The sequence below is a fragment of the Amia ocellicauda genome, chromosome 15, assembly GCF_036373705.1.
Source record: "Amia ocellicauda isolate fAmiCal2 chromosome 15, fAmiCal2.hap1, whole genome shotgun sequence".
NCBI classification, from domain to species: Eukaryota; Metazoa; Chordata; class Actinopteri; order Amiiformes; family Amiidae; genus Amia; species Amia ocellicauda.
Genome location: NC_089864.1, coordinates 11,238,154 through 11,382,332, shown reverse-complemented (window position 1 = coordinate 11,382,332; position 144,179 = coordinate 11,238,154). Strand labels below are relative to the sequence as shown.

Genomic DNA, 144,179 nt, shown 5'->3' with positions numbered 1-144,179 from the left:
TCCCTGCACAGTACAAACCTGTGTATGAATATGATTCATTCACTTTCTGTAAAATAAACAAACCCACAACACCAACATTAAAGAAAAAGTAATCGAAGCACCTGATGCTACTGATTACAATACACCCTGAAACGAGGACAAAAAAAAAAAAGTATACTTAAGAGCTGGTAGAGCCTTGTTAAACCGTCATGAAAAGAAAATGCACAGCATTAACAGCTAACCCCCTGAGATTTTATATCATGCTTATGAACTTCACAGCACTCTGTAATTATCTGCTTAGAAATTTAATTAAAATTTCAGTAACTGTTTCTAATGCGGTTCTGTGAAACCAGCAGATACATTTAACAGCTGTGGGGGAAAAACAACAACATTGAATCACGTTCATTAAAGTGGCAGAGCTAGGTTTGGAAGCAATGATCTCAGGACTGGCCCAGACACACCTCAACTGGATGACCCACTCGCCTCTTTCAAGGTGCAAAACAATTGTATTATTGTATATGAGCTCTAATAACTGTATGAATAATGGTATTGCCCAATATTGTTTCCACTTTGGCAACTCATAAATATATCATAGGGCCATTATTAGTGTTTATTGTGCTACTAGACAAATAAACCTGTCTTAAAAAAGTCTTTATTAGAGTTTTTGTTGAATACATTTTCTAAATACATATTTTATCTACAAACAGAAAAACTAAAAACACGTCTCATATCTAGACCATCTGTGAAGTCAGCCCTGGCAAGCGATGACTTGCAAGTCTGTGCACACTGCGAACGCAGTGACATACAGGGTTTTGAGGACTTGTGCAATCACTAATCAGGATGGAGTTAAAGCACTAGCAACAATGTTGGAGAAAGTATAATTATGCATAGTAAGCTCTCTTTGGAAACTTAAAGGAGTCACATGTTATTGTTCTTTGTTATATTTCACTGGTGTCAAATAATGCAACAAGCCTATCTGCTTCCATTGTTGTCTCACAGGTAACACATGATGTTTATGCTAATTTTACATGTGCTTCCCTATCACCTCTGCAGGCAACAAGTTATTTCTATATTTCAGTAAGTAGAAAACAAAAATAAACACTCAGTTGATATTTCTTCTCCTGTTTGAAAATAATATTTATGTAAGTTATCAAGTCTCAAGAACCTGACTGAAGAAAATGTATTACACACTTTACAGACTAAATAAACTCCTGCAACTATTAGCGACATGCAAGTGTCTGTATAGCTCATCGTTTGAAAACAAATCATCCAGGTTTTTCTGCACAAATGGTTAACCACTCATATCAACAGATTTGTCACTGAGCAACACAGGCAAAAATAGTAACCAGGAAGTGCAGGCCTACATACAGATGATGCCCTCCCTTTTCTTCAGTTCTTAAAAAATTAATAATCCGAAATGTATTCCTCATCCACAGCTCCAGGTCAACCTTGATATACATAATGCATATATTAGCTGAGCCATACCCACAGTCATTTAACTTTAACAGTGATGGCACAACCTCCTACCAGAACTCTGAATAAAAAGAAAGATGCAGAAGTGTAGATGGTGGACAGAGGACTATTTCAACACTTTGAATCCTCCAGTAAAGTAATAATTGGTTTCACACACTATCTGCGGGGACCTTAGTAAAATCCCCTCCCAGGCAAGACAAGACCACCTTCACAATGCAAACTAAAAGTGTGAATGATCTCCAAACCCATCGCGTATAAACAGATCTCAGATGGAGATCCACTTCATGTTAGTTTCTTGTTTTACTGTAGGGCGGGGATGGTCACTTGGCATTTCGGAGTGGGAGTCTCCTGACACTGTTACTTTAAAACAGATAAGTGTCCGTGTAAAAAGAAAAATGTAGTACGACACACTGAAACAACTTGTAGCTGCTGGTTTACGAAGCACTGTGTGGGGGGGAAGCTAGGGAGAAAAACGCCCTAAACTAAAAGCACGCCATACTGTGATTTATCCATGTGGGTTGTTTGACTCCTGTCCTCTCCCGACCCACACGATGCCACTATCAATTCAGATGAAGAAATAACTCAGAGGACAGCATTTTTGTCTTATACTTTATGCACCCATCTCGCCTTTCATTCACCCTCTCTCTCCCCCACAGGTGTGCTACTACACGCCAGGTCTCTGTCCCAGCTGCGGCCACAACCCGGCGCACCAACTTCACTCGCCCCGGAGGAAAACTTGCCCAACAAGCACTCACACTGCTCCTCGTCCACCAGCTCCGTGTCGCCCGGGTCCGAGTCCATCTCCAAGATCTCGTGTTCACTCATCGTGAGCGGCAGCTGGCAGACCGACTCGCAGCACAGCAGCCGATCAAGCGGTGTGGCTGTTATCCTGCAGGTCCATGGCAGCCGCAGCGGCACTGCTCGGAGCCTGCAGGGCGAGCGGGAACTGTGTCAGATGCGCAGTCTCCTCCTCCAGACGCTCCCCGTGAGCACTGCGTGTCATTCATCATGAGGAGGGGTAGTAAGTTGTTCTTAAACTGCTGTTACTATAGATGTATGAGCTTCAGATTCACTCATTTGTGTCTGTGTTTGATGGTTTGTTTGTATAGTGTCTAGGTCTGCTATATATATATATCGCATTTCAAGTAAGAACGTGTCCAATCGAGAGGAGGCCATTCACCCCATGGTGCTCGTTTGGTGTCCATTAATAACTAAGTGATCCAAGGATCCTATCCAGTCTCTTCTTCAGCCACATCGCTGGGGAGTTTGTTCAGATTGTGACGCCTCTCTGTGTGAAGAAGTGTCTCCTGTTTTCTGTCTTGAATGCCTTGACGCCCAGTTTCCATTTGTGTCCCCGGGCGCGTGTGTCCCTGCTGATCTGGAAAAGCTCCTCTGGGTTGATGTGGTCGATGCCTTTCATGATTTTTAAGACTTGGATCAAGTCCCCACGTAGTCTCCTCTGTTCCAGGGTGAAAAGGTTCAGTTCCTCAGTCTCTCAGTAGGACTTTCCCTTCAGACCTGGAATAAGTCTGGTTGCTCTCCTCTGAACTGCCTCTAGAGAGTCAGTAGACTTGTATCTAAAACACAAAATAGTTTTTAATGTTTTAACTGAACCTGTATAAATAACGATGACGCATCCGGGGGGGTGAGAATATATATATATATATACAGTGAGGGAAAAATGCATTTCAAAAAAGTTATACATTGATTTGCATGTTAATGAGGGAAATAAGTATTTGATCCCCTATCAATCAGCAAGATTTCTGGCTCCCAGGTGTCTTTTATACAGGTAACGAGCTGAGATTAGGAGCACTCTCTTAAAGGGACTTCTCCTAATCTCAGCTCGTTACCTGTATAAAAGACACCTGACCACAGAAGCAATCAATCAATCAGATTCCAAACTCTCCACCATGGCCAAGACCAAAGAGCTGTCCAAGGATGTCCGGGACAAGATTGTAGACCTACACAAGGCTGGAATGGGCTACAAGACCATCGCCAAGCAGCTTGGTGAGAAGGTGACAACAGTTGGTGCAATTATTCGCAAATGGAAGAAACACAAAATAACTGTCAGTCTCCCTCGGTCTGGGGCTCCATGCAAGATCTCACCTCGTGGAGTTTCAATAATCATGAGAGCGGTGAGGAATCAGCCCAGAACTACACGGGAGGATCTTGTTAATGATCTCAAGGCAGCTGGGACCATAGTCACCAAGAAAACAATTGGTAACACACTACGCCGTGAAGGACTGAAATCCTGCAGCGCCCGCAAGGTCCCCCTGCTCAAGAAAACACATGTACAGGCCCGTCTGAAGTTTGCCAACATCTGAATGATTCAGAGGAGACCTGGGTGAAAGTGTTGTGGTCAGATGAGACCAAAATCGAGCTCTTAGGCATCAGCTCAACTCGCCGTGTTTGGATCAAAGGGACGATGGACGGGGCCATGTACCGTCAAATCTTGAGTGAGAACCTCTTTTCCTCAGCCAGGGCATTGAAAATGGGTCGTGGATGGGTATTCCAGCATGACAATGACCCAAAACACACAGCCAAGGCAACAAAGGAGTGGCTCGAGAAGAAGCACATTAATGTCCTGGAGTGGCCTAGCCAGCCTCCAGACCTTAATCCCATAGAAAATCTGTGGAGGGAGCTGAAGGTTCGAGTTGCCAAAAGTCAGCCTCGAAACCTTAATGACTTGGAGAGGATCTGCAAAGAGGAGTGGGACAAAATCCCTCCTGAGATGTGTGCAAACCTGGTGGCCAACTACAAGAAACGTCTGACCTCTGTGATTGCCAGCAAGGGTTTTGCCACCAAGTACTAAGTCGAAGGGGTCAAATACTTATTTCCCTCATTAACATGCAAATCAATTTATAACTTTTTTGAAATGCGTTTTTCTGGATTTTTTTGTTGTTATTCTGTCTCTCACTGTTAAAATACACCTACCATTAAAATTATAGACTGATCATTTCTTTGTCAGTGGGCAAACGTACAAAATCAGCAGGGGATCAGATACTTTTTTCCCCTCACTGTATATATAATATAAGTTAAGAAAATAATGATTTAATAGGCACACATACCAACACACATTACAGAAAATCACATGATGTGGTTAATTCCTTTGTAGATAGTACAGGGAACCTTCAGCCTGGAGATCAGTTCTATTAGAGCATTTTTGTAAAAAGGGAAACTCTGAATAGCTTACACATTATCAGGGTTTCCTAGGACAATGTTTGGTTAGCAGGAAATGATTCACACACATACAAAAAAAGGTTTTCCATTTCAACAGCTCTGCGATTTGTAAACATCATTCAAAATTGTGTATTTAAAACAGCGCTCCTTGCATGATTAGGGAGCGGCAGTGCCACCTGTTGATACAACTGATTTTGGTCTGACGTATCCTCAAAGGATGAGGAAATGGAAATAAATTCATTTCAGGAATGCATCTCTCCACACTGAATATTCATAAGAAAATGTGACTGTATGCTCTTGCGTGGTTTCAGTTATCTGGAAGCCTTGTCCATTCTTCCACATAACTTGTGTTATTAAATGTCTTAGAAGATGCAGTGTGTTGCAGTGGGATCTTAATATCATTGAATTGGAGAAGGTGTGTGTGATAGTCCTTCCTGTCAGCCAGATATATTTAAAAATATGTTATCTGAAAATTAATATGACTGACTTTCTCGCCTAGTAGATGAATTATGACTGACAGATTTTTTTTTTCTTAAAGCAGCAGAAGCTCAAATGTAATAACAGATTTTTTTTTTCCCCGGATCATAAAAACATAAACCTCTGTTATAGTATCTAAATTGTTGTTTGTTTCTTATAATAAATAACCTATGGGTTCTTAAAATAGAAACAAAGATCCTTTATCAATACTGTGTCATCAATCCCTACATCTACCACATGGTGGCAGTGTGAATCAGGGAAAAACTCAAGATATTGCCTTGACTGAGCAAATGTCTCACTCACTCAGGGGAGAGATCCCAAACAATGTGTCTATGTACTACAGTTTTCCAGTTAATCAGTCTATCCAACAACTTTGGGTAGAGAGAACTTAAGCTAAGTAAGTCAAATAAGGGCAGGCCCAGCCACACAGTAGATTTAATTGTGTTCCTCAGATGGAATAATAGGACTGTTGAGTACCTTACCCTGCCAGGCAATGAGTGTGAAACTAGAAAATCTTGTGATACGATTAACAGGGAAACTAGGGAAAGCTTCAGAAGACACAAACTTGATAGAGGTCATAACATTGCTGCCCAAACCTACCCCCAAATGAGTCCGGTATAGTAAAGTTCACAAGTACCTGTATTTGTCATGGGAAGGATGAACAATTTGTATATCAGAATAACAGTCATTAGTGCAAACTCTGAGGAAGCAGCTCTGAGTGGCTCTGGTGAGCTGGGCTGTTCACTTCTTCCTCCAAGTAATCTGCAGCGCTTACACAAAGCTAACTCATACATATGTTGAGCTTAGCTTAGAACAGGGGTGGTCAAACCCAGTCCTGGAGAGCCCCTATCCAGTAATTTTTATAGGTTACCCTAAAACACCAATATCTAAATGGTAAACACATAGCAGTTCAATTAAGTCAGATGACTTGTTCAATTAAGGGAATTATGGTGATTGATGGCTGCAGACAGTAGATTTCTAAGGAATTAATTTAACAAATCACCCGCTTTATTGACCACAGTTCAGTTGTTCTGTGTGTTTAGAAATAGATGATTAAAGGTGACATATAAAACCTGCTGGACAGGGGCTCTCCAGGTTGGTGTTTGGCCACCTCTGGCTTAGAATAAAACATAACATTTAAATAATGTCTACTTATGCTTGAAAAAAGTAAAATATGATATGTATAATTTGAACAAAATGTTTAAATGTCTGTCCAATTTTTGAATCATGTCCAAAGGATCCAATATTAACAGTAATGTTAAATCAGATGATGATAAACAACCTCCTAATCTCACTGTAACTCTCCCAGACTTTTTGAAAACACCCAAGTAAGACCTCAGATCCTTCTACTCTCCTTCAAATAGATTTTTGATTTGACTTTTTGAATGGTAAACCCCCCCAAACCCTGGATTAATACCTGAACCGTGGCATTGAAATTCAGGTCAGCCCAAGAAGTGAGGGCTTGTGGGAGAGTTTGTGCTCCTGTCTGAACTAACAGACAACCCACGGCTTCCCAAAATCTCTGCACAGGGCCGTGGGTTGGGAGCAGCTCGATTTCCTGCACTGGCTCAGTAATTCATTTAAAAAAAGTCTGGCTCAGTCCCAGATGGAGTGTAAATTGTTCCCAACCTTCCTCGGAGGGTGTTGGGAATTCAAGCCCAGCCCTTTGATGACACTTCATTTCACTGGATAATTGAAAGACAAGGCAATAAGTGATGATAAATAATAAACAATTAGCTGCTTTTTGGTGGTGTAGAAGAGAGAGAGAGAGAGAGAGAGAGAGAGAGAGAGAGAGAGAGAGAAATGCTTGACCCCCCCGAAGCTCCACCTCTCCCCACCCCAGAGACAAAACAAAAAGGAGAGATAAATAGAAACTGAATGGAAGAGAAAGGGAAAGAGTCCTGGAAGACATCAGTATAAAATACCATTATATATTTATTTCTTCTTTCTTTAAGCCTTTTTTTTAAGCCTTTTTTTGTCTTGTTTTGCTTTCTATGTGTAGACCCTGCTGCACATTGTTTACTATCATGGTAATACGGTGTCCTTTAAGTAACTCCCATGCTCCATTAGCTTTTGTGTGGAGCTGAATGTGCATAAAGTTCAGGCTGTGGAACAAAGGGTGAATAGGCAAAGGTATTCATTCTCATCATAGAAGCTCATTAGGACTCTATAGAAACACAATTGCTGCCCACACATCGGAAACTTCCGCACTACAGCGCAGTCACCACATTAACTGCCAGATATGTGTTGGGGGGATTCATTGTCCTTTAATTCATGGAGTCTGACTGACTATTCACAATATTAAGTGCAAGTAGTGGAATATCAATTGAGTGTGCGAGGGCTTGGTATGTTTTAAAGCTTTAGTTAAAAGAATGTCTATTCAGTTGATCTACAGAGTGGTGGATCTTAATAGTGCCATTGTTATAGTGTTATAATAGGGAACTCTTTTTTCCGTCCTTTAAAAAAAACTAAATATTGTGAAGTAAAGCTTCCAAATTAAAGCTCGGAATAAAGGTGAATTAGTATTTGTGTTGTCATTTCATACAATACATTTTTATAGAGGAATAAATAGGAGCCCTACATAATTTAAAGGGAGATTATTATGGCAACTTGTTAGTCCTCTATTTAATTTTCACTGTCAATCATATACTGATATGTCTAAAAAAAATCACCTTTATTGTGGCTATGTTATGAACAGATACATCATAACTATAAACTTTGAGATATTTCCTAATCTTAGCTGCTTCAGCATTTAGTTTTAGACGTGCCCAAACATCATTTATAAATCACCCAATTTCACTAACAGTGAATAATTAACATAAAATGTATATAAGAACATTTCAGTGAAATAAAAAGTCACAAAGCAAAGTAAACAAACAACAACAACAAAACAGCATGGCAACAACTAAATCAAATCTCTGCACACCTAATCCCTAGAAAAAAAACAACCAACGAAAAGAGCACAAGATTGTTCTAAGCATGTCGATTTCCTGCAAAGCCATTTAAATTAAACTACTACTTATATAGTCTTAGAAAAGTTAGACTTCTGTGAGCTGAATGGTTGCTTCTTACTGCTGCTACGTGCTTTGTTCATGAACAGATGTCCTCCAAGTCAAAACAAAGCCATCCAGTAGCCTGCGCAGGGCCCATTTGTTGGAAATAAACGGCATTAAAAATACACTGTGAGATAACAAGGAAAGAACACAGGAACTAATCCCACATGTGAACAGGGAAATGTTTCTTTACCAGCACCAGGGAACTTCAAATTTGATTACAAGCAACCTTTGCCTTTTTATCAGTCAAACAATAGGCCTGGCTGTCTGGGGCAATTTCCATGCACAGCATGTGGGATCCATTTTTTCACTCTGGGACATGGTTGTTTACTGTTCACAAATGTTGTTGCATTTCAATCGCCTTCCCCCCCTCCCCCCCCCCCCCCCCGGCCATTCCATTATTAATCACTGCATCATTAGCCGTAGCATTTACAGCTCTCTTGGGCGCACACTAGCAGTTTGCTAATTTATGCCACATTACTTTATGCCTATCTGTTTGACGTAAGTATATTAATTCAAAAGAAGCAGCTTTCTGAGACAGCGATATGTTTTCCGGCAAGGAAATAAATTGCAGATGCTGTGGTAACTGTCCTCTGAAGACCTTAAGGTGTGACTTTTATTAAAATACAAATGGACCAAAATGATATTAATATAATATCCACTGCTTATTATTTACATTTGAAAGTTATACATATAAGGAATGGTTCTAAAAACAAACTTGTTTCTGTGTAGCTCACTTAGTCAGTATGGTGCAGTGCTATGCATGCTGTCCCAAAGGTTTATTTCACACAACTTTCTATATATATATATATATATATATATATATATATATATATATATATATATATATATATTAGTATAGTCTTTTGGAAGGGATTCATTTGTGATCATCAATATTAGTCTGTATCACTTAAGATACTTTCTGAAATCTGGCGTGGCAGTAAAGCAGCAGGATATTGGAAAGATTAATGCTTAGATTAGAGAAATTATAACGGATATCAGCTACAACTGATTGTAAAAAATAAATAAATTAGAAGTCCTCATATTGTATGATTTACTGCAATATGTCAACTCATGTCTGATAGATGACTGCTTCATTGCCTGTGAAATCTGACCAAGTGAGTCATAGTATGGCTATCAGATGACTCCGGGCTGCACACAGGCCTCTCCGCTTGTTCAACGTGCATCTGTAGAAAGTGAAGGGAATCAACTGTCTGCTGAGAAGATCTGTGTGGTCTGCTGCTCTGTGGCAGAATACACAGGGTTTAATCCACTCTAAGTACTATATTGTACATTACCAAAAAATATGTTAGTTAAACAGTTTGAACAAGTAACCCTCACCCTTACTTAATTAATAATCAATATTTTACTGAGCCAAAACATGCAGATAAAATACTTTGTTACAATCAGTGGAGTGGGGTGGGGAGAGAATTTGGCCCACCTGGCAGTTATTTATCGGGTTTACCTTCTATTTAAGCAGAAATGCTTTTACAATCTTCAAAGCACAGAGTTGGGAATTTGATGAGGAAGTGGGGCAGCATCCCACATGATCCAGAAATGCATTGACCACATTCTGTCTTGGCAAGTCTTTTCACACCGATTGTGGCCTGAAAAGTTAGTTACCAAACAGCATCTGAATATAGCCAATAACACAGCAAACAAAACAATAAATACCTTTTACCTAGACCCCTATACTGTTTCATATTCTTAATTTCCCTTTTTATATTATTATAATGCTTTATTCTTATCAATACAAAGATTTTACGACTTATATTGTTGTTTACTTAGCCATCATCCTATTTTAGTTATTAGAAAAGTCTAACTCGAACAGGGAGCCTACAAGATAATTCAACTTTCCCCTTTGTGCTCCAGGAGTGTATGTTCCTACTGAGAGGCCTGCTGTATGGCAAAAATCACTGTTTAAGATAAAAAACTGTTTATTTCTTTCTTGTGTAATATTCATACCTTACTATGTTGTTGCTCAATTTATGACAAATTTAACTTTAATGTAATCTTTTACCACAGTTATTTGAAGAAAGACTTAAAGCCCTAGTTCAGTGCTTCATTCACAGCAAATGTAATTGCTATGTGAGAATTAATTAATGTAAGTGATAACCAGGTATCTGTGTCAAAATGTTTAATTACAAAAGACATGACAGAACAGTACAGAGTACTTGCAGAAGAATGGTATTAATTTCAAAAGGCAGGAGGAAGAGTCAATGCAGAGAATCTCACGCACTATCTTTAAAGTTTCATTTTTTAATTTATATTTTACCATGAAAGTTATTAAACTCTTATTTTCTACAAGTACTATTCATTGCAATAATAATTAGTGTACCTACATTTCCTATCATTCAATTTAATGTTATTATATGTAAAGTCACTGTAAGGACTATGCTATGTGTTTAGTATAAAACAAATATTTATTAATCTAGTACACATTTATTTTTGTTAAATGCAAAAGTAAGAAACATGATTCTCATTGTGTAATTATCATTAGGCTCTAATTAGACTTTATTTTGTATTATTAGCTTCTACTAAGAAAGTATGTTCTCTTTTGCAGTGATTGTTTTTATAGTAGTGGTTGCCTTGCTATAGTTCAAGAGTAGCCTTTGTAAATCTGTTTTTATTGGGCATCCTTTCTTCTCTCTTTAAACAGTATCCTGTGCTAATGCAGGCATTCTTATCTTAAAAGTGTTTTTAACCATATATTGAAATGTAAAGTTAATACAATAAATCACGGAAAACAACACAAAACTATCTTTCTTTCTTTCTTATGCATGTTTTTTTATTTATTTACAGACTTTAACATTCTCAAAACTGAAAGTCCAGAAGAAAACGACACTTCCAGCAGCTTCAGAAAGTGGAGAAAAAAATTCTATTTACTGCATAAGAAGACTGTTTTGGTCCATAAGTTAAACTTTGGCCAGCAGTTCATTGTCTCTGATGTCTATCATTTTATAGTCAAGTTGACATAATGAATGAGTCGGACACACCTTCCGCCCATCAGAATAGCTCTCTCCTTATCTGAATTGAGAATCACATTAGGACCTTGGAGCCAATCACAGGACACCCAGAAACGCTGAAAACCTAAGGGGAAAGAAAATCTTTGTTTTCTTGGATGTTATGAAAACTTTGCCTTGCTTAACTTAGAGGGAATATCTGGTGGTCCACGGCCACCAATGAGACTTCAGTTTCCTACATCCAGAGGGAAAGGAGGGAACCCTGGGGTAATTAGCACCTTCTGAAGCGGGCAGCATGATCCCAAACCAGAACCTGAACTGGGAAATGGCAGGCGCTGCTGCCTTACTCAATGCACCCAAACCTGCAGGATTTGGGAACTCTGGGAAGAGTTTTCTTATTGACAATCTGCTCAGATCAGGGGCTTCTCAGACTGTCCCCTGGGTGCCTGCAAGTCCCGTGCCAGTGAAACTGTGTCCAAATGTGGAACAAAGCAGCCCAACAGGAGGTCCATATAGTACAAGATGGGTTTCCCGACTTGTTAACCCCGATGACAGGGGCTGCGTCCACTCTCCAAGCAGGGAGCTTATCTTGCATCCTCAAACAGGTAAGATAAACGCCTTTTCTTTGTAATGAGTGAAATGACTGGGGAAGCTGTGCAACACTAATTCTCTAAATTGGGTTTATAATTGACTGTTCTTTTGGTTTTTATAATTCATTCCTCAAAATCCTCTCCCCCAGTGGGGATAAAACAGTGCTAGAAAATCCTGATGTAAACTCTAACCTCTATCTGAACTGCACAGCATAACCACACATTTTTAAGAAGAATACAAATTATGTTGTATTTTTTAGATGAAGGCCTTAATTACAAAATGTATATTCACAGACTTATATAGAAAGCTGTTCAATACTTAGGGCTGGACCAAACCAAAACTTTGACCTGCCCACGGAACGCAAAGTACAAATCTGCACCCTGTCGCACTTTCATTTATTGTTATGCTTTCTACTAATTATGAATCACAACAAGGTTTAACTATGTAATTTATGATTTGCAGGTGGGCAAAAGTTATGTTTTCTTATGCTTCAATTTTTCAGTTAGATTATCCCGGGCAATTTGTTTGCATTGTGTGATTCAATTTATAATGATCAACGGAATGGAATTGATTTTTTTGAAAATCTATTTTCATTTTTTTAAAGAGGCTAATATCTCTATTTTAGTTTTCTTGTTGTGGTTGAGACATTTTAAAACAAGTGCCGAATCAGAGACTGTATCATCTGCCATCTTGTTATTTACAATGTGTGTTAAAAATTAACATTTTAAAGACATGGTAGCAGGTGCATGGACCCTACAATTGTTATCATCATCATTATCATCATTATCATCATTATTTATTTATGTATTTTGTATTTACATTGTAATATGTAGTTACATATTAAATCTAGGCCTAGCCAAGATAACGTTTGTTTTTCTGCCTCCCATTTTGTTGAATGGGTTAATGCATGGCACACTACTGAGAAAATAAACAAATGTTGCCCCAAAACTGACTACAAAAGCATATTTAGTTTTGTCTCTCCTAGGTGAGGGACTCTAACATAAGATTAATTGAAAAGTAATAATACATCTCTCTATAAAGCAGTAGGTATCTTCCGTTTGACAGGAAAATTGAATTAGAATGAACAAATTGTTCTTTTATGACCTATAATTCCTAATTCCTAATTAACAATTTTAATTAAATTAAAATCAATCTTAGTATTCTCCAATGAAGTCTGAAATTAATCTAAACAAATGCTAAACAGCTTTTTTTAATTAAAAGTCCGACCTGCTTGGATATAATTAAATGTATAAATAATAATAATAATAATAATAATAATAATAATAATAATAATGGTTATTTTAAAAGTTATTTTTGTGCTGCAATTTATAATGTATATTAAAGGTAATAACATAAAAAAAACACATTTAAGGTGTTATTTGCAATAGCCTGTTTCCCTTTTGACTAATCGCTATCTACAAACTCAGATTTCAGTTTATGATGTTTAATGGTGTTGCTGTTAATAGTGGTATTAATAATATTCGAAATGTTTGTCTCAAAGTACAAGCCCAGTACTCAGTGATTAAATCATTTAGACAACTCTGTCCTTATGGATAACTCAAGGGAACTCTACTGTGGTTTTAATGGAAATTGTTTTGTGCTTCATGCTTTCTAATTAATTTGCAACTGTGTAATGTAAATGGAGACATCTACACATTAAATAAACTTTTATTAACTTAAAAAATATATTTTACAGTCTACAACAACAATAAAAACACAATAAATCTGTAAATAAATAACAAAGACATTTTGGATATAGTTGTTTTTAAATATTTTGGGAATGTTATTTAATGTAAGCTACATATCTTTAAGAAATATATAATATATATATGTTAAATTTGTAATATATATTTTTAGAGGGATATATTGCAGTTATTAAATCCTATATAATGCATTAGCTTACGAAAGCTATAACAGCAGATACAATGCTTAACAATGGTCCCATAGTTGCCTGTATTAAATTCAAAACAGTATTTACTTGTTTTTACAATAGTTTTAACTCAATGGTAACTTTTATGTTTTTTACAATAAATGTAAACCAACTTCATATGCATGCATTAGTATGTTACCCAACAGTCAAATATATTCTTCTTCTTCCTCCTCCATTATGTCCATACCCACAACTCATCAAATATAGCATAATTTAGTACGCTTTCACCAGGATATACTCAATGTTTATTTTCCAGGAAATAAAACATGTTTGTGTTTCAAAACAGTAATAGCTGGAAACAAATTCCCATCCACTTTATAGGACATTGTACTCAAATTGGTCTCCTGATAAAATAATGCCCCTTAATTTGTTTGAACAAATGTAGAAAATATAGAGGTAATCAATCAAGCAGTATATGCACTGAACAAAAAATGCACTTTTGAGTACAATATCTCTAAACTGTAAAGGGAGCACAGTTTTAAATCACTGTATAGAAAAATTACTTCCAAACCTTTAGAAAGTACAAGTTTTAAAAACATCCTTAACTGTCCGAAAGTAGCATGCTTCCAAAATAATTTGCAAAACATAATCATCATAATAGTTACACAAAATATGTAACACAGTGTGTAGCGTGAACAGTGAGTCCTTTTACAATTGCAGGGAACATCATGTATTGTTGCACAGAAAATGCATCAGTAATATACAGAACATGTATTTTATTGTTCCTGCAAACTTCCGCAATTTTGAAATTCACAAAGCAAACACTGAATGTGTGGGTAGCTAAATAAAACATTGTTTAATTTCAGTTGTAGTTTCTAACAATTCATATCATGCCTACATACATAGAACACAGCTGCATGAGCTGGATGTTTTGGAAAAGTTTTAGATGGTATAACCTTACCTTACCCTGGCCTTCCTGTTTCACAGGGACAGTAAAATGTTTCAGAGAAATGAAATAACACAAACATAGCACTCTTCAAGATTGATGGGATACACCAAAACACAGTAGTGATTATGAGTTAACCCTTGAATGACTGCAGGCCAAGGTTTAGCTGATTTATTATTTACTGAAACAATTCACATCTCAGTGGCACTTTACGGTTTATTCTTCATTTTGTGATAACAGGTGACATGGAAAAGTACTAAAAGTAATTGTGTTTTTATATTCTGTCTTTACTTGCTTAAACTTTGCTGTATATATATGTAAAGCCAAATTAGCATTTAGAGATATATTAAAGATATATTTTAATATTTAAATGCAATTGAAGATATCTCTAAATGATAACTTGGCTTGCCATAGAATATATATATAGTTGCACTTTTGTATGATCTATATGCCCTTTTTGCTCTTTTCCCCAAAAGTTTACCTTTTGTATGGTGTGTGTATATATATATATATATATATATATATTTAAGTGGGACTCTTGTCATGACACATATCTGTGTGTATTTCTGTACAAGGAAGGTATTTGTATTGATATTTATTTATAAAATATATTGTTCTTCTGTTATATGTTATTAACAATGCCCACCACAATGAGGCTGTTATTTTATTTTGCTGTATTCAGTAGAAAATGTGCTCAGTTAGTTTTCTTTCCACAATACTGACCTTTTTGTCAGGTTATTGGGGATACTGGGTTTTTTATTTTATTTTTTTAAATAAACGCAATAAATACAAAATAGTTTCCGAAACTGAAAATGTACGCTCAGTGTCTTGCACATGACACAACCAAGGAGAGACTGGTAAACTACCACGCTGGCTTATCCCTCACACTACGTTTCTTTCTGCAGCTCTGTTGACGAGTTTCTTTCCAAGGGGTCCACAGTTTCTTCTGGCATGCTGTGGTGGGTCCTGCCCCCCCCCTGCCTCCCCCACTGCTTTTTCAAGTAAGTTTTTATGCTTCATCAGCAATGCTTGAGTTCATCTGTAAACCAGAGCAGCAGGATTTAATGTGGTCTGAAAAACTAATTACAGATGCAATGCCAAGGAGCTAATTCTCAAATAAAACCTCCGCAGTGCTATTCATAAGATTCACAGTGATTTATCAAACGGGGGTGCTTCTATCACCATGGAAGTCCCCCGTCACCCCCTGCTTCCTAGGAGAATGGGCCACAATTAACAATACTACAAAGCTGAAATGTTCATAACCATTCGTTATCTCTTTTCATTAGTATTTACGAAGGATGCTAACGGACGGAGCACAAAGTGTAAATGGCCATTAGGGGAGGCAAAAAAAGAGCTTTTGATCTATCAGCCTTCATCCGACGGCATTAGTATGGATACACAGCAGTAACACTTTACAGCAGATCCACATTAACTGCTTGTTATGTGTGCGCAAACTGCTAATGAATGCATTTATTGAATTAAATGTGTGCGTATTTTATGTGTGCTATTTGTTACAGTGAAAGTCTAGACAGTTTAGTATTTCCTCATTATTATATGAATTTGGACTTTAAAATATTTGTACCGCCTATTTGTACTAGTTCTACTCTGAAAGTTTGTCAGGGCCTATTTATACAAATTATTTATATTATAATTTCTTCAAGCTCAGCCCATGCTATTTAAATAAGGCTGAGATCATGAGACAAGCAAAACAAGTTCAATTTACCGAGTAGAAAAAGTCATTTAGTTTTTGTGTGGCTGTATGTTTAGTATCATTATTGTCTGTAAAATCGAGAGCTATTGTAACACTTGGGTCTCCCTGACCTTAACACCACTGAACTGCTATGGGATGAGCTTGACAAAGATTAAAAAGATTACAATCAGCATTGATAAATACAGATGGCGATATACTGTTTAATTTGTGTTGCAGAACAACCACAGCAAAACAGCTTTGACTGCTAACATGCATGATATTGTGAAAACAAAAATTTGCAGTTCTCTTTTTTTGAGAACACTAACATTTTATCATTTTTATTTATGCTTAATGTTACATACACACATATATATGTATTCATATAAACAGTTATTTTCTTTAAATCACATCAGTACTATTTTATTTGTTACAAATCTGGAAGGCTGGACTGTAATGAATGCCCAACTGGCATTTGTAGGAGTATGCTAAGGCTCCTAGGAAGGTTGCTAAGTCCAGTGATTCTTGACAAGTGAGGCAGCAAATGCTGGCAGCTTAATGAGTTGTGAGTCCCTAAACACCTTTTAGTGGGCTGACACTTTCCCACAGAGCACTTCACATGGCTGGGCTGCACAACAATGCCTGACAGCACCGTGACCAATCGCCACTTTCTCTTTACTCATCCACACGCGACCTCGCCACAATTTTTCACTGCGGCGATGAACTTTAAAAACCATTGCGCTCTAAAAAGGCTCGGGCAGGGATCAGTTGCCCTTTTGTATGGTCAAAAAGCAAAGCTCTATGTGTCACTCCTTTCTCCTGTCCTTCACATTCCTGCCTGGTCCCTGAGCACTATTTATACCCCTTGACTGCAACATAAAGCAGTGAATGAAAGTGACTTTTATAGACTTATTGTAGCTCATCTTCCTATACAGCCCTGTCTACCTGGAAATAAAAAGATTTAGTGGAGGAGCTGATTTTATAAGGACTCAGGCTGAATACGGGACTGTTTTGTCAGTCGGTTCAGCTGTGTATGAAGCAGGGCAGATAAACTGGCATTTTGTGAGTGACCTATTAATTGTCCGTTTAACTAGAATGCATTGAATTTAAATGAAGAAATAGGGACCGTGACTAACCACCTTACGCGCTCCTTCGAGGTGGTCTGTGCACTGGCCAAGAAGGGATTTGTCGCACAGATTAAAAACACATTCATCACCGAGATCTGGATTTTTAAAATTGTATTTGTCTTTTGTTGTGTGTGCACCTGTGAATGGACCAACATGGAATCGGTCATAAAAGGTCCATTAATTTTAATCTTCTACTCATGGTGCTTAATACATATTTATAATAACAAAAACAAAAATATTCATGGTAATTCTATCAAATATATACACTTTAGTTTTTTCCTGAGCACCACAGTGAAGGATTTAGCATTTACGAAATGTGCCAGATTGTGAAGAGCATACGGTAACAAGAGATTGAACAACCGGCCAGGGTTAATAGCATGAACGGCAGCGTATCTGTGACAAACGTGTCTGTCAGGAAGCAATTCAGCAAGTGTCATCAATACTGGTGACAACAAATGTGCAAACACACTTTACCAAAGTACGTTTCTTGAAGATTTTAATTTTTATTCCATTAATCGTTAAGAAAGCAGAGGCAATGTCACACATTGGCGATCAAGCTAATTGTTTCAGTAATAATTTAAACAGATATACAGGAGCTATAGGAAGTATTTACCCTCCTTGGATTTCTTCACATTTTGTTGTGTTACAACCTGAACCTTTGATGCATTTAAATTGGATTTTTCCTCTTTGATTTACACAACCTTCTCCACACATTCAATGTGGGAAAAAATTAAGGCGGTGAAAAAAACAAATAAATTAAAAATAAAAACTTGAGAAGGTTATCATTAGATAAGTATTCATCCCCTTTGCTAAGACACTCCTAAATAAGCTCAAGTGCAAACAATTGCCTTCTGAATTCACACAATATGTTGAATAGACTCCATCTCTGTGCAATAAAAGTGTTTCACATGATTTCAGATTAAATACACCTGCCTCTGTAGTGTCCCACAATTGGGTAGTGCATTAAAAGCAAAGATACAAACATGATGACCGAGGAGCTTTCAAAACAACTCTGGGATAAATGTGTGGAAAGGCACAGATCAGTGAGGGCTATACAAGATTTCAAAAACGTTGAATATCCCTTGTCAAGCTGGTCATTACGAAGTGGAAGGTAAATGGCACCCAGAATCTGCTTAGAGCAGGAGGCCGTCCTCCCAGACTGAGCAGCCGGGTAAGAAGAGCATTGGCCAGAGAAGCCACCAAGGGGCCAATGACAACTCTGAAAGACCTACAGTGCTCCATGGCTGAGATGGGAGAAACTATCCATGTTAGGAAAGAAAATACACAAATCAGTAGTGTAGATAAGGTGCAGGTCATTGAGTCACTTCAAAAAGGGAAAGGATAACCACATACTAAATTTCCCTTTTTTGAAGAAACTGTCCATGTGTCAACAATAGCTCAGGTGGCAAGAAGGAAACAATTTCTGAAAAAAGCAGCAATCAAGCATCAGGCTAAATCATAGTACTTTGCAAACTGTGTAAAGACATACGTTGTTAGAGTGAATAAATGAAAGTACCTTAGTGCAGAAGAAACACCCACACTATGGTATGCAATTTCAGTCCTGGAGAGACACTATTACTTCCCACCTTTTCCTTTAAACTAAATATTTGGAACAGAAGAGATTGGAGCATGGAGCTTTCTTATGAAAGGTGGCTGTTAAAAAAAAAAACTTTGGACTGGAAGAACTAGTAAAAAACAGCATGGTTTTGGACTGAATTTACATTTGAGGATACATTAGAGTTTGAATTTGTATATTAAGCTAAATCCTCAACACATGTCTAAGCACATTCTGTTAGAAACAATGACTAATTCTGATGATTTAATCTGCTCCCCCAGAAGGAACAAGTAGCATGACACTGTGGTCCCAAGACACAAGTATCAAATCACGCAGAGGCATCCTGAGGAGAGCGGTCTTCTCCGAGGAACAGAGGAAGGAGCTGGAAAAGACCTTTGAGCGACAGAAATACATCAGCAAAACAGACAGAAACAAAATGGCAACTCATCTTGGACTAAAAGAATCTCAGGTAAATCCAAAACTCACATCCCCTAATTATTATGTTCTACTCATCTTGATAACACATCCACCAATCCACATTCTGTCATTTCACAAAGTCACCCAACACAAAGTGATGACCTTTTGCAAAAAATAATTAATTTGTTGATAAAACTTACAAGAAAGATGCATTTTTAAGACACTGAAGATTTCGTCTAATTTTTAGGAAGTTAATGGCCAATCTTTCAGTGCTGTTTTTCTCTTTCAACAGGTGAAGATCTGGTTCCAGAACAGGAGAATGAAATGGAGAAATTCTAAAGAAAAAGAAACCTTCTGTCTGAAATCAACAGGAGAAGAGCCATCAGCGGGGAGTGATCTTGGCAGAGCGGAACTGCCTGAATTCACGGTTTGTGACACAGACAAGGAAACGGAAAACGAGAAAAAGAAAACAGTGCCCTCGATCAAGGGGAGGTCATGCATATTTCAATCAGGACCCATGAGCAAACATGCAATACTTAAAATGCAGTCTTTGCAGAAAGCCATTTTTATTCAGAGCTCGACCTAATGACAAGAACAAGTTTACTTTTCACAGGGTGTCTCTTCTGTCCACTTATAAAGCACTTCATCAGATTAAAATAAATGTACAGACTAATCCAACCAGAGATGCATTTGTTCCCACTTCCACTTTTGTAGTACTAAAGCACCCCCATGCCTAACGTGATATTTAAAGTTACATCTGTCATATAGAATACATAAGTAAATAAAATAATTGTATATGAAAATAATAATAAAATAATTGAAAGAAATGGAATTAGCAGTCGTGTGTGAGGTTTTCATCAACATAGTGTCAACTCTTTAGCCTCCTCTACTGGCGAAGTGGTGATGTTTTTAATAGTTTTATTGAAACTGGGTAAGTGATGAGGCAAATTTATATTCATGCTTATGTGGTTGGTAAAAGGTGTGTGGATTTCTGTATTCAAAGCATTTTGCTAAAATGCTTTTATCTGTATATGAAATATTAAAAAGAACATTTAAAGAAATTAAATTATAGGCATTTATGTTCAGAGACATATGAGTGTCAGGACTGTCACAGAGAGACAGGTAAGATATTTTAGGACCCAAGTGCGGGGCAACATTGAAAACAAAAAACAGGCCAAGGGGTAAACGACCAGTAAACAGGTTAATGGGGCAATCCAGGGACTTGGTCAAAATAACAGGCGTAAGGTCTGAGATCAGGAAAACAAAACTAGACAGGAGATCCAGGAGTCAAAGTCAATAAAGGGAGAAGCTGAGGTCAGGAATCACAAAAGGCAATCACGGAAGAATACAGGCTCAGGAGTGTCGCACTGGAGGCAAACAAGGCTTAGCAGGAAAGGAAGGGAACAAAGGGGTTTAAATACTGACTAGGGTAATGAGGGGCAGGTGTGGTAATTGATCAATGATTGAAAGGTGATCATTCAATAAGCAGCTGTGGCAAGAGCAACATCTGGAGGTGAAGGCTGAGCAGAAGTTATGACAATGAGTCATGCAACATCTCCGCAACATCTCCAGGCTTCGTCCTTCATTGTCACACTCCAGCACTGAAACCCTTATCCATGCCTTGGTCACTTCCCGATTGGACTACTGCAATTCTCTCCTTACTGGTATCCCTATTAAACTCACCAATAGACTACAATTGGTCCAGAACTCTGCTGCCAGAATATTCACCTGCACTAGATCATTTGAACATATCACACCAGTCCTTATCCAGTTACATTGGCTCCCTGTGCACTACCGTATCGTCTTTAAGTCGCTCCTCCTTACTTTACAAAGCCCTTCATAACCTGGCACCGACCTACCTGTCGGACCTCATCCCAGCCTATGCCCCTTCCCGCTCCCTCCATTCCTCTTCTGCTGGTCTCCTTGTCACTCCCCCATTCCGTCTCTCCACCATGGGTGGCCGGGCCTTCAGCTGCTCGGCCCGCAGGCTCTGCAACGCACTCCCCTCACAAATAAAACAAGCTCTTTTAAAAACCTATTAAAAACTCACCTTTTTAAGAAAGCCTACGTTCTATAGCCCTATGGCTACATTTTAGCTGATGTTTCCTTTGTAACTGTCAGTCCCTATGTATTTCCCCATCGTAATCTATGTTTATTGTATTAATTTATTTTATATAGGTCAACTTTGTGTAAGATGTCCTTGAGTATCTAGAAAGGCGTCCCCCAAATAAAATATTATTAAAACTATTATTATTATTATTATTATTATTATTATTATTATTATTATTATTAAGGGCAGCGGAATTTGGAGATCTGTTGTTGATGTTATAATTTTAAACACAATTCTGGAAATCAAGCAGACAATTCAATCTACCTTTGCCTAAAACCCATCAATATGTGTCAGTCATGGACGTCTTCTTTGGCAAACATCCTGATTATTTATTTTGAACTGCAGCTTTCCAATTACCTTTATATACAACCATTTTGTGTCTTGCAATCAAGGCTTCTAAATAGTACAACATTAACTTTGTAAGCAAAAATTCAGTTTGAGGACTGTATTCTAAAATCTAAAAAATATTTTGTACTTGATTTACTTTCTGTTTTCATAGTGGAACGTTTAAAGCAGTGGTCCTAAATGTTAAGCCTAGTCATTCATTCTATTGATAAGACAGAACTGTTGTAGTTGATATTGCCAGTTTAAAGCGACACTTACAATACTGATCACCGAAAACTACTCTCCAGCCTCCTGATGTGATTCCCAGTAAGAAGGAATCACTATCAATCAACATTTATTGAAGCTGGCCAGCATACGTCAGCAATGCTATGCACAGTTTGGGGTCAGAGATAAAATTCTAGATCATGCCTAATTGCATGACACTGCCATGCTCTGGACTCAAAACTGATTTAGAAGAAGAGTAACAGTATATGTCCCATCTATTATCTGAAGGCACATGTTGAACTCTGATTCAACCGCTAGGGTCTGCCTGAGGTCCGATGTGTGTTTTCAGAAGTGTGCATGTGACTAGAGACACATGGAGGATAAATACACAGAAACGGATCAACAGGGCGTTTTCTGATTCTGATATCGGTGAATATGTTTAATACATAAGTCCCACTGTACCAGTCATGGATTTTAGCAGGGTTGTGTGATATGTAGGAGCTGTGATAAATAGTAAATTGTCACTATTGATATTACACAGACTATTTGGACTATTTGTAAGATTGGAGAGACATTTTTGTCCAAAAGTCCACCAAAGTCCAGCGTGGGGAACTAAGTATTAATGTGGATGACATAGCAAAATTGCCAGAGAGGAATCTGGACCAGGTTGCCACCAAAAGTGTGATGAAACAGGCATGGAAACTAGATTAGAAAACTAGCTAGATTTTGGACCACACTACACTGCCAGCACTAAAGGAAGAGTTTTACTTGTTCAATGCCAAACTTACCCCACAGTTTAGCTCTGAGAATGTGATGTCGTAGTGGTAGTGTCTATTCCAGGATTTTAGGATCAAATATGTTGTGAACGTTTATTATTCTTCCTGTTTTCACCTCTACTTTTGTCAAAGTAAATCAGGAGCAAGACACCGTAACGATAAGGCACTATAGTAGCCAGATTGTGTGATATAAAACTTGTCTGTGTGACAATGAGATGGGGGTATACACTTAGCAAAAATGGGTTAGTATGGTGTCCTTTTGAACTTCTCATACATTTACCTGCCATGAACTATACTCTTGGGTTTTTGCAGAAAGATCTTCAAAGGTTTATATTGTAATGTTATTTCCTTTAAATTATTCGTATAGTGTAAAGAAAGACTAAATTACAAATAGACTGAAGTGTTTTTATCCCTTTTATTTGTTTCCCAAAGATGCTCGTCACTGACTACCTGATATGTAAAATATAATTTTCTTCATATAGGAAACTACTGGTGACTGGTGGAAAGTATTTTGTGCCATTAGTGGAGAGTGATCATGGCAGACACTGGCAGGTTGTTTGAAGACCATCGTTTGTATAACTTTTGTGGATTAATAAAACAAAGAGCACATTTTGTCAGTGAAGACATGTTTTCCATGTCCAATGAATGCATGTAACTTTAAAAACACAATTGCTCCTCTGTCATTGGCAGTTTGTGTGGTGTGTGAAGTTGCCAGCTCTACCCCACGTTCTAGCAAACACCCACAGATGGTGCCATATCACTTTTCCCAGGGTTACTGAGGCTGACTGGTATGTCCGCATATCACTTAATTGAGCAGAGCCCTGTGATGTCAAACAGCAACTGAATTATAGTGTTCTGGGCTGGATAACTCACTAATTATTGTTCACTAATAGATCCATGTGTCAGAATGATGAATAATGATCTAGAAGAACATTACAAGCAATATATTATCTATCTATCTATCTATCTATCTATCTATCTATCTAACCATATAGGCCATGAAAGATATGATTTTTCTTTCTTGTCCAAACAATGCAAAGTAGCTCTTGGTATCCCATCTAACCATACACATATACACTATACACACTTGCACAACATTAATATATTCAATTGAATGCACACTGCAGTTGAATTAATTACAATTTTATTTCTATAAACGTTTTTTTCTCTTTTAACACTTTTTTTTATTATTGCTTTCAATAAAAACATTTCTGCCGAATCCATTCTCTGTGAAATCATACCAGAAACATTCATACATTTCACCGGGAGTGTTCTTCCTTCAGCAGAGATCTTTGTGCCTTCATTATCATACCTTACAAAAATATGGTCACCCGAAAGTGATGTGAACATTGCAATTTCTATGTTAATGTACAGGTAATGCACAGTAGGTGCAAATGTAATTGTCTCAAGCATAACAAACAACAAAGAAAAATGCCCTACAGCTGAAATCCAAGCACACAAATCAGTGACATTTTTGACAATGTTACCAATACTAAACAAGAAGCTACGAGATAATATGTCTCACTGCTGCATTCAAAGCTAACCTTAACCGCCCGCGGTGAATCAGGTATTAGCTTTACACAGTCACCGTATGCTTAACATCCATGCTCGGGGACAATTCGACATTTTAGGATTTTCAAGTAGTTCTGGATTTTATTGGAGTCCCTCCGGAAACAATGAAGTAATTTATAGTCACTCATGGGCTTTGTTTCACTGCTGGCAGAGGAAGGCGAGAGTGCTTCTGCGGAGGACAGCCCACTTAATGAGTTGCTGATTATTCCAAGCAGCTGCATCTGCAAAGAAATAAAACATAACGTGAGATCCTCGTATGTTTTATAGTCTCTAGATTGGACTGGAGGTGTATGGAAATGTAAGACCCTTTGCTCTGTACTGTGTAATCTATAAGTACAAGTAGACGTTAAACCAAGCACCTTACATGTTGTTGTTTCTGGAGTTCAAATAAGGTCCAGCAAGCACTTTCACCTTCAGGTAATGCATATGTTAAAATCTTAATAGATCTCAATAATCCATCCTTTTATCCTATTCTCCCCCACAGGCCCAGATGTGTGCTGTCCACTAGGTTTTTCATTCACACTTTAGATTCTCTTTAGACTTAAATGGCCAAAGTTCATGATGAATCTGTACACAAGCTATTTTGTTTTCTACAAATGCCGACGTTTAACTGTTGTATTAATTTATTTTACTGTTCTGAGGGAGGAATAAAGATTCATGAGGCCAAACTTATTACTAGGCTGCAGGCACGTAGCTGACCACATTCAGCGGGAGTCTGATTGAGTGAACTACACAACTCAGGTACTCGCCCGAGGCCGGGAGGACATTTCTTAAATAGACTGACAGCATTTCTTATTCACTTTTACACTTCAGAGGCCTGGCCGAGACACAGACAGAGATATACAAAGCCCATGGGCCAGATAAATATATTTATGTCAATATTCCTTTTAGCTTTTGTGCATATCCTAGGCTTTAGTTAAGGAGATTGGGTTGAGGAGGATTGTGTGTTTGTTCTGACCACAATTCCAAATTAATGAAATTCACTATGATGTCATATGTATTCAGGCTCTGTTCCATCTGAGAGACATGCCAAAGGCAATAGTTTGTGATGGTTACTGGGGATAATTCTCTGCTAGAGTGCTAAGTGCTTGTCTTATGCAGAAACAATACATTAACTCACAACATTATACATTCATTTGGTCATGCATTATACATGAGATTATTACATAACAACCTAAAGTTTATAAGAATGCACCATTTCTATATCCTTTATACTAAATGTTAAATTAGCCTACAGAGACAAACATTCAAAGTGCTTATAAATGATAAATAAAGTTAAATATTCTTTATAAGAGTTAATGTTAGCTCTGGGAGAATTGTACATATATTTAATATATTTACATAATATTATTTGCTGTACAAAAGTTCATGTTTAGAAAAGAAGTATAATATCTGTATAGAGATCTAGGCTGAATCATAGTAAAATAACTTTCTGTAGTTGGTCTTAAATCAGAAGTCAAGTTTTATAATGAAAAAGGATATAGTAAAAAAAATAAATAGACACCTTTCTTTTTAGACCAAAACAAATATTTATACAGCTGAAACATTGTGATCAGGAGATAATTGCCGGTATCTTACTTTTTCTGCCACTTTCTCCACCCCCTGTTTTAGCTCATGCACCATGTCACTCATCTCCAGAGCCTTGTTGCTGCTGAAGTTGGTGAACTCTTCGTTGTGAGCGATGCTCTGATGAAACTGTGACAGAGGGTCTATCCAGGCAACGAGGAGCTTCAGAATGACTTGGGTCAACTCTTCCCTCTGGCAACAGACACAACAAAGCCCTGCTTATTCCGTGACTAAGGAAACAGCATGCTAAGTAGGGTTAGGTTGGGAGGATTGCAGTGTACCACGGCAAAGGAGCAGCAACTGGGAGGAAATGAGCATCTGAAATGCACATGAATAAACAGAGAGGCAGAGAGACAGAAGGACAGACATTCACAGATACTCACTGCCAGCCTCTGTGCATTCTCCTTGCCATTAGGGGTTAAAATCCTAGAAGTGTGGCACCTGCGATTTGCTCGGCCAATTTGATTTCTGCTTGGGAGGAAGTATTTCTCCTTTGAGGTGAGCAGCAGCGGACAAGAAAATAGGGACAAAGAAAAGAAGAGGAAATGCAGAAAATGAGAGACAGTTCATGCAGAAGTAAAAAGTAATAAGAAAAGCAATGCTAATTTCACACACACATGTATTTAGAAATCAATACTTTTACTTTAAAAAATCAGCAAAAACCTTTAGTTTAAACTTTGACACCTTTGCACTTTTAGCACAAGCAGAGAATTGAATTGTTCCAAGAAAAGTACTTTCAAATTTAGTGTTCATAATAAAATAAGTTACACAAGTTCAGAAATGTATGTAATTCAGTCCTACATAACTCACAATATTAATAAAAAGCAAACAAGTACCATCAATAACATCAGTGGGATGGTGCACTCACATCTATTGAATTTGCTATTCATTACTATAAAATAAACAACAAAATACATGTATCAAGACAATCAATCAATCAATAGAAGAGAAGAGCAAGGAACTTACAAACTCTGAGTGGAGATCACTGGAGAGGCTATGCATTCTGCTGGAGTGCTGGATGACTCTATCAAAGAGGTCTGAGACAGAGAGCGAGTGGCACCCTGTGTGCCCATGGGCACAGATAGGGGCAGAAGAGACTTCTAACTGCAGGTCCAGGCAGATCAGAACCAGAACAAATGCAAATACTGTAAAAGAGAAGAAAGAGACTAAATTCCACTATATGAAAAGTATACACTTAATTATTAAGAAAGTCACAGGTGTATAAATATATATTTATACACAGACACACATATATGAATATAATTAAGCTATTCCCAATGCATTCTTAGAAGTACCTTGTCTCATTTTCATGGGCATTCTTCAGATCTTCCTGATAGCAGTTCCTCACTAAACAGATTGCTATTTATATGCTCAAAGTCCTGAGCAATGCCAGCCTTTTAGACATCTGTGATGAGTACATCCATTAAATTGGAGAAGAAGAAAAAAGGGCAGGCAAAGTATGCGTGTGCTTACATTCGTCATTTTCTTCCCCTTGAATTTGATCATGATTTACGTCAAATTTTCACAGCCCAGAGCAAACTTCAACAAATCAGGCGTAAAGAGATGGAATAAGCAGAAAGACTGGACCTGAAACTTCAAGATGCTGACAAACCCGCTGTGGGTTCTTCATGTAATTGATTAATTGTTTTAGCTTCATTAGTCTGCAGTACCTACTTCCAAGTTTCAATAGTTCTTTGTAAGCATATACCTATCGATATACTTTTCAAGCAGGATATGTTTAAAAACGAGGCAGGAATATTTTAAGTGTTGATGTACGTAGACCAGGGGTCTCAAACTCAGATCCTGAGGGGCCACAGTGTCTTCTGGATTAAGCTCCCAATTATTGAATCCAGCTGGTATGTTAGATGATTAACTTGAATAAATTAATCTTCTATCCAGGCTGCAAATTATTTTATAAGTAGTATTGCCACACTGATTAAAACACAAAAATAAATATCGTATGTATAAAAACGGGTATGTCTCAACTGGTGATGGCAGGATAATACTCCTCATACTAATACTCCAGATAAGCCATTATGCAACACTGAAGTGGAGTAAACATGCACCAGCATACGGCACGACAGCTTGTGTATGGAAAGAAACCAAAGAATATGGCAGGGAAATGTGAGTGCAGGATTATATAGGGAATTTAGCCAGACTAGAAAGACGCTGACAAGTATATATATATAAACTATACTATATACATACTACATTCATGATAGGGCATTTTGCTGATTATTTTGTTTATACTTTATGAGAGCACTAAGTACTTCTGACTTTTTGTTTTAATGTCATATTAATTAACACCATATAGTTTCACAGAGAAGCAATAAAATATTTAATCAAACAGAGTTCTCTGTGAGAAATTAAAGGGGTCTGTATTGTAATGAATTGACATCTACCCAGAGAGAACTTGTTGGGATTCATTTGTGCTTTAGGGAATTTAAAACACCATCTGGAAGCTCTGACCTTCACTGTCTAGCACATTCACTGGGTATGAGTTGTGAAAGCTACACTAGTGTACACGAACAATAGGCAGTTTGTGGAGGATAGAAAGTATATTCATATGAAGGCTCTGCAGTATATATACTAGAGACCTGGATTCATAAGCACAAAGTGGAAATCAGATTTTCTTTACATTATTAAAGTAAAAGACCAACAGACATTAATACCATCTCGTGCCTTGTGCTTACCTCTGAGTATATTCTAAGATATTCAAGCATATCTATTCAATACGGTTTTGGAAAGTTTTCATAACAAGCATTATAAGAATTAATATGTGCTGTTAAAGCAAATTTGATATAAACATTTGTCACGTTCATAATGTAACAAAACAAAGTCTCAACTACGCCAACCATAATTATATTACCCGAGGCTGAGAAACCCCTTCGCTTTGCTTGTCCCTCACAGGTGTAGAACATAAGACAACCATACGAAAGTTTACAAATGAGAGGAGGCCATTCTCCCCATTGCGCTCGTCTGGTGTCCATTAATAACTGAGTGATCCAAGGACCCTATCCAGTCTATTTTTGAATGTTCCCAAATTTTCATCTCCACATCGCTGAGTAGTTTGTTCCAGATTGTGATGACTCTCTGTGTGAAGAAGCGTCTCCTGTTTTCTGTCTTGAATGTACAATTTCCATTTGTGTCCCTGGATCCGTGTGTCCCTGCAGATCTGGAAAAGCTCCTCTAGTTTGACGTGGTTGATGCCTTTCATGATTTGTCTTGATCTCAGACACCCACGACAAACTCAGGCAAGTTGTCAACAATAAATCTAAAGATCCCTAAGCTAACTTAAACCTTATAAAAGTATACAAAAACCTCCTCACTAAAACTATACAAAATAATTCAAAAGCACCAGAAAGTCAAAAATAAAAAGAGAGAAAAAAGTGAATGTTCTTGACCGTGTCTCCTCTCAATTCACAGGATGCGATCAAAAGTCCCTCAGAGTCATATAGGTAGGTAGTGTTATCTCTGGCTGGGTGAAAACCTTTCCTCTGGCGATGCTCATCACTAACTTTCTTCTTCCACAGGGCTATAGATGACCTCTTCCCAGGATGTGAACCGGCCGAGAAACAAATGACAACAGGGAGTATTCACCAGAGAGATTCCCCCACACTGGAGCTGCAGGTGAGTAAAGAGATTAGACAGTGGTCACAAGATCAATGTCTCTCTGTGTCTGTCTCTCTCTCTTTGCTCCACAGATGCTGATACATCAACGATTTTCAAAGCTATTCTCCCCTCCCACAATGGCAATGCACTACAATAAAGTATTTTTCCAAACAGTATGAATCTCTCATTTCTTTAAGCAGAAGTACTCCACTTTTACAGAGGCCCAAATGATCTGGATCTCTTCTACAATGACGCCTCTCTGTCGTCGGTATCTCACGGGAATAGCCCTCACTGGCACCATTTCTGCGCTGTAGTGTTTGCTTCTGTATTGTATGGGAAGCTTTTTCTTTCTCTTGCTCTCCTTGGCAAAAGTGCCAGCCAAAGAAGACATAAACTGTCTAAGAAAATACAGATGCAGTTGAAGCTGTAGCTGATAGAATGGAAATGTCAGCTCATTTAAAGCCACCCATTTTCATAATTCAAACTGAACTAGAAGTTGGAAACAACTTTGCAGTGTCTGAGCTCTATCTGCACATTATGTGTTTTAGGAAACAGTTTACTTGATTGTGCACATTAATGCATTTTCTATAATTGAGCACAAGAAATTGTACAAATAAAATTGTGCTTTACACTACTAAATCCAATCCATAGTAAGGGCTGACAGTGTCTGCTGTAAGGGGAATTTTACCAAGACCCTGGTGACCTGGGAACTGTAAGCTTTACAGACAGTACAATCCCAAAATACAAGCAGACCGCATTACTCATGTGCTCCAAATCAAATACCTTTCCGCTGTCCTAGCAGACAGGCTGTTTGTCTATTCTTAAATATATAAATCTAGATATAGAATGACTTCTTCACCCAATAATAAACTTAGGGTGATAAAAAGCAGAAGTATGTGATCATTGTTTCAGTTAAAATTATTTGTTGTTTTGCTTTGTCCACATGTTCCTTATATGGCGTTGCTGTTACTAAACTATGTGTATAAATGTGTGTTAAATGATGGTCTGAATTCAGAGTTATGGAGACATATTAAGGGACTACCCCCTAGTAAAAAAAACTGATAAAAACTTTGACCCGATGCTAATAGCAAACTACAAAGCTGTACATGATTGCTGTTAATGAGTAAAAGAAAGTTGCATGTTACGAAAAATGAAGCCACCACTGAATACAGGTTTTTAGTTTAGTATTAGTGGGTGTTCAAAGTTTAATCCCAGCTATAATCAGATTGGAAAATCACATGACATAAAAGCAACACTTTTTGAGCATAAAGTTGTATATTTATGCCTTACTGCTCTCCAATGCGACAGTTCCTGCAGGAGCTGTTGGATGCTGGGAAGTCCCGATCTATGCTCAAAGTGTACCTGGTGGCCATTTTTGCTTGTCATATTCTGATAACCTCAGCAGTCTGTGTGGCACACGCTCTTGGCCTTGTGTTGTAGTGGTTTAGAATCTTAGTTGGCTTCTTTAAGCATTAGTGGTGAGGGTACACAGAATCCCATCCCCCATGGGATGGTATTCTTGACTTGAAAGATAACAATAGGTTGCGAATGAACACCAGTTATCTGACGCTGAAAATACTACCCAAAGACTGCAAGGTTGTGTGTGAGCCTGTTGACTACTGAGACAGGATGTCTTTGTGCTATACTAGTTAAGCAGGCAGAGGGAAGGTAGGGCTGAGTGACCTATGGGCAACTTTTTTAGAAAAATTGTTCATGAATTCCCCATGGTAATGTGCAATGTCCCATCCCTTTGAAATATTCCATTCATTAAATTATAAAATGCCACTTGCAGGCTGATAAATGTATTTAAACATATTGGAAGGTTAGGTGTAAAAGCATTGCTATACTCTCTCTAGATTACAGGGGGGCTAGAGCCTTAGCCTCTATATGTAATTTGTATCAATGTGCTGCTGAATATTGTTATTGTGTAATACATATTGTAAGATTTATTTTGTAATGATACAGAAATGTGGCACAATGCTTTTCAAGGTGCCTCAGTTGGGCTGTGTAATTCACTCATCATGATGAACACAAAGTTTTGAGAAACATTCCTTGCCTTCATACTTCTCTTCTCACTTCTCACTCCACTCAATTGCATGTTTAGAAACTTAGATTTGTTTCTGTAAAGGTTACTGTAAACATTGTCCAGAGGAAGAGAGAGATAGAGGGAGAGGGAGAGACAGAGAGAGAGAGAGGTCATTTGTCATAATTTTAAGCATAACAAAGCTGCACTTCTAGGATATATTTATTTTTGGTTGCTTTTTTGCTTATTAATGGGTTTTCTGCCTGAGGTCTATCATTCAAAGACAATATAGTAATTTAAGTGATGTGGTTTTCATGTGTTATTTTTACTCCAGCCTTTTAAGGTCAGTTCTCACAAAACGGCTGAAATTCTTTGCTGGAAATAGTTGTTCTTTACATTGCATTAGTGACATTTTTTAAATCAATGCCTACCTAGACTGAACAGTTAAACACAATCAATCATCATTGCATTGGGAAACTGCAGGTGGAAGCTAATTTGCATTTGAAAATTAACCTTTTAGAAGGCATGGTTTAGGAACAAGGGGCAGGTCTGCTATAAGCACCTGTTTTCTCATGACAACAATGTTCAAAGTTCTGTCCCCTTTATTTAAACCTTTGCTGATTTTTTTACTAAAGAAAGCTGAGCTTATGCTTTGCAATGTGTCTTCCATAGTTTCTGTGTGTTTTTAAATGACAGAAGGAGCAACCAAATATCCCTCAGGCAGAGACAGGCAACTTTTTACTCGAGCCATGATTAAGATGATATGATGTCATTAAAGAATGTCAATGCCTGCAGAGTGTGTCTGAGAGGACTGATTGTATCATTTGTCATATCTGCTAGTGAGGGCACCATCTGCGGAATGGCTCAATTCTACCATGTCAAAACATAATTTTGTCAAATTGCTTAGCCTTGTGAAGCCCTTATGTTTTCTGAGTTTATGTACAGTAGATACAGTATTGAAGTTCAGACATAATGCCTGTAGCTACACGTGTCTATGTCAGATGATACGTGTGCCCTTTACATGTGAGTGTGATGACCACATACAAAAAGTGGGTTACAAAATGTTTATCAGGCACCAAAAAAATAAAACAGTTTGACCTAATGAAAAAAATATATACTGTAGATCTTCAAACAACTTTAGATGACTTAGAGATGGAGGATTGATTGTCTTGTTTTTAAACATATGTATGAATAATCCATTTTGTTATTTTGTACATTATGGTGTTATTTACTGCAAGCTAAACTAATGCAACTAGCCCTCTGATAAGAAACTATTTTGCATTTTGTATGAGACATTAAAACTGCTTAAAGAATATATTATGAGAACAATAAGAAAAGATGAGGGTTCTATCAAGACGTCAAGCCGAATAATATTTTTAAGGTTCCGAAGGAAGTATCCTCTGCATGGTTTGGCATTTGCTTCCAAGCATTAAGAATTCACTGGACACAAATGCGCTTTGTAGCATGAGTCTGTCACGGTGACGTCACTCCCCAAGAGTCGCCTGCGTCAGGCGCTGCTCTTTTGGTGTAGTGTGTTTGTTGCTCCAATGGGGTTGTGTGAAGATATGCCAGAGTCAGTTTGCACATGTTTAAATTGCCATTTTTTCTCACACCAACTTTTCACATGTGTCCTGACATTCTCCTTGACAAACTTACTTTGACATTGGTGTCAATTTCATTAATTCCCTTTAAAGTATAAAGTAAGCCTGTCAAAACACTTCCTAGACTTTCTTTCTGTAAATTATGTTTTCTGCCCCGACTCTTGCATACCCACATGTACAAATATTGTTTTTGTTTCTGTGCTGTGGGCTTCTTTCTGAGAGCCATTCACCATTACATATATATGATGACGAGACATATAATGTGTTCCTTTGCACAAATCAGGTCAAGATTTTGCATTGACTTAAAACAATATTAGTTTACGCATTATACAACACATATTTGACTCTAAACATTCTACAATTAATATTATGATTGACCACAATAGTTCATTAACTAAATAATAATGGAGTTAAATATGAAGTCATTAATTAGCATTCAGAGACAAATAGTATGTGTAGCTGTAGTTTGGAGCATATAACGGAAAAACAACCCTCCTCATATCCTATAAATAACTGTAAATCTGAAACCCTGAAAAGCATTAATATATAATTAATACATCCACATTTTTCTACTTCATATCAGTGTATTCCTATACACAAATTAATTTACCAAGAGATTTAATCTATGATTAACTTTTTCACACTGAATTCTGAAAGTGTTAATATCCACCTGGTAACATTTTGAGATACTAAACCAAAAAAACTGATGAAACAAAACAAAAAACCTGCAGTACTGTGTTTTACAAAACTCCAGAAACTGGGGTTTCATTTTTAAGATAACAGATCTAATGTCACTCTGTATAAATGAAGCGGTAACACTTTACAATAAGTCTCCCAATTACAGTGTATTTACATAGTGGGTAAACTTAATAACTCATAAGAACGGTGTAATTATGCATTATTGCAATGTACTTAATGTGTAATAATGAATAACGGTACATGTAAGTACACAATTATCTGATAAGGATGCCCACTGGGAGGCTAACTTTGAAACTATACCAGGCATGAACAACATTTTACACATTAAGTACATTGTAATAAAGCATCATTACACTGTATTTATGAGTAACTTCAAATGTAGTTACTGAGTAACTACTATGTAAATACACTGTAACTAGGGATACTTATTGTAAAGTGTTACCAATCAAGTAAATATGCTGAACAAGGAGAAATTCCTTGCATGTGTTCCATGTTACTTCAGAACAGTTTATTTTGTATTACAGGCCTCCAACCATTTCATTTCACCTCTAGAGGTTTAAATCAGAAACAGACCAGTGGACTCACTCTCCACAATGTTACTATTTCAAGTTTTCCAATGTCACATACATTTTGATAAGGTATAAAAGATGGGAATAATCCTCTGATCAAAACAAGTGAATGGAAAATAGTCACCTGTTGGACATTTCAACTTCAAGTCAGAAATCCTTCAACAGAAAAGTTAGCAAACTTTCCCTATTACAGAATTTTTGCTTACTTCCCTTAAGAAAATTAATGATAATAAATGTTATTTGTATTTTTTAATTTTAACCATAGTAATCCTCTTCATTTTACATTAACTTGCCTGTAGTCATACAATGCATTCACTATTCATTTCACTCTATATTAACTATATAGTTATAACATTAGTGTAATTGTCATGGTTACATGGACAGGGCAAGGGGAGCCCAAGCGCAGACTTGACCACGGTAGTGAAACCAGGCAAACAGTCCAGAGGGGCAAATCCAGAAGGCAGAGTTAGTAAACAGTCCAGTGGTCAATCGAGGGAGCAATCAGACAAAACCAGGAAATCCAGAAGAGTAGTCACAGAAACGGAATACAATGGTCAAGGCACAGAAGGCCGTAGATAATAATAAGGCTCGGCGATGACTATCAAAGATCAGACAAAACTTCACAAAAAGTTAGGGAAACTGAGGGACATATATACTGGGGCAGAGGGAAGCAGTTAACATATGTAAGGAGTGAAAACCAATGGGAGAAGAGAGTGATGGAAGAAGTGCACATAGTGACTTGGAATGTTAATTGTGGAATGTCAGAAACCGAGTTCAGTATTCTGGAGATGATGACCGTGATGCATGATGAACACCCATGAACGCTCCTCCCTAATTGACAAGGTATTGCAGGCACCCCAGGTGGTGAAGGAGGGACTGGACATCACATGCAGGACCTTCACTGAGATCCAGAGGAGGAAGAGGTGATGAATCAAGGATGGTCTGAGTAGTGGGAAGTGAGGGATCCGAGACCACTGGCTTCAGGAGGGAGACATGGAAAAATGGGGGATACGGTAGTGAGGAGAAAATTTCAATCTGTATGTGACTGGGTATATGCTGTGATGAAACCAGTCATCTACTGCTGGGATGTTGGTGGGTTCTTCATTCCAGGGAAAGAGAGGCGGTTGATATCCAAGAATGCATTGGAATGGTGTAATGCTTGAGGATGAACTAGTCAAGGTGTTCTGGGCATAATCTGCCCAGGGCCAAAATCAACTCCAATCCATTTGTGGGGTGGTGCAGTACGAAAGGAGAAATCTGCTGATCTCTAGATTCAGGCATTCGGTTTGTCCATTGGACAGAGGGTGATATCCTGAAGTCAGACTGATGGTGATATTCAAGGCTATGAAGAAAGCTGCCCATACACAATAGGTGAATAGGTGACGGCCCAGATCAGAGATGATGTCCTATAGTAATCAATAACTGAGAAACAGATGATGGAAGAGGGTTTCTGCTGTCTCCAGAGCTGTGTGAAGCCCCTTCAATGGTACCAGCCCACACGCCTTAGAGAACCAATCAATGGCAACCAGTATGGTGGTGTGAACGTGGGACTTGGGGAGATCGGTGACAAAGTCTATGGAGATATGTGACCATGGATGGTGTGGGATTGGAAGTGGTTTCAGGAGACCAGCAGGACGAAGTCAGGAAAATTTTGATTGAGCACATTGATTGACAAACTGGGTTACATCCTGTCTCAGGGTGGGCCACCAGAATCGTCTTTGCACCAGGGCTATCGTGTGATGAATCCCTGGATATTCAGAGGTGACGGATGAATGCAGCCATCTCAGAAGTAGGAAGTGCACAAACGTAGGTTTTGTCAGATGGGCATGTGGAAGGAGCTGGATCCGAGGCGTGTCCTCTCCTAATCCTTTCCCAGATATTCCATCGGAGCCACGACACAGGAAGGTGATAAGATAGGTTCTATTGATGGAGGATTGGGAAGAGAGTCGAACTGGCAAGAGAAGGAATCGGCCTTGACATTTTTAGATCCAGGGCAATAGGTCAAAGTGAATTGAAAATGAGTAAAGAACAATGCCCAGCGAGCTTGAGGGTTAAGCTTGGAAGCTTGTATGTACTCCAGGTTCCTGTGATCAGTTAGGTCCAGAAAGGGATGTTTGGAGCTCTCCAACCAATGTCTCCACTCTTCGAATGCCAGTTTCACTGCCAGGAGCTTGCGGTTTCCAATGTCATGATAGTTTGAGAAAAGAAAGAGCAGGGATGAAGCTTGGCTGACTGTCCTTGTCTTTGTGAGAGCACGGCTCCTACTCCAGTTTCTGAGGTATCTACCTCAACAACGAAGGGCAGATTAAGATCCGGATGGTAGGTCGAGATGGGAGCAGTCGTAAACAGCGTCTTAAGTTTTGTGAAAGCATCACTGGCAGCCTTGATCCAGAGTAATGTTCGGGTGGATCCCTTCAAAAGAGGTTAAAGGAGAAGCAACAGAGCTGAATTTGCGAATGAACCGACAATAAAAGTTTGCAAAACCCAGGAAGCATTGTAAGTCTTTGAGTGTGCATGGATAAGGCTATTCCTTCACTGCTCTCACCTTTTCCCGATCCATATGGACTCCTCCAGAATCAATGATGTATCCCAGGAAACTCACATGCTGTCTGTGGAATTCATATTTCTCAGCTTTCACGTAGAGACCGTTTCGTAGTAAACATTGTAGGACCTGTCGAACCTGGGATATGTGTTCTGAGAGAGAATTGGAATAGACAAGAATGTCATCAATGTATGTGATCTCAAACCGGTTCAAATAGGGTCGCATTACCTCATTGACAAAGGCTTGGAATACTGAGGAGGCGCTGACCAGACCAAAGGGCATAACCAAGTACTCAATGTTCACTAGTAGTGAGAAACACAGTCTTCCATTCATCCCCTTCTCTCACCCCGATGAGATTGTATGTGCTGCGCAGATCTGGTTTTGTGAAGAATCAAGCTCTTTGAATTTGTTCCAGGGCAGCTGGCACTAGGGGCAAAGGATAATGGTATTTGACAGTTAATGCATTGACCCCCATGTAATCAATATAGTGTCAATACAGTGTAATCCTCCATGGCCTGCGACTCTGGAAGGGACAGAGGATAGACACAACCCCGAGGTGGAGATGTACCAGGAAGCAGGTCGATGGCACAGTCCCGGGAACGGTATGGAGGAAGACGTGAGGCTTGAGCTTTTCTAAGGTAGCAGTTGCCAGTTCCTTGTATTCAGATGGAACTCCGGAGGGGTAGACAGGAGTGGTCTTTCAACATGGGTCACCCTGCATGGTGAGAAAAGACAAGAGGAGAAGCAAGAAGACCCCCACGAGATAATGTCCTTATTGGTCCAGGAGATGACCAGGATATGTTCCATGAGCCAGGGGAGCCTGAGTATAACATCAGCTCCGGAAGTGTGTATAACCAACAAGGACAATTGTTCAGTGTGCAGCAAGCCAATGGACATGGTTTTGGGATGAGTTCTCTGGGACACTGGATCGAAACCGATGGGTTGGTTGTTAACTGCCCTAAGGCGCAGAGGCGGTGAACATGGCAAAAGGGTAATATTAAGACGATTGACCGGTCATCTGTCTATGAAGTTCTCTGCGGACCCTGAATCTAACAATGCAGACAAGACGTGTGTTGACCCTAGCTGGATCCTTGCTTGGCCAAGACATTAATCAGGCGTCACCAGTGGACAAAGAGAAGTACTCACAGAAGTCTTGGAGACGACGGGGTAGGATCCTGGGCGACATGTTTCGTCAAAGTGCCCTGGTTGCCTGCAATAGAGACACAGCTGCTGTTGGATTCTCCTTTGTCTCTCCTTCAGAGATAGCTGGGTGCATCCCAGTTGCATGGGTTCAGGAGGGGTGCTGCAGCTTAGGTGGTGATCGAGAGGCTGTGGACATGGAGCGTTTTCCTCGGGTCATGAGAAGGTTATCCAAGCGGACGGCGAGCTGAATGAGTGCTTCCAGGTTGAGTGATTCATCTTTACAGGCAAGTTCAGTTTGCAAGTCACTGTGTAGACCGCGACAGAATACAGTAATCAAAGCCCGCTCAGCCCATCCGCTGCTCTCAGCCAGGGTCCGAAACTTCAGGGCATATTCAGCAGCAGAAAATGTGCTTTGATGTAAAGAGAGTAGTAGTTCCCCTGTGTCTTTTCCTGCATCCAGATGATTGAATACATCTTTGAAATGTTTTAGAAAAGCAGTTAGGGATGTGGTCACTTCTCCTTTACCAGACAGCTGAAGCCCACTGAAGCACCTTCCTGGTAAGTAGGTAATAAATGCTATTTTGGCTTCATCCTAGGGAAAGGAGGTGAGAAGATCCAAAGTACAGGGAGCATTGTAGAACAAATCCCTCGTAGCGATCTGGAAAGCCGTCATATTTTTCGGGGATGGCTAGCTGAACTGGTCAGACTGGAGCAGCCTACAACACAGGTGCAGGGACGGCTGCTTGGAAAATTCTGCAATTGATAATCTTGCCAAATACTTAGTGGGAAAATATAATAAAATAATGTCTTATTGGGTAAATAGGCTAGATCTATGTTAAAAGCAATATCCATCACTGAAATAACAAACCAATACAATTCCACTGGCTTATTTTTTTCTGTTTCAGTTGGTAATGCAGCTTGCTTTGAATGAGTGTGGGTTAAGCAGTTTAAGAAGAAATTGAGAGAGAATATCAGATGTGCTTAATAGATTTGAAATCTGGAAATCATTTACAATTATCCAGATTTCCAGTTTGATGCCGACGTCGGCACCTGTTTGCTGCACTCAGCAAAAACGTGCTAAGAAGCTCATATCGCTTTCTGCATTTGCTAAACTCCTGGCTGCTGCACGCATGACTGTCATTAAATGACCCTGAAGGACACTCAAGGCAGGGAAAGGTTTCCGCTTCATCAGTGAATGATAAATAACCCCTCAACTCTTGTTGTGCCGTGATTACTTCACTAGAAGGCAAGGAATCAAGGTGAAACGGGGGAGCAGAATCTCAGTTGAACTCCACTTTTGTAGTCTTATCCGTCTTTTATCTTGTTGTATTAAACACAACAAAACATTACTATGTAAGAGGAAGTGAGATGGGGAAGTTAAATAGTGTTACACGGGGCTTACTTTCAATAGTGAACTACAAAGCAATGTTCAACAATAATTATCTTCCTCACCAGAGATAGAAGTGATATTAGAGTTGACTCTTGCTGTAAAAGTTACAAAGTGCAGATGTAAGCAGACATGGAATTCAGCCTTTGATAGATATGATTTGCATATTTCCAGAAAAGTGTTCAATCCCAGCTTTAGTTTTCCCCTTCCTTGGCATTACAGCATGGCTTTGATGTCAGCGCTACCCGTCGGCTTTCCATCTGTTAGATATTTTATCCTTGGGGGGTTGAGGGGCATGTGTGTGTGTGTGTGTTTAGGGAGGGGTGGTGCCAGATGAATTAGCATCCGTAAATTAAAATGACATCAGTAGTTTGAGAGACTGTCCCTTACGTTTAAGTGTGCAAACATAAAACTAGAGCAGAAAATGCATAAATCCAGATTTGCCTGTTCAGTGATGTTAAAACATTGTAGTATGTGACAATATCTATAATGACAATGTATGTGGTTTCAAGTTCACGACAATCTCGCTCTTTTATATGTCTGTTGGGTGATTATTTTTCCTTGCAGTTCTTTCTGCCTCTTCTTAGTACTGTCACATCCTACTTTATCCTATGATTATAGAGGAAGTTCTTAAACTATGAAACTTTATAAATGTAAAGGGTCCAGTAAGATCACTCCTCTTTGAAATAGCAGACTGTGGAGATTTATTTTGTGCATATTTTAATGTTTTCATTGAGATATCTCTGATATATCTCTCTCTATATATATATATATATATGTTTTATACTACTGTAGTTTATAGATCTTTGTTGATAAAGGATATTTGGCTCGTGACAAGAGAAATCAGAGTTTATGTGGCACATATTTCCTGAATAGGATGTTGTTAGCTCGGAATGAATTAAATGCAACACAAAAAAGTCTAATTAGATACAGTATTGGCAGAACAAATACTGCAATCCCAGCAGCAAACTCTTTGGGCATTTATTTAACATTTCATTAAAGCAAACTGCATGCATATGAACTAAATATGGTGTATATTTCTAGAGTCATGTCAGGACAACTCAACATGCATTTTACAGCTGACCAATTTAATTTCTGATTGAATCAATTCAAAGCTGGTGTAATCTCTGCCTTGGGGTTTGTTGAACATGTATTAAAAGGTCCATGGGTTATACAGAATGCTTCTGACACATGGAATGCTGTGTAAATATAATGCAATGACATTGAGTAAGACACAGTCCCCATAAAACAATATGCCATGAATAATCTTTATTACTAACCCTTTACTCCAGTATGGAAAGGGGAATATTAACTATTTTTCAACTTTCAATTTCCTGTTTTACAAAAGCGATTTTAATAGGATTTATACATTACTTTGAAATGGTACGATTTTGTCCTCATCAATTTCAATCTTGGTTTTAGTCTCACAGTGTTGTGGGATGGTTACTGAGCTTTAAGTTATTGTTTAGTCTGTTGTTTTGTCTATCTTTGAATTACTGTAACTGAGAACAGCCTTGTGCCATGAAATCTCAATTTAAATCTCCTCAAGGAATTATCAGGCATTGCTGACACTGCTTGTGATGTACTCAAGACAAGACACAAATTATAAAAAAATATTGGTTTCTCTTCTGCTTAAGAACATTTTAACAGCTGCACAGCTATACACTACCTTGTGGCCTATTTAATGTATTAAAGGATGCAAGATACTTATGAATAATTTTATTTGGTACAGTTTTTATTAGCAATTTGGGATCTCCTGAAACCCCACTATGTTCTTCAGTGGGATTTCTTTCTATGTCTCAGTCTCATTCCACGGTGCCTAGTCACACCAACCCACTCCATCTCTGTTGTATTAATGCAAGTTTTACAAAGCTGGTCCCAGAGAGGGGAGCCTATCTGAACAATTTACCACCCGAAGCTGCAGCTTCGATTTTAAGAACTCTCTGATGTGAGCACGAAAACTGAACTTAAAATGAACCTGAATAAAACAAAAGTCATGTTTAACAGCTTTGTTAATTAAAAACAAATTGAAGTAGATCAATGGATACTTGAAGAAGTCAAAAGCACAGACAGAGCTATTATGGAAGAAATCAAAAGAAGAGTGAAAATGGGATGGAGTGCATTTGGAAGAAACAGCACACCGTTGAAAGGAAATCTACCCATTTGCCCGAACAGAAAAGTATTTGATCAATGTAGAAGCCATTGAATAGATCCCAAGAAAAGAAAAAGATGACCATATAGAAGATGGGAAGATGAAATAATACAACACTTTGCAGGCATGACAGGGAAAAGAGAAGCTGTAGATCAAAGCAAGTGGAAGCATCTTGGGGAGCCTTCATCCAGCAGTGGATCCATATAGGCTGATGGTGATATACATATATGAATTCATACATACATACATATTCATATGTATGTGTGTGTGTGTGTGTGTGTGTGTGTGTGTGCACATGTACATATATTACACCCTCATACACAAACATATGAGTTTCCACTAGATGTCAGCATAGTCTTTCAAAACCAAACCCATCAAATAAGTATTCTCTGTAATGTTTTTTTTCTAAATGTGTATATGTATACATGTATGTATGTGTATGTGTATGTTAAGTTACCGCCAAAGGCAATAAATAAAGTGTTCCACAATGTATTCCACGTTACCAATTAGAATATAGCTCATTACCTGTGTTGTTTTTTATTATCTTTATCAAGGGTGCCAATAATTTTGAGGTGACTGTATGTATGTATGAATGCATGTATGTATTGTGACAGTGTGTGTGTGTGTGTGTGTGTGTGTGTGTGTGTGTGTGTGTGTGTGTGTGTACTCCATAAGAATTGGGGGCAACTGATACTGGTTGGTAGCAGGAAAGAATTGTACCCTCTCACTGCCAGCAGGTGGGGCTGAAAACCCACAACTGAAAATAATAAAATAAAAAACCAGTGCCAAAGTTGCATAATTGGATTTTCCCAAATTCTTAAAGCTTTCAACCTTAACGTTCAATTCACATTCTTTTACCAGATTATTATTTTTTGTCAAACTGTTTCAGGAATAATGAGGAATACATATGTGTGACAAGTTCTCTGTCCAGATGTAAATTCTCAAAGACGAGCTGTATTTTACAGATAAATGTAAGCTGCAGCTTTTGAAGACTGTTTACTGTTCACTCCAGGTCTTTCTTTGTTCAGTTAGAAACAGAAACAGAAACAGAATTCCCAGTGTGTATTTTGGAGACTCATTTCATTCAAGTGTTATACTCTAAAACGAAAATCTATCAATGAGATTAATACATTATGCATGTATGTATGTATGTATGTATGTATGTATGTATGTATGTATGTATGTATGTATGTATGTATGTATGTATGTATGTATGTATGTGTATATGTATCTACAGTATATTTAATCTAAGCCTTAAAGCTTCAAAATCTTCATCCATGGGGAAGAAATATATCTCAACCACACTTTGATTGGTAGATAGAGGTCTGACCTCCCGTACCCTTAGGCTATGTAATTTGGGTTTACTAGTTATCCTCCTTTCTGACTAAAAACCTTGGGAAACTGAGCCTTTGGTCGATACCCCCTCAAGCTATGGATTATACTTTGATAAACTAGCAGTGCTTCTGTTTTATTACTGGAGTTGAAACTATTGGCTTTTCCACCTTGTGACTGCTATTTTAACCTTATTATAACAGTGTCTGTCTTTTCCAAGCCATTTGTTCTGTAGAGCGTCTTGAGATTTAACACGACTTGCTGTACAGAGCATGAAGTTAATGGGTATACAATGGGTCCATGATGTTGCCAGATTGTGTCTTTCTTGGCTGTTACCTCTTTAAAAAAATCTGACATTTCCTAATGCTAGTATATATATATATATATATATATATATATATATATATATATATATATATATACTATATTGCTGATGAAACCTCTGATTAATTAAGGGATGGGAACCCTCTGAGATAAACTCGGCTGAGGGGAAGGGAAAAGTACCCAGGCAAGAGGGGTGGGCGTTTATAAACTCTGACTGCCTTTTCTTCACCTGAACACGTGTAACAAGATTAGACTACGGCAGATATCTCTTGGCTGGCCTTCCTGGTTCCACTCTTCAACGTATTCAAAATTTGCCTAAAATCTTCTCTCACTCCTTCTCTCTCATACTCCTCCTCTAGTTCTTACTCCACAGTGGCTTCCCATTGTTCTCTGTATTAAATTCAAGAGCCTAGTCCTTATGCACCTCTCTCTTCACAATGCTATTGTGATAAGATCTCGTGGAGTATATGAACTGCAGTCTGTATTTGTCAGAGGGAGTGCTCTTGTTTACTCAGGGGTGGAATATAAACAGTGGCTCCACAGATGCAGAGTCTAGTTTGCATAATTTCATATCCAGCTTAATTGTTAAAGTCCTGGTCTGTATCAGTTCCACCATCCTGACCTCTGTGTCATGCAGTGTTTCTTATCTTGTTTCTTTTGTGGGGTTTTGACCAAGCCTTGTATGGAGGTGCTATGTCGTTTGATCTTCACAATGATTGATAATATCGAAAGGAACGTCCTAATAGAATTTCTTGATAGACCTATTTAAATAATGAATATATCTATTTATACCTTTCGCACCACTTGTGTAGTCTGCAGGTCTGTGCAGTATACAAATGCATAGACATCTCCATAATCAATCCAGGTCTAGCATAGGAAGAGGACTTCAATATTTACCATTACTGAAGGGCAAAGCCAAACTTAAGGGTTTAAATAGCTTTAACTCAGGAGGGACAGAAGGAACAGGGAAAACTGTGGCAGTATATGTGTTTGTAACGAAATCTGATGTAACAGGTGTGAGGAGAATTTACAGTTTTTAATGCTGTTGCAGGTAAAGGAAATAAATAAATAAAAGTAGGAAACCAGGTGGTGGAATTTATCTCAACCCAAAATAATTTGAAGTGCAGAAAAACAGGAAGGAAATATGTTGACTAATGACTGCAAACAGTCAGAATTTTAGCACAGAGAGTATGAAAACCGTCTGCTACTGTATCAACAAAAACAAGATCTTAAAATAATTAAAATGATTGAATTCCTTTTTGCAGTTTTCAGCAATCATCAGAATATAAACAGGATCTCACCCAGGGACAACGTGGTAATTTTATAAATGCAGGTGAGATTCAGAGAGAAGCTTCAGTAAGATGTGATGTCCAAAGTGTGCCCGCAGCCAGGCGTAGGAGCAAATTGTTCCATGAGATGCCTCGGGGTCGGCCTGACTATGTAATGCAATGTGTAAGGGATTATAATAGTCACTTAAAACGGTGCAAAACACAGGCGTTGACAGATTTGAGGACCTGAGAACTACGAAGTGCAATCTCCTCTTTCTGTAAATCCTAAAAGTAAAGCGTCTCATTTATAATTGTATTAGAATCTAACAGTCATCCTGGAGTTGTATATTTAAGGAATGGGAAGGGTGGATTGTGTTGAAGTTTACAGTACATAAAATGGCACAGTTGAGATAGAGTTCATATTGTGTTGTCCCCACTTTTCCATGATCCACAAAGCCCTGCATCAGAATGATTGGGCCAAGCTCTCTGATATGGTGCTTGTCATGGAAAAGGCACTCAGTTAATTAGTGATAGTTTTATTGATCGATAAATAATAGTGTCTATACTGTACTCATGGTGAATGCTAATGTGGTGTGCAGAAGACCATAGATCAAATGCAGTTCACCTACAGAATGCACAAACAGAGTGGGTTGATGAAGCAGTTGGGAAATCAAAAGAAACATTGAACGATGCACTATTAAAAAGGGACGGAGAAGGAATAAGATTCATGTGAGCCACAGAAAAGAGGAAAGATTGGCCATATATCGCTATTATTATAGAGGAGAAGCAGATCCACGACTGCCAGGAGGTAAACATGATGGCAAAAAGAACGGCTCAGTTGAGGTTAAGTCGTTTGCGTCAGTCGTAATTCGATGGTTTCGATTTTCTGCACTTTTCAGAGACGTCATAATCATTTATGTTTAATTTTAAAACAAAGGTCATAATATTGAGTTAGGTAAAGCCAAACAAAGTGATCAACTCTAATGACGCACTGAATGATGTTTGGGATGGAGAAACTGTATTATAAACAGTGTTAGGAGCTTACATTGATATGCTAATCCATTATAAATTATCGGTAATGCAACCACACTGGCTACAATATTTTCTTTTGGATGGCATTTGATATTTTTGGAAACTTCCATCTCGCCTATCTACAGACCCATGGCATACATAACCTCACCCAGGCTCTGCTTTACCTGCTCATTACGACCCCAGTGAGTTGTTAAGCTTTCCCAGTATTGAGACTTGAGGCTAAAGGAGATGGAACAATTCATCACAAGATACATTTTACATTCTAAAGCAGAAATCCACGGGGTCTGTATTGTGACCTTGAGTATTGTGGAGCTTTAATATCAGTATCAAATTATGGCAGGGATTCTGGTAAACTGCAAATGTATTCCCAAGTGCACTGGTTTGCATTCCTCCATCTGTCTGACGGAGCACACAGACGTGCTATTGGCGTTGTGAGGGAGTAATTTTGTTTAAATTTCTCTCAGAATCACATTACATGTGTTGCCTGATGTGTATTTAAGTTATTTTATTTTCCTTATGGCACTTTAAGAAATAATAACTTGTAGGCAATAAAATATAATGACATTTCCGATGTCCCAATACAGATGAAACACAGTATTAATAATGTATTGACTGTCAGATGCTTTCACACACCGACTGTGATTCAGAATTCCACTAAAGAATTACATTTTTTATTTTGCTTTTGTTTTACTCTTAAGCACAGAAGCAATTCAGTTCAGCAGTCATAATGATATTGTAATATGTACGGTTTGGAGTTGGGATTACTGTGAACCAAAAAATAATACAACCGATATATTATTTTCTTAAAAACAAAAAGTAACACTCCTTTACAATGGATATAATATATATTTCATACTCCCAGCTGGAATCACTTTCATTTCAACATTTGAACGTGAAAAAAAACTAACAATACCCCTCAAAATAGTAAAAATATATATGGGAATTTATTATGGATGGATGAAAAGTGTGAATACAACAAAATACACAGCAGTGAAGCCAGTGAAACAACAACAACAACAACAACAACAACAACAAAACATATTGATGTGTACAAATAAAACAACATTCTGCACAAATGACAGCTTAACAATGATCATTCGCAAATACAGATTTGTGGATTGTGTGGATGCCATATAGTTGAAATTCACCACCTAAGGCTTTAGATCCTGAAGAAACCTCTTCTCTCCCACACCATTTCAAGTCATTCGCTGTGGTCGGTGTGGAGGACAACAGATCCAGTCGTTCAGTCAAGACTCCTACCAATTACTCTGCACTGATCTGGTGTAATAACTTTAATCCTGGAAAGAAAACAAGGACAGACCCAGTACAGGTATCTTTCAGTATCACTAGTAGTATATGCCAGTAATAAGAAAAGATAGAAGTCATAATAAGGCAGGCTTTCTGTTTTCGTTTCACAGTTGACATGAACAGCAAGATGCACCACTACTCTGCTCCTTACCAAGAGTGTCTCATTCTCATTCTCCTGCTTGTGCTTTTTCAACAGATATGATCAATAATTATTAAGTCATAATCGATTAAAGAAACCCAAAATGCATTCAAAAACAAGGGCGAAATGTTCAGAAAAGCTCTCAGCAGTGATTGATTGTGTAGCATTTCTGGAAATTATGAGAACACACCAAGGCTTAAAATTCTTGAATGGCCGGTCTATTTAGACACACAGCCTTATATCGGCAGCTTATACACATTACACATTACACACACACATACACACACACACACACACACACACACACACACACAATGTAATGATTAGGTGCAGCTCCACGGGATTCAAGCCCAGCATGCACCATTCGTTAGCTTTGCATCCATGCTTCAGATTGGATAACCTCAATTAGGTTGCACCAGTTCTGGTGCCTCAAAAGGTCACAGTCCCTAAGTAATGCTTACCCTGTCCACACACTTGCACAGGGATTTCCCATCACGGAAATGGTCCCGTGTGGTTCCATTTTTTAAACCTGTTCCCATGTACAGAGCATGTTTTTTTAAATGATGGTCCTCCATTTCACCCCCAAATAAGTTATTTGTGTATATGTATGCAGGCATAGTAATAATGCAGGCACTGTACTCATTGGGCTCTTAACCTCCTCATGGCTTTTTGACTTACTTAATTTTCCTTCAAGTGCTCTGACAATTCTTACCCAGCTTTTGATCTGAACCTCTTACATATGTATGAGTGTATGGATGCATGCTGCATAGAAACAATTGCTTTGGGTAGCCTTTTTGAGGAGACTGTTGTTTATATTCTTGTTTCTTAAATCAAGCTGCCAATGGTTAAAGGCTTTCAAAGCTAAAGAGATCATGTCACTAAGTCCAACTAAAGTATATATATTTTTATAATGTCCATTTGAGAGAATAGATATTAGTCTGCAAATAAACCATTTTAATTTACTCTTAATGCGAAAACAGAAATGCCCCAAGTCCAACAAATTGCAAGAGTATTTCTGAACGGGCAGAGAGGCTGTTAACCATAAGGGCATCTACATATTTGGTTCGGATATCGTCTCAAGTTCAGACATAGTGTGTCTACAACAGATGGACCAGCAAATGTCACAATAAGTGCTATGCGTCATTCTGCACACCAGTAAGGAAGTCTGCATGAAATTATTGGCATCAGACATGTTTTTGACCATATGTGACATTCTCGTTTTGATGCCAAGTGTGCTGGCTGTCCAGGCAGGTTTATGACTAGCTGGGGGACAGCCTAAATGGTTTATTTCATCACCAAAATGAAAAATATGAGCCCAGTCCAAGACCTCTTATTTGGAGTAGAGATTCACAGACATTATACTGTGTATGTTTTACTGTGTATCTTGGTTCCCTAACATGTAAGGACAATTCTATCTAAACAATATACTGTATATATATATATATATATATATATATATATATATATATATTAATAACATTTGTAATACATGTAGTACCTGGAAACATTAATTTGTCCTTATTCCCAGCTTTAAAGATTTATGTTTGACTAATAAGCCTCAGAGCATGGTGGAAGGTCTGTTATTTCCCCAGGAAAAAATAAAATGAAATATATAGTCTAAAGTCCTCCCAAACACTAAGAACTCACATATTTTAAATACAGCTAGCTAGCCCTAACCATAGAGACTTTCAGCATTATATCTGCATTTTTAACACCACTCCAGGGTTACTCTGGGGAGGATAAACCTCCACACATGCGCAGCATTGCTCAGTGCATTTCAGCACAGGCATGTATAACCTCACTGATATGAATTTTACCTTGACCATCTTCTCAAAACATTTCCTGTGCTGAAGTAGAGGCAGCAAAATAATGAGCTACCATATGACTCTCTCTGTGCATAACAGAGTAGCCCACGATTGTTGTTCACCTGAGAAAACTGTCACACTATTCTTGGTGTCCTACTTTTCCGGCTTGTGCAGCATTAGTCAATTACTCAAGGATGTCACCTGGAGTAAACAAGGAGTGTTTTTTTGCTGAGATTTTTTCCTTCTCCCTGGATAGAGAAGGCTAGTACCAGCAGGGCTATGACATCATAAATGTGACCTGTGTTTTTGAGGATTTTCCCTTGGGAAGTCCAGAACAGGGATTTATTGGCACACAAAGACTTCCCAGCAGCACTAACAGGTCGTCCACAGTCCCATGGAAGCAGCCTGTCGGCTCTCAGATAAAATTCTGCTCTACTTGCAGAGTCATGCGTGCCAGATATAAGGCCAAGGGGAGCTTTATCCATGAATGCATGGTTTAGCGAGACTATGTTTTCACACTGTAATTGCTTCATGGTAGTCTGTAAAAATGTATCTTGATAAGCAAGTAAATGTAATTTAACATTAAACAATGGGAAGAATAAAACGAAACGCAGTCTTGCTGAAACTATTACATTGCCTGGCTGGTAGTTAATTGTGCTTGATTTATAGTCCGACGTCCTACCATTCCATTAAAAAGGAAGAAAAAGAAAATCTAAACCTAAATGTAAGATCAGGAAGCACATCTAACTGTTTTGTCTTTTTCTTTTTTTGTGAAAAAAATGCAAAATTACAATATTATATTAATAGAAAACTATTCCTATGTTATATTGCCGCACAATGTGCTTCAAAATATAATTGAATGTATTAGCAGGCAGAGTAAGTATTGTAGGCCTACCTCACTTACAGTACATGTTTTATTAAAATCCATATAAGTGAAGAGCACATTATAAAGGATACATTCCTCCCTTTCAAATACATCACAACTGACCAAATATAGAGAGTAAACAAAAGCATCCCCCAAAAACAAAGAAAAAGGGTATAAATATGATAATTTCCCAGCTGGACATTAAAAAAATATAACTGTCTCAAGGAACGCATGTGGAGCCCTCCAACAGGGTGTCAACATGGTGCCACTATTCTTGCATACTGATGTCCTGCTGTAGGAGTAAACACTGATAGAAAAAACGACTGGTGGACCATTTCTCTCCAAATTATGGAACAGTGCTTCATAATGGTCTATCCCTCATGTCATGTCATGCATGTATAGTTGGCTGTTGGCTGGATATATGATAAATGCTTCAGGCAGATCTGCATCCTTCTAATGATCGAGACAAGCACTAAACCTAGAGCTGACAGAGAAAAGGTCTCGAGGTTCATGCAGAATGGTGGATGGTACCTGAAGTGAAACGGTAGCAATGCTTCATCAGAGGCTGCTCAGTAACATGTATTGTTATTTTGTATTGCATCCTGTGCTTACGATGACACAAACAGGGTATGTTACAAACCTATACATCTCTGAAGGCCGATTGTAAGGACACAGAACAGCGAGAATGTATTATTATTAATATTATTATTGGTGAACTCAGACAATAAAGCTGGGCATGTTAATATGCCCTCAGCCAAAACAATGTATTTCGCAATCCTGATTATTATTTCAGCTGCTGCTCTTTATGTAAGCATAGAAACAGTTCAGTATGGAGAATTGGAGCCATTGTCTGCGTTGCCAAGAATCGTAATACATGTTGTTTGCAATGACCATGATGTGAAATATGAGCTTGTAATAACACAGAAAGTAATACTTGTAATGTTTTCACTTTGGGGCATTCTGATATTTACTGACTAAGCTTTAGCTTCTTAACTTCAGTATAAAAGTATATTATAAACTACTATTTTCTATATTGTGACCTATATACTGGCAATATGAATTTAATGCAGCATTTATGTTACATTTTCCAAAGCTTATAGAGCAATCTTCAAAGGAATGATGTATGAGGCTATCATTTTATATCGGTCTTATTGCACAATGTCCATATTTGGTGTAAATCAATTCTGCTCATTCTTCTTCTGCTCAACTGTTTAATAAATGCCTTTAAAACAGTGGAACTAAAGTATTCAGAACTGGCCGATATGACGTTTATAGTGTCGCTCCAGGCAGAATACTTCAGAGGTGAAGTAATGTGTGTAATTCCCTGAGTCACAAAACTTTATGAGCAGCACGGAAACCTAAGGATACCAGTTATATCACTGGACCACAGTGGGTTATGAGATCAGAGATGTAATCAACAACAATGCTGCCGAGGACAGAGCAGGTAAGCGTGAGAGCCATCGATGTAATCTGAAAAATGATGGGTTTCCGGTGCAGATGAGCCAGGTGTTGTAATGTGTTTTGCCTCTTGGTACCACTTAGAATTCTGGCGGCAATTGGAGACAGGTGGAGAATACATGACGGTGTGTTTATAGATAGATGTGCGAATCCTGTAATGCAGAAATGAAGTCAGACAGACATACAACACTAAGCAAAAGGAAAGAATGCTAATACATTTAACATCTTCCCTTATTTGAAAAGAAAACATGACCACGATATTTCAGTTGATATCCTGCATTACTGGTGGAAGTGGGGTATAACAAATACACTCCAAAACATTGGGGGTTGGTTTTTCACAAGTCTTTTTAATAGCTAGATGTACATGGGTCAGATAGAGAGGATTTCGTTTCTTGCACATTTTAAAAGGTGAACAAAAGAGGGTACTATAAATAGGGTCAAATTATCAACAAACACCACGCTTATACGTTGACCGTTGGTAAACTCAGCACTGCAGAATGTCAGAAAAGGTGCTGTCTCACTGTGCCTTCTGTTTATTGCCTTGCAGAGACGTGACCCTTCGAGGTCATTTGGAGGGCAAACATCCATCACATATCTCATTAGTCCTAGCTGTGGGTCTGGCGAAGAAATATGGAACAATGTGAGAAAACATGTTGGTAGGATTCCTACCAGAATGTCAATGATGTGTGTTTTTTCCTGGTGAATACTCATCAGCAGGTAACAGATGTTGCTTTAATATAAACAGACAGTGTTTGACTCCATGAAGTGAGAGATAATAAATCTAGCCTTAACGGTGCACGGATTCGGGCTGGCTGCCGGGTCTTATCAGTACTAAGAGATCTTTATTCTTTTCGTTTGCTTCCCTATATCATCTTGTCCTATATTTCCTCCGTGTCTCCTACTTTCCCTAATGTGTTCTGCCGCCGATCGCCTTTAATGGTCTATTTCAGTTATTCAAGTGAAAGAGGTGAAATATATAAGAGGCTGGGAGTTCAGGTACAATTGACCGTTGTGAGCAGAGGGCACACTTCTGACTCTGACCCACCTGCAATAGCAAGAAAATAAATCTGCACTTGTTAATGGTTATATATATGAGTGGAAGAAAGAACCATTGGGGGAAAAAGAGGTTTACAGTTTTTTCTTTAAGCAGGTGGGTCAAGGTTTTCATACAATATGGCCCCAGGAGTTCCCCCCGCTGCCACCAATTCTGCCAATTACATTCCTGGGTACAGAATCTCACAGTCTGGATCTTGCAGCACAACTTGGCTTTGCTTCACTTCACTTTTATCAAGGGAAACCTGCCTACAGAGTCTGAGCATTGCCAAAACAGCACTGCCTGTTGTCTATCAGGTGTTCCTTCATTGCTACACAATCAGAGCTGCTTGTTGACAAGACTGCGCACAGCTGCTTTAGCTTTAAAACAGGAAACTACCTATTTTTACATCAAAGTGTATCATTCATATTACCAAAGGAGGTGCTGAAAAAAAAATTCTGAAAGTCAAAGAGTTGTATTACTGGTAAGATTTGGAGCTGAACATTTATTTGTATCTATCTATCTATCTATCTATCTATCTATCTATCTATCTATCTATCTATTTATTTTTTAGCAGACAACCTTATCCAAGGCAACACAAGAAACATTTTCATATACATCAGTTTTGAGGATTCATGTTCATATTTTATGGCTTCGACATTCAACATTTTGCTTCTTTGTTACATCAATGACTTTTAAAGTGGTAATCGTTATAATTATATTAATTCAAATAATATTTATAGGAGCTGTAGTCCCTGATCTTGGCAAAGCAGGTTGTGTCGAAAGTACAGGAGGTACTACACACCCTATCACATTACCTAACTTCAATTAATTGGGTAATTCTGAAGGGAAAATCAAATTGGATTCAGAAGGCTATAATAATAGCACTAATCTCCTGGGTAAAAATTGATTTGTTTCAATGCATTGATCCTTTTCTTATTAAGATATATGGACCCTGTGAAGTCTAGGAGAAACATACTGGCTTTCTTTCACAAATGGCAGTTTATTAGTGTGAACAATTGTCCATTAACCTTTAAGAACATTAACAGTGTGTGATATGATTTATCAGACCATGGTCAGAGTAAGAGATGCACTTTTTAAATATGTTTTATAGTTGCAGTGGAGTATAAATACAGACCTTTAGAAGTGACTTCCTTCACTCTTCATGGGAATGTATAAATGGCTGCAATCTGTTCAATCACTACAAAACTTTCCAAAAGAAAGTTAGATAGTATTATAGCCCTCGATGTGTCCTAAATATATAACCAAAGAAATGCACAAAAATAGTTCAATGCATTTTATGACTCATTTTGGGACAATGCTTCGATTGCCTTTGTTTGACTTCTCTGTCCATGGGCACACATTACATATAAACAGAGACACCTTGACCTTTCTCAGGCATGTAGCTGCGTACGATCAGTCTGCTTCCCTCTTTCATAACACGCTGAATAAGATGTGTGAAAGTAATGTTTTCATGTCACCAGGGGAGTAGTTAGCTGAATGTGCAGAGCTATGGGAGGAATTGCAAACCGTTTCTTAAGTCAACATAACATTCAGGTACTAATTGACTGCGTTTGATGGTTCAAGGCTGGAGCGGATGCTTAGTGGTGCTCTAGTCCTCCAGTTCTTTATTATAGAGTGCTATATTATATTATTATATATATACACAGAGAGAGAGAGAGAGAGAGAGAGAGAGAGAGAGAGAGAGAGAGAGAGAGAGAGACTGTATGTTAACATTTTGCCATTTAAATACTGGGACAACATAAAGAGTATGTAAAACAATACAATCATAAATTACTTTTAAGTCTGCAAGAATTCTGTAACCTAACCTGTACAAATATTTGATCAGTTCTCTAATTGTGCTAAGCATTTTATTTTGGTGCATGCAATGGAAAGTTTCAAGTGGGATGCCTTTGACCAGAAAGCTTGAGGATTATTATTATTATTATTATTATTATTATTATTATTATTATTATTATTATTTGTATACACATTGATAGATATCTGCGACTCCCCGGTGTTTTGGGAGGATCATGCCCACCAGGGGGCCGGGATTGGTGCTGCTCCTCTCGCCTCCCTGCCTCCCTCCCTCTCCACGCCGAGGCAGCAGCACAGTGCCTCTCTCTCTCTCTCTCTCTCTCTCTCTCTCTCTCTCAGCCTGCAACACATTTCCACCAACTCTCCGGGCGGCTGGTTACACTGCCCCTTTGACTGATCTTATCTTTATGGCCATACAACCACGGATGTGTATCTTCTGCATAGTCTTGACCCCGGCGTGAATGGAATAACCGCAACCCCTTTTTTTGCTCGATTTGCTGTTTTCAAAGTTAGGATGCCGCTGGTTCCTATGTGTGGGGATGCGTGAGGCTGTGCTGATGTGACTGCCTCCGCTCTTATGTGATCCTCACTGCTGTACTAGTGCAACCCGCCTTTTAAACGAGTGGACAGCAGAACATGGACTAACATTGTTCCTTCACGATGGGATTATTAAAAGTCACTTTTGTGCTGTGTGTCTTCGGCATCTTCTCAGGTACGGGATTTGGGTTTAATCTGGACGAGCATCAGTAATGGATTTAGGGACGTATTAGTGTAAACTTTATAGATTAAGCATTTAGGCGGCTGTTTACAATCAGGCAATTTGGTTTTAACGAACGCATTTAATGTATTTCAGGATAAAGTGAACTAGGATAAGTAAATTGTATTATTATTATTATTATTATTATTATTATTATTATTATTAATATTATTATTATTATTATTATTAGTAGTAGTAGTAGTAGTAGTAGTAGTAGTATTAGTATTATTATTATTATAGGCAGCCGGTACCCGAATTGACACCCTCCGATGCCCAGACTGATATGTAAACCTATATGAAGTGGACTTTAGCAATCAAAGTATCATGGTTTGGTGAATATGTGTAATTTTGTTTCAAGTTTTAGGGCTTGGGGTCGACCCTGCTGTGCAGATCGACGTTTTCAATGAGCTGAAGCTGGAGTCGTTGGCTGGACTTTCGCAGGTCCAGGGTTTCCACAATGAGAGCAGAGCATTTCTCTTTCAAGGTACGCAGTGTTAAACAGTGCTGTTTCTTCTGTATTTCCCAAACTGCTTGGATTTATTATCAAATGTGTATGTTTTGTCTTTCATATTGAACTTTAATTATTGTTCTAATCTAAATAACGCGATCAACAATGCACACACAGTTATACATTGTTACAAAGCTGACCAGAATGGTATGTATTTACTTATTTAATGACATACTTACGCCCTACGCCCTTACTTATTTACTGGGTATTTTACTAGCATTATTTTCTGTCTGGAAGTCATCTAAATGGCTTGTCATCTCCGTTTGATGTTATCAGATGTATGATCTAGATAGCACGGGAACTTCATATTCCTGCAGCCCCTGCATGGGAAGTTGAATGCATTTCACCCACTTCTCCATAAAGCCAGGTCTTTCTGAGGTATGTGTGAAGAGCTGTGGATTTACAGTAACCAAAAGGTAAAATCCAGAAAGCCTAAAGAGATTTTTAATTTTGGTATCCGTCTGTCAAGATATTCTGAGAGCAATTAAACATAATGCAATGGGGGAATGATATGATAAAATTGGAAAGCTCCTGGCTACATCAGTCCTGCCAAATGGGGGCAGGTGGCAGCACTGTATTTATCTTCTAAAGATTTTATCACGAGCCTCGGAGATGGATCTGCAATTCCTGACTGGAAATGATTGGATTTCATCAGCCTTATTTTAGCAGGCTCATGCTTTCATCCCTTTTTTTTTTTCTCGTGTGACACCCAGATATGAAACCGATGCTGAAAAAAAAACCTTTCAATACATTTCCTTTTGTGTTTTGATGTTAGCTGCTGGACTTAGCACTGTACTGAGCAGGAGGCAGATTTCAGCACAGTTGCCTTTATGTAATGTGTGAGGGAGTTGCCCAAGGAAATAAGAGTGGTAAACTGTAATATAATGTAGGAAAACATCAATCCTTTATTAACTGCTTCCCTGTAGCTGAACATGACATGGTAGAGAGATACTAAAACAGCTGCCCTTTCACTGTGCTAAATGGTGTTGCTATTTATTCACCAGGCATTCAGTTAGGCTGGATATTAGTTACTTGTATTTTATTTTCATATCCTGGGCGAATGCCAATATAGTGGCAGCCTGCCTGTTAGTTATAGTCCCAGTAGATGATTATTCAAAATCAATTAGCCATCTAGTTTTGGAGCCTTTCCTTTGTAGATGCTGTTTTGTGTGCTGCCAACCAGACAGAAGGCATTTGACTCCAAGCCGAATGAGTTTCAAGTCAACTTGAGATCCAACATATTGAGATTCTGTCCGCCCATATAAGTCTTTTGTGTGTCAATGAAAGGACATGATCTCCATCTACCGCCATGTAAGGCTGTTGAACATGGTTGGAAATGAATAATAAACACATTGGCTGAGTGTGTTTGTCTTGTAAGAATTGTATATATAGAGAAATGCTTGGGTGCAGACTCCGTGGGTGCTCCAGGCCTCCAGCATCCTTTGGTAGACGAATTGAGTGCTCCTCGCTCAGCCAGCCTCCTCCGCGCCAGCAACCCTCCACCCCCACCCGGAAGGCACCTGCTGTCAGAAATAAGTCTGTGCCTATGCAACAATATACAATTGTATTCCTCTTCCTTCAGACTCTGCAGTTGTAGAAGTGTATGTGGCCCTTGATTTTCTGAGAACTAAAAAGCACATGGGTTCATTGTCAAAGAAATGTTTTCCATTACCAAAATCTTGACAGCTGCTGCCATTATGTGTACAATATATGGGGTAACTGCTGTTGCTGTCCATTGTCCAGCATGTTTTTGTATTATTCAGACAAACCTTGTTAATTTTGACAATAATGTGTCCTCCGCTCAACGAAGCTATAATTAGACTCTGTCGTTCTTTAGTTCTGTATTTTGCAAAGTAAAATAAAGACATGTAATGAAAAGTGTGACTAATATTCAGTCTCTGAAGAAAACAAGGCGCCATCTGAAGAGTGCACTATGTGAATGTCATCAGATACTCTTGAAATCACACTGACTCACCCACAAGCTTATCAGAGAGTCCCGAATCAAACTGTTATCTTTGCAGCCATAGGAGTGACCTCAGAGCGGGGGATTATTTGTTCCAGCACAATGACTCGAGAGAAGAAAATGTCCTGTGAGTGCAGATTGCCCGAACACCTGGGATTATTTGGGAGGTGGCGGCAGGATATCTAGGGCAATAGAAGGTTATGGATTCCATCTAAGAGTTTTGTATTCCTTATTTTAATTATTAAGAGAACAGCCTTGTGTTATATACTCTTTTATAATACATTGTTTTAATACAGCCAATGCTATCTTATTAGAGCACCTGCACGATTCAATGAAGCCATGTCCCTATAGAGGGATCCCAGTGGGTTCTTACCTTTTTCTCATTAACATTTTCATTTTTCAACTAATTTATTCAGTAATGTGTTTCCTCTTGTAATGTTCTTCAGGTGATCACAGTTTATACTATGTAAATATGTATGCAGCAGAAAACAGAAACCTGTGCTTCGATTTGTGTTGTAATCCACAAGACTCTTGAAGAGATAAGCTACAATATTTCTTCTTTTTTTAACAACTAGTTGATTCTTCTTGAGTGGAATTATAGTTCTGTGAGGGGCTTTGCTGGCCTCTTTGTTGTGCATGAGATGGTTGAAGATATGGCCCCTCCTGATACAGACTGTCAGAGGTTTTCTAAGATTGAGGATGGATTGATAGCCAGTACCATGGGCATACACTAATATGAGCATCATCTGGTATCGGGGAAACTAAATTCACTGTGAGGAAGAATATGCACTAAATTGTGTTTAAAAAGGTCATCTCAGTCTCAGAATAAATAAATGGTTTGAGCTGGAGTGTTCTGTCTGAGGACATCTCTTCTCCAAAAATTCATCTTTATACCAAATAAGCCCTCCCATTCAGATACTTCATAAGACTGTAGAACACCGATAGCTACGTTAAGACTCTTGGCAGCTGTCACCACAAATAAGGTAGACATCAGAACATGTCTCACCAAGCGAATGCCTGCAGTGTTTCCTGCTCGTATTTTACATTCGCACTTCTTTGTAATGCATTTAAAACGTAAACCAAACAAACAAATATATCTCAGTAATTGTAAACGTTCAATGCTCCACTGTGTTGTGCGGAATGAACCCTGTATTTTATGAGAAAGAAATGTTGATTGATGCACTGTGCAGTATGGTGTTTGTGAAACGGATCTTATATTCTTATTTTAAATCTGTAGTTTGATGAATCCCTAGCCTTGTTAACATTAGTTGGTGGCAGTTATTTTCTGAGTTTCCGAGCTTGGGGAGCCAGGTGTCACTGAAGCAAGCCGTTTGTGTTGCAGGGTCAATATTGCAAAGATGCTACTGAAAAAGGAGTGGGATTTAAAGCCATTAGATAACCAGAAGTACCCGGAAAAAGAAATAAGGTTATTCCCACTGTGGACGCCGCTGATGTGTAGTTGCTGTTTAAAAGGCTGTTCATTTGTAGCAGCCGGAGAAATCTCCTCTGCTGAATTGGAGCTTTAGTAAGCTCCCGCTGTGAACTCAGGGAGTCAATGAGAAACGCGCAGGGGGCATGGTTGTGGATTTCGCCTTTTGAAATTAAGTAGATACAGTCTGATTTTTAATATCGAAATAACAGAGTTCTTAAAATTCGGGAACAGTAAGATTACCGAGTGATTCAAAGTGTTGCTTTGAAGATTAGGTTCAGAACATATCTTGCAAAACAATCTATACCGAATGTCCCAAAGATAAGCATAAACAATAAGTGTGTTAGTATGGAAATACCGGCAGCAACTCACAAAATAAACTTCTACAGTTTCATTGCCTTTAGTGAGGACCATGGAGGAATAAAAAAAACATGTCCTTGCCTTTTTTAAACTTAATTAATCCAGGCGACCATTTTTAGCTACTGAATTGATGTGTTTAGAACAGTTTAGAACACGTTGCATTGCATGTATTAGGACTTTGTAGGCCCTTCATTTTAAATGTCTGTTTATATGAAATTTGAATGCATTTTTGTGCGGGAAACAAGCACCCTGATATAAAGAATGAGTAAACATTTGTTTGGTGTAGCTGCAATCTTCAGGGACAGGTGGTCTTTGTTTCCAGACAATTTAACATTGGAAACATATATCAAACTGGCCATTATGAGCAGGAGGTCCTTTCTTCCAGACCAATAAAGGTTCGACTGATGGCTTTCCATTGGATATTGATTTGGCTATTGTGGAGCTGATGCTTTTGGCAGGGATGGAAAGCATTTATTCAAAACACCGTCATCTTATTGCTTCTGAGCTAGGAAAAGTGAGGTGCATTATATCCGTCTCTCGCCGAATTGCTGTGTCTTAAATAGAAATAAGTGCTCCCACCTTGTTCAGCTACCAGAAGTATAGGTGGCTTGTTTGATATAGTAATTTCTGTGGGTAACTGTGGCGTGTGATTCATGGGCGAGTCCAGCCACCTGCTGAAATGTGCTCTGCCTTGAAAATCCTTCAATTCCCTGCTGCATGGTGTTGGATTGTGCAGCAGACTGTGGGTGCAGAGCACTGTTGAGATAAAAGGATTCGACCAGCTGGATTGCACAGCAGTCTTCTGTACAAGGAGCTCCAGGACAGATTGACAGGTCTTGCTCTCCGCACCAGTGCGGCACTGCATTGCTTTAAGATGAAAAGATCAGAGGGCGCGGGCATGTCTGTTTCTCCCTCAGCCCTGGAAAGACAGGCCTGGTGTCAGGTGAGTGAGTAGGTCAACAGTAAATTGGAGATGTTTAGAAAGAAAGCACTCCTGTTCTATTTTTGCCCCAGTAAATCTGGCACCTAAGATTGTCATGTTTTTATCAGTTTCACCAACCTGACATTTGTATTGAGATCTATGATATATTAGGGAACGACTGCTTTGCTAACTTTTGTGTGTACAATGTGTGATGAGGTAAAATCACACAAATTTGTCTGTCTGGAAGGCTGAAACATCTTCACAGTATTAATAGTAATGCAATTCAATTTAATGATGTTTACTGGCTATTCCAGTACGTTATTTATTCTCATTCAAGAGTTACAGTAATGTTATCCTACTATAAAATGTTATGTGTTTGAATTTGCAGTAATCCACTGACAACCCATAGTGTAATTATACACTTGTAGGGATTGTGAAATTATTAAAAGAAAGCATATCCTTTTATTTTATGTCTTTGAGAATATAATTTCTGAACTTTGACCTTTGACGTCACTGGTTTTGAACTTGATTGATTGGTATGCAAGTTATCATGGTGTTGCCCAAAAAGGAGAACATCGTCCTAAACAGGCTGTCAGGTCACTATTGTGCTGCTGGAGTGTTGCCTGTGTGTTAATGAGACCAGTCACACAAAGCGATAAGCCATGAAAAACTGACACCTGTTTGTTGCTGTGGATGGCCAGACTTTAGGGTGTCCTCACTAGACAGCCTGGACAATACGAGCAAACGCATGAATTACTATGATAGGGTTTTATAACAATCACATGGTAATAGTTGGAAGACATAGGTGAACAGAACCACTTGGGTTCAGCTTCTCACAATTAAAGACGTTTGAGTAGATTTTACATGGCCCGATAGCTGACCAAGTGAAAAGGTGTTTGAGAATGAGAATGAGAATGAAGTGTGACTTCATCCTCCTGGATTACATTGGACTATTGACACTCGATATTGCCATTCCTGTCTGACATTAATAAGAATAATTGATTCTACAGCATGTAATCCATCATTTTGAAATGATACATATATTAATGAAAGCTACAAATTATTAACTATGACATATGTATAACGTATACATATATAATGAAAATGAAACGTTCTGTAACTCAGATTTATAATTTGTGTAGTGACAAGGCATTTGTTTTTTTACCTTCCATCACACACTTGTTCCCACTCTTTTAAACTATTTTCTTGTATTATTTTGTAAGGGAAATAACAGTAACTCATATGGGCTAGCATTCCATTTATTCACAATTTTGACAGCAAGGACAAAAACATATTCCCCAACAAGGGTCTTATCAGATTGGCCAGATCTCTGCCACCATGACTCTCACCATCATTACCACTACAGCTAATTTATTTGCATTCTCCCTTCACAAAGGCTTTTAAAACTGATCGATTAAATAAAATACTTAGTGGACACTTTTACAAAAAGCTTCAGTGAATCACCTGTTTCCCTGTGGATGTGTCTATTGCTTAAACCCACAACCCCTTTATTAATAGCAATTCATGTTCCAAATGATGATGAATGTGATATAGAGCAGCAATCGCTCATATCCTGATTGGTTACAAAATTAAAAGCTTGCATATGATATGAAATCACATACGGACGTCTGTGACATTTGTAGATATTCCAACACGCTTACTTGCTGTTAGAGGTGCTGGTTTGTGATGCTGCGTCTAGCAATAAAAGCGTACAATTTATTATCATCATAGGGCGTGGTATTGTTTTAGCTAAGATATATGTCAGTTGTTGATGAAAGTAATAAAAACAATGATCAAATTAAATAATTAAAACAAAAATCACAAATTCTATACACTGTAAATGCATCAGCTTACCATTATTCATTTAAAGCCCCTTCATCTTGAAAACAAAACAAAACAAAACCGTATGAAGAGCACACGATAATCAGTCCTGTTTCTGGTCGAAAAATTAAAGTCGTTATTGTGGATAACATTCAGACCTGCTAATTCCTCCTGTGCAATAAGCCATTCTTTTGTTGCCAATTTTTCTGTTGAATAGTTGAAAGAGAAGGCTACATTTATTGTGTCAATTTTCTCTTCCCACCAACTGGGATTAAAATGTTTATACCAATGTTGTTGCTTACTGTTTCGACGCAAAACTGTGTCATGTCGTCCTGCACGCATCCCATGGCTAAAAATGAACACTTTGATGTGATTGCTTCTGAGAAGCTTCATTATTTATTGATAGTTCCATTAAAATACCATAGATGTCTGCATCGAGGGGATTAGACTGAACACTGGTGGGAAAATAAAAGATAACATGAAGATCTAAAATAAATCCTGCAGTTCTCTCTTTTCAGATCCCTGTTTTTTATATTAGAAACACAATAGTGCACATAGATGGATGGAATGAAAGTCTAAACTGCTGCATTTAACTGAAACCGCTTAACAAGATTAATGTGAACATGCATTTTTATGTATAAATCTTCCTATGGAGAAATTACTTATTTTTAGGGGCAGGTTTATAAATTGGATGTACTTTAGCAGGAACTGAAATAAAACCATGATTTATCCGGAAAAATGTTTGAAATTGAACAAATAACAGTATACATCACTGCAGCTGAGTTCTCTTTCTCCAGTTCCAGTCTTTAACTCTTTTGTATTGGACTTTTATAGATTCTGGATCATTTTAACTATTAATATGTTGTTGTTGTTTTTTCCTCAGATACATCAAGGAATATTAAAGCATCCCCAGATGTTGCGGAACAGATGCTGAAGAAATTAAGGAACAAGAATGAGTTTACAGTCCTAGTAACTCTAAAACAGGAACGTCTCAATTCTGGAGTCATTTTATCCATCCATCACTCAGATCAAAGGTAGGATTTTATTAAGTAGCTGCTATAGCTTGATCTGTGAATATTGAGGGCCTGCTTCCGTGCCACACCAGCATTGTGTAACCCCCTGCTGTGCGAGCGATAGATCGAAAGGGAGGAAATCACGCTGTTGCCCCTGCCATTAGCACAGTCTATCAGTGTTCATTACACTTCCCAGCGAAGAAAAGCAGATCTCTTGTAATCATACATTTCCAGTAGACCTATTGGTCTGCTGCACCGGCACACCATTTGGTCAGATGGAGAGCTTTTGAGGTCAACGGTCATATTAATGTGACGTGCATAGATTAAATAAAGAAAACTGCAGTTTATTATTATCAATATTGTTATCGATAGGTCTGATGTTTTCTATTTCCTTATTTATGAATGTGACACGACACTTAAACCCTGAAAATTGTTTTATTTTTAGAATAAACAAATGTCCTCACTGGGATTAGTATTGCTAGTGTTTTGCATGCACATGGATGACCTGATATGTCACCTGGTGCAATCTGAAGTTAATAATGAAAACATTTACATCATAATGTGATGTAGAAAATGTCATTGCACATCCCTGTACAGCCTCTTAAAAGTGGTCCAGATTATTGGGCCATGAAGTAGTCAGCAATGATAAGCTCTTGTTGTTATGAATTTTAATTTCCTCACCACATCTACCACTTTCTGTTTCTGTGTCTTCAGCAGGAAGACCAGAGGCAGCTTATGGCCTTTCATATGCATGTGGTTTAAACAGGAATTAATATACAAGATGCTGAAAACATTCAGAATTAAATAAACTCACCAAATTATTGAAATTGTGTGCTCTACATACAGACATAGTGAGTCATTGACAGACGAATAACATATTTCTCAATTTTATTGGAACAATAAACCTCAACAAGACATCTTAAAGAAACACTGCAACCCTCATTTGTCACTGAATTGTTAATATTCCATTACTTTGTTAAAATTGCATGAGGAACCTTTTCTCTGCTCCAGGGACAGCGCAAGTTCCACCTGATTTCCTTCCTTTATTGTAGTACAAATAAGCACGGTCAGCCTGAAAAACTAGTTATTTTAATAGTGGGATGCCATTAAGGTCCGCAACATGATGTAGTCTGGTGATACTTTAAATACATAATCATCATATTGGCATTGACTGCGGAACAGAAGTGGCAATCTTTTAGTTTTCTTTGATGGGTCATCAATCGCATGGCTTTATGTGGAGATTGTCACACTGTGGATGGTGATTTGTAAGCGGTATGCATATTTAATGCACAGGAGAAAGCACTATGGTTTCTGTTTTGTAAGTGCCTCCTTACAGTGTTTCATTTTCTGTTTTTTGCAAAGTAGGAAACATGCATAGTTAGTTATTTTTCAGTGCCTTTGCATATTGAAAAACACATAATCATGAGCTCTTGTGACTCTAAAATCAAAATGTCTGTTCTCGCGTTAGGCCTTTGCACTTTGTGCGGTTGGTTATTGTGATCGCTGGAACGTATTGATCCAGTCTTTTCATTGATTTTACTGGCAATGAATGAATGGAATTGATTAGACTCATCTGAGGGATCTCTGCCTGGTTCCGTGAAGCATTTACACAGTAAACGTCTCTTAAGCATGAATACTTCTGATGTGTTTTTAATGAAGCCTAATTCACTTCATCCAAAACCCTGTAGTTGTCAGAACTGCTTCATACTCAAAGTAGAAATAAGAATAGCCTTGAGGCGTTACTGATCCAAAGAGAGGAGCTGCAATATTTAGTCTGTATTGAATTCGATAACATTTCCAGCCTGTAGCTGACTTCCTCGCCATGCTGGAGTTGATGCATTTGTTCCCAATTTACACTCACACCAGTCCTAAATTACTGTGTACTGAACTATGAAGGCATAACCAGCACAGAGATAATTACCACACGTAAATGAACAGCTCTATGGCTGTAATTATCCAAATGGTAAATATATATTCTTGGAATTTTTATTAAATTATGTGCAATATCGTAACTTTTGCGTGTGTGTCTGTGTGTTGGGGGGGAGGTGATTAAATAAAAAATGAATGGTGTATTTCCTTTTATTTAGCATACAACACTTGGGGATTTAAATACTCATATAAGTGGATTTTTTTAATGGACTCCAGCATCTGCCACATGCAAGCAGCGGTCTTGTTAGATGATTCCAAGCACCATATTGATCAGCAGCAGTTAACTGTGCCACTGTGACCTAAATAAAGATGACTGGCTCTGGGAAAAGTATTTTGGAAATCAAGCGAGATGTTTTCTCCCTCTGTACGACAGGTGCAGATTGCCAGGGTGAAATTAAGAGTTTTTGAGTGCTGACTGCATGTTAGTATGAGCGTAAGCACATGGGTGCCATGTTCACAATACAATAATCCATCATGTGAAATGAAGTCAGAAACCTCCTAATGTCAGTCAAGTCACTTGAGTCAAACCGATCTGAAGAATAATTATTATAGTCAGCACATACAGTGCTCTGCTGGTATTTATAAACGAGGGGCAATTATAGCAATTTGTAAGATCAGCCTAACCACAATCGAACTGCTGTTTAGTTTAATCTATTCTATACAGAAAATACATGTTGAGTTTATTCATCTAATCTTTATTCATATTTACCAGCTTTCTTTGATAAAGGAAAGCCTTCATTTTTCCCTATATTTTTCCCAATTTTGTAGAGAAAAGGTTTATGTGCTTTTGATGGTAGCCGTATGAGTCCAAATACTCCTAGAGATAAAATAAGCACTGTTTTGCCCCGATACTATTCCCTGGACAAAGTTAAGGCTCTCTTGGTTTGGGAGAATAAAATAATAGTATTAAACACAACAAATTTACTTTATAACCTTTAAAACAATATCTCAAACCTCTATACAAGTTACACCAACACAGGTAACCTGGCAATGACAGAAACAACATATTATACAGCATTACAAAAGGACACAATACAAACACACACACACACACACACACACACACACACACACACACACACACACACACACACAAAACATAGGGTCAGTTTGGAAAAGTAGATTTTAAGATGGGATTGAAATGTAAAATGTGAAGTAGGCTAGAATTCAAACTTGTAATTGAGTTTATTTTCTCTAACGAAACGAAGAGAAGCACGACGAGATGGAATCAAACAACTGAACATCTGTCATGAATTGTACTTGGGGTCCATTGGGGAGCTGCTGAGCAGACAGGGAGGCTGAAATATTTTTCTGCTGGGTATATTGTACAGCAAGATGAACATTGTAAATATTGTTTAATTCATGAATCAGTTTAACTATGGTAACTGTACACACTGAGCAATTTAGCGATAATAAAGCCTGCCTGAAAAGTAACAACGCACTTCAACAATGTCAGTTTGTTTCCTAAAGCAGATTAGCAGACTGACAACTTACATAATAAAGTAGTTTGTAGTTGTCAAATGTTAAGCTTTTTCTTTTGTGTTGGCTTTGGTGTGCAAGACGTCATAGAGATGGAGAAAGTGTACAGTTTTTGAATCCAGAATATAGATGATTATACAATACCAATCCCTTAAAAACTATAAGTTTAAGTAAATGTCTTAGCTATGATCATTGCATCACTTTGTAACATGAATTAAAACTGATATCCCAAAGAAACGGGTAATGTTCAGACTGTACAATGCGCTAGTTAGAGCTCATCTGGGTACTGTATGCAGTTCTGGGCTCCACACTTCAAGAAGGATATTGCTGCTCTAGAGGCAGTTCAGAGGAGAGCAACCAGACTTATTCCAGGTCTGAAGGGAAAGTCCTACTGAGAGACTGAGGAACTGAACCTTTTCACCCTGGAACAGTGGGGACTTGATTCAAGTGCTCAAAATCATGAAAGGCATCGACCACATCAAACCAGAGGAGCTTTTCCAGATCAGCAGGGACACACGCATCCGGGGACACAAATGGAAATTGGGCTTCAAGGCATTCAAGACAGAAAACAGGAGACACTTCTTTACACAGAGAGGCGTCACAATCTGAAACAAACTCCCCAGGGATGTGGTTGAAGCTGAAAATTTGGGAACATTTAAAAATAGACTGGATAGGATCCTTGGATCACTTAGTTATTAATGGACACCAAACGAGCACGATGGGGCGAATGGCCTCCTCTCAATTGTAACCTTTCTTATGTTCTTATGCTCTTATAATATCTGTAATAAAATCTAGATTTTTTTTTTTAATTACAGGCCTATATCTTTTCTGTGAAATGACTGACCCATTGGCAAACAAATATGTGAATAGAAGCCATAAATAATAAATAGACCTGTCATTAGATTAAAATGTCTGATTGATTTATTTATGAGCATTAGTTGATTCATCAGTGGATTAAATACTGGTAAAGGTCTTAGAGTGGCTGCTGTGTAGCTCATTGTAATTCTTTAAGAATACCTCTACTGTTAAACATGATTGTATTGTGGAACTCATCTCCAAATGATTTGCATTCCCTGTACCTTCATGCTAGTGACCCTGAGCTAAATCCACAGTGCTGCGCTGTTTTTAATCCTTTCCTCTGGTGGTGAAATGGAGAGCTAGTTCAGAGCCCAGCTGCCTATTGTGTCACAAGAAAGGCAACATACTCTGTCGATCATCAAAACATAACAAGCAAGTCCTAACCTGTTTTTTACAGAGGTTTTGTATTCTGTCCTTTCACATTATGTTTTATTTATTGATTTGTGTAAATCGCACAGTAATGAAAGCAACGGCCCACTATCATCCTTCAATGCAGATGGGTATATAGAGTCAATGATCAGTTAGACAGCTCTGCTTCACCCGTAACCTGTAATTAACTTTTCGGCAGCATGCGCCGGATTCGTGGCCAGTTCTTGGTTTTGTTTATGCATGCAGTCTGAATGTTTGGCTCTGTTTTGCAGGTACCTTGAGCTGGAGAGCAGTGGCCACCGCAATGAGATCCGGCTGCACTACCGCACACAGAGTCAACAGGCACACACGGAGATCTTTCCCTATACCTTGGCAGATAATCAGTGGCATAAAGTGTCCATCGCCGTGAGCGCGTCCCATGTGATCTTACATGTAGACTGCAACAGGTAAGAGACGAGTACATGAACAGCAGCAAGGTATTTGCTTAAAAAGATGCATTGGTTCATTCCTTTGTTGTACTGACATATGTTATCCTTGTTTCAGGATCTATGAAAGGGTGGTGGAGGCACCATCAATGGACATTCCCAGTGAGACGTCCTTCTGGTTGGGCCAAAGGAACAATGCCCATGGCTCCTTTAAGGTAGAAACAGAAAACAAGAAATAAGAAAACAAATCTCTGCACTCAAATTGGTAATGTTGCACGCTATAATGCAGCTCAAGCTAGTCAAAAGTTTATGGTGCAGTCTTTATTTTGAATAAGACATTGCTTTTCTTTTTTAAGTTATTAAAATAATTATGGCGCCTAACAAAATATAAGATGTATTGAAAATGTATTCAGGGTTTATAATTTTCAGCGTATTATGTTTGTGCTTAATACATGTGCCTTAGATTAATTAAACATAAATTGGAGGAAAATTAGGGACATTAATAAAATGTTGCACTAGTAATTATTGTATACATTCTGTATTCAATGCAAAATACATAAATAAAAAGAAAAGATATTGCACTGCATCCGACTGACTGCGGAAAGCAGTATTAAAAATGTAAAATTCTGTTATATTTAAAAGACGCACTATACTGAGAATAAAGTCGATAAATGTAGCCTCCGCATTTATTTAAGATTTTCTTTGTTTTGCTGGAGAGAGAAACTAAATTATAAAATGCATGATCTGAAATACTAAATGTTACAATTTTTGGCAGACCAGACCAGAAACAAACACAGTGCCTTTATGTCCTTTCATTTGTCAATTTTCTCTTTCATTAACAGACACAGAGACTATCTGTCTCTTAATCTCAACATTTACCGCAAAGTCACGTTCTGAATTCTCTGCGGAGATGCTGTGATTAGCAGCAGGAAGGCCGCTATGAGAAGCGGGGCTGTCAGGATAGGCTGATTCTTTTGCACAACCACTGTTCCTTTTGAATTTGACCACATAAAGTAGTACAGTCCAAAAGCTGCTAAAAGTATTGTATGGTGGCCCAGAAGTACAAAACAAATAAAATGAAAACACTGTGATACATTTGGTTGTTGCAGTCTGTTTCTGTTTTCCCTGTCTCTGTATAAACCCTAATTAACCTATCCAGACTCCCATAGTGTAACTGGTAACTAAATGAGAGTGGTTTTGTTATTTTAAGTTACTATACCAGAATACCCACACATACAAATATAATTAGCTTTCTTTTTTTCCCCTTTGAATGTAATACATAATTTATTTAATAGTTCCTGAGCACAGCCAATGTGAACGTTGGGAATTGTTTCTGATAATATGTCCACGTAGGAACTATAGGTTTCCATGGTTACTAAGTGAACATATGTGACATTGCTTGAAATCAAAGTTGAACACGGGTAGTGAGCACTAATACAGTCTATTAAAGTCTATCTGAAAGGAATAAATATACATTTGATCAGCACCTATAAATTATGTATGGTAAACAAACTAAAACTAAAAATGAGAATACTTTATCCTAGTCTTGTTTTGCTGATGTTTAAATGTTTATATTATTTGTTTTAACTACAAACTTTTTTCCTTTTTTATGTTAGTGTCATAAAATAGTAATAGTAATGAAATGCTTTGTAGCCTTATACTAATAAATACAAGGTAAAGAGAAGAATAGTTCATTCGATTGGAGACAACAGTAAAGTACACAATACAAATGTACTGTATTTGCAGGTTCACTGAACTCATTATATAGACCAGCCCTGGATGTCTTGACCTTAACCTTGACACCGTGATGGTTTAGTCCAGAGGATACAGATCTGTTGTTCATATTTTAGGTTTGTTTTATGGTGCTGTAATCTGTTTTCAAGGATGGCTGTCTATGTCCATGAAAAATATTTTTTAATTTTACCGATAAGTTACTAGCATACTAGCAATCCCATATATATACATCACTGTTTGTGCTGGCAACATGATTGCCTTTGCTGTATCTTATCTAAGTACAGCTCTGGTTAGATAACCTGTGGGTGACCAAGGGAGAACACAGGTCACATCTAAGGGAAAATGGACACTATATGTTTTCATGGGAGTGTTCCCAGTGAGATTCATATTGTCAGACGGTTTGGTTTATAAATACATTTTTTTTTTTTTTTTGGGAAAAGCAATTATACGTAATAAAAATATATATATTACTGCCATTAATATGTAGTTTGAGAAACACATTTGTAAAAACTTCTGCTTCCTTTGATAGTATGTGTTTAAAAGTACTAAAAATAAGGATCTATCACACTGCCTCTTTTGGGAGACTTATGCTTGGTTTTGTTTTTTGTGAAGCTTTAGAAAAATCAATTGTGTTTCCATACATTACTACAACAGAATGTATTGCTTGGTAAACACAATCGTGATGAATATGACCAGTGCCTGCAAGGACTTTTCTGTGGCTGTCAAGAGCAACTGCTAATAAATAAGATTTAAACCTTTTTTATGATGTATTTCTTTATGTTTTTGTTTAGGTTATTTCAAATAAAAATGGCATGTAATATACTGGGGGTGAAATATTAATTTCCTACATCTAGAGATGTTTTGTTTGTACTGATTGTGTATCTGGTGGTGGGGGGTAATGTTGGCAGGCAGAACAAACATCTCGTAAAGGCACTGCTGTCTCATCTACTCTACCATGCCATCCTGCGGCATTCATCTGAGATTTGCCCAATTGTGGGGCCACTTTGCAAGCCAGAGGCTGACAATGAGAGTATTAAGCATCTTTCCTTTGTGTCTGCAGGGGATACTGCAAGATGTTCAGGTGCTGGTTATGCCTCAAGGTTATATTTCTCAATGCCCAGACCTTAACCGCAGTGAGTTTACTGATCAGCTTTCTCTTTTCCTTTTTTGAATGTGTGACTTTCTGTGTGAACTAACAGCAATATGCTAATATACTCTGCCAGGTTAGATGTTTTTGTAATTTTCATTTTGTACAACAATTTGTCGTAGTCTAGAGTACGGTGACTGGGCTGTTAATGGACACTTGTCAATTCCTTCTATTTATTCCAAAGCTCCTGGTAATTTGCTGGTAATTTTGCAAATGTAATTCACTGCTGCAGAAAATGACAGCAATGTTGAATTTACCATGTTATATATAGGATGCATATGTTTTAAACTATCCACATATTTATGTACGTTTTATTTTGTACCTATTTTTAGCATGTCCTACTTGCAATGACTTCCATGGGCTGGTACAGAAAATAATGGAACTGCAAGACATCCTAGCAAAGACATCAAGCAAGGTATTGCACACTGCATTATGTTTTTGGTGACAACCCTGATCCAGTGATATGATACAGTTAAACATTTCTGAAGAGGTCTATATGAATATGTCAGGTAGAATTTATATAAAAACAACATCTTGTATGTGGATGCAGTCAGAAAATGCATAATTATGACTGATTGCTTTACTTAAGTGTATACTGTAGAAGTTCATGCAATAAGAAAAAAACACGACAAATCAGTTTATCTGTTGCACTTGACAAGAATTGTAGATGAGGAATCTCTGCCTCCGAGCACTGAATCTGCTATGGCACAGCAATTGTTCTTAATATGATTATTAATTTAGATAATGGAAATGTGGACTGGTAAAAAAAAAAAAAAGCATCCCTCCCTTTCTTTTTGTGCAATGTACACAGCTGTCCCGAGCCGAGGAAAAAATGAATAGCTTGGAACAATGCTATTGTGAGAGGACGTGCAACATGAAGGGGGTCATCTACAGAGAGTTCGAATCGTGGACAGATGGCTGTAAGAACTGCACATGCATGGTATGTCTTTTCTGTGTGGATGGGGACGTTGTGTCTTGAATGCACTCTTTGTGTGCCTCTTTAATTGAAAAGCACAGTGCGGCTTCACACTCTCATGTAGTAATTCCTTGGGGGGGGTGAGATTCTTCAGAAACCCCATTTTTGATCACAATACACCCTGTTTGCATAAATGAGATTATAAAATGAGGAGGTTACTGTGATTGTATTAAACGACAAGCTATGTAGAGATAGCTCTAGAGATCTGTCTCTGACGGCAGCCAGGGCTACGTATTCTGGATTTTTTTTAAGGGATTTAAGATAAACAGTCACTAATAATACTGGTATAATACTGTCTTCTATGTTTTATAACCTTTGTGTTATTTATCTACTAGTCTGTGCAAAACACAACCACAGCAATAAAAACAGCAACAACGATATTAATACAAGTAAAATATCAATAAATTGACAGCCCCCGACTTTAGTGAGGAAATATTTTCTGGTTCTACATTACGATGTATTAAATTATGCCTTTATTGAAACCAGTCGTCATATTTAATCTAACAAAGCAATGCAGTCACTGAACGAGACAAAGATCAGTTGTACCAATGGGAATAACATAACATTTTTCCACTGATCAGTTATTTTAAATAGTTTGTGTAATGACATAATGCTGAATAAGGGAAATCATATTAGTGCATGTTGATAGTGTCATAAATTCATGTTTACTTCACATCTGTTGGATATTAACTAAAAAAACATCATAACTCATGTGGAGTTCCAGATGCTTACACTAATGAGTTAAACAACGTTTCTGTAGACCTTCTTCGTAAACCGGAGAATTGAGATGTCCGATGAAGTGCAAAATTCAGGACAGTTGGCATTTACTGTATATAAATACAAGATAGTAGGTCTGAGAAGTACATATATTATTTGTATACAAACTAAATATTGAAATATAACTGCAGACACATATTTTCTTTACTTTAAACCCTATTTCACTGTACCTGTGTCCTTTCTACTTAAATCACCTCGAAGTGTGATTGTAATCCAGGTCTACATGTGTTTCACATAGCTGTCAAGACAATAATACACATCGCCAAATCAGACAGTTTTAAATGCCAAGCTTCTTTATAATTACAGCCGACTGCACACATCACTGAAGTCCTACCCTGAATACTATGGAGATATCAGATATGTTATTGAATGTCCCAATACTATTTTTAAGTTCATACATGGTGGAAGCACCTTTTGCAGCAATTGCAGTCTTTTGGGATTGGTCTCTTACCGATTGTGCACACCTAGATTTGGCAAAAATGGGTCCATTCTTCTTTACAAACCAGCTCAAGCTCTGTCAACCTCCTTGGGGAGCGTTGATGGACAGCAATCACACCACACATTTGCGATCTGTCAGTCTGGAGTTAAACAGTATTTACTCAAGTGTTCACATTCTCTGAAACAGAACCAGTGCCAGCTGAACTTTGATTGTCGGGAAGGTTTCACTGATTTCCCACATTATAACCTCCTGAACTGTGATGAAACGCTCTGATAAATAATTTGGTAAACAAAATAAAATCTTGTATGAATCATTAAGGGAGAGGTGTGGATATTCAACTTGTGATTTGTGTGTGTTCTCTTCCAGAACGGCACCGTTCAGTGCGAGACTCTGTCTTGCCCTCCTCTGCAGTGCTCCTCGGACTCGGCTCCTGCTTATGTAAAAGGCACATGCTGCCAGGAGTGCCAGCGTGAGTAAAGCACTTTTTGGTTTTCTTCAAATTGCCAAATCTTAAGCATCACTTGCACTCATGCACTAACAAAGGCAGAGCCCCCCTGAGCCGCAGTGACGCTGGAGTGCTGAAGCAATCAGTATGTCGCTAGGCTACTGCACAACACCCCTCTTGATGGAGAGACATTTGCATATTCATGTATCATTCAAAACAGAGCTGGAAAATGTGTCAAGATACACAACTGAAACAGGATAGAAAGACAACTGAGACAGAACCAATGGCATTTTTGTTTGTTTGTGGTGGTGGTCCTTAAAACATTTATTCTTCAGAAGTCACTGTTGTGGGCCAAACCTGAGGGGTTCAAAGGTCACCTCCCCAGTGCCGTTCAGTGGATGCTTAGCCAATGTGATGCACTCTTACTCAAGCTTATGGGAAATGCAATCTCAAGCTTATGCGAAATGCGTTGATACCCAAATCAAATGCAAATAAATTAAAAAGGATTTGAAAAGACACATATTTTTGCCTGTATTTTCCATTGTATATAGGGTTTATTTATCAGATTTATATTTTCATAAACATATCAAATACCAGATACCAAAGCCACTCACTTACAATTGTACTGAATCACACAGAAAGTCATGCCTGGGATTTGGTTTGGGAGGTTTTATTTAGATCAGTCAAGAGTGATCTGCAATGAATAGATGCTAAATGTAAACAACACTAAATTATAAATTATCTGTGACAGCAAAAGCATTACTGTCACTGGAATGAAAGTAATCTGGAGGAATTTACCAGTGTCCCCATAGTCCCTTATATAAACATAATTACAGTACACTGATGCATTTTGTAAAAGTTACATATGCTTGTGTGCAACGTGATCTGATGTCGCAGGAAAATGTTAATCAGAGAATGAAAACATCATAGATTAACGTATTGGAAGCATATTCAAAAACATTTATAGTAATATAGTAAGACACATCTGCATTTATTCCCATCATTCAATGCTGACTCTTTGTTCATTGTTTTGTTTAATGTCTGTTTTTCAGCGATTTGCTTATTCAATGGCAAGATGTTTCAAGATGGAGAAAAGCAGGCCGTGTTTGAGTCGTCCGGAAAGTGCATGTTATTTGAATGCAGAGTAAGTGATTCTTACCAAAACCCTTTCTCTACTTAACGGCAGTGAAGTGTTGCCAATATCTATTCCTTGCTTGAATAAAAGTGCATATTCAATCTTTTGGCACATGCACAATTGATAATGTTATCGCAGCTCATGAGCTAAGCCTCTCAGATATTAATCCTTGCAGAAAATGTAGAATCTTATCTCAAGCTTTTTAAAGCGGTTTGGAACCTCAGATACTGCTGTATACAGTTGCTTAGAGACTATAATTAATATATTTTTATTTGAGAAAATATTTTATACCTTTTGTTAGTGGTTATATACATGTAAAATGCTGTATCAAGCAACTAAGGCCAATTATTTAAAATAAGTCATTTTATAGGCGTTTATAACTGTGTTCATGTTATTTGATGTACAAGCCTCTGGCAAACAGAAAAATGCCATCAAGAAACATTTTCTTTTAATCCGACCTGAGGTACCATATGGTTAGATAGGAAAACTAAAGAATATAACAAGTGTCACTGCTTTATATTCATTTAATTAGTTAAGTAAGTCTGCAAACAACCTTTATGTGTACAGATCAATACATTATGAACAGTTTTCTCCCATTATCATCCCAAAGCCCAACACTGATATTTTGTAAACATAACAGTGTTCAAACAACGAATTATCTATCATTTGTCTTCAGTAAAACGGAACAAAATTGCATTTTTGAAGGATCTGTGTAGCTGTTTATTCCACCAAATGGTTTATTTCCCTGTGGAATTGAATAATAAAGACTCTGATTAAATGGGAAAAGGAAATAAGACAGAAATTGAATATGCTGTATAATGCATTAGGTACTGTTAAACCTCTGTTTTTTTTATTTTCGTAAAGCATAAATATAAGATAAACTTTTTGTGTTGTTGTGGATAAAATAAAGTGTTTCTACATGTTTCAATAATATTAAGTGCAGTTATCAAATTAGGGTTACATTTTAGTCTGCTTTAAACTTTGTATTTATCTATTTTCGCAAACTGCTTTGGAAACAAGATAGCTGTCTGACTCTGAGCCACTCTAGGTACTATTACAAGGCTAGTTTATTCATCTCATAAGAACACTAGTGTTTGTGTAAATTGCTGCGCTGAATTCAGGAATTTGATGGATCACAGCCTGACTTCAGAACAGCTGAAAGGTTTTGCTTCTAGATGTGTAAATAGAAAAATGAAAAGAAGATATTGGGGTATTCCATTAAGAACCAAAGGAAAGAACCATAGTAATCAAGTTGGTGCTATTAAAAGAAAGGAAGTAATTGCTTTAAAATGTGTTTAATTAAGGGTTTGAAGCACTAGCATAATACAGGGAGCAGATCTTAGTTGATTTGAACTTTGTTATTTGGGAATTTTGTAAGCTCAACTCTGAATGTGCTTGCTGCTGTATAGGGGGTATACATTATACATAATATAAAAAGACTGCATTAAAGTTTATACAATTGATATCCCAGTTCAGAAGATCAAAATGTCAGACTTTACTTGTTAAAAAGTGATACTCAGCCGTATTGCAGTATTTTATGTTTGTGATATGTGAAATTGTGTGTAGCTAGTTCTAAGCACACTATACGAGTACTTTTATCCAAAGCCATTTGTTACCTTGGTTTTAGTTCAGATGTTACTTTGTAAAAGTACTTGTTTGAAGAAGAAATTTAAAGTAATTTGCCTCTGGGACTCATAGCTAATTTTGTAATGTCTTGATTGTTTCCACTCAAAAACATGTTTTAATTCAGAAGTACCATAGTTAGACATGTCAATAAAGGGCATAATATTTGCTTTGCTATGACATAGTGCTGGAAAATAACCAGACAGGTCATTCTTAATGCTGTAAAAAGTTACAAATCTGTAATTAAATTAATGACATTGATTTCTGCATCAGCAAAACTGTTTTATTTGTTTGCAAAATATACAAGAGTTCTCTCCTTTCTTTTTCACCAGTCATGTTTAAAGCTAAAAGTGTGCCACATTGTTAACTTAGCTAGAGATCAGAATTGCAATCATGTCATATGAGCCATTTTCTTTTGATTGTACTTCTGATAGTGGGCATGATGGGAAAATTACACATGGCGTCTCTGTATGTCTGAGCTCGTAACTCGAATTCCTGGAAGGTTGATTTGTGTGTACGTCTGAGAGAGTGTTCTGTTTCGGGCAGGTAAAGAAAATTACCTCCTTGAAGGTATTATTGGAAGTGAAACCAAAATGTTTCTATTATGTGGTTTTCTAGTGGGTTGAAAATACAATATGCTGCATTCATCATCCCCCTTAAAAACGGATAGTGGGGTGCAACATTTGAATATAAGATAGTTTACAATCTAAACAGAGGCATTTTACCCATAACCCTCTTTTGGAATGATCTCAAGGACTCGGCTTCTGTAGCGCAATAGAGTGGAATGCCATATATTTTGCTTTGTTTTAGAAGGACACACATCTGCTGTTTTATTTTTTGGATAGCATCCTAACTTGACTTCCTCCATAATTTGTATGATAATATGTTTTAACAATGATCAAGTCAAAATCTACTAAATATACATTATGCATTTGAATGTAAATCAGACTACACTGCTTTCAGCCTGATTTGCTGTAGGATAATCTGTGATAATTGAGTTTGTGAATAATACTGTGGAGGAAGTAACATGGACAGGAGCTGCTGTGGGCTGTCACATTGCAGAACTTCATGATATTAGCATCCCATAAATCAAGTTCATAAACCAGGAGATGCCACTGGTAATATGTCGTTTTGCATTTGACATGTGCGATTGAACCGGCCGAGTGGCAGGTTTTCTCCACCAGGTTGTCCACTTTTCCATCGTGGAACTGTCAGTCCTGATGATTCTGAATGACAGATTGAAATGAAAAGGACTTCAAGGATATAGGAAATGACAAAATTATTCAATCCTGGAGTGTAAAGCTCAGTGCTGACAGAACACAGCACTCAGGCTTGCTTACTTTAATTAGCAGGGCTGTTGTAATGCTGTACATTAAAAGTAAAATATGTAGAATAATTAAAGCATTGATGGTGGACATTATATCTGTGTAAACTGTGAACCATATAAGTAATGTCACAAATGCTGCCGCACCAGAAGTGAAAATTCTGATAATGAAATCATAGCACCACAAAAATAATATTTTGTTAGGTTTGCAGATAGTAATTTAGAAGTCAATAGGATAGCTATTTTACCCAATTTAAAAGTCTAACAATGTTCAAAACAATAACAAGCCAGTTCTGATTGGAGCTTTCAGTTTTGCTGTGAACCAGCAGCTTTTTCAGCATGACATGCAATTTTATCATTTGAGCCTAAAGCAAATGAATGGAAAATATACAGAACGGGATACAAAGACAAAAGTGAATTAGATTAAGGAAACATTATGGAAATAAGAAAAACAAAGAGTTGCTGCAGATGCCTAATCTGCTCCTAAATGTTGAATTTGTATGCAGACTATAAATGCTCAAAGTATATTGTCTGCAGTCTGTGTCTCATGTCAGTTGTTATAAACAGAACATCTGAATATACTATTTTTTATATACCTGACTTTGGAGGATATATGGAATCTGACTAGTAAACTGACTAGTATATTCTGACTGTTGAACATTGACATACTGGTAAATGTTAAATGCTAATGGGGCTGTGGATATTTTTGTTTATATTTTTTCTTCTATGTTTGTTTTATAGTGAATATAATTATGGTTGCCATTTGATAATATGGTTTATTTTTTATTTTATGGTGCTGTATTTCACCTGACCATGCTACTAGACCAGTAAACATCAGGAGGCACCTCTGCAGTCAGCATTAAGTTTAATAGGATGTTGTTTTCTTTTTGTGTTGTTGGCTTCACCAGCTAGACATCAATAAATTGTATTGGGAAAAGTCTGTTTGGCCCAATGTAAATAAACATTGTTTTCTTATGCTACAGGAGAAGTAAAAAGTGCATTCATTTTCTAGACATGTCACTGAGAAAGTACAATTTTATAGTTGGTTTTAAATATAGGGAACCTGTAATGCATTTTATTATTATTACTTTTTAATAAACTAGCTTCCTTAACTACACACAATGCACACACAAAGGCTTCACATTTGAAAAAAATGTTTTATAAAAAAAGGTTGCAGAGATGTTTTGTTATATCTGGACAAACATCCCTAAAACCTGACATGTAATTAAAACCAAAACTTATGTATAAATGTATGTAATTAATGGCAACTGTACGTGAGTGCAGACGTGACCTCTACCCAGCATGCTATATAAAATCTCATTACGGATGTAGAAATATTCCAGTGCCCATGGGGGCTCTTATATTATATGTGTTTATATCTACATCTGTATTCCTGAGAACTATAGCCTTTATACACTGTGACATTTTCCTAATAGAGAAAGACCTGTCTGTTCCACTGCACACAATTGCCTCATGGTTTTGTTGTGCAGGGTTTGTCTCTGACATGGAATGCCAACATGTTTACCTACTTAAATACTTTTTGAATGTATTGAATGTTATTTTTACAGTTTGTTTTTTATGGTATGGTATTATTTTATTATTATTTTAATTTGCCATGTTACCTTAATATGTTAAATATTTTCTAAAGGAATGCAATATTTTAGACATTATTTCATTCCAGTCAGACATAATTTCATTGTCTCCAGTTGTAGGTCCCAAATTCCGTACATGGGTCACTTTTTTGTGTAAGATGTTCATTTATAAGGATTGTAATATTAATTTGGCATATTTAGTTGTGTATAAGAAACCATCAAAATCAGTAGAATGAGGAGATTTTAAAATATCAATAAATAAATACAAGAAAAAACAAATTAATCTTAGGAATCATTATTTCATACTATGGGAATATAAGCCCGCAATACAGTACATCTATGGTGAATATATATATTGAAACAGAAATTAGTTATCCTGAAGATGATCACTACTGCATCTGAATGACTTGTAATGTTTTATAAACCCTGCAGCTTTAGGACAGAGATGAGAGACAGACTGTTGCAGCCCTTTTTAAAAATGAGCCAATTAAGCTTCAATCCTTTCTCAACAGGCTGAGATATGTCTGCAGGAGCAGAATTTTGAAAACTTGCTCTTTAATTTCATTTTGTTTCATGTTGAGGTGCACAGGTGCAAACGAACCCATGTTTTGGAGTGTCTTTGACATTACCTTACAATGTGAAGTTCTTAAAAGTGTGCTTGTAAATCACCGGTGCTGTGTGTAATAACAATACAAAACAATCATTGTTTTCTCTACAGGATAGGACAATGCGTCGAATGAAAACTACAGGTTGCCCTGAACTAAAGTGCCTACAGTCGGAGCAGATTAAACTCACTGACAGATGCTGCAAAGTTTGCAAAGGTATGGTCTGATTTTGATTCCCCACACATCAAAAACTGATTCAGAAATCATGAGATTTTTTTGTTTTTAAGGGACATTGTGTTGGAACTGTAGCAAAAAACTAAACAAAACACTTTTACCAAAAAAGGCAGGAAAATCAGTTGAGTTTTCTTCTGTTGCTTGCTGTCCTTTGCCCCAGATTATTACAAATATAACTATATTATGTTTTAATTTGAGTTATACAATTGATATGGATTACTGAAGTTTTTGTCCTTAATAACAAACAAAAAACACAAAACAAAAAACAAACAAAATAGTCTGTTCTTTTCACTGACAATGTATCTACGTCGTATTTGATTTTCCAACAGTCACAGTTTCCATATTGTATTGTCTTATCTTTTAAACAATAAAGCTAAGCCTACAGGATCAATGGAGAACCTGCTTCTGCTCAGTACTTTTTCTTTCAGGTGTAATCAGTTCAGAATTGGTTAAAAAAATTATTCCTGCAAATAAAAATATGATTTGTTTTCCCTCAAACTCTGTCAATCAAATGTGAAAATGCATTTATTTAAATTGGAGGCCTGGGGTAGAAAGGAATCCCATCTGTGGAATTTGGTTGCGTTAAATTGGGAAATTGATTGCCAATTTAAACATGACCACATGTGTTAAAAAAATAAAATAATAATGTCAGATGTCAGAATGCAGAAAATGATGCAAATAACAGCCTATTGTTTTTAGTTGGTGAAGGGAATACTTGGTTGTATGAAATGTGGCACAGATATTACAAAACAAAACTTGTTCGTCTGATCTTTTGTTCTTTGGGATCCCTTAGATGTACATTTCAATAGGGATCTTTAAACAGCCCTTTGGGAAACACTCAAATGTGCTGAACTTAACATGAACAACAATGTGCATTAGAGAGAGCAGAGCAATAAAAATGATCTTAAATATCTCTCACATTACATCGGTGCCACAAAAGTACTTAATATATTTAGATTTGGGATATTTTGTTTAGAGATTCACACATTTGAATGGAGAGACCATGAACCGTATATATCGAGGCATTTCTATGCGTTCAACTCAGGCCACAAATCAAAGGAGCTCGGTGGTTTAAGCCCCAGGTGGTGTAAACCAATATCATAAAACACCACACAGCACGTCCCAGTGTGGCAGCAGCCCCCAATTCCTCTTGTTTGGCAGAGGGAAATATTCAGGTCACGGATTGTAGTGCACACGCAGAGACCCAAGAGGAGGCTACTTTGGAACCTGCTGACACCGTGCGTGACGTGAGCCATTACCATGATCCTGTGCGGGACACATGCATACTCACACGCAAGAGCGGTTCAGGAAGTTCTGAGCCTGAGACAGACCAGAAAGCATTACTGTGGCCCTGATGAATAGACCAAAACACTCCTCCTCATTTTTTAGAGAGACTGGTTGGTTTTGTGGTGTATTTGTTTATACCCGATTCGTGAGAGATTTCATAGAAAAATTTTATATCAAGCTAACCTTTACTTTTTTGTATATTACAGGATTGAGGAAAGGACTGAATTGTTTTCTTCTACTTCCTGTTTGATATAATTCTTTGAAGAAAAGTATAAGAAGGCATATTTTTAAAGTCTTTAAATAGCCCAATACACGAACAGCACCTGAAATGTTAAAATTATTTTGAAATATTAATCGACATTATTAGTTATACTTCTGCATACAACTGACACAACTTCATGCTCTTATCAAGAAACGTTTCCCTAACGGCTCATTGCTCTTGGTAATAAGTGCTTCATTTGTCTCCAATGCGTAGGTCATGACTTCTGTGCTGAGGGACACAGCTGTGTGGAGCACTCAGACTGTGTCAACCTGGAGGCCGGCGCCGGCTGTAGCTGCAAGGATGGATTCCGGGCCCTTCGTGAAGACAATGCCTACTGTGAAGGTACGGTGAGGGATACGTTGCTGCAAAATCATGTAGTTTAGTGACATTCAAAGATGAAAATTACCATTTTGGGTTTGAGGAGCGCGCATTAGGAGAACTACTCGAGATAAAAAGGCTGACTTTCTCCTTTTGTTCCTCTGTTGTGACGTGTGGGGATGTGTGCGTCAGTCGTACTTCTAAGGACTCGTGCTGCATGTCAGTCCCAGTTGAAGGGCTGCGGTGTCTGATTGCATTGATGTATTGATCCGTGGCCCTGAGACCTGGAGCAAGCATGTCTGAACGCAGCGTGTTACCAATTAGCTAAAGCACCTTAATTGGACAGATTTTTTTTTTAATGTATTTTTAAAAAAGGTTATTGACCGAACGTTTGCCTTTTTACAGTCCCCAGCCCTGGTTGTAAGTGACACACAAGTCCCTCGGGATTGGTCACAGTTTTCACTCGCCAGCGTAAAACTGGATGGTGTCTATTTTATATTAAAGGAAATTAAAACAGAATTAACAGCTCAAATGATACAAATACCTGAGTAAAGAGAGCTTGGAAGTAAACAATTACTGGCGGAATGAACCGAGTAATCGTGAAATGTCTAACTACAGTTATTTCATTATTTAGTGATTCTTGCGACCAAAATTAAACTAATTAGAGTCTTTCAAACCAATTGGGAATGCGGCATATGTTGGGTAAAAAAATAAATTGTTAATGAAAACTGATTTTACAGTCTCTGATATATTAATTGACATCTGGTAACCTAAAAAGATTATACTTCTTTATTTTCTAAAAATGTATTTAATATAAGTCTCCTCTTTTAAGACACAGGCTTACAGTATTTTACTATAGTGCAGCAAAAATACACAGATTATCTGTCACTAGAGCTTGTTGTTTTGCTCTTGCTATTGCATGTGAATATAGCTACTTCCCTAGAGTATGTATCTTAATGATACCCATCTTTGGAGCTAGAGCAAATATTTTACATGACTGTGTGTCACCGATGCACCTTTTGAAATCTTGTACAACATAAACATTCTCCCTTGGCAATCCTTGTGGAACACAGTATTATTTATTTTAAGCAAACCTATATTATTTGTTATGTTGGCAAAAACAAAATAGTCTCTGGACCCCAACCCCCACATTTTTAACAGCACATTGGTCAGAGTTAGAACCTGGTCTGTTCAATTTTATTATCACTTAAACTGATTGGTTTCAATACTTTTCTCTCCCAGAAGGTTCTAAGCCTGATTCACTTAATTAGATGTGTATTTTGTGTTTAATATTAGAAATATTGTACAAGTCATCTTTGCTTATCCTGGTTGAAAGGATCAAAATCAAACTTTGTTGTCATACATAGTTGAGAAGCAGAGTAGTCTGTGTTTATGACCTGAATATTCATTAACATCTGTCCAAATCTGTGCAAGATATCTGTACAATGTTGTACAATTGGACACCTACGTGTATAAATATGAGGAAATTCTAAACACTCAGAAGTACAACAGTATTACATGTATTATGTGAAGGCTTTAACTGGGTTGTAGAATAAAATGTATTGTGTAAGATGATATAAAGAAGGTCTTTTGTTTTGGTAGATGTGATGGATCATTAGGGTGATAAGATAATTATATTCCTTAGCCATCATCCAGGGCAACTTACAATTGTTAGAATGTATCACGTTATTTTTACATCCAATTACCAAGCTAAGATTTTACTGGAGCAATCTACGTAAAGTATCTTGTTCAAGGGTAGGAAAGCAATGTCCCCCACCTGGGATTGAGCCCACAACCCTCCATTTAGGAGTCCAGAGCCCTGACCAATAATCCACACTGTTGGAGTTATTATGTATGTTCTGTGTCCACATATGGCATAAACTGAAGCATAACCTTGTAACATTTCTCTCTCTGAAAGATAAAAAATGTATGGAAGTTGAGTGAAGGGCCCTGAAAAGAGCAGCACTTCTCATCCCAGAAATGAATGAAGAGAAACCAAGGTTACCTTTACAGCCTCACTAGGACAGCTGACGTCAAAGTCGTTTTAGAAATCTGTCAAGGGATCAATACAGTAAACAGCTATAGATATTAAGATAATACGATTGGCCTAAACTACATATGCAAATGTATGAAGGTTAGACAATTGGGGATGACTGCTCTGCTTTAAAGAGTTAAAAGGTAATAGTTTGGCAAATTCCATATATAAGCCAGTATGGTATGCTTTTTATGTCAGCAGAGGATTTATTTGAATTTTTATTTTGACGTAAGATGATGTAGGTCTTTATTTTATTCTCCAAAGTCTTTCAGGTTACAAGTAATCAAATGTGTTATGTATTAATGATCCGATTGCATCAAACAATGTCAGTAGTAAATAGATTCAGCAAACTACAGCCTACACTTGGTTTTTGAGCTGAACTGAATCAGCATCCAAACAAAAACACCCAGTGGTTTGCCTTTAAACTAGGGTAAACTATTTTGGTAACACAGTTCTGTTAATGTGACCCACCTTATGAGTTCATCGTGCTGTAAATCAGAATTCAGTCTTCTTGCCTGCTGTATTAGCTTTTAAAAAGTCACAAGGACAAATCTGTCAATTAAACAGATTTTTAAATAAGGTATGGGTTTCAAGCTGAAACATTTATTTGTTAGAGAGCTTGTAAAACTCTCCATGGTAGCTCCTATTATCTAGATTCCTCTGGAACACAGCAAAGCCATCTTTGAAGGTCATTTAGTTATCCATCATAATATAAGTTGGTTACATTCTGAGCACAGTTCAATTCCAGAGGCTGTAAAGATGCCAGTATTTTTTTCTCAAATGTTATTAAATATATTCACACTGTGTCCTACAAAAAAATCCTCTGTTGTCCTTGAGCAGATCAATAGGATTCTTGCCGAACTTTCTTACTAGTCTTGGTGAAAAAAAATCTACAGAAAAGACAACATGAAAGACTGTTAATCTTAAACACAAGGAGTTTTTAACATGCCTTAGGTCGACAGTTGCCCTAAGCAATTACACAGTCTTGGCGTGTCTGCTTAATTAAAGATGCTATCAGTCCCCTACCTTACATTAATAGGACACCTTGTCCTATTCTGCGCTTTTATCATCAAGGTTAAACCACTGTCAAATGGCGCAAGTCCGGTGGAATGGGCTGCGATCTTGACTTGTAGACTGTGTGGTGACATATGAGGCATTTTCCATATTCATGTCTTGCTGTCTCTTGACATGATACCACATTTATTTCAGAGTTTGATAATTGAAAACATTGCGGTAATTGTGTTTACTAATATTATTTAAAAATGTAAATGAACCCAATTTGATTCGCTCTGTGTTTCCTTCTTGTTCTTCACTCGTATCTAGTGGCAACACAACGAGTATTCACACAAAGATTCCATACAGAAAGTCAACGACAGTTCACGTACATGTGCCTGATAAAAATTTACCAAAGGACTAGAGAGGGTTACAATTTAAAAAAATCTGAAGTCATCTCAGTGCTAAATATAGAGTATGAAATCATATGTTTAAATTTTTATACCAGCAATGGTAGGGCAGCGGCTCAGGGGAATTCTTCTCTCTCAGTAAGTAAGTGCACCGTTCTGTCAGAGAGAAACGCACAGAATCTGAGTTCCTGACTCGTAGGAATTCTGTGCAGCCAAACTTTTTTCTTTTTTTAAATCAATCTAGTACTCTGTATTCTCATTCAGTTTGTCATTAAATGCCACCAGTACAATTAGTGTTCCTGGAATGATTAGATAAGCATTGTGGAATTCAGCCTTTTCTTTAATTAAAAGCTATTATCCATATGGTCCATAATGAAGGGAAAATAGCCAGACAAAACATTAATTAGATCATTCATGTATGCTACATGTTCTGCTTGGGATCAAGATTTTAGACAACAGGATTTTCTTATCGTGAATACACATTACATTGGACATAAGCTACATTTCCAAATAATGGTGTCCTTGAACGTATACAGAGCCAATGAGTTTGTGGACATGCTGATATAGTTGGGGGGGAGGAAAGGTACCATCCAACCCCATGTTCATCATATTTAAATTGAGTCATGTTGATTGGCCTTTGGTTTTCCTGTCAAATTAAGAAATAACCTTCAAGCAGCAACAAGAAAGCTCTTAAGGATACTTAATTGACATACAGTAGTATTTAGATGGTGTGGAGCTTTGTCTTGTTCAAAATTTCGCTAAATATATTTTTGTAACTTTGTTTTGGAAACATCTTTAGAAAACAATATTTTTTAAGAATGTAAATCCTCAAAGTGGTTCAAAACCTCAGTAGTGTTTCATTATTTTATAAATGTTGATGTATCTGTGAGGCCTTATTAGTTATTTATACTAATTTCTTACATATTCTGTTATGATCAAAAACATTAAAATGACAGTCGCTCCCTCAGGATCGACAGTTTAGTGAGCCATGTTATTAAGTACTTCACAGTCAGTTTCTTCATTTTAAGCATGTGAAATGGCTAGGAAAATTCCACCGTGTTCGCCATAGTCTATTCTAATGATTAAAAAACAAAAATTCTGGTTATTCTTTGCAGATATGGTTAAAGTGGTTAGGAGGCAACAAAAAAAAAAACAGCGTAATTGCAAAAGCGAAAAATTATTCTTTTACCTGTTGATGCAAAAAAAGAAATATTGCCACAGGTTTTTATAAGTACAAGAAGGGATTAAAGGATTAGCATATTAAAGTTATGCATGGAAGCTCAGTTTTTGAGTGTGATACTTATTCTCTGAGGAGAAATGAATACTATGGAGGTACTATGGCTTTAGTAACGTGCAGAAAACATTAAAAGGGCAGTGGCTCATTGAGGAAAAAGGGGCATTTTTAAAGCAGCTGTATGACTTTATAATACAATATGTGTGACATTTCAATGCTTCTGTGACCTTAAAGAATGGTAAGGATTCTGTCAAAAAAAAAAACTGTAGATGCCGACTTGAAACTTGCTCCCAGAGTCCTTACCACTCGTTTCCAGAGGCAGAACTGTGAGAGCTGTAAGTCTTACATGAACTGAGAACAAGGTTACAGGCTGACTGCACACTAATCATTAATAATAATGACTTAATGCACAGCATGCATTTCTTTTACTGTCTGAGAATTCTTTGAAGAAGATTCAGATGAGTGTCTTTAATGAATTAACTGGGTTCTGTAAACAAGAGCTTGGTTAAAGAGTTTGGTCTGGTCTGCAAAGTCTTGGGTACAGAGTATCCTGCATGATAGGAATAATAAATGTGCCAATAAATGACTGTGAGAGCTGTAAATCATTTGTGTTGCTCTCAGCAACTCTGTTGAAAGCTTGATCCTTGTCAAAATATTCCCTTTGTCTAACTGTGTGCCATCTATCTAGTATTATCATAAGGAACACAAAGCTATATTCCCTGTTTGTTCAACCGTATCCTTTAAAAAACAAAAGTCAGATAAATAACCTTGTGGAGCTCAAAGGCACATGAACGCAATAATAGACAAACCTCATTACTGCTGTGAATGTGTTAAACCAATCTAGACAGGAGCTGGAACAAAATGTAAAAAAAGCATGTGTACAAAATTTGAAGGAGCTGTTTAAGGGAAAAACCTCACAGAATAACATGGGCCTAAGGGGTACCTCCAACTTTTTATTAAGACAGCGAAATGTACTCACTGTCTGACAACAGTCAAATCCTGATGGAGATAATTCATGTCATAACATTTCTCAGAAAGTCCCTGAAACCACGGATATAGAGTTTCAGATTTTCAAAGTCTGCTGTTTACCTCTTAGTAACATTCATGATTTTAGTCATATTAAGATTGACAGATTCATTATGCACCTATGTAATTTAGATATTTTGGATTGAATTCGTAGCAATCTTTTTCCCCAGTTTGACAACAAAATATGATCAAAATAAAATAAAATAAAAGAACGTAAACCAGATTGTCTCATTTTCCAGGAACATTTGATTTCAGTTCTGTATATTCTCTTTTGCACTTGCGAGTTGTATAAGTTGATGGGCAACAAGAGATTTAAATTGCTCGTTACCTTCAAGGAGGCAGAGCAAAAGCATCACAGGGGATCTTTTCAGTCCTTGCAGGCATACACTTTCTGCAGTCAAGGACCTGTCATAAAATGTGAAGAAGACTTTAGGTGTTAGAACATAACAGAGTAATTTAAGCTGAGATGCAAAATTTGCACGTGGTGAATATTACATGCAGAAACACCATTTTGAAAACTGAATAATCCTGAACATTACCTGGATTCTCTAAATCTAACAGAACCACTTTAATGGTAGAACTTGAAACCCTTTAACTGCTAATTTAAAATCCACTATTTTATTATATCTTTGTTAACATAAATCTTGTGTGCACTTTCCTATTATCCTGTTTTTTATTTTATATTCTGATGCACAAAAATATAAATAGAGTCACTCATAATTCTCCATAAAAAACATAAAAAACATATTTTGTTTAGTAGACAACATTGGCAATTGATATTATTTAGAATTTATTTAATATCAAAGAAATATCATATTGACAAAAATATTGAAAATATTAAAAGTGTTACTGAACATTGAACGGATATCTGCATGTGATTCGGTGTTAATTGAAAGCCTCGTCTTAAATATTTTATTTGAAATGAAATGTTGGGAATTTAGTGAAGTACTGACGAAGAATCCACAGCAGTATGTAAGGTATTCTGTGCCTTGGTTACATGTGCTGAAAATTCTCCTGACAAGCTTCAGAGAGCATCATGAGATCATTGTCGCACCTCTGCTTGTTGTAGGCGTGGGCAATGTTGCTTTGTGTGGGCAACTGTTGTTGAATGATCAGCGTTAGTAGATTCATGAAAAGATCACAGATTTGTACGGTGCGCCTTAGGAAAAGTCCTTGAGTAAGTCATGCACGTTTGGCTTTGACAGAACATGGAGTAGTGAATGATATATTTCAACACTCTCATATTTTATGTAGACATGCGTATGAAATCATGTCGTACCCAAGGCAAGTGGTAATCATGATCATAATGGGTTTTGGTTTGTTCTTGTTTTATATTGCTTAGCAGACGCCCGTATCAAGGGAATTATATCATATTATATGTACTTACAGTTGCACATTTATACAGCTGGGATTTGACTAGAGCAATCTAGGTACAGTACCTTGCTCAAGGGTACAACAGCAGTGCCCCCCATTTTTATAGCATGGGATATCATAGATATCAGGACAGACACACAAACAAGCAGATTGATAGTAACAGGCAGTAAATAGGAATGTTATAGACCTTTGATTGCGCTGGGAAACAGCACAGGATCCACATGCCTTGCATCTGAAGTGGTCGTGGTGATGACTGAACATCTTGTTGTTCTTTCAATTATTGACACAATACTGATGAAACGTTTTTGTATCCGGTTTACTGTCACGGTTGCTTGTTTCCATGCTGATTTGTTTTCATGGTACACACACTTGGAGATAGACATGTTGTTTCATTCACCGGATGCCCTGCCGGTGAACTTCTGTGATCACCGAACTGTAGTTAAAGTCATCAGGTGGTGCTCAACGGACTGTAGTTAAATTACTCAATGGGTCATCATACTCACAGGGAAGAAAGCCGTTGAGACTCACCAAGAACAGTTTGGACAAGATGGCTGCCTTCTTCACAGTTTTTTCAGTCGTACAGCCTGGAATGCTGGGAGAACACACATCGCATAAGTTCTACAGATCATATTATGATTTTTAGACAAGCATGTGATATTAAAAGATTTTTACGAAAATAGTCATTTAAAGTACACAACATAATTCAAAATCTTAAAAAACTTAAAAAACCTAAATTGTACTTTATAAAGTTAATAAATAGAGTAGTTTTAAAGGAGTATTGAAGTGAAGCCTGTATTCACAGAATGGAGTCTATTTAGTGTATTTTCAGCTTGCGTTTTCAATTGTTTTTAGATGCTGATTATGCTAGAAAAAATATCGGAGCCGTGCTCTCCTCCATGAAAGTCCCTGTCTTAATACGTCTATAACAGTCTTGGCTGCTGCCACAGCACAGCTTCTTCTTCAAACTTGACGCCATATTTATTCACCAAACTGTGATTTTAATCCCGTCACCGGTTGATGTACTTTTTATTCACAGAGGAATTTGCAGAGGTGACTGAAAAATGTACCTGATACATGGTAAATTCTACAATAGATATCAGTGTATAGAGTGTTTCCCTGTATTTTGTATGAATGTAGTGTTTGACATCAACACGAATGTTCAAACATAGCGGTAATGAAAGCACTTTTATTTCAGAATGAGGACGAGCAATTAGACCTTTAAAAACATTGATTCTTAAGTCATACTAATAAGCAGACTTGCATTCCTATGTTACGTGCATAAGTTTGCTTTGGTGCCCGAATTAATGTACAGGGAAGTAGTTTACAGCAAACAATGAAATACATTAGAATTAATTTGGAATGTCAGAGCACATTGGGCTTGTGCGAGTTTGGTGAGCTTATTCAGTCCATTGTTCTCTCATTTTCTAGTGGTGTGATGTATCACTGATCACTACATGTGATCTTTGAATAGAATTTAAATGAACTAATGTATCCTCAGTTTTAGTTTTTTCCATCCGTGTAATGATATATAAGATTTTATTTTTTTCAGATTTCTTGTGTTTTAACAAAGCCAGCCATTTAAATTCCCAAATGTTTTCTAAAAGTAAACTTTTCACAATGTAATATTGCTCCTCGTAATATCTAGATACAGTAATAGCCCCGGGTAATTGTGTTTGCTGCTTCAGAAATAACTTTAAGTCTTGTTAAAGCTAACACTGCAGTTTTGAAAGAACTCCAAATTATGACCCAAGGGAAGCTTGCAAAAGAAGAAAGTACCAAAAGAAAGTAAAAAATAATGTTACTCTGCCATTACAAGACCTGTTCACAATTACATTAAAGTGTTGCCGCATTATTGTCATTCCAGTTCAATATCTGAATTCCCTTTCTCTCTCAACAATGTGGACAAACAACATCAGATAGACCCAATTAAGATGTGGTAAATACAAGTTAGGAGTGCTGTGTAATAATATATATATATTTATTTTTGTCATTTTGTTGGAGATGGATTGGTATCTTATCAGCCCCAATTAACATGTTTTTACATACTGTACTATTAACCTGTGCAAGGACTCATTGACAAAGTGTAATCGGATCACAATCTCGGAGGAAAGGAAATTCTATAAAATCATGTTGTTGTAAGCCTCATTAGTTGCAAGCAAAGACGTATTTTTTTATTTGAAGTGCATTTTCTTTATTTGTTATGGGATTAAATCAGAAGCAGCTGTTACTTCATTTGAAAGGCATTGGAAGTTTTGCCTCTGAGTGACAAAGATGAATAAAAATCAATTAAATGGAAGTGGTTAAGGGATTACAGCTGTGCTTGAAAATAATTTTTCTGTCATTCAATAACAAGAATTACATTTTCTGCTGATTATTAAAATGCATTGTGCTTCAGCCTAGTGTACTTTCCAGTTCTTATCTCCATGACAACTAACTTCAGTGATGTATAGCATTGCTCCACGGAGAATTTCTAGATGAAAACAAAAAAAAAACATTGAAGTGTAAAGGATTTCTAATTCAAAACGAGAAGTATATTTTGAACACAAGCTGGTGCATCGTCCATTTAGCTCACAGGAGGTGCATTTAATGTGATTTGTTTTTCTATAGTAAATCATTAATACATGCTAAACTTGAACTGTTTAAGCAAACATAAAATAAGTGAAGTTACTGACAGAGGGGAATATTGCAGCTGACAGTTTTTCAACACCTACTGTAGCATGGGCTATTATAAGAGAAGGAGGATATAAATCTGAAATGTCCACATACTGGAAACTGTCTTAAGTTTTCCTTCCCCATTCACTGGAATTAAAATCCCATGGCTTATTTATTTATTATGAATGAGTCGGTCTGCTGAATTCTGTATTATCTCTCTGTGGAACAAATTCTCAAAATATAGTTCACCTGGCTGTTTTGTTTGTTTGTCTTTTTGTTTGTTTGCTTTGTCCAAGTGAGTGGCTGGGGGAGATATCTCCTCAGACATCTTCAGAACCCATTTCTACTGTCTCCATGTAAGAAAACCAGCTGGAGTAGTCGCTGTGCAAACGATGTGCTCTTCAGGTCAGAGCAGGGCTGAATAACGAGGAGGGTAGAGAGCTGCTATTAAATCTAAAGTAGGTTACTAAAAGAATATAAAGACTTTCTTGTGTTTGTTTTGATGATAACCTATTTAGGGCACATTTCTTAAGAAGGTCGATAGCTCATGACTCTTCTGTTCACCCCAGCATCTGAATTCATGAGGAAAACATTTTGCCAGATGACAAATGTTAATGACAGACTCCTGCGAACAACTACTCTGAAATAAATATGTATTGATATATTAGACCTGTAATGAAAAGATTAATAAAAATCAGGGATAATATGAAGCAGCAGAGCGATGGCAAATGTTTTGAGCGAGTACAGCAGGTATTAATCACTTTGTATTACTCGGGCTGGTTCCTTGAATAGATAATTCTGTTGGTGCTGTTAGTGCATCGTTCAAACATGGCAGGGCTGCTAAGTTTCTTAGGGTGATTTGCCGAAGTATTGCTGTTCAAGGTGTGATTGGCAGTGGAATTGCAGATTCTTTTAATTTGCTTGTGATTCAAGCTTTAGTGCCTTCTTAATGGCAGAACCCTGCAGACATTAGCAGCATGGGCGCATTATCTGTACAGTTCCCCGCTGCTTCTCAGCTCCAGTCCTGGTGGGGTCTGTCTTCTTGTGTGAGAGAGCTAACATCATGACAACTACGCCACCAGGCTTTCTTTTTCAGTTCTTCGCCAGAATGTAATAATCTATTTGCATTTACTTTGTTGTCAAAGGGCTTGGACAAATTAAACACTTTTTTTTGTTTTTCCCAGACTGCGCTTTGAATTTTGACCTTTTGAGAAAGTTGCATTAGCACTTTTCGACTCAGTTCGGTGGTGGCCGAATGGCAAGGCACTGTGCAAATTGCAAGTGCTTCGTCTTCCACTGTACAACATTGCATATTGATAGTGCAACTGTGGACATGTAATGAGTCTTAATAGATGTCTTATATCACCTTTTCCAATAAATATAATCTCTAACACACCTGCAGAAAATGATAAGATTTTTCTTTCTCATTCTGAAGCTCAGTTTGTCATGGTCTAACTATCATTGAAGGATGCACTTTGTAACAAACATTACTATTTATAAAAATAAAGAAATAATTTTCTGTGGGGATGAGATTGGCAAAATTAAAATTGGCGTTTGCCAGCTAAAAACTGAAAGCACAGCCAAATGGTGATGGGAGGTAATCTCTCTGCTGCCAGATCGCAGAGTAGCCCACACATATTCTGTCCCTGTTTCTCATGTCGTGCTGTCTTTTACACCACACTCTGGGCCCAAGAAACCATCCCCACTTTTGGACTCCATTCATGCCATTGCCATTTTAAGAACAAGAAAAGTATATTTCAAATTACATCATAGGACTTCATGAACTACTGAAAACCTGAAATATTTTGGTTTCTAATTGTAGTTGTTGGTAGCACACATTAATAATCTGTTAAAACTTCATCCAGATTATTCTTTACATCATTATTACAATTTTTTTATGTTGTCTGCAAACAAACCAGTTAATCAATTATGAAATAAGGACTGTAGTTTCTGTTGTTCATGTTATGAATAAAATAAAATGCATCTCAAGGGCTATCATTAAGAGGTAGACAGGCAATCTGTTTCAACATTTTGTTGTTTGAATCAACTAAGACTTTCAGATGAAGCTCGGCATAATATTACACTGGTCTGTGGAGAGTTTATTTACTTTGTTACTTTAATGTAACAAAGCTGCTGCATAACATTTTATTTGGAGATAAAAGCAGGTATTGATTTCTTCCTCCTTTTAATGCGCTGTATCATGTGCCGCTACGTGACAGAACAATCATGGGAATGGAGTCAGCTAATGGAGATGGAAATCACCTCTCCTTCGTTACAAGTCATTTAAATTCAGAAGCCTGTAATCCCAATAGTGACAAGTTATAACATATTGTTTCAGCTAGACTGACTAAGTGTCAGTGGTGACCGATGGTGCCCACAGTTAATAGGCACTAAATCAACTCACGGTTTCCTTCAGTGTGAATTTCAGATAAATGTAATCTTAACCTCATCCAGGGGTAACTACTGTAGCTTTGTCTGGGGCACGTATAAAACCCAGGAGACACATCTAACCACACGGCTTATTCTTAATTCTTAATTTGATTCCAATTATTCACTTAATAAATAAGTAAAAACTTGTGAGCTCAGTTTGTACATGTTTATCAGCATGGATACTGCACAATAAGTGGAGATGAAGTGGGAGAAATAAAAGAAAACAGTTAAACTCTGAAATAGAAAACTTACAAGAAATTGTAAGAAAGTGCTCAGCAGAGGAGGCTGGGGGTGGTGGAGGCTGCCAAGGCCATACACAGCATTGAGTGTAAAGAGGTGTATCTTAACAATATTGTAATTATTATCGTATGAAAATGTAATAGATTTTTACATATTGTAAAATCGGCAGCGGTGGGTTGTTTTGCAGCAGTATTGTGGACGGTACTAAGAAGCTGAAAAGGCCTTGACGTGTTGCTTCATGTGAGGTGTGTTTCAGTCTGATGTAATAGAAAGGTTCAAATCAATGCTGAAAAGGTTTCTTCTTCTTTTTTGATAAATTTTGGATACAATTATCGTCTTCCATTGAATTTGGAGAGAACTGTTCTATAGAAAGCAATAATATGTACATGAAGGAAGACAAAAATCAATGCCACACGTATTTATCTGAAACATCAATAGATTCAGATCGGCTTTTCAAAAATGATCTGTCTGCTGAATACCTATGACGTATTCCAACTTAATTGCATTCACTTCATCACATTAACTAATATATGCCTCATATGTTTACATAATTTACTGGCAAACGATAAATCATGGAACAAAGATACAAATTCTTATGTGCAACAAATAGCCAAACAAATATGGCCCAGGTTATAACTGAGATACCGCTTTGCTTGTCAATAGTTATAATTATGTTAACCCCCTTTTCTTGTCCATATGAAAACTTTTCAGTATTTGGCTCTTTGAATCATTTAATGTTGTCAATTACCATCTGAAGCCTCGGTTAACAGTCATGCTTAGGGTTAGGTTAAGGTTTTACTATTTATTTTTAATTATTTTATAATCTAGAACATAATTCTTAGCAAAAGTTAAACTTAAGTTCTGTAGTATGTGATGGTAGAATAAAGTGGGGAAAACAATATGATTCAAATGATCATGCTAAGACAAAATTGGGAAATAAACAGGCCATGCATATTGAAATTTGCAACCATTTACAGACCACGAAGAATTAAATGATTGCAGCAAATGTATTATATTCTTATTTTCGGAAAATATTAGAAATTAAATGAGACTGGAGGGGTATTCAAATAAACTGGAAAACAAATTGTTTTGTGTTTTATTTAATGTATCTAGACATAAACAATATCCAAGCTTTCATCTTTGTAATAAAAAAAAATGCATCTAACCGTATTTTCTGTCTTTGCAGATGTTGATGAATGTGCAGAAGGGAGGCACTATTGTCGAGAAAACACCATGTGCGTAAATACTCCCGGGTCCTTCATGTGTATCTGCCAGACTGGCTACATCAGGATTGATGATTATTCATGTACAGGTAAGCACTGAGGAACCTTTTTTTAAGTACAACCAAGTTTACCACTGTGCCGGTGTTTTTTTACTTGATTTGCCTAACTAGTTGCTGACATCTGATACTGCTGGGTAAATGTGACTGTGATGCAGATAACTGGCTCACAACATTAGTGCTACCCAAGGTTTTTGTCTTAATAGATGATATGACTCACATGTACAAAATTAAGCCTTTTTTATCTCTTTTTTTAAGTGGATTTCTTTTTATAATAACTAGTATGTTGTGACACCAAATCTTGCATTCAAAATGTGTATACAATTAATTACATCTATTTTGTTGAAAGGCAAGTATTGCTTGGTGATTTATTTGTGTTTCGAAAGTTGTGGAAATGATTTTCAGCCACAGGCAACTAGTGTCCATGTCAGTACACAGAAGCTGAGATCCCGAATACGCTTTGCTTTCACATTCAGGATCAGCCAGCCCATAAACGAAGAGCAAGTGAGCTATCAAAACCATGTCAGGCTACTGAAGTCTGTGACATGATGAAGGTCAACACTCTGTCAGATAGCACTAAGCAACTAAAACAAGAATCGTTGGTGTATTCAGATAAAAGCAGGATATGATTCTGGCAGCTATCCCTGTGAGAAAGATGATGGACCCTCTGATTTCAGGAAAGACCCCGACCAAATTTTAACTTTGATCCAGCCACCAAAGCCAGATTGTAATTATAATAGTTAACATGGCAGTTGTTTAATTTGACAGAGGATTCATTCTTCTCTCTGGTGTAAACCCCCATCACTGTATCATACGTAGCGCAAATCTAACCATACATGAAAAGTCTACGGTCTCAACTGGTTGAAAAAGTGGATTGAGAAGTGGAAAAGCCATGCTTGAGCTTGACCACTCATGTCCAGCTCTTGGAGGATGTCCAACCAGCTGGCCTGGACCAACCACTGTTTCTACAGTTGCTCAGGGCTATTGACACAAGTCACAAAATGTACATTGAATGGTTATAAAATTAGTCATTAACAATACACATAGTTGTGAAGTAAATAATTGATTCATTTCTGAGCATTTTTCAGATTACAGCTTTTGACAAGGCATATCACTTACATTTTCACACACTTCCTAAGTGGGGATAATAGAGCCATTACATATTGCACTTTACATTGAGAAGATATGAGAGTGTGCAAATGTCTTCTAATTATGTCATAACACTTTACATTAAGTGTCCCTAATCACTGCGTATTTACACTATAATTACTTGTTACAGTGTAAATACAGTGTAAATAGGCATAATTACATTGGTAGTTACCAAGTAACTACAGAGTAATTAGGGACAATAAATATAAAGTGTTACCATAGGACAGTAAAAACATTGTAACTATGCACAATTACAGTGTAAATACAGTGTAAATATGCATAATTAAACTGGTAGTTACCAAGTAATTACAGTGTAAATACACAGTAATTAGGGACACTTCATGTAAAGCGTTAAAAATTGTTTCTCTTGAGAGAGAGGACTAGCCTTGTTGATCTGCACTGGAAAATTGTAACTTATGAATTGTGAAGAATTTGGCTACAGGTCTTGTGATACAGCTGGTAATAAACCTGCTGTCAACAGTTAATGCTTCTGTGTTTATTAATTGTTGTTTGGAAGCAGATAGTTGTGATTCAAACTATGAAAGTTGATGGGAGGCAGAGAAAAGCATGTTTGATGCTGATGGTGTACAGCTGTAGAGAATGAACTGCTAATACACTCCAGTTTTTAAAAACCAATGGCTACCAAACAGGATTCCTTTATTCGCCGTGTAACATGGCAATTGATCTGTTTTATCTTACATCTCTACATGTAGGTCAGCCCGTGTGATCTGCTCCATTGTATAAAGTCTCATTCATATCAGATTTGTCTTCATGCCTGAAGAATGTAGTGGAGTGATTATTCATGTGTTTATTATTTTATACTGTATGTACTTCCACTGCTATGTTTTATGCTCTGGGACATTGATGATCTGTGATAAATACTTTCATCCTATTTTATTAAGGTATTTTTATTTTGAAAATCTAAACATAAGACATTGACTGTACTTGATTTTATCATTTATATCTTGTGTGATTCTCTGTATTTGATTGCGTGTAGATTATATGACATGCTAGTAATTTAGCTGCTGAAACTACTTTCAAAACCAAATGGTAAAAACTCTGCAGTGCAAGGAAAGTAGCCCATTAGTGAAGCATTATCACATCAGGTGTATAGTTGTTCCTTCCTGTATAATTTACTTAAGGAACTGTATATAATGTAATGAAAGATATAGAACAAAGAAATTAAAGACAGTAATTAAGCTGAAATGGAAATCTTTGTAGGTAGGCCAGTTCACTGAATTCTTCCAGTTATACAGAATTTCCCCTGTGATCAACTTTCTCTACATATCAAACAAAATATGAGCTTAATGTTTTAGGCACATTTAGATTATTAATTAAATGTGAGCCTGTTATATAAACTAACTCATTCATATAAATTAAAATGAATTATTTTAAGTGTTTTTTAATATGTCATTTACGGAGGCAATGGAAGATTTAAATGAATAACAAATGCTATGCTGATATGGTTTGAGGACTTTGAACTATCAGTAAAATGTTAAGTACAGCTGCTACACAATGATGTATTATGACTTACAGAATGAAGTTAAATGTCAAAATAAATATGCATATATCATTCTGTTTTTTAGAGTGCATGCTTGTACTAATTATATTTCAGTATTTTCAACTAATGAATCCTTTCACTGATGGAAACACACCTCAGAGGTTGTATTGCAGTTAGGAATCCTTCCAATCTCACTCTGAAAATGCAAAATTAATTGACTTCAACGAAATCTATTGTCTTTGGCTTGTATATTGTGTGACCTACGACAACTACATTCAGATATCAGAGCTTTATATTGAAAACAAAGGGACAGCACACATTATTGGACCTTTAACCACGAGAAAGCCATTCTCACATCCTTACAATCTTTCAATAGAAATAATATCAAATTGTGTCTTTAAATACATTAAATTACATAGATCTCAATTTCAGGACCCAGATTTTACAATTAATATTTACAATACATATATTGTCACATGTTGTAGGCCTTGAGGATCTGGGTATTCATTTAATCAATGCAGCATTCAACACTGTAATCCCTGAGGTCAGAGCTGTGGCCCTTGGCCTTCAACATTGATATTATCTGTCAATCCGTTGTAAAACACTGGTCATGTGTTATATACAAGATTTAGCCAATATGAAAACCATCAAACCAGTAGCATTCTTCAGTATTACAGCACTTTTTTCTCATTGTGTGTTCCTGTTTTCTTTCAGGCACTTTTTTAATGCCAGTATTAATTAAAAAAACAAAACTTCCCAACACTAAGAAACCTTTACTTTCCTGTCTTTGTTCCTCCTCCAAATGTCATCAGTCTTGTACTGATGTTCTGCATCTGATGACCCTGTTTACCAGTCCGCCTTGGAGGCTGAACCTACATCAATCATTTTTGAGCACAGCTCTCTGTAGGAACAAAGGGGTACTTGTAGGCCAGGCTTATTGTTCTTATATAGCACTGTAACAAAATGCAGGTGCGCATGTGACACATTTGATGATAAATTATTCAAGAGAACGACAGTTGTCTATTAATAATACAGAGCCAAGTGGGGAAATTAAATGTATTCTTGTACTCAAAATGTGTGTATTCTTCAAATCAGTATGTTCTCACACCTTAAAAGTACTAGCATAAACTCTGTTGTTGTTGTTGTTGTTGTTGTTGTTGAAGATTTATTATTTGTTTATCGATGGCTAAATTGCAGTAATACAGCCGACCAGTGTTGTTATCTGGGAACTTTTATAATATGCAGTACTTGATTCTAAAAAAGACAAGGGCTTCTTACTTTGAGACTCTTGTGTATCTAACATGTGCCGTGATTAAAAATATTTTGCCTGTTGTAGAAGATGGCTGAATACACATTAACTGGGTCACTTTTTATCTCTTCTACTTTGAACTACACTCGTTCTAGTCAAAAGAAGCCACTTCTTGTACAAAAGTGCTCTCTCCCCAAGGCTTGAAATAAGTAGCTCACAATTTCAGTATTGCTTAGTACAACAGAAAATTAAAATACTGCATTGTAACTGATTTAATACAGACTATTCATTAAGTACAAGTTACACCCTGTACATCTTATGTGTTGTGTATTGTCTTTTTCACTTTTTCAAAAGGAAATAAACAAAGAGCAGAAAAAAATATACAGAAGTACAATATACATATATTCATTTAATTTCAATGTTACTATACATTATATGATTAAGTAATCATTTGCAACAATTAACTGAAAATATTGTACTGATTCTCATTCATTAATAAATAAGTCATTACATTTCCAATGGCCTGTGATTTGCAAGAGACGTGATTGCAACTTCCAGGATTATTGATACTACAATACACAGTGATGTCTGATATTTATGTCATTCGTTTTACAGTTTGAGTTCTAGTGTGGACATTGGAAAAGCATAGTGTTCTTTAATGATTATAGTTTCCAAGATCTTCAAAAGCCTAATGAATAAATTATTGCCAGATACTAAATCATAAAGCTGTGTGGAAATGCTGTGTGAAGTGGACCATGGAGGACTAGGTAGCGAAGGAAACTGGACAACAGATTTTCACTAAATCTCTAATTATTAAAAGCCTTTCTCTATAATGGAAGCTCAACAGATGTGTTGTGTGAAGTCAGAGAACATGGTACCATAGGATTTATTTGTGACGTCTCCATAGTTCAGACCAGTCTTCTGGTAAAATGCTATTAAAGTATTAAAACATTGACCGTGCTTGTCTCTGAAACATGGATTTATTAGTTGTTCTCTTTTTAAAGCTATGGTATAAAATAAGATGCCAAGACTTCAGAAGGTGAACACATCAAACACTTTTTAGTTAGGATTGTAGAGAAACAGTATCAAAGTGAGGGATATGAATTACAAACAGAGCTGGGTCGTACATAATAGTTATATATTTTAGGTTTTAAATACACTCACCTAAAGGATTATTAGGAACACCATACTAATACTGTGTTTGACTCCCTTTCGCCTTCAGAACTGCCTTAATTCTATGTGGCATTGATTCAACAAGGTGCTGAAAGCATTCATTAGAAATGTTGGCCCATATTGATAGGATAGCATCTTGCAGTTGATGGAGATTTGTGGGATGCACATCCAGGGCACGAAGCTCCCGTTCCACCACATCCCAAAGATGCTCTATTGGGTTGAGATCTGGTGACTGTGGGGGCCAGTTTAGTACAGTGAACTCATTGTCATGTTCAAGAAACCAATTTGAAATGATTCGACCTTTGTGACATGGTGCATTATCCTGCTGGAAGTAGCCATCAGAGGATGGGTACATGGTGGTCATAAAGGGATGGACATGGTCAGAAACAATGCTCAGGTAGGCCGTGGCATTTAAACGATGCCCAATTGGCACTAAGGGGCCTAAAGTGTGCCAAGAAAACATCCCCCACACCATTACACCACCACCAGCAGCCTGCACAGTGGTAACAAGGCATGATGGATCCATGTTCTCATTCTGTTTACGCCAAATTCTGACTCTACCATCTGAATGTCTCAACAGAAATCGAGACTCATCAGACCAGGCAACATTTTTCCAGTCTTCAACTGTCCAATTTTGGTGAGCTTGTGCAAATTGTAGCCTCTTTTTCCTATTTGTAGTGGAGATGAGTGGTACCCGGTGGGGTCTTCTGCTGTTGTAGCCCATCCGCCTCAAGGTTGTACGTGTTGTGGCTTCACAAATGCTTTGCTGCATACCTCGGTTGTAACGAGTGGTTATTTCAGTCAAAGTTGCTCTTCTATCAGCTTGAATCAATCGGCCCATTCTCCTCTGACCTCTAGCATCAACAAGGCATTTTCGCCCCCACAGGACTGCCGCATACTGGATGTTTTTCCCTTTTCACACCATTCTTTGTAAACCCTAGAAATGGTTGTGCGTGAAAATCCCAGTAACTGAGCAGATTGTGAAATACTCAGACCGGCCCGTCTGGCACCAACAACCATGCCACGCTCAAAATTCCTTAAATCACCTTTCTTTCCCATTCAGACATTCAGTTTGGAGTTCAGGAGATTGTCTTGACCAGGACCACACCCCTAAATGCATTGAAGCAACTGCCATGTGATTGGTTGGTTAGATAATTGCATTAATGAGAAATTGAACAGGTGTTCCTAATAATCCTTTAGGTGAGTGTATATTACCAGCACATTCTGAAAATGTGTGATCAGTGGTGACCATTTATTTGGCCAAGCACAATTCCTACTTATTTTCCAGTCATAAAAGTCAACTCATAATGTGTTAGATTCATTGAACCCATTACCACAGCATTACCCATGTGAGTTGCAAGGTTAAGTTTGTTTGTTGGAGCAAATAATATGTGCCTTAGATTAAAGCCAGCTAGTGACTGCTTTCTTTTCTTTGTTTCAACTTAATTTTACTGTAGGTATAGTTACAGTAAACATGTTTTATATCCCAAGCCCGAAGAGCTAGAAGATATCTTCATAGTTTAGAAAGTATGCCTTACCGTAGCCAAACAGCAAACTTGACCTGGAAAGAAAAGGAATCAGTTACGTAAATAAATCATATCAGTACAAAACAGTTTGAGGTTTCATCCTGAATCTGAAACACAAACTATAACAATCAATGAATACTGCACATTGCCATAGATACTGGTATTGACTCCTTAGTGTGCCGTGATTCTAAATACCAATTTAGATTAGAATGGCGATCTTTAAAGGAAAAGCTGACTCTAAGGTTAATTATATAATGGGGTTTTAATTCTCCTCTGCTATATACAACAAAGATTAAAGATCTTGCTTTTTGTTGATCAACCTCAATTGGTGCATGTCCCGGAAAAACGTAGATAACATATATTGCTCTGCTTGCACAGTACACCTGCAGTAATGCTATTACCGTTCTGTCTGCAAATGTTAATAACTTTACTAATTGATTCTTGGGCTGCCAGTGCCAATTATGATGTTTTCAGAACAATGAGGCGCAATTTACCAGTTACATGGTTATTATTAAACCTCCTGGGTATTAGCCGTAAATGAAGCTTATTATATTCTTTGGTCACCTTTTCTTTCTGAATTACTGGATGTTCCCAAGTGAAAACCCAGGGGAGGAAGCGTTGGCATAAAGCCAGACATAGGATTAGTGTAAGATGTCATGCTCTCTTAACCATTTGGTAGTAGACGTGGATCATTATCTTAGTGTAAAGTCCATTTGTGACCAAGTTTGAGCCTCTTGTACCCTGCTTTTTGGGCTAAAATATCCGTACATGCTTTGGAATCCATCCAGTGTCCACCTGCGGTGTATTTGAAAAATAAAGCGACCGACTGATATTAAGTGACTAAATCTTGTGCTAATCAGAAACTTTGGAACGTCTCTCTCCTAGGAGGCTTGACTGTGTTGCTGTTCAACTGCAGATACAGAAAATACTTTTGATGAACCCAGAGTTTATACATCTCGTATAAAAGAATCAAAGCCTGCAAAATGAATTCCCTATCCATTTCCGAGGTCATCAGCATTCGGAAAACTCATTGTGTTGGTTAAGCATTAGAAGGTCTTATGTGGTGCAGCTGTCCCAACATTAAAATGAGCAAATACCATTTGGGATGGGCAAACATTATATTGGCACTACTATAGGGAAAGGACCAATGCTAATTATTAGTACTGGCCCCATGTTTCTACTCTGGGAGTGAGATGTCTGAGGTCTGAAAACACTCTGTTTAGTTAAATGTATTAATAATCCAAGTTAAAGGTGTTTGTTCCCAAACAATGTCATTCATTTTATATTCATTTTCATTGATTTTGTACAGCAGTCACAATCTTGGAAGAAGTGACTCAATGCAAACCATTATTTTGCGCACTTTCAGTTATAAGAGAAATGTATTTTACAATAATTGCGCCAGACATCCTATTACCCTTATTATTCACATTGGACAGCTGGACAAATTACTGACTGCGGAACCAAATCACAGCAGAGCCACTCTGGCCCCACGCCAAGAGGAGTGAGTTCAACACAACCAGCGGATGCACTTAGAGACAAAGTGCAGGAGAAATGCAGATTCCAGAGAGCAAGACAAAATACAGTATTTTTGAGGAAAATAAGACAGGCACTCACAATATTTACACCTGCTCTTAATGTATGTGAATATAACAAATCGTAAAGCAAATTTGAAGAAGTTTGTGTAGGACTCGGTGTGTCCCAGGAATAAAAAACGAACAGACGAGCTACAATGTAATTATGTTGGAATTCCTTCAGCCATATTAAAACTGCCCCGTTCCTAATTATCACTTAACCATAGGGCATGTCAAGCTCCTATTAATTGGGACCTCTGTCTGCATGCTTGAAAACTGAGGGGAATTCTCTGGAGGTGTAATTTCCAACCCAGCAATGAAGAGTAAATAGTCAGCCCATCCTTTTTGTTAAACGGGTTTTTTGTTCATGAAATGTGAAGTTAAATGAGTCCGTTTAGAAAAGCAGCTCAGTCACTTTCTTTCCAGAATGTCTATTGTTTATTATAGAAACAGAATAACATGTTTTGTTGTTGATGATGTTGTTTATGTGGTGCTTTATAATTTTTTACCAGGTGCATTTATTTTTCAAGATAAGCATTTCATCCCTTGAAATCCATAGGCTGTGACATTAGGAATTGCACACAGCTTACTGCTTTGACTAGAAGCTTTACTCCAGCATGTAATTAGCTTTTAAAACAAAATGAGAAAAATAATGTGGAATATGGTGTAATTATAAATTATAGAATTTATGAATTTTTGAGTTCTTAATTAAAATGAAATCCCTAGATAAACACACCCACGTCCACACACACACACACACACACACACACACATATATATATATATATATATATATATATATATATATATATGAACTATAGATCACAAGCTACTCTGATTCTGTTTTCTCTATTGTTTCGTACTCAAGGGGCATATACATAAAGCTATTCACATTTAACTGTTTGTTTGTCTTTGCTTTTCTTTGTTATTCTCAAGCATTCTTACAGTTTTATTCTACAATTCTGCACTCATTATTCAAGGAATTAATTCATTTCTCATGTTCCGCTTCAGCCTTCTTTCATCCCTTAATTATGTAGTAATTTCCTTTCCAAAATGAATTTATTGCACTTCTTTAGGCATTTCTGGGATTATATTTTACAGAGATGGAAAGCTAACTATTAAGTGTCTGCTCCTCTTCTCCAGTTAAGAGCAGTGTCTTAGAGTGTATATGTGAAAATATAATACAATTTAAATATATATATATATATATATGTACATAATTTGGAGGGTTATTATTAAGATCACATCATATGTTATTCTAAGGCTTAATCATTTCATAAGAACTTATTTGTCTTCTTGTGCTTCCTGGTTAACAGTTGTACTGTTATTATGTATGCTAATAATATGCTAATCTGTCAAAGGTGATTGGAGGAATATGAGCTGGAGAGTCAAACTGGCATTTGACAGTGATCTGAAGCCCTCTTATAAAACATAATCCACTTGCTCTGTGCACTCAGAAATACTTAAGATAATTTCCTTTCTGTCGGCAGCTCTTTATCTGGAGGAGTTAAGAGTATCAGAACATGGCAGTGGCATTTCCTAATTAAAGAATGAGAGTACTAATTAAAATGAAGACGTGATCTCTAACCCTCATTGCTTGTTTGACCTCATCCTCAGAGGAACTGAGAGAGAAAATGTACAGTAGTTATTAGGAACACGATACAATGGTCTCATTAAAATATGCACAGGCACAAAAAAAGGACAAACTTCCTTTGTTAAAATTTTTAATCTATATACTGCAAAACTTCCAGTGCTCACCGGGTCTCAAATAGTAGCCGGTCTCCAATAGTCGCCGGGTTGATAATCATGTAATCAAAAGCCGGTCATTTGACAGTGTTTTATAAAGAAAAGGGAAATCGATACAGTTTCTAAAGATGCATTAACACATTTGAAAGAACCTTCCACCACATATTTACGTAAACCTTTATTTTTAGTTTTTGCTTCTTTCTTGTTTTCAGTAAATATATACTGTATATATATATATATATATATATATATATATATATATATATATATATATATATATATATATACCGATCAGCCATAGTTATTTGGAATAAATGCAGGGGGCATTAAATTGAAGTTTTATGGTATTTAAACCAAGACATTTTTGTATTTCCATCCTAATAGGTTGATGCGACACTTTATAACTTCATGCTTTGTTTTTGTATAAAATTGCTAACAGCTAAATGAGTTTTTTTCTGATCTATTTGATCAAAGTTGCCTTAATTCATGATCATTGCAATTCTACATTTGTGATTTGCATTAAAAATGGTAGATCTAATTAGTTTAATGTTTTATTGTGAGCTGATTTCAGAAATTGTCCAAACCATATGGCTCTGGAAACAAGTAATATTGGGGAAATAAAGCATATATTTTACTTAGTAACTGCAATATTGTTATCTAGCCTTATATTTTGATTGTATCCAAACATACCAGAACATACTTTGCATGTTTTATTAATAGCTCTTAGCATGCTGGTAGTACACATCTCTGAACTATAAATAAAGCAATGTCCTTGAGGCAACAATCTGTGTGAGCCCACAAACTGTTTTTCTGCATAATGATGAAGCAAGGAATTCAGCATTATTCACCTCAAGATGAAATGAAATTCAGAACTGATGCTCTTAAAAAAGGTGACAGAAAATGTTGAACAAAAGGTGACTGCTTTGAATTTGATCACAGATACCTAAATCTAACTGTACCTCAATATAGGAGAGAGAGCATTTAGAAATGCAGCGTTTGATCATCTACTGATAATAGTGTGGAAAAGTTGGTAGGGTGAATCTGAATTATGGACTCTGAAACCAGTTTAGGAAGGTTTAGCTCAATAAACCTGCACTTGTTTTGTGCCGATATGGAAAGAGCTTGTGGGAATGTGATACTCTAGAAGAATCAGAAAACCTTGCAAGCTTGTTAAATATAATATCTCTCAGGGGTTACCTGCAGAGTTATTTTTGCAATCTAGCTTAATGCTATCTTGCATTTTTACTTCCTTTGTGCCACAAATGCATTGAGATGTATATATGTATGTATGCATTGCAAACCTCAAAAGTAAATGTTACTTAAGTCCAACCAAAATGGTGTGGCGTGATAGATACGTTTCTTAGCATCCTTCATGCGATCCTGATTGCTTTTAATCCTTTGGGTCTTCATTCAACTATAATAATGTATTTATGGTGGTTATTTAATCTTTGATCTGTACATTTGGGCTGCTTATTTTTAAAACAAATCTGATTATAATTACAGATTAAAGAATATCTCTCCACACATTGTAGAATGTTTTTTTCTTTTTTTTTTGCTGTTGGGGGGATGGTGGAGGGGGGCTATAATTACTGGAAATATTTAAACACAGTGAAGAAACTTGTTGGCTTATTTCCTTCTACAGATAAAGCGAATGGGTTTAATTTCGGAATTCATTTTTACAGAGCGTGTCCCATTAACGTACATAAAATAGATTCAACAGTCTTAGATAATTAATGGCAATTGGACATCTGCTTAGATTTAAATATAACCCAAAGGGAATTGCCAGAACCCAAATGCTTTAGAAAGAGAAGAGTGAACATCCGGTCAATATTAAACTTCCCATACATTATTCTGTGACTAATAAATGCAGCGCAGGCTGCTACACTGATAATCCTCTCGAGTCGCTTTGCATAAATGTGGAATACAGTCTAATCCAAGAACTCCCACCGGTATTAAAATCATTTGGACTACTCTTTTGCAATTTTGCTTACTGTAGAGAAAACAGCCCTAACTAAGTGTAAAGTGTAATGGCTGTGGAAGACTTCAGCTACCTGTCATATACTTGCATCTGGGTTATGTTTTGTGCAGCACCATTTCAAGTTTTATTTTGGTAGGCAGGTATTTTTATTCCTGGCAAGACCACTGAATTCCATTAGTCACATTATTGAATAACAAACATATTGCCTTAATGTACCATAATCTCCCGAATCAAGGCCCAGAGGTTAAAGTAACTGCACTACATGCATTAGACATAATGTCCACCCCCCCACCCAAAAAAGAATTCTCAGATTTCTCAACATCAGGCATTGTGGCATAAAACTGTCATTATGGAGCTTTGCGGTTTAAAATTATAAGAAATAAATGGGTGGGGGGGAGTGATTGTTCATCTGTGAATGCTGACTCTTCAGATTCACATATATTCTGCTAAGCACCAGTACAGGTACAGTTATTGCCTTGTAAAATAAACTGAGGTGTTACTTGCTTTTCACAAAGTTCCATACATGCCATAATCCATTTGCAGATAACGGTTGAATGTTTCATGTTTGAAGTGTAATGTCGATCCACACCAATCACAAATTAAAATCGTAGTATTTGATGGCTGCTTTGTAATTGTTAGGAGGCCGAATCCTCTGCCAAACCAAAAATCCATCATGACATATTTGAATTTGGAGTGAGCAGGTGGGTCAGGCAATTAATTTAGTCCTTGGTTTAGTTCTTTTTAGCTTATTAAGAAATATCATGATTTTTCTTTCTCTTAACATGTTATCAGCATTTCATTACTTTTTTCCTGCCCTAAGCCACCTCTCACTGTCAGTGTTACAAAATGTGGACCCGGATGTTTTGGCTGTTTTTTATTACTATTTGTAAAAGTGACCATCCTTCAGTGTTTTTGTCTTTAGGGACAAAGAGGAACTGTTTTTTTTTTTTGCTGTGCTGTGGTGGACAGTTGGATTCCTGGTTCTGAAGGTCAGATGTACTTTGGCATTCATAAAGTGCCTATGGAGCTCACTGCTTGCCAAGATCATCCTTTAATCCGTTAAAAGGACAGTATCAGACTATTTCTTTAATTTCATGAGAACTGTTGGCTTTGGGGTATAGGGTTGTGCAGCCACTTTAATCCTTTGATAAGAGCACTCGCCTTCCACCTCTGAGATAGGTGAGATGAAGGCTGGGATTAGGCAGATGATTTTCAGTTCACTGTTACCACAGAGAGACGTCTGTGAGGCAGTGTTGATGGTGTGTGTCCTATTTTTGTGCCCCAGGTACATTTGTACAAGTCACACTCACACAACTTGCATCAAGCTACCTTTTCACACATGTTGCTAAGAGCCTCCTTATGTAGCTTGTTTATGTTATTGTTCTTTCAGAAGCCGAATGTGCAGATTATTCTACATTATAATCCAGAGGTGAAACACAAGCCATGCTCTCTTTTGCCCCAATTGGTGTTGCTTGCCAAAACAGGCATTAGAGATGGTACATTTATGACCAATCATTAATGGTTTCTGTCTTGGAAAAGAAGAGTACAAACCCCCATTTGAAAAACATGTGTCTTTAAATGCATAGAGGATTTTCCTGTGGATGTGCTTGCATGACTGACTGCTGATTTGTTGAATATTATACTTGGCTATAGAGATAAAAGTAAAAAGAATTCTTACTTTAATAGCTTTATTTTTTTGGTTCAGTCCCATTTCAAACAAAAGCCTTAAACCATACTTGCCTTGCCATGCTTTGTCTGCATTGCATTTGCATGACATTCATAAGCATGTGACTGTAACATATTCAAATGCACTGTAGTTAAGAGTATAGGAATATAATTCAGCCTCTCAGTGTTTGTGATGTGAACGTCATTAAACCAGCATTTAAAATAAGTATCAGTTACAATTAGAATGAAGTGATGTAGTTTGAAAAATTACTTTTGCTTTGGACAAGCAAAAGAGAGATTATCTGAGCATGGGATCCCGATAAACAGAATAGAAGACGTACACTTCCAAGTAACAACACAAAGACAACTAATTTTTTAGTGAATACAGAATACATATAGTGCCTCCATTACACCTGGTGTACTGGTATTTAGAGCTAAACATGTCTGCTCAGACATTGAATGAGTGACTTATGTAGCCTTTTACCAATTGCTCTGTAGACTACTTTCAGTGTAATTATAAAACTATGCCTTCAAGGGAACATTTATGTTGGTGCTGAGCTGTTTTCATCCTCATATATATGATTCTTGTATTAGAAACTTATTTTCCTACCAAGAAGACTTCATGCCCAGAGGCTTTTGAATTACAGGGCTCTCTTTTTTTGTATCAGGCTTGTTTAGACTTGCATTGTAAATGGTATTTTTTTAAGTTTAGAATAGAGCATTTTCACACGGTCTGTACAGGAAATGCACATTTTAATTCCGCTCCCTTGTGTTGTGTTTCTCCTCACATTAGCTCTTCTGAAGTAAAGAATAAGTCCACATTGGATAACAGCTCAAACTCAAGAGGATTACATAGTATGCCTGAACAACTAATATGCATAATTTAATCATTTGCATTAGGCTATTTGAGAGTCACTTACAAAACTGGTTCTGTAATTATGTATACTTCATCGCCGGTATTGACTCTAAGCTCTGTTTAGAATAGAAATGGGAAGAATGCAGAAAGAAAAAAAGCCAAGAAAATCACTTAATACAATTCTAAGAAACAAAAATGGGTACCAGTTTAGAGCATGAGTATAAATATGTATTGGGATGTATCAGGAAACAGTTTTTTTCTTCTTCTTTTGTAGTAAACTAATAAAAAAAGACATGGCAGAGGAACTGAAAAACCCATCAAGAGTTCACAAGGGAGAGTATGTTGTTAGAAATTGTAATTATAGAAGGTAATTGGTGTCATTTTCCCTGTCACAGTTTGGTGACTGTGATGGGCAAAGGACATGCCTTCTGTCACATATAGTTAACTTTGAAGTGCTTAGTCTACAACTACACACAAGGCTCATACCCAGGGTGCAATAGTAATAATAATAACACTAATGATGGTAATAATGATGATAATAATAATAATAATAATGTAAAAAGAGTGAAAGCAGTAGAAAAAAAGTCAAAGAATAGATGATTTGTAATGTTAAGAAGAGCTGTCCGGTCAACAGGATGAATGTGAGTGATGGGTTTAATCAAGGGTGCAGTTCCACTGCTTGATTCATTGAAGATGAGCTGTATTTTTATGAGCTGAAAGCCGACTGGACTGTAAAGCATCAAATTTTATGATTCATACACTCTCTGAATGACTTTGCGCGGGTCAATTTCAAGTCAATTTTTATGCAAGTATCGCCTTCCTTCTGCTTTAAAATCTTGAGCCCACTCCTGGTGCAAAATAAACATAATGTTGTCTTCTGTGCTCTTGTTAATTGATGAAGTGAATATTATATTATTGTCTTTTTTTGTGTGGGGGGGTGCAATATTCAAGAAGAAATATCAAACTTCTCCCACAGCACTTACATAAAGAGTGATGAAATGTGAGAGGAAAATGGGAACAGAAAATTGTACAGATGGCAAACAGTGACAAAGATATGGAAGGTCTTTGAAATGTAAAACGAAGAGAGTATCTGCCAGCGAATGAGGGAATTATCAGGAAGGGGTAGGAGCTGGAGGTGTTTAAAATGTTGCCATGCTGTGTAGACATCTCAGTGGAGCCATGAGGGGTATATGTATTTTTTTCTAATTTGCAAAAAATATCACTGAGTGTTATTGGTATGGACAGAGGAAATCTTTTTTTCCCCCTTTGAACCTCACAAGTACAAAGAAGTGTTAATGATCGTTGCTATGGATTGTTTACTGCAGCTTCCACAGGGTTGAATTTTAATATGTTTCCGGGTTAAAAAAGATTTCTACATTTTGTATGAGACATTAAAATAGGAACAAGCGGCTAAGAACTATTCACAGTAGCTGAAACATTTTAAACTAACAGTGTTCAATAAATGATTAATGTCTGATTTTAGCTACCGTTTAGTACGGGGTTGGATATTATAAGTGTGTTGACACTGTGAAGAACATGGATGGTTTAAACATTTAAAACCAATCAAGTTTTTAAATTGTAGTGCTGTAGTTGATTGAATTAATATCATTTTGGGGTAGAAAGCCAGAAGCTGATGAGGTAAAAGTTGAACCTTACTGAGATCATATCATCATATTCAAATATACTTTCCATGACATGCGAAATAAAAGCCCAAAGCCTAGCAAAATAAATAATTTAGAGAAGAAAAGTATGTTTCCTTTTCTCAGTGTTGAACATTCGCAGCTTTGCACATTTTCCACTGAGAATTACGATCCTACCAGTAATGTGTATTAATAAACAATTAACTCGGATAGTGACTAATGCGATGGAATAATGTTGCTTAAATGCTCTTTATCTTTTCTCGTTTTTATTTATTTGACTTATTCATCACCTCGGTAATGAGAAATGTTTTTCTCTGTGAGTGATGTATTTGCAAGGTGAGTCATTGTCTTAATGAATTTCATTAGCAAAAAAAGAAATACTTCCCTGGAGGAGGACGTAACTAGAGAAAGTTTTGATTAAAGTGTAAGCCATGAAGCCATTGATCTTTGTTATTTGACTGAGGACTTTTGACTACCATGTTCATAAGCAGAGTAATAGATTAGAAATTCATCTCCGTAAATCTTTAGCATTCAGTGTGGTCTAGTCAGACCTTATTCTCATGTGTTGATCTCCTGTATTTGTTGCATTCAGGAACGCACACAAAATGATTTAAACAATAATCTTTTTCATGGTAAATGTCTATCACTATGACATACAGTAATATTTAGTCAATGTGTTAAAATGAAACACAGGGATGTTTTTGTTCAGTTTTATTTCTTCATGGATTAGCAATAATATTAGATTACATTATGCCATTTGAGCTCTATGCCCTTCTGGACTTCGGTGCTTATATGTGGACCCTTACATTTTGGTAAAAGTGAATGATTCTGTGAAATAAAATAATACAAAGTATACACAAAGCTTCAAAACCAAAGAGTATCTGTTTCTTTATGAAATTTATCAGGATCATACACCCCGGACCAATGACTCACATATTTTTCTTTACTTCATTTTTTTAACTCCTACTCTAATAATGTTTTACAACAGAACTCAGAGATTAATGGCTGTAGGCTCTCTGCCTCACAAATTCAAACAGCAATATTTATGAAAGCATCTGCGCAGCACCAAACTGAATAGATTGATGCCGCAGCCCTTCTGGGATTAGGATCTCCCTTTGAATTCATGGTCATTTGGAGGGCATTCTCAAACTCAAAGTTAAAGTTTTAAAACCTCGGAAAGTGTGTAGGAGGCACAACAAACATGTTAGGACTGATCAGAGTGTCCGGAACGAAGGTTTCAGTATTTTGCAGAGATCATGGAGTTTCAGGTGGTTTTGTAATAGGGTACTGAGGACAGAATGACCCCTGTTCTGAAATGTTATGTATCTTGATGGGTTTGAAAATGTATCATAAACATTTGTGAAAATTCTGAAAAAATTATAAACACGTACGTTTTCTCAAGATGGGGATGTTTCCTTTACATTTCTGTTATGTTGATAGTTGACCACATTTACATATGTACATGAATGTTACAGGACTGTTTTTCTTTTCGTGTTTCAGAACACGATGAGTGTATGACCGGACAACACAATTGTGATGAAAATGCTCTGTGTTTCAATACCGTCGGAGGCCATAGCTGTACATGTAAACCAGGCTACACGGGGAATGGGACAATTTGCAAAGGTAAGATAAGATACATGTTTGTTTCGTGTCCATTTCAAATCCTGTTTCCATTTTATCAGTAGCTTTCAATGTATAAAACGCACTGGAATCATTCATGGGATTAGATTGAAGTGAAGAAACATGAAATTTTTAAGGTTTGTACAATCCTGTATTCCATACAGAGGGTCTTAAAGGAATAGTTTATATCCCATGTCCCTATCTGATATTTAATTTAGTAACTGGTGTATATTCTGTCAGTGGTTGTGTGTTGATGATTTCCCATGCTAGCAATCGCTTCCAGCAATCACTTTTTCTGACATGACTGCTCCACAGCAGAGAAGTGTGGATTTGTGTGTGTGAGGAGGGGAGAAGTGCGTTCAGGAGGCACAGTGATCTATACACTGTCAGCTAAGTTTTGTTCAACACTCAAATACAACCCCTTCCTCATTTCCTCACAGTCACCCTGGAGGCAGTGCTGCGCTGGGATAGTCAGTTAGCACAGAAGAGAAACAGGGAGCAGAAATAAGTGAATGGAAGAGCAGGGCAGGGGAAAGGCAGGAAGTGGAAAGGAAGAGAGAAGAAGATGTCAAAAGGTCAATTTAACCTTTCACAAATAATCCTCGTCAAGAGGACAAGAGGAGAGAATCCAGACGATGTGGTGTAAACCTTGAGAAAAAATCTATTTGCCCTGTTATGCTTTCAGATGCTTCAGAACCGCTCAGAATTAGTGAGATTATTTTCACTCCGCGGAGCTGCTGTGACAGAAGTCTGTATCCTCGGCTGTCATAATAACGGTGGCAGTTGATTGATTATATTGAATTCATGTCCCCTCTTTTTTATACATTTTCAATTTTATAAACCGTTTGAAAAACAAGCAGTTCCCAGCCCTGATCCTTGTTGGCTGGTTTTCTGTACAGCCTTGCTGTCACCTGCTTATCTGAATGATTGCCAACTGTTTAAGAAAACAACTCACAAGGTTGACAGTCATTAGTTCAATCAAGAGTTCAATTAACCGATTAATAAATTCATACATTTTCTTTGTTTTTTTGTTGGAGTACCTGTTCCTCAAAGTTTTAACATTTTTTTCTCTCAATCCTTAGCTTTTTGCAACGATGGATGTCAAAATGGGGGCACCTGTGTCGCTCCGCACATTTGTATCTGTCAGCAGGGTTTTACGGGTGTGAGATGTGAAACAGGTAAGGGATGAGAGTTTTTATCTGTTTTAAAAGATAGGAGGTCAGCATGAAGGAGAGTTAAGATTAATGTGTGCTTTTGACAAGGCAAGAGTGAATAAGTACAACGTTAGGATGCCCACTTTGACAGCCAGAAGACTGTGGAGATAATCTTACTGGTATAAATGACTGTATGGTGAACATGTGACCAAGTTTAACTTTCTCCCTGAATATTTAATCTGTATCCATACTGATGTTTCAGCTTTAACAATTAGCAAAGTGAACATCAGAGAAAAAGCATGTCAGCTGATTCCTGATAATGAAAATATCTCATGTCAAGACAGTTGGAGTTAACCCAAATTCACAGCTTTTTATTCCATTGTAAAATAATTAAAACCAACCTGGACATTGATCCTGATTGAAGCATTAAGCTCTATCTACACTGAAATAATAAGAGTATTGGCTTTAAAATGTGTGTCTGTCTTTAGCTGCCTAAAGTGGCATTTATTTTGGTTGTATTCAATTATATTATGAATATGTCTTGTTTTGAAATAGTCAGGTTTTACATTAGTCATTGCTTTCTAAACTTAAACTAACTGCTATGCTTGTTAGGTTTTTCTCACAGCCCACAAAATGCAATTTGAGACATGATGCTACTGCAGGAAAATATGTATACAATGACTAAAGGGGAAGCACATATATATATATATATATATATATATATATATATATTTTTTTTTTTTTCCATATACTGTAAATTAGTGTAGAGTATCCATCATTAAATATAATCCTGTGTGGCAAGAAATGTATGAATCCTTGCAGTTGATTATATTTACAGCTGACAAATGTCAAGTGTTAATGAAGAACGTTGTCACATTTTATACTTCCTGCCCTCCAGCATTTTCGACTAGAAATTACACAGAATATATACAAACATGCACCCTTTAAATCTGCCAGTTCCAGCTTTTATTTGATTGCATCTGTGTGTACACTGGCAATGGAAAGTATGGGATGGTCTGGGCATGCTAATCAGCTCAGCTCACACAAGGACAGATACAGATGACATACATGCAGCTTCCAAAACTGCTGCTGTAAGGTCATGTTCCCTTTTTCACATCAAAACGAGTCGAGGCATTAGATGGAGAATTTGACACAGCTTTAACTGATTATGTTCAGAGCCGTCTGGACTGACACGGTGCTCGGTCTTGTGTGGCCTGCCAAGGAAACACTGGCTGACTTTGAAAACACATAGGCCCGGTGCTGATTGGCCAGGTGTGTGCTGGCCCTTAGGAGATGTCTGACAAGTCTTACTAATGACAAACTGTATAACAGTGTTGGCCAAGCCTGTTCCTCTGGAGCCACTATCCTGCAGGCTTATAGGTCTTAACCAATCACTGAATGTCTTGGCAATTATGACTAATTAAGCCCCATAATTAAATAATTTCAGAAGCTTGGATATATCAAGAACCAGAAGACTATCCGTGGCCATGGTTGGGCAGCCCTGCTATATAAGTCATACCTAAACTATTGACCCCAACCTGGTTTTTAAACCTCTAACAGCTTAATTATTAGGAAATATTATTTCAAACCTCTATGATATGAAATTAGATCAATGATTGATGCAGGAGATGACTTAGTGGGCTATATTTCCAATGTGTGTAGAAGCATTTATGTACAGGCAAGTGTCTCTGAGATAAAAGTGAAAATGGAGCATTATATTATTATGAAGTAGGCCAACAACTTGAAACAAGCTCATAAAATCCAGTAAACCTTGTGAAAATGTGTTTCTATTTATAGCGTTGTTTGGAAAAAAAATCATTATTAATAAGTTCACATTTATCTGTGATCAGTATAAGTTGATCTATCCCTGGAAAATATATCTAGGTTGTTTTATTTGAATCAATTAAAAGTAGTAGACTATATAATCGTGTAATGAGACTATTTACCAGATACTCTGAAGTTTTTAGTTGTCAGAGTGTGAGCACAGAATATTATTTTTGAAAAACATTAGATTTGTGTATTGATTCTGCTTGTATATGACCTTGAAAATTAATTCATTACCGACTTGCAATGGCTTATTTTCCTAAACAGAAAGACAGTTTCTAATGGATATTTACTGGTGTGAAACTGTAGGCAATTGTTATTTAAAATATGCAGGATAGGTTGTTTTGCGCCGAATCAATTTCTAAAGGGGCAAGGTAGAGAAAACAATCTTATAAGACTCGGGGTGCTCAGTAGACCATGACGTGGCTGAATCTGCTGCCAGCTCAGCATCTTTGAGCAAAAAAAAGTCTTAAATGCAATTAAATGATCATAAGGGTATCTTCCTACTTTATGTCTCGTGGCGTGTCACTTGGCAACAATTGTGTCTTCCCATCTGTGGTGGAGCGTACATTGTGGGAGTAGCACTGGCTGCTGCCAGAGAGGTGACAGGTGTAAATCATCTCTGTGAAATGTTTCATGTTTAGTTTGAAATGATTAAGTTGAGATCGACTTTAATCACAGCTGGCTGCTCTATTGTAACATACAGACGGGTGACAAATTTAAGGAAAAACCTGAATAAATGAGTGGAGGAAGATAACGAATGCAGATGCCTCCAAAGAGGTGTACTGCATGATACAATTAAGCAATTAACATGCTATCGTGCTCTGTGGCATATATAAAAATGCTGAGCATGCCCAGTTGACCTCGATTTTGGATCAAGATGGCAAGATGAAAGGATCTAAGTGACATTGAAAGAGGGGTCATTATTGGGGCACAAATGACAGGAGCTTCAGTCACAAAGACGCTCAACTGGCTTGTGTTTTCGACAAGTGGGTGAGTGCATGTGTGGCGACACCAAGAGAACAGTACAGGCCTGACTGCTTGACCTCTACAGTGAGGGGGTCCAGAGGCTCTGTTATGCTGTGGGGGGCATTTTCCTGGCATGGTTTGGGACCACTTGTCCCCTTAGAGGGAAGGGTCACTGGAAATTATTACAGAATTATTCTGAGTGATCATCTTTATCCTATGGGGACATTTCTATCCTGAAGGGTCTCTTCCAGGATGACAATTCCCCATCCACAGGGCACGAGGGGGCACTGAATGGTTTGATGAGTATGAAAATGATGTGAATCAACTGCTATGGCCAGATAGTCACCAGATCTCAACGTAGTTGAACACCTATGGGAGATTTTGGACCGACGTGTTAGACAGCACTCTCCACCACCATCATCAAAACCCCAAATGAGGGAATATCTTTTGAAAGAATGGTGTTCATCCCTCCAGTAGAGTCTAGAGACTCGTACAATCTGTGCCAAGAGCATTGAAGCTGTTCTGACGGCTCGTGGTGCCCAACACCTTACTGAGACACTTTATGTTGGTTTTACCTTTAATGTGTCACCTGTCTGTATATACATACAGGCACTGTTGGTGTGTCTATTCCTAGACTATATATTTCACAGTAAGGCATATTAAAGGCTGCATATCCTTGGTCAGTATGAAAAGTGAACCCAGCTTTTACAGTGTCTTAATCCACAGAGTCAAAGAATTCGCCATAAGTCTTTATAAAGACAAAGAGCTGGTCAGTTGACTGTATGTTGTATAACAATGGCCAATTCTTTGTTTCCCTCTGGAGAGTTATTCTCAGTAGACGAAGCTAAAGATAGACCTTGTTCGTCTTTGCCTACAGTTATTGATCATAAATCTACTGGTTTATAAGGCATGGCTTTTATATCTAATGCAAACCTATTTTTGTCATTGCTTTACTTATACTTAAGCCATATTACTCCTTGATGCAAATGGTTTGAGTTAATTCTGTCCACATCTCATCCATCCCAAGTAACTGCTTTGAAAGAAGTGATATAGTCCCCTAGCCATTTGATTATCTGTGTTTTGTAAGTGCTTATATCTGAATCTCAGGCTGCCGACCAAGCATTATCTATAATGTGCTTTCAAAACAATTATTGAATGCTGTGCTCTTTTTAGTTTCAGTTCAAAAACAGTCTTTAGCATTGAGGCAGCCTGGAGGTTGTTAAAGGTCTTTATAGTTGTTGAAGGTATGATTTTTGGGTAGACAGAAGTAAAATGCTTACCTACACGTCCATGTCATGCTTACATTTTATGGCCAAATCCTTATCAGAACAGAACGATTAATATTATAACATATATTAAAATAATTTATATACTGATATCTATGATACAATCTACCATGTATGATACAATAGTTCCCCACATCTCTGGCCACATACAAATAGCACAGTGATGTTTTAGTGGCTTAGTAGCTGTCTTTTTCTGAATTACTCAACATTAAAAATTATTACAGAATTCATTATTTTTAACAACAAAAATCAGGATATTGAAACCAGTGGGGATCCTGATAGGTAGGTAATGTTCTGTTGCATAAGCTTATGGGATTTATATTAGCCCTCTAATGGAAAAACACCATGCAGTGTAATTATCCAGGAAAAAAGGTATGATTTATGATTGAAATATGACAACTTTCCCCTCTACCCCTCATATTTTCAGCTCAGCTAAACCTCATTTAATCTCAAACACAAAAGGTTGTTCGTGAAATTGTTAAGAAAATTGCCCCGATGTTTATCTTTATGTCATCTCTATTTTAAGTTGTACGCTGACTGTTAATCATCAAGGTTGATTGTAATTTAAATAACAAAGTGTGATATTCTGAGCTTTGAAGCCTCAACAGAAAAATCACCATGACTCAGCTGCAGGTGAGAAAACACTTATCACAGCAGTAGTGCCTTTGGCCTATAGCTACAAACTGGACAATTCGCTGCTAAATTACTGTAAATCTGTTTTGGCTTTGCATTAATATCAACTAGATTGTGGTCTTGCTTATGTGTTAACTTTGACAGCAGTTCCGTGAATCTACTTCAAACATTGCCACTAAGATTGAACAGTAATGCAATGAAGAACAGGAACATCATTTTATGAATTATACCCAAGTAAAGTTTAATGTATTTGTTCATGCTATATTTGAAATGTTTTAAAGGTTAGAAAAACATGTTTTAGCTTTATGTCAAACTTTAAAGCATTAAACCAAAGGAATCAAAAATATTTAGTATAGATCTTAACCCAGAAAATCATATGCATCCTCTGATCTTAAGCATATGATAATTCAGTGAAATTGTAAAGCCATTCATTAAATAGCTTAATCATTTGATATTAAAAAAAACAAAAACATTTTGTGAGACATCCAGGATATTTAATATATTTTGGAATAAGGACTATGTTTGTTGGACATTGTTCACCTTTCTATCCTTGCAGATTGCCAATTTTTAGATGCCCAGTCCTCTTCATGCTGAGAAGAAGGGTTTCTTATTAAGTAGGATTAGTAGATCCGGTTTTACATAATAAGAAGGAAAATATAATTAGCGGCTAGATTCCTGAAGGAACAGTTGTTAATTAAAGCTAGACAAATGGTGGGATTTGGGAAGAAAAAAAGCATCACATTCACAATGTCCTTTTCAGAAAGTGTCCGTGAATTTCACCTGTTTTGCGGGTTGTGACACCATTATATGAAATATATCAAAGTGGTTTGCATATTGAGTAACAGATGGCATGTAAGAGCTCAGATAGGGATCATTAGAAGGACATCAGGTAGACAGTGAAAAATATAATGCAGACCATGGATAATCTTTTGGCCAAGTGAGGGGTGAGGAAGGGTGGGGGGTTGCAGGATTATTTTCTCACAGATGAGGAGTTTGGCATACTTTATGCATGCAAATTGCAAATCGCCGCGATCACACTGTATGACCCCATGCAAGGAATTTTAATGTTAAATACAATATTTGGACTGCAGCAAAGTCTCTACATCAGCAAATAACTTATTAAAAACTTTCATTCAACTATATATGTGTTGTTAAAAAGGGTAGAAGTTTACATATACTGTGTGCCACAAAAGTTAGTACACTTTGCAGTGGACTGTATATTAAATACATTTTTTTTTACAGTACAGCAGGAGCATTAAATTGAAGAGACAGTTCGCTGCAGCTCCAGAATGCAGGTCAAAACTCATGTATGGCTGGTGACTGAACACAGAAAAGCTTTCACATTTGACCACTCCCTCCCTCGGTTGGTCACAAAGTAATGTCTGGTGTAGATTCTTCTTGTTTTTTAGTAGCAACCTCAGGGAATTCTCAGAGATTTGTGGCGAGCAGCTGGTGACAGTTGAAAACCCACAAAATGTAGCCTCTAAATAGTGCACGCTGTACATCGATGCTCGGGCTGGAGCAGATGGTCCTGAAACCTACGAGGGGATGATGTCATCTCTTCCTTTATGGATAAGATCGTTTAAGCTAAGAAGCATGTACTAAAGAAACAGATGCCATTTCACAATGACAGCTACCAAACACAAGTAACACCAATCTGGTATGCATCCCTGTGTCGTGCAGTATTGTAAAATTAATTTATGATGTTGAAATACGTAATGGAGGATTTAGAGGGCAGAGTGCATCATGTTTTTTTCTTTCTCTCTCTGTTGAGAAATGTAAATCACTAAGGCATTCAGTGTGGCCTTTTATCGTGCTTTCCTTGCTCCTAGAGGTATGCTTTCTGGCTTTGCTTTGCTCTTCTGGAGATGAAGCAATGTGATTGTTGTCTAGATTTTTGTTCGTTTTTGAGCAGCCCTGTCAAGATGCAAGTGATGGGCATATGCACTGCCTTTTAGAGCATAATCGGCATGTTTCTCACCCAGTGGTCTCAGTGTTTATACCTCAGTACAGAAAGCTAGCTTCCTGCTTGGTACTTCATAGAAACTCTCCAACAAAATTAATAATTATATCACTTTTTTCACAAACTATTGACACACAGTAATATATATATATATATATATATATATATATATATATATATATATATATATACACTCACCTAAAGGATTATTAGTAACACCATACTAATACTGTGTTTGACCCCCTTTTGCCTTCAGAACTGCCTTAATTCTACGTGGCATTGATTCAACAAGGTGCTGAAAGCATTCTTTAGAAATGTTGGCCCATATTGATAGGATAGCATCTTGCAGTTGATGGAGATTTGTGGGATGCACATCCAGGGCGCGAAGCTCCCGTTCCACCACATCCCAAAGATGCTCTATTGGGTTGAGATCTGGTGACTGTGGGGGCCAGTTTAGTACAGTGAACTCATTGTCATGTTCAAGAAACCAATTTGAAATGATTCGACCTTTGTGACATGGTGCATTATCCTGCTGGAAGTAGCCATCAGAGGATGGGTACATGGTGGTCACAAAGGGATGGACATGGTCAGAAACAATGCTCAGGTAGGCCGTGGCATTTAAACGATGCCCAATTGGCACTAAGGGGCCTAAAGTGTGCCAAGAAAACATCCCCCACACCATTACACCACCACCACCAGCCTGCTCAGTGGTAACAAGGCATGATGGATCCATGTTCTCATTCTGTTTACGCCAAATTCTGACTCTACCATCTGAATGTCTCAACAGAAATCGAGACTCATCAGACCAGGCAACATTTTTCCAGTCTTCAACTGTCCAATTTTGGTGAGCTTGTGCAAATTGTAGCCTCTTTTTCCTATTTGTAGTGGAGATGAGTGGTACCCGGTGGGGTCTTCTGCTGTTGTAGCCCATCCGCCTCAAGGTTGTACGTGTTGTGGCTTCACAAATGCTTTGCTGCATACCTCGGTTGTAACGAGTGGTTATTTCAGTCAAAGTTGCTCTTCTATCAGCTTGAATCAGTCGGCCCATTCTCCTCTGACCTCTAGCATCAACAAGGCATTTTCGCCCACAGGACTGCCACATACTGGATGTTTTTCCCTTTTCACACCATTCTTTGTAAACCCTAGAAATGGTTGTGCGTGAAAATCCCAGTAACTGAGCAGATTGTGAAATACTCAGACCGGCCCGTCTGGCACCAACAACCATGCCACGCTCAAAATTGCTTAAATCACCTTTCTTTCCCATTCAGACATTCAGGTTGGAGTTCAGGAGATTGTCTTGACCAGGACCACACCCCTAAATGCATTGAAGCAACTGCCATGTGATTGGTTGGTTAGATAATTGCATTAATGAGAAATTGAACAGGTGTTCCTAATAATCCTTTAGGTGAGTGTATATATATATATATTTTTTTTTTTAAACTAGGGGCCGATTGCGTTACATGATTTATCTTTGACCCAGAGTTCCTTGTTTTTCTAACCATGTGCTAAGACTTTGCAGCTAACTGCTTTAGACTGTTGTTCCCCAACAAAAACAAAATTGCATGAATATATATATATATATATATATATATAGAGAGAGAGAGAGAGAGAGAGAGAGAGAGGGAGAGAGAGAGAAAAATACATTTTAATTGTAAAAACAAACATGGTTCTATAATCACTAATCTTGGTTTTCTGTGTTGCTCATCTGTTCTCAAGCATCAGATAGTTCTTCATGTAGATCTTCTCAATCAATTATTACAATCAAATCAAATAGTTGTTATAAAGTTTCTTTGTTTGCCCAAGATGTTTGCATATGAAAGCATGCTGAAGCTTTTACCATTGCTTGACACAAGAGGCAGCAGAAGACTGTAAGGTGAAGCTGGAGTAGTTTATGCAGAACGATTTTAACATGGAAAAGGGTTGTAGATGTACCAAGGTCATGGAAACCCACATCTAGAAAAAGCAAGACAGATTAAATGTTTGCTCCTCTAACCTAATTATCGCTGACGTCATGTAGAACGGCATATTTTAGCAGCTGCCTGCAGTCTTCTCGAACTGAAGGTGACACTGTGGTTACAGAGGCCACTGAACCCAAACTCCCAGGATTTTCAGTCGCACAATGCAGCAAACATGGCACAGTAGGTTGGCTGGTTTTAAATGGCAAATACACTCAAGGTTGGTCAAGCAGACAAGCTTTATTTTTTAGGTTAAAAGGCCTAAGAACCAACACTAATTTGACAGCTGGTATTAAGAACTTCTTCACAGATGAGCTGTGAGAACTCCAGGATAAATGAGGTTGCTTGTGTTGTGATTTTAACCATGGGCGTAACTCTGCTGGTTATGTAAGGCATCATGTTTTTGTGTATTCTTTTAAAAATCTAAACATTTACAGTTTTAGGAGGTTTAACAACATCTCTATGAATTTTAGTTGAGGTATATGGAGATCTGTGGGACACTTTAAAATTGGATTGAACTGAGATATTTAATAACATAATCTTTGTATCGACCATACAGCCAGATCTGCTTGTTGTATTTACGTGAAACAGATTACATTTATACAGAGTGAATTAAATTGAACTTCAGCTCCCTCCTACAGTGCATATCAATATTACCTCTTTATTTTTACTTGTAACAATCATTGGGTAAACTGAGGTCAAAATCTTATTCTGGTTTTATTTTCATAGCAATATTGATGTTTAGGTACGTGCTTCTGCAGCTGTGTTTCCAAAATCCGACTTTATTTATCTTACAGACTGTAGTTTGAGGGGCTTATTGTGACTACAAAGCAGGAGAGCAACAGAAGGGCAATTAAATCATGTGTAACTTAAAAAAAAAACAAATATTACTCTTAACCTCTGAGTTTAAAGATATGAGACTTTGTGCTTCCTTAAATGAATAATTTTTGAGATTGTCCCTCTGAATCATTTTAGCAATCCATTAGGGGGAAATTCAGTGTGAAAATGATTTTGAGAGTCTTAAATGTCATATATGGGATTAAAGAGTCAATTACCCCATTGACCTTCTTTTATAAAATAAGGCATTTTATTATGGCATACTTCAAAAACAGGGTCATTGTTTCAGGTCCTTGCCTTGTATCTTCCTAATCAGTGCCTTCCCATTCCAGTTTTATACAGTATAGGACTTCCTGTGTATACGTGCACAAACTGTCATTCTCAACCATTTTAATCATCAACTTTCAAAAGAGATATTAGTTTACTTCTGCATCCTATCAATAATGGAAGTCTATAATTAAAAAGCTGCCTTGAAAATGTGCTCCTTGAACTTTGTAAGCAGCTTCTTTGCTGCCACAACTTGTGCTTTTCATACAGAACAGCAACATTAGATATTTTACAGTCCGTAATTCATTTTTATATTATCAGGTTTGCTATTAATGTGATAGAGGTGGACAGGTCGGTGGCGGAAATCCGGTTTTTGCTTGTTTTTAATTTCCCCCCTGTGACAGCGAGTGAAGTCTAAAATATCAAAGGAAAACATGATTAATATTCCAGCCTGATGGTGTTAAAGTGTTTGAGTACAAAATGGTTGGGTCAGCGATGGAATTATTTATTTTTATAACTGCTCAGTCATGACTGCAGTTCATTGAGCATAATTAGCCCTGCCTAATTAGAACCCCTTTAATACTTACAGATGCCATTTGCAGCACCAACACTGGCTTAACAATTAGGACCTTTTTTCCTCTACCTGTAAATGGTGTCCTGGAGATAACAGTGATTATTTACTTGAATAAGTAGTGCAGGTGCGGTCAGTGAGAAATCTCATTCCTACCCAGTGCCTTTGTCATGGATGAGCTCCCCTGCATTGCTGAATATTGTGCGGCTGCCAGTTAACATTTCCTTTGGGTTATAAGTGCGGCTCTGGGGTGTTGCATAATTCAAGATGTTCATTGCTGAGATTCCACATTAATTTTAAAAATCTCATTAGCTATTAATTGTGCTCTTTCCATGTGCGCAAATCACTCAACACATGCATTTTAACAGTGTTTACTACCTTAACTATGACATGTGGAACCCAGCATTCAGCGCTTTTCACTGTTGAACTGAATTATTAAGTTTACTGGGAATTGTTCTGACATGGTAGGGCCGACTCTGTGTTTGTATATGATTAAAGGATATACATGTACCTATCCCGTGTTTGTACGCTCTTTAGGCATCTGACTGTTATATACATTATTTCAATGTCCTGTTCGATGCTTTGAATCACGTGACTGTAGCTGCTGTACCACCGTGAAATAGGTGCTGAACTCTCTCATCCCCAGGTGTGGTTTTCTGAACCCTACTGTATGTTATTGATATTTTCTCTGATGGACAGGAACAGTTTACATTTGCTCCTGGCTGATGTTGTGGTTGCTCTTGTTTATGAATAAGTAATTCACCATCTCTTCAATAGCCAGAATTGACGGATATGTTGCTTGAAGTGGTTGCAGTGCAGGCCAAGGGGTGGAGAAGCACAAGTAGATACCCTTATGCTGGAGGTTTGAAGACTCCCAATGGTCCAGGTCTTTTCATCCATCTAACAAGTTTATGTGTACTGCTTTATATTGTGTATAACATACGTAAACATTCACATTCATACTTATTTCTAGGAGATAAAAGAAGGATTAGGTACTGGCTGGATCTAATAAATGTTTTAATTTTTAATAAAAAATAAACCTCAGTTGCTTAAACTCCTGTTGGTTCCCGTGGAGGGTTTTCAGATGAACTCCACTGTACGCTGCTTTACTATTGCAAATAATCGCTGCACACAGACTGGCCTCTTGGCAGCAGGACCTCTACCTATTGTTTTTGAAACTTATTGGAAATGTTCTTGAAAATGTTTATATATATATATATATATATATATATATATACACACACACACACACACTTATATATATATATATACAGGTGCTCCTCGGTTTGTGGATTACTTGATTTATGGAAATCTAATTTTACGTAAAAGGTCCTAGTAAATAAACAAAAATAAATTTGAAATACTTTATTTCTAATTTTTCTATATAAAATGTTTTTACATAAAGTACAGGTCATTTTTGACATAGGATAGTATAGGATATGATACGAAACTTCTAACATCAAACTCAGAAACTTTGCATACCAGTATGCTAGCCCATAATGTACATACGAACATTGTGTATACAGAAATTTGCGGACAAATTTCTGTAACAGAACCTCTACATGAGTCAGGGGAAGATATATATATATATATATATATATATATATATATATATATAGAGAGAGAGAGAGAGAGAGAGAGAGAGACCTCTGTTGAGTTCAGACTTTTTGTTTTACTAGTTAATAACTTTGTACAGAAAACTCCACAGTTCAAATGTTTTAAAGAAATCTCATTATAGCAATGCATCCTCTAAGATGTTCTGGAAGACAATTCAACAATAGATGCAAGAAAACAGAATCATCTCACTTTCTTTTGAGAGTATTATTTCTTACTCTCCTGTACCTTAACATACCGGTTACAATAGCAATCGGTTGCCCATGTAATCTTCCTTCAGTGGCATACAGAGAAATTACAATCTGGCTATAAATGGTTAATGACTGTTCCCTGAAGTCTCAGAGCAGTTTTAATTTTCACTTATTTCCATGAACCCTCCATTTGAACAAATGGTTCCTTAAATTTGCACCCACCTAGTAAGTAACCTGGTATTTAACCTATAGACTTACATTACTTTTCATTCCATTAATAGGGTTGTCCCTGGCAATTTCAACATTTATTAGAACAATTATTGGATATAATTATACAGCTGGGTAAACAACAGCAGAGTTCCTCAAAGAGGCAGCAAAATCACATCTGGATGAAGCTAAAGGAAAATAAGGATAATGTCAAGGCTACATTTTAGATATTCTTGGGGAGTAAAAGTGATTATATTTTAAAGGTATGAAATTAGAGCATGTAGACTGGGGCCTTGCTCTTTAAATGCAGAATGTATTTGAAAATATGGGAAATGATTAGGGGCCTCTAACAGCCTAGAAGGGCAAAAAATGATAAATCAGCACTTTCATTCATATTTCACTGGACAGCCCAAAACTCACGTATAAATTAACATAGGCTGGAAATGTATGTGCAGATATTCAGCCTTAATGAGAAGAGTCTGGGGAAACCTGTGAAAGCTGTGGTCTGTTGATGAAAGTACTGTGCTCTGTAGACCGCCTTCATACACCAATTATATTTCTTTTCGTATATTTCTTCCATAATCCTCTGCAATTGGTAAAGTAATTATTACAGGGCAAAACACCTCAGAATTTCACTGTTGGGCAGAGTAATGTGATGATTTAGACTGCATATTATGTGCATAAACATGTTTATATCTTAATTTCATTAGAATTTTTATTCATTTGTGTTTAAATAATGAGATCGACTAGCAACACAGTGATCCTGCTTCATGCCAGGGATCCCTGCCTGTCATATCAGTCTTCAGAACAATGCGAGAGGATGCTGAGGAGTCTTTGAGGCATAGCTGCAGTAACAGATACTCACTGTTTCTGTCTGATTGAGGATGAACAGTACGTTTCTCTGTGTGACCTTTGAAGATGGGAACGGTGGTTGGGCTGAGTGCTATATTTATAACACAACAAAGAAATTTAGAGCATCAAAGGCGACGCAGAGAATTGAAGACAGCCTCATAGACAGGGATATAAATTTGTCAGATTGGCAGAAAAACAAGTAGTGGCCTGTAGCTGTGGGGAGATTCGGGTGTATAGGGAGTTTACTCTACATACTTCACTTTCCTGTATGAAATCTGCTGCGTTCGTTTGTGTGTTTCAGGAACACAAAGCAGAAATTTGCGTGATTCGTAATGACAGAGCTGACACAGTGTGCATTTGGGCTATCAGAGGAGTGAAGGCGAAAACACAAGTTGTCATAGGTGTAAAAGAAATGGTGAGAAATGGCAAGTTGAGATGGCAGGACAGTTAAGGATCCTGTGACACGGCTGTGTATTGGTTGTTAATGAAATCTACATTGATCTCTGTTTATTGAACTGTATTTGACTTTGGGGAGCAGTGCATGTACCACATTTACCTTCTGTGCTACAATGACATCAGTGATGCTTTTGGTATGAAGACTGGACAGGAATTATCATTTTTACAGAAGTATTTGTTATGCTTTTTATGGGACTCATTTCTACTTACCAGACTTCTAAGGCAAGCCAAATTATCATTTAGAGATATCTTGAATTGCATTTGAGATATTTCAAATTAACTCTATTTGAAGATATCTTGGGCGGCACGGTATTTCATTTAAAGCTCCAATTTGAGAAAACTTGAACTGGAGCGTTAAACGAGATATCTCAAATTGACTTCCTGTCCTATTTCAGATATCTTAAAGTAGACAGGAAGTTCATACAAAACATACAGCATTTTCACAGGAAGTCAATTCGAGATATCTTGAAATGGAGTTAGTTTGAGATATCTGCAATTTAATGTAAGATATCTTGAATTGTATTTTGAGATATCTCTAAATGACAACTTGGCTTGCCATAGTAACTAAACTTGGTAAGACTTTACATTAAGTATCCCTAATTACAGTGTATTAACACTGTAATTACCTGGTAACTACCAGTGTAATTATGCCTATTTACACTATTTACACTGTAATTGTGCATAGTTACAATGTTTTTACTGTGTAAGGGTAACAATTTACATTTAGTGTCCCTAATTACTGTGTATATACTTGGTAACTACCACTGTAAGAATGCCTATTTACACTGTATTTATACTGTAACAAGTAATTACAGTGTAAACACACAGTAATTAGGGACACGTAATATAAAGTGTTACCCAGAACTCATTAAACTATGATTTCTAATGTAAATCTAATGCTTTAACAGGATATATGGGATACCCATTAATTGACAATTTAAGACTTCATAGTAAATCTAATGGGATCTATATATTTGTAAATTAATTGAAATTAAATATATTACAGTAATAGTGCACAAGTGCACATTCTCTGGCCCATTATGTCAGTTTATTGCAGTATACTTAAGTAAATACACAAAACAAAACAAAAGTGAAATCATGATAAATCACAGAAATATAGTAAACCATTCTGTCATTGCTTAATCACAAAATACTTTCATAAATTAATTATGTTCCTATATAAGATACAATAATTTTCTCTTTTTATTTATTTTTTTAATTTAATTTGCCGTGTCTGTTATGTCTTTATCAGACTGAAAATCACCAAGGAGAAGAAAGTCCCACTTTGAGGTTGAAATGACAGCAGAATTTAGAGCAGTGATTATTTTATGCTTGAGAATAGACCCAGAAATGTCTTTCTTCTTTCATCGCAGAGTCACCATGGACACTTTTTCTCACTGTCATCTGGAGCTCTGGCCAGACTAGAATACTAATTTAAACAGAGCCATTTTTATCTCAGGAAATGTGTTTGTTTTTTTCCTGTTGCCCCTTTCTTAGCATTTGGCAGAAAGTAGACAGACACGAGTGACTGAGCTTAACAGTGGTTACTATTAAGAAACATTATTATGAAAGCTCTACATTAATCTATGTACTGTGAAGTGGGTCCCTTGAGAGTGGCCCCCAGGGTTGCAGTAGTGTAATAATGTGGTACACCGCCTGCCACCACCATGTTTCTCTAGCTACTGAAAACACAATAGATACTACTTAGCTTTATAACCAGATCTACTGGGACAATAGAGAAAATAACAGGCACGTAGGCCCACCTTTTTTCCTAATGACTGCTGCAGTTCGAGGAACGACACTTTCTTCTACCTGTTCATAGCTGGCATAGATGTCATTCCTCCCACAGTGCAGCTTCTAGTACAGCTAAACAAGTCAGTTTCTGTGGCCTCTTGCTCATTCTCTCTTGCAGTTCATCTCAGAGGTAGTAATTGGGATTGAGGTCAGCACTCTGGGGCGGGTGCATGATGTTGTCAGAGTTATTCTCCTTGAACCACTTAGTTAGACCCAACTTAAAGGTGTATGGGCCCTCCCAGAGCTTCATTTGTAAATGACGAGGTGCCGGAGCTCAATGAGATAAAAAGTTACCATCTTCACTATTTTTAAATTGTAAATGCACGTTAAATGTTTAATGTAACAAGGATGTGCCAGACTTGTGCTTAGAGGTTCCTTACCTGGTTCACATTACAAACAACAACTTGAGCATTAATATCTTTGCAGTTGCAGAAAAGGAAGCTGCTGCGTGGGGTAATAATTTCATTGGCTGAAATGCCATTAAAACATTGCTTGCCTGGATGATTTTTATATTGTCATTGCATAAGAACAAGAGCACTGGCTTTCATGGTTTCCAGTGAACGTGTATTATATTGCAATTACAAGAGTCTTCAGATCTCCACATCTAAAGCTTTGTTTAAATAGGGGGGCTTCTTTGCCATCCGATCAATACAGCGTTCAATCCATAAAAAACAACAACACAGGACCGTTTCATCATTAAACATTTGATTTAAGATGTATGAATATCTTCTGTGGAAATGTACAGTATTCCCGTTGTAAAATGTGAAGCCGCAGCCCGGACTGGACTCCTTCCATCGAGTTTAAATCGGCCACTCAAAGAATGCAGGAACGCAGCCTAGATTCTAGAACAATGAAACCAGTTGGTCGCTGCAGTCCGGAGGAAATGGGAATATTTGTCACGTATATGCATTGCAATATCGGTGGAGTAAAAAAACATTAGATTCCAGGATCTTTATGAGCGTTTTAGTGGAAAGGCATTAGTGTTGGGTAGATGGAGATGAAAGCACACTTGGAAAGCGCTGTAGCAATTCCCATGAGCACAGGGCACCAGGTGCAGCCTTTTTGTGCAAAGACTCAGTCAGCCCGGAGTCTGAACTTGTCAGCCCCAAGGAAATCTAACTGATTGATGAGTGCAATAGCAAAATTACTGTATTTCATATCTGATTAGCCACCACATGGTGAATAAGACATTGAATGTAATATTGATTAAGTTACATACATCAGAAGAAAAGAGATTAGAGAAGATTAGCCCTGTGCAACAGTAAACAATGTAAATACTGCCGGAAAGGGAGCTTACTAAACAGTTGTAGATATTATAACATGAAAATGTATTAGAATGTGAACAGACTAATCATGTAAGATATACTAACAGTTTATGTATCGCACACCTTATTCTTTTTATTTTCAGGGGCTGGAAATTAAATGTAAATATCATGTTGTTGTCATCTCTTTTCATATCATGATATCAAAAGAGAATTAAACACATGTTGACTGTGTTCTCTAGAGTCGAACATTTGAAAACCGGATGATTCAGGTTTTTATTATTTTGAGCACTGATCGTGGTCTGCCTGCAAAAGACAAAGCATAAATATGGAACAAAACAGTCTAGAATATTTTGACACGGTTGTTTGACTATTTTCATTTGTATACTCAGTAGGGAATATAAGTAAGTGCAACTGTTTTTCATGTTTCCTTCTGTATTTGATGATTTTTTAACCTTGTATCTCTAAAGCTGAAGAGCCTTCAATGTGATATTTAAAAATGTATAATGACTGCCCTCCACTTGGAATATGACCACTTTTTAGTTTCATTGAGTGCATCTGAATTGTCAACATTTCACCAGCTATATGAACTGTTGATTTCAATGTATTGAAGAGTAGATGTCCTTCTTTCAAAAGAAGAGAGCGTTAAACACATAAAAAAAGATAAAAATATACAAATAAACAAATGCTCAAATTATTAGTTTGACTGTGGTTGAAATAAATGTACATTGGCAGTTTTCATTTACATTTTAAAGTTATCCTACTTGTTTTTTAAAAAACATACCTAATTACAAAGTAGCATAGCTTCACCAGATGTAAGGAAGAAAAAGCAAAATCCAATTAATACGTTGTAAGTCTTCTGTATGCACACAGGGATAATCACTTCACATTATCCTTCAAAAGTAGAGAATGCAGTACAATTTGAACTTAACGTGAGGCATTTCAGATTAATAATTAATGGCTGCAGAAGGAAAACAATGGTTTGTATATTTATTTATTTATTAAATCTTGCCACTGCCTCAAGCTAAAATAAATTAGGGTTTGAGGCTGTAGGTCATTTCTCACTAATCTCCAGGAAATGCGATTTATTATTTATCTGGGAGAAATGAATAAAATGCTGATGCTTCATTAGATGATAGATCTTAATCCTATTACTGTATAGCAATTCAGAAATCAGTTTTCTGTTGAGCAGAGATATTGTGCAGTGGAAGGAGAAGGTCAGTCATTGCACAAACCCATTTCCATGATGAGGTCTTTGATGTGGCACGATGAAATCATAGAGGGGCCTTCATTTCTGTTATGGATCCGTTTAATCATTGTAAAACCCTGGTGCTTGCATGTATTCATCCTTTATAATCATGAGTTAAGCTTCTTTCATCAGACCCCATGGCTGCGGCAACTCTAATTAAATATTATTTAAAACATTTGTAGTATTCATAAATCCTGCTGCTTTAGAATTAGCAGAGCAGGGGTAGCCAACCCTGGTCCTGGAGATTTGCTTTCCATCAGATCAGAGGCAGTTATGGTACATCTGTTTGAAAGCCCTTGCAAGACTATTTGTATTTTGTTGCATGCCCCACAATTGCTGGAGTTTGCAAATGTCATGAGAGAAGTTTACAAAAATAAAAAATGCCACAGGAAACAAAATGGCTGGTACAAAAGACAGAAAATCAGATTCCTAACAAAATGATGAGTATGACTATTATTATTTTAGTATCATTAAAAAGTTATGACTACTACAAAAGATCACTTTAAATGAACAGGATGTTAATTTTAATTTCTAAGTATTAGCAACCAATTCATCAGGGACATTTTTCTGGTTAGTATTGTACCATCCCAGCTTGAGTGGCAATAATTTCAGCACTGGCATAATACATACATTTAGTTACATGGTTTCAAGTACCCTAAACTCTAGAGAATTGGTTTTGTTGGCTTTTCCTATTAAACGAGATTTTATAAAAGATGCTTTCCATTTAATTGGACATGCATTGTTTGTTTGTTTTGATTGTTATGCCCCAGCTGGAAGCCACTGTCTAGTCACATGGTTTAGGCAGCAAGGTGACTGGAATTACATCAGATATGTGGATTTCTGTACCAAATATACGACCTTTGTTTCTACTCTACATGTTTTATTTGTAGGTGTTTAAAGGCTGTACTAATATGCATCTTGTCATTCATTTTACGAAAGCAAAAACATGGCGGAAGATTATTTGTGTGGTTGTTTTCATTCTTCTTTTTGTGTCTCCTTTTTTCTCTGGCTTATGGAAGATATTGATGAATGCTCCAACGGCTTTGTCGAGTGTGACAGTCGAGCCAATTGCATCAACCTGCCGGGCTGGTACCACTGCGAGTGCAGGGATGGATACCACGATAACGGGATGTTTCTGCCCAATGGGGAGTCGTGCGAAGGTTGGTGAACTATTTTTTCATAACCGATGTCGCTTTGCTCGTGATCAGTGACATTGCTGGTTGAATTAAACTAGCTATGATACAGGAACAACACAGGGGAGATATTAAAAAGATATTAAAGTTAAATGTGCATGAACTCTGCATTTAGGTTATGAGTATAAAAGCTATTATGCAAACCTCCACCTAAAATACAGTAGTGTTTCTGGTTGTTTTAATAATTCATACTTCAAGAGAAAGTGCCTTGCAGGGAAATTCATAACCCCACATTTATTTGCAACTTCACTATACAAAGTTGACAGACACCAGTTTTCCTGCTGCTATTTGACCAGGAGCCTGATTATGTAAATGTGACACATCCATATATATTTTACTCATTGTTAAACATGCTTATAGATGTTATGGAAATTCTGAAGGGGGATTAGACAGCAAGCCTCTGTAACAGTCTGTCAGGTTTCAGAATCAGGCAAGCCTTCAGTCTCCCAATGCACACAATGTCAATTTCAGTCCCGCTGCTATCTCAGCTATTGAATTAGTTGATTCATTTTACTTCACCCTTGTCACAGGTGTCTGATCAAGCCAAAATAAAATACAATTTCTTCCTGACAGAGAAAAAAATAGCTGCTAGGTTTTAAATGTTTCACAAACAGAGCAAAAGCCTGTAATTTTCCTAACTATTTCATTTCCCAAAGTGCAAGAATAACAATAAATAAAAGTCTGTAAATTGAGGTAATGAATGTTTTCTGAGAAAATCTGATTGGTTTCCACAATTTATAGTTAGTATTGGCTAGAAATTGCATAATTCGTCTGCCACGGTGTGTTTAAACAGACCACAAGAAAATACATTGTAAGGTCTCAAAATAAAGTATTGCAAAAACAATTTCTTAGTAATGCTTTGGGGACCTAGGTTAGAAGACTGAAATTAATTTCCGAGCCTGGATTTTATGGGAAGAGTTATTTATACTGGCTGCAGACAGCCCATTTGTTAATTGAATGTGCTGTTCAAAAATATATCTTTTGGTTCACTTTCTTTCCACAGACATTGATGAATGTGGGACTGGGAGAAACAGCTGTGCCAATGATACCATTTGCTTCAACTTGGAAGGTGGTTATGACTGCAGGTGCCCACATGGGAAAAACTGCACAGGAGACTGCATCCATGAAAACAAAGTCAAACATAACGGCCAGATCTGGGTCTTGGAAAATGACAGGTGTTCTGTTTGTTCATGCCAGGTGAGTTTTGCAATATCTAAGGTGTGTCAACGGTACTGTCTTAATGGGCACATTGGTGTGTTCCAAAACCATGTTTAGGCAGCCATGAGGATTGTACCATTGTCCATGTTTATTCCATCCATAGCATCCCACTTTTTGAGTATATGTGTTTAGTCTATAAATAGGAATCCCTAAGAAACTGTATCATAATTAATTCTTCATGACTATTTAAGTGTTATAATTTGATCACCCTAGAAATCTTAGCTGGGTAGAAACTCTAGAGATTTGTATTTGAGTCTCAATTTCTAAGCCATAATACATTAAATTATAATGCATAATAAATATCTAGGAAAAGGAACATCTTTTGAAACATATTGTTATTTGTATGCTAAAATCGTAAAAATAAGGTTTCAAAACTGGAAAAAATAAATCTTCGTAATCTTCGTAAAACATAATGGCAGATTGAAAGATTAACACATAAATACAATTCGGTACGGAGTGACACCTGTCCCTTTTAGGGGACCGTTCATCAGTATGAAAACTCAAGGTCAGTTACTCCATCACAGCACAGCCAGTATTAGTAGAGCAACCAAGGACTGGGCTCTGTTGTTGAGAAAATGTGACTGGCAATATAAGTTAAATAAGTAGGGCAGTCTTCCCTGTGCAAAACAATGACTGCATAATCTACCAAACTCACACATACACCATGCTACCAACAACTAATGGACGTGCCAGAGTGATTTATGGGGGCTGTGCTAGCAGTGACAGTGCCACAGCTTATGATAGCAGTGGTTTCTGGAGACAACAGTGGGGTGATTTGTTTAACCACAGACTCTGAAGTTGGGAGATACATGTCTGAAAATTACACATTTATTTGGCCATTGAAGCCTTTATTTATTGATTCATACGGATATTTACAGTTGAGCCTCTCTCTCCTTGGCCTGTCCACTGTACCGAGCGTGATCCTGTGCTCTTGTTTTCGCAGACCGGCCTGGTCATGTGTCGGCGGATGGTGTGCGACTGCGAGAACCCAACCGTCGACCTCTTCTGTTGCCCCGAATGTGACCCTCGGCTGAGCAGCCAGTGTCTCCATCAGAACGGAGTCGTGGTCTACGGCAGTGGAGACACCTGGTTACAGAACTGCCAGCAATGTCAATGTCTGGTAAGAGAACGGTCACAGTCCATGGGGAGAGAGAGACGTCTATAGATGGAGAAGTTCCAGAAAGTGTGGTTTGTGTTTACTGGGCAGCTGTGTGGTTTAGCAAACCCCTAAGCATGCTGGAGTTAAAAGCATCACCGTGGCTGAAATTAAGCATTTGGTGAGGATTTACAAGGTTATCTTTCGCATAGTCTTGTGAAAATCTTTCTTAATAGCTAGAGATATCTTGTTATAGTTAAAGAACCAAATAAATCCCTGGAAAGCGACATTTGTACCACCTTAAGTTACTGCCCAAAATAAACAAATAAATAAAGGAAAGAAATGCACAACAAAGGGAAATTAATGTGAAATGGATAAAGTGGGGATTATCCCCAGAAAGCGGCTTGGTCTAAAATTGATCTGTTGTCTTTTTAACAAGATTGCTCCATGGGAAATAAAAAAAAGTCTATAAAAAGAGAAACAGATTTGAAAAGTCATTGAATTGCCTCCAGAATATCGAAAATGAGGGAAGATTTATTGCTGTTGTGTAATGTAGTCTATTGTAAAACAACAAATGCCCGTGGTATGCTCAAGCTCTCAGGAGGGCACAGGCCCATGCGAAGGGACACATTTCAAAGCTAATGGCATTTTAACTGGTTCGCTCAAAGAAAAAGAAAGCCTATCTGAAAGAAATCAAGTCTTTAGAGGGAAATTAGATCCCAGTTTGGATTACCCGTTCTGATACTCTTTTATATTAAGTAATAATGTCTGCAATGTATATGTTCTGTTTCGAAAGAGATGTTATTGTATGTCATAGTTAAGTAAAAACAGGTTAACAACATATTGTGCTGCTGGCACTGAGTTTATTGGACTCTGAAGTGAAAAAAATAATACCCACCTTGCTTATTGTGAAGGAAGAGATTCTGTAGCTGGAGGCAAGAAACAGTTAATGATTGAGCATGCTCCTCACAGGCTTAAGAAGTACTACAGGAACCAAATGTCACCAATTAAATGTAATTGTCCTTGAGCATCCTTTAGTGTTAGAATTCAGGGGGAAAAAAAACACATGAACTGTTTTTTACATGACACTCGTTTTGTGAAGGTTAATGAGATTTGAATGCATTATATTCACATCTCTGTAATCCAAAAGAGGAGGAATAAAGGAATTAGCTGTTACTTAGCAGCGATTTATGTCAATTTTTTGCTGGAGAAAGAGCTTGACCTAGTTATAGTTTTCTTAGAAATTAATGTGTGCAGCTTGGAAGCCATTTAAATGTCTGGACTTTAGTGGCAAATTGCATTTATCAAAAATTAGTATTGATATGTTCTATAGATTTATTAATTTAGCAATAAGTGCTGCAAAAATGAAACCTTGCGATATTAAAATGCATGGCTCTTTTAAGCTAAAATGTATCTGCAGAAATATACTCAACTTCATAGAGATAAATGTCTGAATGAGTAGTGTTGTACAGCTTGGATTTTAGTTAAGCAATGGCCAAGTGACTTGTTCCTCTGGGTAACCAATTTGGATTTAATGGGGATTAAGTCTGCTTTAAATGCGGTCTTATTCTTTTTTTAAACAGCGAACATCTAAATTTGAACCACAAGAACAGTTATTTCCTGTGTAAACTAAAATATGTAACTTGAAGGTACCTCACAGGATATACACTCACCTAAAGGATTATTAGGAACACCTGTTCAATTTCTCATTAATGCAATTATCTAACCAACCAATCACATGGCAGTTGCTTCAATGCATTTAGGGGTGTGGTCCTGGTCAAGACAATCTCCTGAACTCCAAACTGAATGTCTGAATGGGAAAGAAAGGTGATTTAAGCAATTTTGAGCGTGGCATGGTTGTTGGTGCCAGACGGGCCGGTCTGAGTATTTCACAATCTGCTCAGTTACTGGGATTTTCACGCACAACCATTTCTAGGGTTTACAAAGAATAGTGTGAAAAGGGAAAAACATCCAGTATGCGGCAGTCCTGTGGGCGAAAATGCCTTGTTGATGCTAGAGGTCAGAGGAGAATGGGCCGACTGATTCAAGCTGATAGAAGAGCAACTTTGACTGAAATAACCACTCGTTACAACCGAGGTATGCAGCAAAGCATTTGTGAAGCCACAACACGTACAACCTTGAGGCGGATGGGCTACAACAGCAGAAGACCCCACCGGGTACCACTCATCTCCACTACAAATAGGAAAAAGAGGCTACAATTTGCACAAGCTCACCAAAATTGGACAGTTGAAGACTGGAAAAATGTTGCCTGGTCTGATGAGTCTCGATTTCTGTTGAGACATTCAGATGGTAGAGTCAGAATTTGGCGTAAACAGAATGAGAACATGGATCCATCATGCCTTGTTACCACTGTGCAGGCTGGTGGTGGTGGTGTAATGGTGTGGGGGATGTTTTCTTGGCACACTTTAGGCCCCTTAGTGCCGATTGGGCATCGTTTAAATGCCACGGCCTACCTGAGCATTGTTTCTGACCATGTCCATCCCTTTATGACCACCATGTACCCATCCTCTGATGGCTACTTCCAGCAGGATAATGCACCATGTCACAAAGGTCGAATCATTTCAAATTGGTTTCTTGAACATGACAATGAGTTCACTGTACTAAACTGGCCCCCACAGTCACCAGATCTCAACCCAATAGAGCATCTTTGGGATGTGGTGGAACGGGAGCTTCGTGCCCTGGATGTGCATCCCACAAATCTCCATCAACTGCAAGATGCTATCCTATCAATATGGGCCAACATTTCTAAAGAATGCTTTCAGCACCTTGTTGAATCAATGCCACGTAGAATTAAGGCAGTTCTGAAGGCGAAAGGGGGTCAAACACAGTATTAGTATGGTGTTCCTAATAATCCTTTAGGTGAGTGTATATTTACAATGCATCAATTGTGTTGAGTTTCATCACAATGCAAAATTGCACCTTTGTTTATTTGATTTTATTATCAAAATGAGAACACTGACCAATGCTGTTTAATTTAGTATTTCAGTTTGACTCCTATAGAATGATTGAATCTGTCCTGATTTCTAATTACAGGTAAAATAGTTTAGACGTTGGAATTTTCACTAAATGTGTCTCCTAGTGTAATTCAAGTAGAATTATATCTCCTTGAGGTATTTACAATAACAATAAGCTGTGGTATAATCTAATCCGTTTTGTGCTGTGCTAAATCAGGTATGAAGAGCCAGCAATCTCACTTGTTAAAAAAACTTTGGATTGTTGCATTAGTACTATATTAGTTGCATAGTATTAGGCAAATAGGGAGGCACAGGAATACATACATACATACATACATACATACATACATACATATATATATATATATACATATATATATACCATAATTGAAGTATATTTAAATTGACTTATTTGCAGACATATTTGAGTAAATTAGATTTCTATCAAACATGCTTAACCTTTAATATTCAGTGCCTGTACCTCAATAACTATGCTATTCTGAACCAGTCCTTGCTAAGCATAGCGACCTGAAGCAACTGAATGCTGCTAATTAGGATCACAGTTGCCTAATTGTTCAAGCCTTGCCTGGCAGCCCATGTCCAATGACTGTAGAATAGTTGGTATTTCTTAGCCAACATTTTCTATCATTGCTAGGTTACAGTTGGTGTGTCACTGTGTGCAATTAGATAGAGGAGGCTGCCAACTATGACCCCGTTCACACTTATTAGGCCGGCCCTGGGCCGCCTCAAATTTAGTCCTGCTTTTTTTAGAGACCCCGTTCACATTTGGGGTTTTAAAAGCCTAAGTGCGTCACATATGCGGGTGAAAAGGCGGCCTAAACGAAATGCATGCCGGGAAGTAAACAAATCTGCTCAAACAAACCAGTGACGCAGGACATTAGGTCTGATTACAAGTGTATGTGATGTATTTATAATCACAACTTATTAATATTGATGTAAATATATAGGCTATTGATCGGTTCTATATTTTCTTTGAAAGTAATGTTAACCCTTTGCAGCCGAAGCTTTCTAATATAATTACAAATGTGCTGGTTCAATGGGGAATCGAATTTATATATTTCCCTTTTCAAATGTCTACCTTCGGTTCTGCAAGTGCTGTTATACAATTCACCCGAAAGAGAAGCAACTTTATTAGGACATCTGCATTAAATCACAAGAAATCGTGTGCATTAGTATGCAGTCTTATGTATCGAAAGAAGCCTCTGTGACGCGTCTATAGTTATAATATCCTCAGACAGCAGCGCTGTGCACTTCTGCGGTTTCTGTTTTAACTGTATCCTCATCCACATTGTAAGCAGTGCTTTCATTTCTGCATCGGCCCAGTTGTTTCCTCCAACGCCGGCATTTGTGATCGTACTGCTCAGCTCAATATAATCGCATTTCGGATTGGATTGTAAACAGCTGGTCTCGTTTTAAAATGCATTGATTTGAATGGAAACCTGCTTCGGTTAAATTTATATTGTTGTAATTCAAAATTCGGATAATTAATAAAGTTAAGGTCCCATTCACAATTTCACAATGCAATTTCCACGTGTAAAATGCATACTGTTAAATGTCAGACTTCAATCATACTTAGTACAAGAACAAACAATAGCAAGTTACCAGCTACACACTTTTATTTTAATCGACCGAGTAGACTGTTTACATCATTATAACTCATTACTTAGCCTAGACTTTTATAATATATATAAACATGTGAGCTAGGGAAATGTATCAGTACATTTAAGGCTATAGATCGATATGACATTCAAACAATACATAGACAATACTGTGTCCTGCAGCGGTGCAGCTGTCTTGGTGCCCGTGTTTACTCCGTGTTTATTCTACGTCTCTCAGACATGCGTCTCTGGGGGCGGGGCTTGAGTTGCGTCACACGCTGATGCTTTTCACCGGCCCAGGGCCCGGCGCGTCACACTCACATTTAGGCTGGCATTAGGCCGCCTCGAAAGATTTAGGCCGGGTTGAAAAGCAGGACAAGTTTTGACCTAAATCTCAAGTGTGAACGGGGTCTATGAGCTAATGTTAGACCCAATGATGATGGTGAATTACAACTAGTTATAAACCAAACTGACACTTTCCAGCCAGTGATGGTTGGTTATCTGTTAATTTGCAAGCTGAAAAAACACATGAATGAATTTCTACTTCAGTGTTTATGGTCCTGTAGTAAATCTAGGGCTTGGATGGATTAAATCAAAACTGTGAACCACTCTAATAGCAAACTGCTAACCTGTCCTCGATAGTGATTTTATTCATGGATAGAAAGAAGAAGCTTTTGACTAAAAGATCAAGATGTTGCTGAGTACAGGTTAATGGTTTTCTATTAGCAGGTGGGTCAAAGTTTTGTGCTAATCTGGGCCCTAGTCTACACGAAATGCATGATAATAGGTAACATTAGGATTTAGGGTGAGCAAAAATGGTTTAATTATCTGTAATAATGAACACAATCATAACAAAATCAAAATGGCTTTTAAATAATAATTGACATTACATTTGCAGGCATGCATTTGTCTGCTGCAATTCCTTCTAGTGAGGCTACAAATGAAAGTGCAAATGAAAGTGCAGGCATATAAAGACCAGAAAGATTAAAATGTTAGTAACAGTAGGTCATGCTCAACTAAATCAAAAAAAGGAACAGGAAACAAGGAAAAAAGGCCATAGAGTCTTAAAAGACCTAGAGGAAATAAGCATGTAAGTTTCTTTTATAACAGAAACATGACAAGTCGAGATTGATGGGCACCCAGTGCAATTCTGTCAGTTAATTCAGGAAAGCGTTGTATCCCCACATGAGTATTCTAAACAGAGGGTTGACCTCAATCATATTCCCTCTTTCCTTACGATGCACTGTGCTGTTCTGATTGCAGCAGGGAGAGGTGGATTGCTGGCCACTCTCCTGCCCCGCCATCGAGTGCGAGTTCACCGTCATTCCCGAAGGAGAGTGCTGCCCACGGTGTGTCTCCGACCCCTGCCAGGCAGACACCATACGCAATGACATCACCAAGACCTGCACCGATGAGCACAATGTTGTCCGCTTCACCGGCTCCTCGTGGCTGAAACACGGCACAGAGTGCTCACTCTGTCAGTGCAAGGTAAGGGGGAAAATCTATATCTTTAATCTGTGTGTAACCAAGGGTATATACACTTCACAGAGAAGGTCAGGAAGGCCTCTGCAGTTAGTATTTTAAATATTCTATATCATAGCTGTTAAGAAATTATTCACAGCCTTCTCTTTAGGCTTTTTATAGTTTGTGGTAAACATGATTTAAAAAAAAAGATGAAAGTGAAAATCATGACAGTGTTTTTATTCTTTCACTTACCTTTTGATTAAATTTGCTGTATTTAAGTTACAGGACATTTCAATTCGATACTGTTTTGTCACTGGAACACCATTAAACGTTTTTTAAAATTTAAAAGCTTATACCTCCCACGGCCCCTAAAGTTGTTTTTGGACTTCCTCCATCCAATGTATGTGCCGCCAGTCCTCCGAGTTACACTGCACAATTACAGAATCACGGCATAACATTTTCCTCAGAGAGAGGTTTTGAAATAGAGCTTATAGTTGTTTTTGTTTTTTTTAATTCAAAACATGTTGTGGTTTTTAAATCCCATTATCGCCCTATTACTTTTGTCTCGGTAATATTTTCCATTGTAGTCGAATCTGCCTCTGTGAAGTATAATATCTAGGACTCAGGGGATGCACAGCAGTGGCAATTTCTGCAACATTATGAGGAAAAACATCCAGCGCTGGCCGATTGCAACTACATATTGAACCAAATACATTTATGCCAACTCATAACTACTGTTTTAAAATTGATAGCTACACATTCTCAGTATTACTGCTAAGGTTGACACATCTGCCATGAGTCTCTGAGGCCGTGTAACACAAAATAAAACAAGGTAAGTATTTAATTGTTTTGAGACTGAAGTGAAATACACAAAGAAAGAAAGAGACCCGGAAAAAAATGGTGTGAGGTGCTAGTCGAAACAGAAAGGGAGGAATTGTCTCCACACCTGATTGTGTATCTAGGTACTGTGTTGAACTCCATTTCATTAGAATCACATCAAGTTCACATTCATCATGACAAATGCTTTTTTTTGTATTTATTTAATTTAACAAAGAAAATGAGAGCTCAGATGAGAAGGAAACCATAAATTCGTGTGGCCCTCAATCAGTGTTATTTGACAGCCCCAACTAGACTGATCTACCATGAGATACTCCCTGGTGTTTTTGTGATGAGAACTGAGATGGAAATCTTATGCAGAACATTCACTGTGTGGTTCCAGGTTTCCATACAAAAGTAATTGAACTGTCTGTAAGTTTTGCTGCCTCATCAATCATTCTCTTATTACCGGTTGGCAACTGGAAATTAAGAAATTATAAAGTTTTTTTGACAAAACAAGACAAAAACATTTGTTGTTGTTGTTGTTGTTGTTGACTAACACTCAAGCCTGAGGGACGATGCTGTTATTGCAGATGGAGCCTGTCAATCATTCATTGTTCATCAATACACGACTGGATATCACACTTTTCACAAGATCGCTCTCAGTATTGGGCAAAAGGTCTTTTTCCCTGAGGGTATTTTAGAACCTATAAATATAGGTGGTTTATGATTTACGAATTTGAAATGTATAAGGAAATGTCCAGATGTTTTGTGTTGGTTGCATTTGATTTAGTTATTTGTGAAATATCTGTCAGAATGTACTGTACATCTGTACATCCATTTGGGCTGTGAGGGTAATAGTGGAGTGCAGGGTTAATGGGGCCAATTTTCTTCTTTTTTTTTTTCATAGAATGGGCACATCTGCTGTTCAGTGGACCCGATGTGCCTTTAGTAGCTGTGACTGCTCTCAAGGCATTTGTACAGAGATGTCCGTAAGAACTGCAATTTCCTGTCCAGAAACTTCTTTATACCAAATACAAACCTGTATTATACCAAACAGATAACGGACTGCCCAAAAGCCCCTTACATACTCAACAACACAACTCCAGGTTATCGTGCGTTAAGGAAAATGGGTTTAAAACATGATGCTGTAAAAAGTACTTATATTGGCATGACTGTACTCAGTGTTGATCATTTATGGATTTTTAATGACTTAAATGCTAAAGGATCCTTGCATCCACGATAGTGAAGAATTCCATGTGTTTAATTTCCTACAAAAAAGAAATTCATCTCTATTTTGTTGTTCGGTAGCACTATGTTAATTTCTTGATTCATTTATTTATTGGCTTGTTATTGTGCAGCAGTGAAATAAACATTTTCATTTACATTATCAAATGTCTGCCTTGTTCTTCTGGTGTTTTAACTGTTGTGATAAACACTATTCTGTGTCTCTCTTCTCCTCCATTGTTACCATCGCTAGTTGGACTCTAAGATGTTGATTATTGTGTACTAATCGAATTATTCCCTCTCCCTGATGAATTATGAATTATGAATGATGTTAGATTATTACAAAATAAAAATCTGTTTGGAGATTAAATGGAAGAAATGATCCAAAGGGACTCTGCTCCTCTATGC

The 144,179-nt window shown here is 37.4% G+C and overlaps 4 protein-coding genes across 4 annotated transcripts in view; 2 read left to right on the top strand and 2 right to left on the bottom strand.

Annotated features, from left to right (window-relative positions):
* ano6 (anoctamin 6) overlaps positions 1–2,406 on the bottom strand; it is a 32,510-nt gene extending 30,104 nt beyond the window's left edge. Inside the window, exon 1 of the mRNA XM_066687108.1 lies at positions 2,208–2,406. Coding sequence (XP_066543205.1) covers positions 2,208–2,277 — 70 coding nt within the window. The 5' untranslated portion in view covers positions 2,278–2,406. The remainder of the gene's footprint in view (positions 1–2,207) is intronic.
* Positions 2,407–10,988: 8,582 nt separating this feature from the next.
* Positions 10,989–20,150, top strand: dbx2 (developing brain homeobox 2). Its single transcript, XM_066723828.1, has 4 exons — positions 10,989–11,730; positions 15,438–15,533; positions 19,183–19,370; positions 19,611–20,150. Exons 1-4 carry the CDS (start codon positions 11,421–11,423, stop codon positions 19,902–19,904), a joined length of 888 nt encoding a protein of 295 aa, XP_066579925.1. The 5' UTR covers positions 10,989–11,420; the 3' UTR covers positions 19,905–20,150.
* A 3,768-nt stretch (positions 20,151–23,918) lies between these two features.
* Positions 23,919–30,876, bottom strand: prl2 (prolactin 2). The gene is made up of 7 exons (XM_066687107.1): positions 30,794–30,876; positions 29,721–29,901; positions 29,410–29,515; positions 26,858–27,036; positions 26,275–26,382; positions 25,904–26,083; positions 23,919–24,546 (listed from the first exon to the last, which is right to left on the bottom strand). Exons 1-7 carry the CDS (start codon positions 30,874–30,876, stop codon positions 24,349–24,351), a joined length of 1,035 nt encoding a protein of 344 aa, XP_066543204.1. The 3' UTR covers positions 23,919–24,348.
* A 23,437-nt stretch (positions 30,877–54,313) lies between these two features.
* Positions 54,314–143,939, top strand: nell2a (neural EGFL like 2a). The gene is made up of 20 exons (XM_066724098.1): positions 54,314–54,713; positions 55,117–55,242; positions 62,645–62,795; positions 67,682–67,855; positions 67,953–68,049; positions 70,629–70,701; positions 71,048–71,130; positions 71,527–71,655; positions 73,274–73,376; positions 74,405–74,496; positions 79,745–79,847; positions 81,628–81,756; positions 95,313–95,438; positions 112,960–113,082; positions 114,162–114,257; positions 133,183–133,323; positions 134,360–134,553; positions 135,518–135,694; positions 141,528–141,752; positions 143,455–143,939. The coding sequence occupies exons 1-20, from the start codon at positions 54,662–54,664 to the stop codon at positions 143,494–143,496; spliced, it is 2,436 nt and encodes an 811-aa protein (XP_066580195.1). The 5' UTR covers positions 54,314–54,661; the 3' UTR covers positions 143,497–143,939.
* Positions 143,940–144,179: the final 240 nt, after the last annotated feature.

Coding starts and splice junctions, on each gene's coding strand:
- nell2a (XM_066724098.1), top strand. CDS start 54,662: ATGGGATTATTAAAAGTCACTTTTGTGCTGTGTGTCTTCGGCATCTTC. Junction 68,050..70,628: donor ATGCCCATGGCTCCTTTAAG/GTAGAAACAGAA, acceptor TTGTGTCTGCAG/GGGATACTGCAAGATGTTCA. Junction 71,656..73,273: donor GTAAGAACTGCACATGCATG/GTATGTCTTTTC, acceptor GTTCTCTTCCAG/AACGGCACCGTTCAGTGCGA.
- prl2 (XM_066687107.1), bottom strand. CDS start 30,876: ATGGCCACCAGGTACACTTTGAGCATAGATCGGGACTTCCCAGCATCC. Junction 27,037..29,409: donor TAGCCCTGTGGAAGAAGAAA/GTTAGTGATGAG, acceptor TCTCTTTTACAG/TATTTGCATTTGTTCTGGTT. Junction 26,084..26,274: donor AGAATGCACAGAGGCTGGCA/GTGAGTATCTGT, acceptor GTCTGTTGCCAG/AGGGAAGAGTTGACCCAAGT.
- dbx2 (XM_066723828.1), top strand. CDS start 11,421: ATGATCCCAAACCAGAACCTGAACTGGGAAATGGCAGGCGCTGCTGCC. Junction 15,534..19,182: donor CTCCCCCACTGCTTTTTCAA/GTAAGTTTTTAT, acceptor CTGCTCCCCCAG/AAGGAACAAGTAGCATGACA. Junction 19,371..19,610: donor TTGGACTAAAAGAATCTCAG/GTAAATCCAAAA, acceptor CTCTTTCAACAG/GTGAAGATCTGGTTCCAGAA.